Consider the following 140,853-nt stretch of genomic DNA (forward strand, 5'->3'; position numbering starts at 1 on the left):
CTGGATCCATAAATCGGATTGAGAAGATGCATCATGTCATCATCCTCCTTATTCCAAATCACTAGGCACCCATGCCACGATCCCACACAACTTGTTCCGTAGTGAAAGCCTTCGAACGGAGAGCCTCTAAACGCAGCATTCTTGAGCTTGTAAACCTTGTTCTCTGCAAGGCTAAAAAAGCGCAGAGTATCGTCCCGTTGTATTTTTCATCTATAGGGATCGCTAGCCATGGAGCATGAGGAAATGTTGTTGTGTTATTTTTGGTAGCAACAGAAATGTAAGATTTTGCGGCCTTGTTCCAAGATGAACAAACAGCTCTAAAGCTAATAATGTTAACGAAATTAATTGAAGCAAGCTTTTCGAACATCAGCTCTAACAACTCAGGTTGGAGATCAGACCACTGATTTGTGCAACGATGGAGCAAGTTCAAATAAAGCAAAGGTCACAAAGTAAGACATCACAAGAAACACCTACAAAGATTATTTTGCTTCAGATTGGCAACATGGATAATCCTTCATCTAGGAAGCCCCAAAATCACAACTAAACTAATTTGAAACGTAACATATCTTGAACCATACACAAGCGCTCTCCTTTATGCTCCACCACCTCAATTAAAGCTTTCTGCTGTGTGTCATGCTCTTCCTCTGGCTCCTCCTATCATCAGAATCAGATTCGGAAGCTGACTCTGTCTCAGAAGATTCAAATGATGAACTGTTCCTTCTCCGCCGCCTTCCCATCTTTTGCTTCTTTTTCTTCCTTCTGTGCCTCCTTTCCTCCTCTGAATCAGAAGATGAACTGTAATCTGAACTACTCTCCTCTGAAGAATAATCAGATCCTGTAATTGATGATGCCCCACTATCAGTGTCAAAAACTGGAGCGATCGAGTTGCTGTCTCAGCTATTATTGTTGTTTCGGACATGTATTTATTTGCGCTCTCTACATGTATTTATTTGCGTTGTTGAGATAAACTCCTAGTTTGAATTAGGATAGTGCCTCTTACGGGCTATTTACTTACCATGAATGGAGGAAGTAATGAATAAATATGGGAAGAATCATTCCCATTGCTGTTTACTAATCATATGAAATCGTCACAGGAATAGAAGTTATTGTTTACTAATTCTCATGAATCAGAGCCTAAACTAATTTGATTACTAAGATGCCGTGCACATATAAGATACTATATAAGGAGTGATAAAAAAAAAACTAGTATATAATAATATAAGGAATATAATAGAAAAACAAAAAACAAATATGACACAATGATAAGAAGCATAACAAGACAAGTAGAGGCTAACAACCAAGGTGATAAGGGAAAATTTTTGCTTTTTTCCAACTGTGATTAATAAACAGCCTTTTTTTTTTTAAATTAAAAAAAAAAAAAAAAGCTTCAAAGTTTGGTTTATTCATTTTATGGGATGGAAGAACATAACAAGTGTCAATAGTTTTTGTTTATGTCCATATTCCTCCAAATTGTGGTGCTAAACTAACCAATTTCAAATAATATTTGAACGAAATCAAATAATAATAACCTAAGCATAATCTTGATAATATTAAAGTGGTGTGAGTTTTATTTTTTTAGGGTTCAGGGTGTTTTGTAATGATTTTAAAGTGGAAAGGATATTTTTGGAAGGTAGTAAGGGAAAAAAGAAATGGGAATTAGATCAACTACCCCTCCCTAGTTGATCTGATTCCTAGTTTTGAGGGGATGTGATTATGGAGTTTGAGGTGGGACCCACGTATTTTTTCATTCCTAATTGCAAATAAATGCGGGAGAAGTTAGAGATGCAAATTATTACCTTTCTTTCCATACCCATTACTGATACGTAAACATGCGCTTAGTAGTGTCCCCATATAATTTTCGATTCCATATGAGAGTCATTTAGTAGATTCCCCCACTCAAAATTGGGTTCTTGCATTTGACCCATCAAAGGCTTAGGGCCAGTTTGGCATTGCTATATTGTAAAAATAATTACTTTGAAATTTGCTGTGAGAGAAATCAACTGTGAAGGAAAGCAATTTAGCGTTTGGTAAACTAAATAGTAAAACTGCTGTTAGTACAAAAATCAATTTATGTATGTTTGGTAAAATTTTGTGTAAAAGTGCAGTGATTTTGTGTAATAACTAAAAAGAACATAATGTTAACAAATTATTTTTTTTCCTTCTAAATTAGTGAAAATAACACTTTCACTTTGACTTGTACAATCTTTTGTTAACTATGTTTCAATTAGAAAGTAATGAAGTCATTTATTTAGATGGCAATATCTCTCCAACATGCATATATTACAATTTCCAAATGTCATGATCAACTGCAAAACTGAACATATGTCCATCAGTAATTTTGTTTACCACTATAGTTTATATCTCAATGCCCAACAGTCAATTGCAAATTAATTCGAATCTCCTTAAAGAGAAATTATAGAATAATACGGTATCATCACGTCAGCTAATAATAATTTCACTCAAATATTGTCATGTATATCCTTTTAAAAAATAAAATTTAAATGTTTTTCCAGCTAGACATTGGGTCTTAATTTTACCCTTTAGGAAAAAAAATATTAAGAAGAATAAAAAAAGAAAACGACGATGTAGCCAAGGTTTACACTGAGTCTACCCATTGTTGCCGCCCTCTCTCTCTCTCTCTCTCTCTCTCTCTCTCTCTCTCTCTCTCGCCCAACCTTATCTCTGCAATCAAGAATTTCTTGGGGCTTCTTAGTTAAGTTTTCTTTACAGATCTTTCTGAATATGTGTTTCTTGGATCTTCTCAAAATTGGATAAAGAGAAATTGGATATGGAGGTTTTGAGGGAAATGATGTACAGAATGAAACCTTCATTATAGCAGACAAAGACATCACCCTGATACAAACTAGAAAAACGTAATATCACCCAGAAACAACCCAAAAAATAAAGTGTGAATCCTAGAGAAAAATTATGCTGCTCGTCCTTAAATCTGGGTCTCGCTAAAATTATAGAAGAAAAGTAAATTTGTGTTCTTTGAAAATTATAGAAAAGTGTTAAAGAAGATAAGAAGAAGAAAAAGAAGATAAGCAGAAGAAAAAGAAGAAGAAAATGAGGGAGGAGAGATTCAAAAAACGCATGGAAAATGGAAGTAATATCTAAAAATTAAAGAGGATAATTTGGGGATTTCAGGAAAATTTATTAAAATGCCACCGATTCCTCACCCGCTTTACGCATAAGCAGAAATATAATCACTCCTTTACTTGCTTCTCCAAATAGCTGTCAGCGACAGCAATTATGCTTGAAAGCTAATTTATTTTTTATTTACCAAACAGTGAGATGGAAGAAAACTTTCAAAATAAGTGAATTCTGCTCCAAATAAGCAATACCAAATGAGCACTTAATGATTTTAGAAAATGAGTCTTATGTCAAGAAACAATTTCAATATTTGGGAATAATAATGTTGATTAAAGGTGTTAGGTTTTTGTCTTGGCCAAAAAAAAAAAAGGTGTTACTGTTAGGTTTTTGAACTTACTTTTTCATTACCAATTTTTGCTTGTGTTGAACCCAAATTTGGATTTATTTCGTTTCCCTTTTTGCTTGCGTTGAGCTTCAGTTTTTATATGTATGCATAAAAACTCCAACCACACACTGAGATTGTTGAGACTTGTATTCAATTTCCATTGCAATATATATATATATATATATATATATATGCTCTTGGAACATAAGCGCAACGGATAAAACTGAAGATTGTTGACGGAAGTTCTCATAAGATTCATTCAATGCTTTTTGGCTTACATGTTCAACAGAAACAAAAATATGATTGATACCAACATCACCAAGGACTAGGCACAATCCAAACGGCTGATGAATAACTAAAGTTATGCGCTCCAGTTATACAGTATTGCTTAACAACTTTAGTTTCAAAGTTGAATACTCCTCGAACATGAATATCAATAATATCACCACCATGTGAATACTCGTGATACTCATCTGCGAAGTAAATTGAGTTTTCTTTCAATCTTGGCAATTTCTGGGTGGATAATGACATTGCTGGTTGATTTTTGGCCAAAAATAAAGCACAATTACGCAAACATTCCACCTTCTCCCACGTTTTGGCAGCAATGTTTAACTTGTAGACATCAAATTTCTCTGTTCCTCTGATATTGTCCCCCAACCATTCCCGCTCCACAAGCAAAAGCTCACCCATTGACTCCACCAACCATTTTTTATCCCCCATCATGGTTCCGTGAATACCATTCCGAGCCATGGAAGGTCGAAAATGCATGATCTTCGTGGGATTATTATTATTATAGGTGTCTCCGAAGTCCCAAACCTGAATTGAGTAGTCTATGGACAGTGCAAATAAATGACCATTGTTTCGGAGTAGGATATCAAAATAATGATCATGTGAACCCTCTAATTCAGTCCATGCAGTAGCGTTTTCTCCTCCTCTGCCGTGCTGATAGAATGCTAGCCTTGTCGGTACGTTCAAGGTCTCATGAATTACCACAACGACAAAGTTGTTGTTGCGAGAGGGGTCCGAGGAAAGCACAACTTTACGGATTGGAGACCAGCGCGGCAAGGGAGGAAGCGTCCTGCTTTTTCTAGAAATTGGATTGAAAAGACGAATCTCGCCCAATGTCCAAGCACCCTTCCCCATCACCAGCCACCCTTGTGATGAACCCAAAAAGGAATCGACTCTAAGAAAGCCTTGAGACGCTTCAGTCTTGTAAACCTTGTTCTCTGCAAGGCTGAAGAAGCATATGCCATTCCGATTCCAACCCCATCGCGTGGAGGGGTACATGAGCCCTGGATATTGAGGCAACGGGGCGGAGGTATACGATCTTGCAGCGCCATTCCAAGAAGAACAGACGGCTTTGAAGCGACTGATGTCCATGAAATTAGAAGCGAGCTTTTTCACGATCAACCCTAACAGCTCAGTTGGGAGCTCATCAGCCCACTTATTTGGTGTTGTGCTTGAATATTTTAGCCTCCTTTTGGTGGAATAAGCATAAGCCATAGCGGTTGCTGCTGATGATGATGATATTGGGATATGATTCCCAAGTATTTACATGTATTTATAGGTGGCGCTTATGATATAAATCCTATTTGAATTAGGATATAGAGTATAAAAGAGATCTTTTCCCCTCCTAATGAGGAATGCTAAGTAACCACTGGTGACTGTAGCTAGCTAGAGTCTCTCACTTTGTATTACTCCACGTGTCCTTTGTGGGATCGAAAGAAAATTGAAATACACCAGTCTCATTTTACCGTTTTAACCCTCTCCTTGACTTGACGGACCATGAGCATTAAATGCAATATTTATAATAGATCCTGCTGGGATGGAATAATGCCCCGGTGGTTGCAAAACTAAGCTTGCCGTTTCCTACTTCTAATTATTCATTACGTTTTTTCTCGAGTAAAATATTGATTCAGTACATTTTATAATTATGATCGCGTTCTAAAAACACCACTTATTCTATCGTGCTCTTGGAACATGACCACAAAGTAGTTGTTGTGAGTATTGCGGTCTACATGTATTTAATTGCGTTGTTGTGATAAACTCCTATTGGATTAGAGTCTTTTAGAAGGTTCCTTATATAATTTAGGATTCTAGGTTCTTTTTCTCTCCAAATCGGATTCTTGCATTGACCAATCAACTAAAAGATTTAATAATTTTAGAAAATAAGTCTTAGATCAATAGAAATTTCAATATTCGGGAACAAGTCCATCCATAAAGTACTTTAAACTAGTAGAAGAAAACAATTATATAAACAAACAAGGTCACATTTAAACCATCAGTGAAATATATAACAACTCCAACCACAACAACACGGAGATTAAGGCTTGTAATCAATTTCATAGCCTTAAATCCTCAATAATTCAATCTCCATTTTAAGATATATATATATATATATATATATAGTTTTGCTCTTTAGCGGACGTCCGCATTTTGTTAAACTATGGTTGTGCACTTTGCAACTTGTTTTTTTGCAGAAGAGGTGGATTTGATTCGTGCAATTCCAATTAACACTAGAAATTTGTTGGATTCATTGATTAAAAATGGCAGTTTAGTAAAAAGTGCTTAACACGTTGCACGAGCCTTGAGAGCAACCAATACTGCTTCTTCTTTTGCATCTCCATATTCCCACATTTGGGATACTTTTTGGAGGGCCAACACCTCTGTCAAGGTGAAAGTAATCTGGCAGCTTGTAAGCTTTTACTTGTATATACACATATATTAGCAAAGCTGAGGACAACCGCAGTACTTAACAAAATGCAGACGTCCGCATAAGAGCAAAATATATATATATCAGTCCCATTCTATTGAGGGATCCCTTAAATAATTTTATTTGAGGGACGTCCTTTAAGGTACCCTACAATGTTTTTCCCAATGATCCAAACTATTTATTTTTTAGGTCTTCATTTATAGATCATCCTTACAAAAAATTAGACAAATCGGAAACCGTTTCGACATCTAATTGTGTCTTACAAAATCAATGAACACGGTGCTTCAAGAAAATGCTAAAATTTCAATAACTTAATTGAGTGGTCAAATTATATCGGATTCAAGTGATTTTTTGTAGAGATGATCTTTGAATGAGTATCTACAAAATAGACGGTTTGGATTAGTGAAATACAATCCGGAGTGGGGCCTACAAGGGGTGTCCCTCAAATAAGCTTATTTGAGGGATCCCTCAATGGAAGCTCTCTGTATATATATACTCCAACCAAAAAATACATTAAACACAAATTTGCTCATAAACTTAATTATTTGTACCTTATTTTGTTCATTACCAATTATTGCTTGCGTTGAACTCAAATTTGGATTTATTTTGTTCCACATTTTTACCTTCATCTTTATATAGAACAAGTCCAACCACAGAGTGTTCTAAACTAGTGTTGAGAGTTCAACAAAATATTGTGCTCTTTACATGTATTTATTTGCGTTGTTGAAATAAACTCCTAGTTTGGATTAGGATAGAACCTTTTAGTGGTTTTGCTATTTAATTTTGGATTCCATTCCCACTCAAAATGGGGTTCTTGCATTTGACCCATCAACAAAAAGGCTTAGTAATTTTAGAAAATGAGTCTTAGGTCAAGAAACAATTTCAACTTCGGAAATAATGTGCTTTTTTTTTTGGAACAAGCAACGGGATTAGAGCCAGCCACAACCAAGTCTGCAAAAAACAAAAACAAAAGAAACAAGAGGAAAGTAGGGGCAAGGAGGGAGGGAGGAGCATAAGAGAAGAGAAGAGAAGAGAAGGGAGGGGGGGATGGGAAGCCACTGACCCCAAAGGGGCGGCAGCTCCTAGGGTTTCTTTGCTTTTTGTTTACCAGTACAACCAAGCCTTTTAAAAGGTATCAGGTTTTTTTAACAATTATTGTAATGAATTTGTTACCTGGATTGAGGAAGCACCAAGTTGGTTGCTCCCTGTGCTTGAAGCTGATGTACTCTCTTTGGAGTGTTGAATGAAATTTTGTTTCTCAAAAAACAAAAAAACAAAAAAAACAAAAAAAAAAAAAAACAAAACAAAACAATTATTTGATCATTACCAATTTTTGCTTGCATTGAACTCAAATTTAGATTTATTTCGTTTCCCTTTTTACCTTCACCTTTATATAGAACAAGTAGAAGAAAACAATCGTATAAGCAAACAAGATCACATATAAAAGAACAATGAAATAAATGTATGTATGTATAAAAACTCCAACCACATATTGAGATTGAGGCCTGTATTCAATTTTATTTATAGCCTTTTTTTTTTGGTTCATGTCAAAGGTAGGAAGGTGAAGGGGATTTACTCACATACATTAGTGCTTAGCACTACTACATTTTACACTTTGCGCGAGAAGAGAATTTCGTCGCGCAAAATACATTGTAGTCGCACAAATTTTAACGCGACAGAAACTTCGTCGCGCAGAATCTGTCGCGCAAAGATCGTGAAGAAAGACTTTGCGCGACTAAGTTTTTTCATTGGTCGCGCAAAGTGACTTTGTGCGACGAAAAAATATTGGTCGTGTAAAGTAACTTTGCGCGACGAAAGAATATTGGTCGCACAAAACTTTGCGCGACAAAACACATTGGTCGCGCAAACGTTTGAGCGACGAAAAATATTTGTCGAGCAAAGTTTTGCGCGACGAAACACATTGGTCGTGCAAAGGTTTGCGCGACGAAACACATTGGTCGCGCAAATGTTTGCGCGACGAAACACATTGGTCGCGCAAAGGTTTGCGCGACGAAAAATATTTGTCGCGCAAAGTCTCAAAAAAATTTATAAAAAATAAAAAATTCTCGCGTCCCATTTTTGGTACCCGCCTACATTTTTAGAGTTTTGCGCGATGAATACTAACGTCGCGCAAATATTTGCGCAACTAAATATTTTTTGTGTTTTAAATTTTTTTAATTAAAATAAACTAATTTAATAGTTTGCTCTACAAAATATTTTGTCGCGCAAGGTTTTTGACTTTTTGTTTTATTATTTCTTTAATATTAATTTATTTATATTAGTTTATTCAAATTTTTACTTTTTAAATTTAATTTAATTGTATGATTTTTTTAAATCACTTTAATTTAAGTTGATATTAATTTTTTCGAATTTTTACTTTTTAAATTTAATTTAATTGTAAGATTTTTCTTAATTACTTTAATTTAAATTGACATATTCAAAATAAAATTACATATGAAAAATAGTGATCAAATTATCCAATAAATATATATAATATTTAAAATGTACACATAAATTAACAAAGTACAATAATAAAATCCTAATACAAGAGTATTGTGGTGGTAGTGGCGGATGATATGTTTTGATAGCTTCCTAATCCTCAACTTTAGCCATCAAAGTATTGATGATCACCTACAAAAAAAACAAATATGGTCAAATAACAACAACAACAAAAAAAAGAGCATAATCTCCCTTAAAATTGTTATACCACAAATCCAACCCAAACTCCAATCTCTCCCCTTTACTCAACCCCAAACCCCACACAAACTCAAAACTAACTCCAAAAACACATATTAATGAAAAAAATTTAAAATTTGGAGAGAATATACCTTTTGGCAAGATTGAGAGTGAGTGAGAATGAGAGGGAGAAGTGAGTGTGAGAGAATTAGATAAGATAGTGATAGAGAGATGAGAGAGTGAGAGATAGTGAAAAGATAGATGAGAGAGTGAGTGAGAGTGAGAGATAGTGAAGAGAGATATGAGAGATAGTGAAGAGAGATATGAGAGATTAAGTGAGAGGAGTGAGTGTGAGAGAAAAGGTGGAATTTGGGGAGAGGGAAAGAGAGAGGAGAGGTAAGAGTAGAAAAAGACATTGAGAAAATGGTGGAGGAGTTATTTTGGTTTTAAAAATCGTATCACTTTGCGCGACGAAAAATATTGTTGGTTGCAAAGCTTTGCGCGACGAAACATATTGGTCTCGCAAAGTTTTGCGCGACGAATATAGGAATATTGGTCGCGCAAAGTCTAAAAAAATTATTTTTTTAAAAAAAAATTTCCCGCATCCCATTTTTGGTTCCCGCCAAAATTTAACTTTGCGCGACGAAAAATACATATTGGTCGCGCAAAGTCTAAAAAAAATTCCCGCATCCCATTTTTTGTACCGCCAAAATTTAACTTTGCGCGACGAATATAGGAATATTGGTCGCGCAAAGTCTAAAAAAAAAAATTTTTTTTTTTTAAAAAATTCCCGCATCCCATTTTTGGTACCCGCCAAAATTTTTAAATTTTTGCGCGACGAAAAGTACATATTGGTCGCGCAAAGTCTAAAACAATTATATAAAAAAAGTCCCGCGTCCCATTTTTGGTACCCACCCAAATTTTTGCGCGATGAAAAATATATATTGGTCGCGCAAAGTTTTGAGCGACAAAAAATATTGGTCGCACAAAGTCTAAAGTTTTTTTTTTATTTTAAAAACCCGCGTCCCATTTTTGTTACTCGCACAAATTTTTTGAGTTTTGCACGACGAACTGTTGGTCGCGCAAACTTTTGAGAGACGAAAAATTGGTTCGTTGCACAATATTTATAAAAATAATTGTTTTGAATAAGAAAAAATTAAAAAAAATTATTTTATGATTTAAAATATAATTAAGGTGAAAGCTACTTAATAAATGTATATACTATTCAATTTCTTAAGTGTTATACGTACAAAATAAATAAATTTAAAACTACTTAATAAATATATATATACACACACACCATTCAATGATCCAACCGTAAGACTTGTTTGTATATACTTCAAGATCGTATACCCCAAAAATCGCAAAAAACAAATATTCAGAGATCTAGTAACGGGACAAAACTTTTCGATAGTTATAAATGAAAAATCACGATTTAACGGTTATTTTGACTCCGATTTTCATGATTTTTTTACAGGTACACTCCTTGACCCTATATGAATACAATGACTGAATTTGATCTTCAATTTAAAACATTTGCACTAGTGGATACCACAAAATCTTATGTTATATTTAACGAAAGTATAAATAAACTCTTAATTGTTAGTGAATATATTGTTTTGATGGCATATGCATTCTACGAAACTAGTTTCAACGATCCAACCGTCAAACTTTTTTTTTATACTTCGAGATCATATACGCCAAAAATCGGAAAAAATAAACATTCATAGATCAAGTAATGGACAAAACTTTTCGACGGTTATAAATAAAAAATCATGATTTAACGGTTATTTTAACTCCGACTTTGATGATTTTTTACAGCTACACTCCTTGACCCTATATGAATACAATGACTGAATTTGATCTTCAATTTAAAATATTTACACTAGTGGATACCACAAAATCTTATGTTATATTTAACGAAAGTATAAATAAACTCTTAATTGTTAGTGAATATATTGTTTTGATGGCATACACATTCTACGAAACTAGTTTCAACGATCCAACCGTCAAACTTGTTTGTTTATACTTCGAGATCATATACGCCAAAAATCGGAAAAAATAAACATTCAGAGATCAAGCAAAGGGATAAAACTTTTCAACGGTTATAAATGAAAAATCATGATTTAACAGTTATTTTAACTCCGATTTTGATGATTTTTTACAGCTACACTCCTTGACCCTATATGAATACAATGACTGAATTTGATCTTCAATTTAAAATATTTACACTAGTGGATACCACAAAATCTTATGTTATATTTAACGAAAATATAAATAAACTCTTAATTGTTAGTGAATATATTGTTTTGATGTCATACACATTCTACGAAAACTAGTTTTAACGATCCAACCGTCAAACTTGTTTGTTTATACTTCGAGATCATGTATGCCAAAAATCGGAAAAAATAAGCATTCATAGATCAAGTAACGGGACAAAATTTTTCGACGGTTATAAATGAAAAATCATGATTTAACGGTTATTTTAACTCCGATTTTGATGATTTTTTACAGCTACACTCCTTGACCCTATATGAATACAATGACTGAATTTGATCTTCAATTTAAAATATTTACACTAGTGGATACCACAAAATCTTATGTTATATTTAACGAAAGTATAAATAAACTCTTAATTGTTAGTGAATATATTGTTTTGATGGCATATGCATACAAAAAAAATTAGTTTTAACGATCCAACCGTCAAACTTGTTTGTTTATACTTCGAGATCATATACGCTAAAAATCGGAAAAAATAAACATTCAGAGATCAAGTAATGAATAAAACTCTTTGACGGTTATAATGAAAAATCACGATTTAACGGTTATTTTAACTCCGATTTTGATAATTTTTTAAAGCTACACTCCTTGACCCTATATGAATACAATAAACTAATTCGATCGTCAATTTAAAATATATATTTTCTAACAAAAACCCAATCCGAACAATAATAATATATTTTTCTAACAAAAATCTGATCCGATCTAAAATAATAAATTTAAAGCTACTTAATAAATATATATACCGTTTAATTTCTTAAGTGTTATGCATACAAAATAAAAAAAATAAAAAAAATTGGTTTAGGTGACAAAATGTTTGGATTACGTAATGCAAAGATTTTAAAAAATAATTTTTTATTTTTATTTATTTTTATAAGGACTTTGCGCGACGAAGTTTACTTTTCGTCGCGCAAAGTCACTTTGAGCTACGAATTATTTTTCGTCGAGCAAAATTGGTCGCGCAAGACTTTGAGTGACGATGTATTGTCGTCGCGCAAAGTGATTTTGCGCGACAAATTATTTTTCGTCGCGCAAAATTTGGTCGCGCAAGACTTTGAGTGACGAAGTTTCAAGTTTCGTCGCGCAAAGTGACTTTGAGCGACGAATAGTTTTTCGTCGCGCAAAATTTGGTCGCGCAAGGGTTTTTTTTTACTAGTGTAGGATCGAACCTGGGACCACTGGTTTTAGGCCAAACATATTTTTCCACTATGACATTAGCTCAATTTTTTAGCCTTTAACCCAAAATAATTCAACATGTTACATATGTGTGTGTGTGTGTATATATATATATATGATGTTGGAACAGAAGTGTTGATTGAAAGAAATGGATCAAACTAAAGATTATTGACGGTAGTTCTCATAACATTGATTCGATGCTTTTGGCTTCACACTATAACTGATGGACCTACGACAATTTATTGACATTAAGATGCAAATTAACTCATAGGAATACCACAAGACACGCAACTCATACAATGTATAACTCTAGAACTTGTAGAGACTTATTAGTAATTGCAAATTATATCCTATCATAAGCCTACCTATTACATGTTAAACAGAAACAAAAATAGTTGATGCCAACATCACTAGGGACTAGGCACAATCCAAACGGGTTTTGAATAACTAGTGTCCACATGCTCACGAGTTATATAATATGGCTTAACAACTTTAGTTTCTAAGTTGAATTTGAATACTCCTCCAACACGAATCTCACTCCAACCCCTATGCAGCTTCCGCTTATATAGATCACCCTCCTGATACGTTTCTGCATAGTAAATCGAGTTTTCTTCCAAATTTGGCAATTCCCGGGTGGATAATGACATTGCTGATTGATTTCTGACCAAAAATAAAGCACAACCACGCAAGCACTCCACCTTCTCCCACTTTTTGGCAGCAATGTTTAACTTGCAGACATAAAAGTCCACTGCTCCTTTGGTATCAGACCCCAACCACAACCATTGCCGCTCCACAAACAGAATCTCACCCATTGACTCCACCAACCATTTTTTATGGTGCGTCATTGGGCCGTCAAGAACATTTGGATTCATGGAAGGTTGAAAATCCATGATCTTCGTGGGATAATTATTATATGTGTCCCCGAAGTCCCAAACTTGAATTGAGTGGTTGGTGGACAGTGCAAATAATTGGCCATTGTTGTGGAATACAATATCAGAATAGTGATCATGTGAACCCTCTAAGTCAGTCCATGCAGCAGCGTTGCCTCCTCTGCCGTGCTGATAGAATGCTATCCCTGGCGGTCCCAAGGAGATATCATAAATTACCACAACGACAAAGTTGTTGTTGCAAGAAGGGTCCGAGGAAAGCACAACTTTAGCAGTTGAAGCCTTTCCCGGCCTCAATGGAAGCGTCAAGCGTTGTCTAGAAATTGGATTGAAAAGATGAACGATTTCTTGGGATAATTTCATTGTTTTAAACTCCCGAATTGCCAGCCACCCATGTGATGAACCCAAACACTCGCCATAGCCATGAAAGTCTTGAGACGCTTTCCAGTCCATCTTGTAAACCTTATTCTCTGCAAGGCTAAAGAAGCACCTGCTCTCATGATCAATACGAGGGGGTTTGGGGCACCAACTCCATTTGTCGAGGATGGGGAGGATGAGGAGCATGAGCCACGGATATTGAGGCAACTTGGTGTAATACGGGGCAGAGGTATACAATCTCGCAGCACGGTTCCAAGAAGAACAGACGGCTTCAAAGCGAATGATGTCGACAACATTCGAAGAGAGCTTTTTCACGATCAACCCTAACAGCTCAGGTGGGAGTTCATCAGCCCATTTTGTTGTTGTTGGTGTTGTGCTTGAATAAGTTAGCCTCCTTCTTCCGGTGGAACAAGCCATAGCCATTGACGATGAGGATATTATTGGGATATGATTAGCTAGATTCCCAATTATTTGCATGTATTTATAGGCTGGGCTGAGATTGGGGATATGTTTTCTTTATGCTTGTTGTGCTTTCAGAAATTTCCAAGACCCTAATATATATAGAGTAGATCCTGCGCTGGGATGAAAAAGGGCAATTTTGTACCATTGTTATGTCATCGGCACCAAAATATAAAAGGAGAAAGAAAATAATAGAAATAAGAGCCTTCCTAAACAAATTGAGAGAACCTAATTCACAGAATTTCCCCAATTAAGGTGGTGGAATTCATAAAAACTCTATTACTTGACAACTTTTTTGTTTCTCTTTTTTTTTTTCTTCCCCAGTTTCCTGTATTTTAGATTTCTTTCCTTTTGCCGACTTCGCTCCCACTCCAAAAATTTGTAGCCCGTCTAAAATCGGACGTATTAAGAGCATCTCCATCTCAAAGGGCTAAGGCAAGGGCACTATTCATGTGAATAGTGGCAGCCTTGCCATTTGTGGTTCCACCCCAAAAGGCTAAGGCTACAGCAATTAGTGTTCATTGTACTTTATTTCCTTTTTTTTTTATACTTTAAACCATTAATTTTGATAATCTTTTGTAATTAAATTTTCGAATAAGATTTTTGGTTGCCACGTGTCCATTATTTTTCAGAAAAAAATTTCGGATGAGAATCTAGGTTGCCACGTGTCTTATTCCAGATAAAATTTTCGGATATTCATTATAAAAAATTATAATCTCATATTTCAGATAAGATTTTCACCTTCTAAAATTGTGCCATGTGTCCCATGTCAGATAAGATTTTCATATATTTAAAAAAAAATTATAATCTCAGATTTCATATCAGATTTTCACCCTCTAAAATTGTGCCACGTGGAGCATGTCAGATAAGATTTTCAGATATTTTTTAAAAATTATAATCTCATATTTCAGATAAGATTTTCACCATCTAAAATTATGCCACGTGTCATCTCTATCTTCTGAATCCCTCTATAAAACTACACCATCATCTCATACATCTCACACCATCTCTTATCTATTCCTTCATTTATCAGATTTTACAAAACACATTCTACCCTCAATGTCAAACTTGAGGACGGTGTTGGAGAGGCAACAAAAAGAAGATGAAGAAATCTGGAGTAGACGTGATGGTGAAGATCGAGAGGCCGATAAAGAAGAGGAAGAAATGGGTGTAGCAGCGGTGTGTATGCTTAATCAATCAAGGCAACTCCGCCGTCGTCTTACTCCGAATGTGGACAGACGTAGAGAGTCTCGGGGTAAGAATCTCTTGGAAGATTACTTTATCCCAAATTCGTTATATCTTGTTTCTAAGTTTCGAGAGAAATATAGAATGCAGCCACATTTGTTCCAAAAAATCATGCATAATATTTGTAATTACGACACATACTTCATTCAAAAGTATGATGCTGTTGGAGTTTTGGGTATTCTCTCGGAGCAAAAACTTACAGCTGCTTTGCGGATGCTTGCTTATGAGGCATCTGCAGAGCAGGTGGATGAAATTGCAAGGATAGGAAAATCAACTATCCTAGAGTGCTTGGTGAGATTCGGTGATGCAGTGGAAAATTTGTACACAAGGGAGTACCTTCGCAAACCCACGCCGAGGGACCTGCAAAACTTCTACAAAAAGCTGAGGCTTGAGGTTTCCCAGGAATGATTGGAAGTATCGATTGCATGCACTGGCAGTGGAAGAATTGTCCTACTGCTTGGCAAGGAGAGTACAGGAATCGGAAGGGCCAAAAAAGTATAATTTTGGAGGTCGTAGCTTCATTCGACTGTTGGGTTTAGCATGCCTTCTTCGAGGTTGCCGGATCTCAGAATGACCTCAACGTCCTTGGTCAATTCCCAGTGTTCGACGAGGTATTGCGAGGTCATTCCCCCCAGATCATGTACCAAATCAACAATACTGTATACTCTGGTGCGTACTACCTTGCCGACAGAATTTATCCTAGGTAGACGACATTTGTGAAAACAATTCCAAATCCCAATCTAAGAAGGAAACAAGCTTTGCTTTCTTTCAAGAAGGTTACAGGAAAGACGTGGAAATGTGTTTCGGTATCTTGCAAGCTCGTTGGGCAATTATTATGGGTGCTGCTCGGATGCTAGATGAGGAGGTGCTGCGGAGCATTATGATGACTTGCATCATCCTCCACAACATGATTGTGGAGGATGAGTATGATTATGATGCTCCAGAGGTGTTTAAACCTGATCCCATGAACACGGCGTTGATAAGAATATATGAAAGGCCAATGAGACCAAATGGACAACCAATGAAGGCCAAATCGTTACTTCGGGATGGTCGATACAACAACCCCATTATTGATTGTTATCAAGAAATGCAATCTTCATATGTTCACGAGAGACGTCAACTTGACTTGATCGAGCACTTGTGGGAGATGAAAGGCAATCACAATGGATGAAGTCAAGATTAGTGCTTTGTTTGGAATTATGCTTTATTTTATGTGTGGTGTTTTTTGGAATTATGCTTTTTATTATTATTATGCTTTTAAATATGGTTTGTTTTGTGTGTTGTTTGCAATAAATTAACGTTTGTTTTTAATTAAACTTTGTTTTGATGCTCAAATGTTTTTAATAAATAGTCATATTAATTAAGGCTTTCTTTATTGAATAAAAAGGAAACAATATAACAAATTAATACATATGGCAAAGGTGTTTCAATACAAGTTAATGGTTTTCATCATTTAACCAATCTATATTGCTAGGTCCGTTATCATGGAAAAGTTTTCTTCTCATCACATCCCTTCGTCTTAGCTTCCAATAGGCCTTTGTTTCAGGAGACATATGGCTCGTATCCATGGCCATGATTTTCATCTCTTTATCATCCATGTCTTTTTCTTGTGTCTGCTGCTGTTGAATTGCAAATGCTTCCTGTCGTGCCATGTCCGCTTCATCTCTTTTCAAGTCTCTCTCAATTCATAGTGCGATGTTCTTAGCTATTTGCTCCAATAATTGTACACATTCATTGTTCGAATTGCTCCCTCTCTTGGCCTTTGCCATCTTTCTCCCAATAGGTCTCGGCGGACTTGGGAGTGGTGACTCCATTTCCACTGGGGAGTCCAATGGCGAATCGGTTGTTGGCGAATCGTGGAGCGGCGTCTCATTCAACACAACCGGCGGACCTATGGGAATAATTTTGAATCTCAAACAATTCTTCACAACTTCCCAACATTGGAAATGCAAGAAATATTTTTTGCCTTGCCCCATGGCACCGAACCAAACTTGTGCTTATATGATCTATTAAAAATAAATAATTGGAAGTAAAAGAAAAAAAAAAGATTATGCAAGAAAACATAAACTATTTTGAAATGCAAGAATAAAATTGATTATGCAAGAAAATATAGACAAATTGGAAATGCAAAAAAAAAAATAATAAGAAATAGAATATGCAATAAAAAAACAAAGTTACATTAAATTGATTAAAATGGCAATTATAAATATTTTACCTCATCGGATAGATTTTGCCCGCTTCGAATGTTCTTCATTGTCTTTGTCAAGGCATTTCTCCATTTTCCTAACTCTTTATTTAGAATTTTTCATCTATTAGACAACGCAATTTCAGTCCGAATGGAACCCGATCTTTCACAAAATTCTTCAAGCATTTTGCTCCACATATGAGAGAACTTCATCTCATTGCCCGTGACAAGGCAATGACTAACGGTCACCCAAGACTGACACAACGCAATATTTTTCTGAGTTGTCCACGCGCCTCTAGCTTCGACATGCCATTTGTTTTTTTGATACAAATGGAAAGTAGTAGAAAACTGTGAGTGGAAAGTAAAAAATACTGGAAGGAGAAGAGTTTGTATGAAGATTTGGTGTGGAAAGTAAAAAATATTGGAAGGAGAAGAAATTGTATGAAGATTTGGTATGGAAAGTAAATAAAATTGTTAGGTATTTATAGGGAAAAAATCCAGAATTTTTTGAAATTTTAAAAAAAAAATTCAGAATTTTTTTTACCGTCTGATTTTTGGAAAAAAACCGATCTGAGCATCCAGGTTGCGACACGTGGCATATGTCCGTTGGATTATGTCAGGGATGACGTCAAATTTTTTTTACTGTTGGCACGTGAAACTCACGCTCCAATGATCAAAAAAATGTGAATTTTGCTCGCTGACGTCACCGCCCTCGAGCTAAAGCTTAAGACCCAAATCTTTTCATATAATAGCTTATGAGATTTGAAAAAAAAGAGGAAGAAAAAGGAGAGTTCCAAAAAGTATTGCGCTCCACATGTATCTATTTGTATGATAAAACTACTAGAGTGCTGCTATAAACACCAAATTTATGCACAAAATTTATATCCTAAATAATGGGGTATTAATAAATTAGTAACATGTATTTTGCGTATTTTGTTTAATAAAAAAAATTATAAAAAGCAATGTTAAATTAACAAAAAGAAAGTCACCACCGCACAGCGTATCCCATCACCGCCACCAGCCTTACTATTGTTCCTCAGCCTGCCGAACCATCATGGCTAGTGCGTCTGGCCTTCCACATTAATTAGAAGCCCAAGGCTATGAGAGGTATCTCTCAGAGATGTAATTTAAATAACATAACTCAAACTATTTCTTGCTGCAAATTATTTGGTTGAATTTTGAGATTAATTTTTGCAAAAAGAAACACAAAAAACTTTTGAGTTTTGCCAAATACTATTTCTACCAAAAATGCCATATATGGGGGCATCAGTGCAACTCTAAGCAAAAAGTGCTCAACCTATTTATAACAAACAAAAACAGTTGAGACTGAGACTAACGTAACCAAGTACTAAGCACAATCTTTTCTCTTATTGGGCCGAAAGCACTAGGCACAATCCAAACGGGTGGTGAACAACTAGCGCTCTTAGGCACTCGAGTTGTATAATATGGTTTAACAAGTTTAGTTTCTAGGTTGTATACTTCTACATGAATATCAAAATTATAATCACAATCCTTCTGCAGCTTCCACTCATAAATCGAGTTTTCTTTTAATCTTGGCAGTTCTTGGGTGGATAATGACATTGCCGGTTGATTTCTGCCCAAAAATAAAGCACAATCAGGCAAACATTCCACCTTCTCCCACGTTTTGGCAGCAATGTTTAACTTGTAGATATAAAATTCCACTGCTCCTGATCTGGAATCATTCTCGGAACTTTCCCGCCCCACAAGCAAAAGATGACCCATCGAGTCCACAAACCATCGTTCATCCTTCGTCATGCTGCCACCACCAATAACATTCAGATCCATGGAAGGTTGAAAATTCATGATCTTCGTGGGAATATTATCATTACAGGTGTCCCCGAAGTCCCAAACTTTAATTGAGTGGTCTATCCACAGTGCAAATAAATGGCCATTGTTGTGGAATACGATATCAGAATTGCCATACCAAGGATAACCCCCCAAATCAGTCCATGCTGCAGCGTTGTCTCCTCCTCTGCCGTGCTGATATAATGCTACCCTTGTCCCTTGGAGGGATGATAAATCACCACAACGACAAAGTTGTTGTTGCGAGAGGGATCCGAGGAAAGCACAACTTTATGTATTGAAGACCCGCGCGGTGGCTAGGGAGGAAGCGTCCTGCATTGTGTAGAAATTGGATTGAAAAGATGAACGATTTCGTATTCCCTGAGCACCTTATTCTCCCGAACCACCAGCCACCCATGTGATGAACCCAAAAAGGAAACAGCCCGGTCATGAAAGCCAAAGCCTTGGGACGTATCCCAGTCCATCTTGTAAACGTTATTGTCTGCAAGGCTGAAGAAGCACCAGCTGTGATGGTCATGAGAGGGCCATGGATATTGTTGCTTATCCCGTTGGGTGAAGAGCTTGAGCCATGGATATTGAGGAGGCAACTGGGTGTGATACGGGGCAGAGGTATACGATCTTGCAGCGCGGTTCCAAGAAGAACAGACGGCTTTAAAGCGAATGATGTCGACGAAATTCCAAGCGAGCTTTTTCACGATCAACTCTAAAAGATCAGCTGGGAGTTCATCAGTCCACTTATTTGGTGTTGGTGTTGTGCTTGAACTCCTTCTTTCGGTGGTGCAAGCCATAGCCATTTATGATGATGATGATATTGGGATATGGTTAAGCCTCCTTCTTTTGGTGGTGCAAGCCAATTGACTATTAGTTTACAATGCATTTATATGCGGGGCTTTGCTGCTGATGATAAAACCCTAATGAACTATTATTGTTATTTTTTTTGCCTGAACTCTAATGAATTATTTTCTTCCTTCCCGTGAGTCCCATCCAAATTCGGACCTACTTATTAGTTTGGCTTTCCACGATAAATATTTTTTCATATTTGCATTGTAGATACATACACTCCGACTTGGATTCGGATAGAGCCTTCAGTAGTTTCCTATACAATTTATTATTTAGAGAAGAAAAAACCACGTTGACTCTTGAACGGGGCCTAAATCAAGTAAACTTGGTGTGTAAATGTGTCAAAATTACGAATGTTATTCTTACAAAACATCTCAAAATTGAACATATAACTAAATGGCATTGCCCAAAAGAACTCTAGTGTAATATATATGTTAAATTTTGTGCATGTGCTTTAGTATTTAATGTTGTGAATTTGTATAATAACATTTATATGTGAACAACAAACCTAATATATTGTGATCATGATTTCACGCATCTTATAATTCAAATAAAGATCATGTTTGGGAGATCATGTTTAGAGACCAATTTATATACTGTGTCTCTAATAAAGATGGGACCTATTATATTGATGGGCTCCACTTATATTAGATAGATGGTATACAAATTAGTTTCTAAAGATAATATCCATACCATTTTCCTTTGAATAAAATCGTGATATTATTGACATGCCACTTATGATCTTCACACGATAGTATGTGGGTCCATAATTTTCTTGGAGCGTTAGTGTTGATTCATTGAGAACTTTCCACACGACGATGAAGAGTTTGGTTTTGACTTTTGGTAGAAACTCAATTAGGCAGTTAGACTGTTTTACTATTATCTTTTCATAATGAGGGCCTCATCTAAGGCCTCAGATAAGACCGTCAACATAAAATGACTCATAGGATCAGTTTGGGGTTTGGAATATTGAGCTAGTTTATGTTATTTTTTTCATTTCATATTTCATGTGGTTCGATTTAGTTTTCAATTTAGCCCTTTACCATTTTGAATTGAGGACAGGCCGTACCCGAATCCAGAGAATTGTTAATAAGAGCCCACTTAAACGAAAACGACGTCGTTTATGATATGAGCCCAGTGCAAACTAAACTTTTACAGCCCAGCCCAAGTGAGAGGGTCCATGAGCATTAGGTCTGGGATTTACCTAGGGTTTCATTTTGCTTTTGTTTATAAAAGCACAAGTCCCACACGACTCGCCTCTTCTGCTAAATAGCAAACGCAAACCCCTTCTGTGAGGCAGAAGCAGCATCAGCCGCCATGGTACCTTTTCTCCTCCACCACTTGAATCTTCTTTCTCTCTCTTCCTCGCATGCGAAAGCTTGTTTAGCTTCTGAATCTCTACCGCTTCAAATGCATTTAACCTTCATCTTTTGTTTCAGGTGAAGTACTCCAGGGAGCCCGACAATATCACCAAGTGTATGTGCTCTTATGGCTTTTCATGGTTCTAGATCTCGTCGTTTATCTTCTATGCGAATCTGAGCTGAATGGCATTGATTTTGTTTTTCATTTGGGTTTCTCTGGGAAAGCCGTTTTGATCTTATAGTGGCTTGTATTTTTGTTTCTTTTGTTACAGCCTGCAAAGCAAGGGGTTCTGACCTCAGAGTTCATTTCAAGGTATTGTTATTATTTTTGGCTTGCCAGAGTGTCTGATGTTTCGGATTTTAGCGTGTTTCGGTTAAAGCCGGCTTGTTTGTGCTTTGCTGCTTTTACGTTAACTATGTGATGATTTACTGTGAAATGATGGATTAAAATTTGGTTTCATTGTCAAATCTGATAAATAAAAAAAGGCATGGTTTCATTGTGAAATCTGATAAATAAATAAAAAGCATGGTTTCATTGTGAATGGGTTGACGTCACTATAATGTAACATTTTGAATTACTAGTTTTGTGTTGTTTGTTCTAGAAATGAGCTTTTAATGTATTGCAATTTTTTTTTTGGTCCGGTTCAATTTTTGTGGTCTGTTGGTTGGTTTCCTAGTTTCACAATTAGGATTCTGGTTGAGAACATTATGTAAACAAGGGAATTATTTTGCTCTTCTGCTGTGAGTTAAGTTTTAAGTTGAGTTATGGTGGTAATCTGTTGCATAATATGTTAGCATCAGATAGTGATTATAAAATGTTCTGAATCCATTTATTTTTCTTCTCACAAATTTTGTCTCAACTCTCATAGTTGAATGCACACAGTTGCATGTATTTAGTTTTTTGAGTCCTGATGAAAAAAGGCAGGCCTTTATTCCCATATGTGAACTGGGCTCTCATAAACTTCAGGTAGATCACTTACATTGTTTTTGGGTGAACCTCTGTACGTGCATCAGTTGCATGTGACTTAAGGTTCAGTAAATGATGGAACATTTGCGCGTATGAAATATTATTAGTTTTTTGAAACCTGATTATAAAAGCAGGGCTTAGTTGCCTTATGTGAACTGAGCTCCCGTAAACTTCAGGGACATTAACTGCATTGTTTTTGGGTGAACCTTTGTACTTGCATCAGTTGCATGTGACTTAAGGTTCAGTAAATGATGGCACATTTGCACATACATGTAAATATTATTAATTTTTTGAAACCTGATTATAAAAGCAGGGCTTAGTTGCCTTATGTGAACTAGGCTCCCGTATATTTCAGGAATATAAACTGCATTGTTTTTGGGTGAGCCTCTGTACTTGCATATGTTGCACGTGACTGAAGGTTCAGTAAATAATGGAACATTGGCAAGTGTCTATATATATAAAAAAAATTCAAAACCTGATGGATTGTGATCATTTATGTTGTTATTGACTTTGCATCTTGCTTGGTAATACCTTGATTTGGTTTCCTTGTCAAAAGGTCTTGCGGTGTAGAATTATCTGTCAGTCACCTCCTGCCAATCTATTAAAATATGCATCGTCATAGTTGCACATTCTCTGTCAAGTACTCATTTAAGTCTGAACTTATGTTTTTATTTTTCACAGAACACGAGGGAAACTGCATTTGCTATCAGAAAGTTGCCCCTAGTCAAGGCAAAGAGGTATTTGGAGGATGTTCTGGTCCACAAGCAGGCCATTCCCTTCCGCCGTTTCTGTCGTGGTGTTGGGCGTACTGCTCAGGCAAAGAACAGGCATTCCAATGGACAGGGACGCTGGCCTGTCAAATCTGCCAAGTTCATATTAGATTTGCTTAAGAATGCTGAGAGCAATGCTGAAGTATGTTTCCATCTGGCTTTTGACTTTGTTGCTGTTGTCTTTATTTGTTCTGAAGACTAATAATTGCTGGACAATCTTTCAGGTGAAGGGTTTGGATGTTGATTCGCTAATTGTATCTCACATCCAAGTCAACCAAGCACAGAAGCAAAGGCGCAGAACCTACAGGGCTCACGGAAGAATCAACCGTATGTTCCAGAGTTTGGCCTTCTTTTATTATTGAAAGTTCTTTTTGTATTGATTTATATTGCTAAACCTTTTGCAGCCTATATGTCATCCCCCTGCCATATTGAGCTGATTTTGGCCGAGAAGGAAGAGCCTGTCAAGAAAGAGGTAATTTGATGACGACACATCTAGAGTATCATGTTGAAAACTTGGGAAGCTAGTGACTGATTAATTTGATTTGCCTTGCCTCTTCTCTGATACTGTGTCTTCATTGCAGCCTGAGAGCCAGTTGGCAACTAGCAAATCTAAGAAGTCTCAAGCTCTACGAAGCGGTGCTTCCTCGTAAAGTGTCACAAGAAATCGAAGAGGCATTATCGATTCATCGTTTGCATTGATATGGTTTTTGGCTGCTTTTTATATAGTTTGAGATGTTGTGTAGACAATTTTTGGTACTCGTGTTTTAGTTTCAGATTATGTTATGTTTTGTTGGAGAATATGCTTGAAAGTCGATGTTTATCATAATTAGACCCCATCAATATCATGAGCCTTTTATATATTCTTTTGTGCCGATTGTCGTGGTATGCCACTCCATTTCATTATGTCAAGCAAATTCCCAATCTGAAATCGGAAACCGCCCCTTTTTATTCCTTGATTTGATTTGTCGTAATATTCCATTGTGAAGCTGTGCCCTAAGCTAAAACCTTCTTTGTTAATATGGAATAGCGGCGCAACAGTGTTGGATTGTTTTTGAATGTCTAACGAATTTCCCATCTAGAATGTTAATCTTTTTCATAACAAAGCTTTAAGTTTAATTTGGTAGATAACTTTGCCTATCCTCGTGTTGTGATTAACAAATCATAAAAGAAAAGAAAATGTTAAATCAATTCACAACACCATAAAAGAAAAGAAAATATTAGATTAATTTAATTGATATAGTTGTCCACCTCATTTGTCATATAAGATGGTATGTGAATGTAATATACAAATGTGATATGAATAGAGTTATTCTATGTCATAATCCAACATTTTCAGTCTATCAATCGCCATTTAGAGATCATCTTTAGAAGAAGAAAAAAAAAATCAATGAAATTAAAGATCGGTTGTCGTATCAACTAAATGAACACTTGTGTTAATTGTTACTAAAATTGTTGAATTGGATGACTAAACAATCTCCAATTTAATATTTTTTTAATAATGGAAAATGAATATTTTCAATTATGACATAAGCATTGTGAAAATTATTAGAAAATAACTTAAAATGCCACCCTTTTCATAATTTGAACTAAATTATTTCATCAAAAAGGGGGGTCCGCCCAGCCAAACTTGTTAAGTGGGTTAGTATTCGATGGTAGTCCAGGGGGTTTATTCTTGGGTTGAAACCGCAGGGTTAGGGGGAGAATTTAATTGGGCTGGCAACCCAGAACTGAATAAGACCCAAAATTTATCAAAGCACCACACGAATCCACGTATGCGCTGAGCTTATCGACCGTTAGATGAAAAATGAACGATTATGATTTCATTCACGGACCGAAGGTGCGTTTAAATTTTTTTTATTCGTCTAATTTTTCCCCTATAGATGCACAAATTCTCACTCTCGCTCAGTTTATCACTCCCGTGCTTTCGTTAGTTGGCCTGTTCGCAGGTACGCTACTCTCTCCTTCTCTTTCTCTCGTGGAATTTCAATCGTTTAGTTGCAGGGAAACTTGAGTGTAACCCAGGTCTAGGGTTTTGGATCCAAACTTGTTCGAATTTCGGCTGCTCCATAATTTTTCCTTTTGCAATGCTGCCATCGCTTTACTTGAATTTGGTTCTGTTTTGTTCATCGGCACCCGAAGGATTTCGTATTGCTTAGCAGTCAAATTATTTCCATGATTTATTAGATCTCATTGGTTTTCTTATACGAGTCTCGACTCGACTGAATGGCATTGAATTTTTTGTATTTTTCTCTTTGTTTTTGCTTTCTTATAATGGTTTTCCTCTTTTCTTCTCGTTTTACAGCTTGCAAAGCAAGGGGTTCTCCTCAGAGTTCATTTCAAGGTATTGTTTCTATGGTTTGTTTCAAACGTTGCGAATTTGCTTTATTTTGTTTTAATTAATTTGTTTGGTCTTTAGCTGCTTTTGCGTCATCTGCATGCCATATAGTTGTGGAAAGAGGGATGTAGATTAAATTACATTATGAATGAATCCTGATGAAAAAGCAGGCCCTTGTTTGTTTGCCTGAGGAAGATTACTTTGTTTCATCAAGTTTTGTTTGTAAATTTTCAGATGGATTGGCAAGGCCAAAAGCTAGCTGAGCAGTTGATGCAGATACTGCTGTTGGTGTTCGCGGTGGTGGGTTTCCTCGCTGGTTACATAACTGGGTCGTTCCAGATGATGGTTCTCACATATGCTGGTGGTGTGGTTCTCACCACATTGGTCACTGTCCCCAACTGGCCTTTCTTCAATCGCAACCCGCTCAAGTGGTTGGACCCGAGCGAAGCCGAGAAGCATCCCAAGCCGCAGCCACAGCAGCCTGTGAGTTCAAAGAAGAAAGCCTCCAAGAAGTAAGAAGTAGGTCACTTTTGACCGATCACAGCAATGGAGTAGCATTTGTAAGTTTCACTGTGTCATTTGTGACACCCAAATACCGTGCTAAAATTTGAATGAGACATTTACATTGTAAGACTTATGTTTTCAGCACTTTATACAATGAATGACTAGAACTAGAAGAGATGTTCTTGGTATCTGCAGCTTTGTGTTTTATGCGTTTCTGATTCAGAAATAGGAAGCCGTTTGCTTTGCTTTTGACAGTTAATAGATGCAAAATAATTTACAAAAGTAATCTGATAACTGTTATATAACTCTTCAAAACATGTGGGGTAGAGTAAAAAGGTTGAAAGCCAAGGAACTAGAATTAAGAAATTACTGAATCAAAGATTTAAAGCATGATTAAGTGTGAAGATGTCTGGCATTGGTTTGGCTACAACTAGCAAACTCTGCTTGCATGTTTCACTACAATAGACTCCAGCCATCCGATTACTTTCATGCTGTTATCTGTATAGCCGTGGTCAGTCAGTCTACCTTCTGTAATGAGATCGAGGTTCAAACTCAACTATTTACAGTGTATATGAAGCAACTTCCTACTGGTTTTCATCCCTCATTGCCTTTAAAAAGGGATCGTTTTCCTCATCTAGTAAGTTGTCGTCATCATCCAGCTCATCTAATTCATCGAGTAGTGATTGGTTCATACTCTTGCGAGATACTCTCCTATGCTTCTTGAGCTCCAACCGTGGTTCTGCTTGCTGAACACCCTTATCTCCCATCTTGTACCTGCAAAGATTATGACACATTTAGGTTCAATAACATAACAAACAAAATATGTAAGGTACTAAAACCATGTGCTAGAGATACAACTGAACTACATTTGTGTTAGTAATGAGACTAAAACGGAATGTGTAAGGTATGCAAACTATATGATAGAGATACAACTGAACAACATTTTGGGTCCTCATCGAAAGTGAAAACTAAAAGGAATCCAGGGCGAAGTAGCACAATGATGAATGCCATTTGCTGAAATAACACCATTCAGCTGTTGAAACCTGTCCAACAAGCTGTCCATTCAACAAGTATTCATCATTTTGGTAGTTCAATGATTATGTCTGAAAGAGCACAAGCTGTCCATTCAACAAGTGATTATGGCAGAGATTATGTCTGAAATAGCACAATGATGAATACCAGAGCGACGTTAAGCAGCCAGAAAATGATGTTAACAATTATTCTTTCTTTGCATATCAGTATGAATAATAAATAAAATTTTACAATTTTTTAACATGTAAAGAAAGGATTTCCAAGTGATTTAAGCCATAAAGATGCCGCCATCACCCAACCACTATGTTTCTGTGCAGCATATCATTTCTCACTTTACACCATAACAACCATGGTATCCGCATTCAAGTAGCAGTTTTCTTAAACCGCAGAAATGAACAATTTAGTTCAATAAGCATGCATACAGGGCTAATGACGTGCTATATAGAACTCAAGCATACCTTACGTCACCCTCCTTTTTTGTTCCAAAAGTCCTCAACTGAAATTCCTCTCTGATTCTGATCTCATCAAGAAGTTGGAAATAGTATGGATATCTTTCCCAATCAGCTTTAACGATGCACCCTGGTTCACCAAGATGCAGGCAATCATTGAACGAGCATTTTGCAGGCTCACTGTCACTGAGCATCTGGCGGATCTGATCAGGATAAACGAGACGAGACAGTACCGATAGAAACCGATAAAAGTTAACATGTGCTATGAATGTGATGCAAAAGGAACTTAAGTACATGAATCAAGTGCAGTTTATAACACAAAGTACACAAACCTCTGGGAATGCTTGTGCCAGAGATTGCTTTGTTACTTTCATTAAACTAGGCTGGTTGAACCCAGGAGTATCAGCAAGATAACCCCCTGCAGACAGTGGAAGCAACGAGACATTCCGAGTAGTATGTTTCCCCCTGCCACTTCTTGTTGAAACCTGTCCAACAAGCTGATCCTCAAACCACTTGCTGCCTAAAATCTGTAATAAGGACATGGAAGAAGAATGGGAAAATGAGTACCATAGTGGTTGCACAAACACAGCATTGGAAAGAAAACGAGAAAAGAAAGAAGAGAGAGATAAAACCCACTGGATCAAACAAATTTTCCCCTTCTGCAGCATCCGAAGCATTGTGGTTGTTCCTCAAAGCATTAATCAGACTAGACTTTCCAACTCCACTTGGACCTACAATCACACTTGTTTGATCTCTCAATATAAAGGCAAGGGAATCAAGTCCATATTTAGATTCAACGCTGCAAAAATTTGGCTTGTAGCCCCACTTGTGTAGCCTAGAATTCCATGCAACCATTGCCTGCGTATTTCATCAAAGACTAGCACGCTTAAGAATCAATACTACCAGAAAGATGGATAAAGATTATATAGCAACTTATAAAAGCAAACCACATTTATCATGCCAAAATCATCCCAATTCGCATTCCAATTCGGTCAAGTGCTAAATTTGGAGATTACACAGAGAAATATGATAGAACCAGAGCATGCACAAAATGTCATCTATAGCACCAGCACTACATTAGGCACTTTTGTTTTCCTTTTCTTAGAGGCCGCTTACTAAACAGCTTTAACCAAACATTGTGTACAGCATACATATGAAACTATGAATCTTGCCTCAGAGGCTCAGAGGCTCAGAGGCTCAGCCAATTAAACACTAGAGATGATTAAATTATAGCAAATTAAGAAGCCAAACTAATCACCACCATTAACAGAACTTAGAGAAGAATCGGATTCGAACCTCTTCGTCAACCAGCTCGCACTTGTTCAAAGCGAGTGTGAGTGGAATTCCAGTGGACTCGGCCTCGATCAAGAACCTAGTGAGCGCGAACGGCTCGAGCTTGGGCTGGTCCATGGAGAAGAGCACGAGCAGATGGTCCACATTGGCGACGGGCGGGTCAAGAATCTCGGAGCTCCGCTGGTACACATTCTCGATCATGCCCCGGCGGTCCACCCAATCAATGGACCCCACCAGCACCTTGTCCCCAACTAACACTCTCCTCTTGATCTTCTTCAGCACCGCCTTCACAACACACAGCAACTCCACTTTGCTCTCGTCGAAGCTTCTAGGAGGTTCCACTATGACGCGCATGAAGTTGGCTTGGGCGGCGGCGACGGTGCCGACGCTTTTGGATTCAGAGAGAGGCGGCTTGTCCTGAGGAGAGAGAACCGGGGCGAGGGACGAGTAGTCCTTGACGGTCTGTTTGGCTCTGAGAAGCTTCTTGCTCGGGGGCTGGGATTTCCTGGAGACATTAGGGTTGTGCTGCTGTTTGGCTGCGGCGACGGAGAAGCATCGGAGGGTTGAGATTTGGCGGATGAGCTTGGCGACGGTTGGGAGAGTTGTGGCGGTGGTGGTAGGGATGATGGTGCTGTGGCGGAGGATGGAAATGGAGGCAATCGGCATGGAAGAGGTGGTGTTTGGTTACGGAGATTAATTTGGTTCGGTGAAGGATGGGTTTGGCCTTTGGGGTTGGTAATCTAATTGAAATTTGGTTCAGTTAGAAGAGGGGGAGAGGGGTTATGAAGTTTGGGACTCATTTCTGTTAACAGATGGGAGTGGAAGGAACTGCACAGTCATTTGCCAATCCACAATATTTCCCTCCTTACCCATAAAAAGGAACTCCACCTTCCTTGTCCTTCGCGAATTATCCAGCTCGCAGTATGCTGCTAGCTAACTGACTGCGAAATACAGCTGAAAACGACGTCGTCTTGTGATGCTAATGCGATGGATGGATCAACGTGAACTTCATGGCTTCGCCCGACTCCGGTGCAAACTTGACAACCAGTGATGAAGAAGACCGAAGTCCAATATCAAAAAGGAAAGAAGAGAAATGAGCCCAATAACTGAAGCTTAGGCCCCTTTTCTTGGGCCTTGTAACCTTTAGCCTATTAGATTATAGTTTCAATTTGGTGGTCGAGGATGTGAATTTGTATATGTGGCTTCTTTTTTTATTTCTTTGGGTTATGGGAAATAAGAGACAAATACTACCATCTAACACCACCGCTACAATCACCACCCTTTTCTGCATCCTAAAATTTCGATTAAATTTTATTTTAATATTTTAAAGTTAAAGTGGCTTATTTACCATTGATTGTGATTTCGTATTCCATTTTACCTCCCACCGTTATCTAAATTAATAAGTCTATTAGTTTTGATGACGTGGAATGGCTATTTTAGTTTTTTTTTTACTGCAAGTGATGATGTGTTATGTGAAATGCCTACTTTTTTTTTTTTTTGGTTAAATTGAATTAAATTTAAAATAATGTAATTACTTGTTTAATTAAAAATTTATATATAATTAATAAAATAAAAATCTTTCTTCTTTATGCTTTAAAAATAAAATAAATTATAAATAAACACTACCTAAATCCAACTCTCCCCAGCAACACCATCTCAAGCAGCTTCCCCAGCCCCTCTCCACTCCTCTATACTTCTTCCTTCCAATTTCCAAAACATAAAAAAGAAAATAAAAGATCAATCCATATTCCCAAAGAATGGCATCATCCTTCCTCCTTTCTCCTCTCTCTGCAACCAACCACCACACCATCATCCTTAACCACCCAAACCCACCACCAATCATACCCACCCACACCCCCCACTAGCCATGCCGTCACCACCCTTTTTCTTCAGCAATGTCTGCTCTCTTCCACACTTTGACCATTCCGTCTAGTGTCCACCGTTCCGATGTACACCAACCCCTCGACGCTAGCGACGACAGAGTTGTCGTAGTGGACGTGGATGGACAAAACGACGTCGGAGTGCTTGATCCATATGGTTTTCTGTCTTTTGTTTTGAATTATTGTTTGAAAAGCTAGTGATTTAGGGTCTGTCCATTTGATTTGGAGTAAAAATGTTTCAATTTAGGTTTAGAATTAGGGAATTTTGGGTTTGAATGTAAGGATTGTAGCATGGGCGGCGCTATGCACAGGGCAGATTGGGTGTCTGTCCAGCCCTATTTTTTTCAAAGAAACAAATACCTACATGTGTTAAAAGCCCAGACCAAAATTAAAAAAATTAAAATTAAAAGCAAACCTTACACACATGCTGCCCATCTAAGTGGTCCCGTATCTTTTCTCTCCTTCACTTTTGGCTATGAGACTTCTTTTTTTGGTAAATACCACGAGGTGTCCCCACACCCGAAGGGTGAGATTAATCCCCGTTCGGAGTTCGGCTTGTCCCTGGCCACAAAGTGCTTCCAATGGGTTTTGAACCCCTGCCATTGAGGCACTACATAGTTTGCCAGCTGAAGGTGGTAGCTTGTCAACCGCACCACACCTTGTGGTTGCTATAAGCCTTCTTGTTTCTCTCTCTTTGCTACCCTACAACATCAACTTGTTTCTCCCTTCTTCTTTTTTGGGTCAAATTCTTCCTCTATTGGCTACATCTTCTATTATCTTGGGTGGGCAACTTGGCAACAACATCTTTTCTTCTCCTTTTATTAACCAACATTATTCTCATTCTCTCATTTTCTATATATCTTTAATTATAATTCTAATTTAAAATTGAGTATTCTAGGGTTTAATTAGGGATGAATTATAATTTTGGGATTTTGTTAAAATTAATTAGGACTTTTGATTAGGGATGAATTAGTCTAGCGCTTTGATTTGGAATTTTGTTAAAACTGAGTATTCTATGGTTTAATTGGGGATGAATTGTAATTTTTAGTTTGGTATTGTTGAGATGCTATTATGAAATTTGTTTGATTAAAAAAATTTCTACATCTCATAAGCTATCTTTTATTATGTCGGATCACAATCGGAATCCCAAGAGAACAAAGAATTTGTTGTCCTTTTTTAAGAAAAAGAATGATGGGTCATAATCTAGTACATTGCCTTCTAGCATTTCTTTATCTACTCCAATATGTGATAAGCAAAATCTTCCCGAGTATCCCATTGTTGAGCCTCCAGTTGAAAGAGTTGAATCTCAAAGAGTCAATAATGATCATGATTTTAATATCAATTATCTTGAGCATGATCCAGGATTACGTAATCTAATGTGCAATTATCTGGTGAATGAACAAGATAATGTGCGAAGTGCATATATTCTTTTAGGACCATATCAACCCGAGTTAGAAGATTATCCAAGCCACTTAGAAAGACCAGACTTTCATCGATTTAATAAAAAGTGGTTTGGCCAATTCACTTGGCTTGAGTATTCAGTTGCTAAGAATAATGTATTTTATTTTTCTTGCTTTCTTTTTAACATGAATCAGTCACACCCAACCTTTATTGTTGATGGGTATAAAAAATGGAAGAGAATTGGTGGGAATCAATGTGCATTTCAACATCATGTAGGCAAGTTAAATTCACTACATCATCTTGCTATGCAAAAATGGATTAATTTAAAAAAAAAAAGCCCATCTCTTCATATTGAAAAAGATAAGCAATCAAAGCAACAAGTGATGAACAATTGGTTGCGACTTACGACCACACTAGAGGGTATTAGGTATCTAGCAAATCAAGCAATGGCTTTTCGAGGCCACGATGAATCCGTGGACTCATCTAATCAGGGCAATTTCATTGAAATAGTAGAGTCCTCTACAAGAATAAATCTAGAAGTTGAGAAAGTTGTCATAGATAAGCCTTATTTCAATCCATGCTTTCACCCATGTTTACTAATGTTGAGGCCCAAAAAAGTCTTGTAAGCCCAAAGATATTTAAAGCCCAATATAACATATAATGTTGGTCATGCATTAATCCAAGCTGTATTTTAGAAATTAATTTATTAAATAAATATAGAAATAGTGTGCATGTCATGCCAAGCCAATAGTACATTTTTTCTATGCCAATCACCTAGCAAGCTCACATGAACCTAAGTCATGTGGTTTACGGGCTTGCAAGAGGAATTGTGGTGTGTAAGGTTACGGAGGTCCACAAGGCCCACGGAAGCTCTTGGATAATAGAGACTTTGGGCTAGCTACTTGGGATCACCAAAGTCCAAGCCCATTGCTTGGAGTTCTCCAATGTGGGTGAGCAAATGAGATATTCTTCAAGTACTTCCTTTTACCCATAGGAAATAGTCATTTTTCAATCCCTAGCTTTACCTACTGAAAAATTTTTTTTTGTCCCAATGCTCCTTATTACCCGCTGGAAACAAGCCAATTCCAACACATCCTTTTACCTAGTGGAAATAGTCATTTTTCAATGCTTAGCTTTACCTGCTGGAAATAAGAATGTCCTAATGCTCCCTTTTATCCGTTGGAAATAGACTAGCTCTAACACTTCCTTTTACCTATTGGAAACCAAAAAGAGCCTTCACCTTCTATAAATTAGGAGGCATTGCCTATACAAAACCAACCCCTTTTGGTGGCTATAAGGCTCTTAGCAACTATGAGAACTCACCTTTCTTCAGCTGCTGCAAGCATTCCAGCAGCCATCACAGATATTCCTGAGCATCAACCTCCATCCTTTGGCTGCTGCAAGCATTCTAGCAGCCATTCCAGCCATCCTCAGCTATCACAACTATTTTTTCTACTTTCTTAGCCTTGAAATCCTCCATCTTCCCTATAAATCCTCATCAAGCATAACTTCAAGCTTTTCTTTCCTCCTCATACCCTTCCAAACTATAAACACCATAGCCTTCAAGACTCAAGCTTTTCCTTGCATCCTCCCACATCTAGAACTCATAAATCTCTCTCGAATCATAGTCACAAACACCATAGCCTTCAAAGTCTTAAGCTTTTCTTAAACACCATAACCTCATTCATTTGACTGCTATAAGCATCCCAACAACCATCACAGCCAAACTATCAAACCACCATAGCCATAGCTTCAAATAATAAATTCTCAACACCCAAACTCAAGTATATCAAACACCACGCCAAGCACAAGCATTCTCATTTGCTAAACTTGTGGGTCGCTCCAAGCTCTTATGCCAATCTCATATCAACACCAGCAAGTCATCTTCAACCATCTAGAGCACGACCAAGCAATCGTCAAGCTGTTGAAAATCTACTCAAGCCACCCATCCTTTATCTCTCTCTCTCTCTCTCTCTCACACACACACACACACACACACACACATACACAAAAAGCTCCATCCAAAATATGAAACACCCATCCTCTCAAGCTAAGTTGAAACCATAGTCGTTACTCTTTTGGGAAGTAAACGCCGACATCGCAAACTCTTCTTCTAGCTGCTGAAAATACCCAAAATCTCAAGCCTTAATCTTTTCTTTATACTCATTTTCTCTTAGCTTCCATGCCATAAGCCTCTCATGCCAAGCCTAATAGTATCTTAATTCATCAAAGCAAATTCTCATGCCAAGCGGACAAAATAAGCAACCGTTGGAAGAAGAACAAAGTACTCCTCTGGGACTTGCTTCTCCATCGGGATCCTTTGGGCATAGTTCTCGCCAACGTATTAAATATCGATATTTTCGCCGAAATATTGACGAAAATATTATTTTTTTGGACCGATTCGCACATAACCTTCCATTTATCGTCAATATATCGATAATTTCGTCGATATTTTCGAGGATATTTCGGCTGCGATATTTTCATTCAATACCCTGCTTCAAATGGTCAATATATCGCGATATTATCGATAATATCGCGATATGAACTTTCAAAAATTAAACATGTAAACTCACTCACACATCTGCGCACGCTGGGGCTCGAACCCAGCCCCCTTCCGAAAAACTGCAGCCTCTTAACCACTACACTGGTCATCAGTTTGTGATTACAATCTATGTAATCTAACATATATAATACACTACTTGCGAGCTGGTTTTCAAGTTTCAACTTTTCAACTACTCACGACGTTTCAACTTACTCATTCACTCCACCATTCAACCACACACCTAACTAATTAGTTGTAGTCATATTTCTATACATATAGTTAGGTTACCATGCCGTCTCTTGTTTCTCAACATCTCTCCAAAACAAAACATAATGCTTATATTTTTCTCAACATCTATCAACCTCAATTTCCCCACAAGTTCATAGTAAGTTATTCTCATTCATTATTGTTATTTAATTTGCATGTTTATTATTATCTATTCCAAATTTAAGGGTGGTATTATATTTTAAATTGTGTCAATTACTTACTTAGTCAATGACATGTGGTTTTTAATTTTTCTATTCTTTATTTGGTCACTTACATGTGTATTTATTGTCTCTAAATTCATTATTAAAGACTTGATATGCTTCCATCACATTTTGTTACACTTGTTTCATTATTGTTTTCTTGTTGGTTCATGCATATTCTATTTGGCCTTTACACAAAGAGTTTCATATTTAAGGTAAGTTTACAAACTTATATATATGTTATTGTAATTTATACAAGAACAAAAAATTTGTATGAACTGGTGCATGTGATATGAGAACCAAATAATACTTGCATGTTAATTCGTTGAAGTAATTAAGTAATGTTGTATCATTATTCTCTAGGATAATTTTAATATGTTTAATGTTATTTATTATTTTATTACTGAATTGGATTATTATTCATTATTAGGTTTTATTATTCAATATTATTTTCGTAATTACTTAAATTCCTACAATCATTTTCCTTGCTTCCTATTTAATTCTTTCGTAGAATAACTTTATTATTTAGGTTCTCTTATATAACCGTCACTATTATATTTTTTGGCCAAAAATAATTACATAATTTCTATGACAAATAAATATAGGTACGTTTAAGATGTCTAGTGGAGTTGTTAAACGTGATCCAGCTTGGGAACATGGAGACCCAATAGACGGAAACAAAAATGGCTCAATTTGCAAATATTGTGGTCGGGTAATGAAGAGTGGTGGAGTGACACGACTTAAGTATCATCTTAGTGGATTAGATCCAGGAAATAATGTCCAACGATGTGCGATAGTGTTCCCCCAGAAGTGAAGGCATTCATCACCACATTGTTAAAAAATAAACAACACCAGAAGGAAAAGAAAACACATGGAATGGAAAATATTCGAGCTGGACTACGAGGAGAAGTCATTGGCCAAGCAGTTGACAGTGATGATGATGACGATGAGGATGAATATGATGATGACATGGGACCTGAAGAGCGACGCAATTTTAAACAAGCATTACGTGCCTCCAAACAGTCAGCATGGGAAAGAGAACACCTCCACAAACTTCCTAATAGAGCACAAGTTTCCGGGACAAGTGGTGGTGCACAGATGAGACGGGGAGCAAGTGTTAGGGAATCACAACCAACACCACCAATGGCCCCAAGTTTATATAAATCATCCAAAGCACGCCAAAAGAGTGTTTGGAGTTATTTCGCTGGAGGTAATGTGAAGGAGGGAATGGGGTGTCTAATTAGCAAGTTCTTTATCTATGACAATGTCCCTGCTGAGAAGGCATCATCACATCATTTCAAAAATATGGTATTGGGATGTCAACAGGCCAGTGTTGGAGTACAACCTCCTACTCCCTATGAGGTAAGAAACAAATATTTGGAAATGGAGTATAAAGACATTAGCGAGTATGTCAACAAGTTGAGGTCAAAGTGGGAAACTAATGGTTGCACAATCATGTGTGACGGATGGACTGGCCCGACCAGATTGTCTATCATAAACTTCATGGTATACTCTAAGGGAAAGACAATTTTTTTGAAGTCTGTTGATGCTTCAGACCATATAAAGAACTACAAGTATATTTACAAACTATTGAGGGATGTGATCATGGAGGTGGGAGAGCATAATGTTGTCCAAGTCATGACCGACAACGGTTCTGCATTTGTCAAAGCCGGAAAAAAGTTAATGAAGCATCATAATGTATTTTGGACATCATGTGCAGCACATTGTATTGATCTCATGTTTGAGGCAATGGGGAAGAGAGAGAATATTTCCAATGTCATAAAAAGAGCTAGAACGATCACAAATTATATTTACAATCACGGTTGGTTGTTGGCAAAGATGCGTGAATTTTGCAAAGGAGAAATTATTCGTCCAGCTACCACTCGATTCGCCACAAACTATATTGCATTAGACAGCCTACTTAAAAAGAAATCAGGGTTAAAGCAACTATTCACTAGCGAAGATTGGGCCAACCACAATTTCAGCCGCTCAAATGCAGGTCGTATGGTGGAAAGTATAGTGCTTGATCATTCTTTTTGGACTCAATCAGAACATGTGTGCCAAGTGTTTGAACCTCTTTACAAAGTTTTACGGATCGTTGACACAGAGGTGTATCCTACTATAGGGGCAATATATGAGTTAATGCGTGTAGTGAAGGAGGAATTGGAAAAAAAACATGGTGCAAGGTGGGTCATAAAGATAATTGATGACCGATGGTATAAAACATTATATCACGATTTGCATGCAGCAGGTATAAATTATGTCATAATTTGCAATTCATTTCTTTAGTTGAATAAGTATTATTTTTCTTATTATAGTATATGTTTCTTTGACCAGCATATTATTTGAATCCTCGATACCAATACAGACCCGGTGTTGGAGACGATGGTACCCTTATACGTGCTGTACACAAAGTATATTCTAAATTAGACCCTGCATCACCAGTAGTTGGCCAATTTGAAAATGAGGTACACAATTACTTAAATTATAATAATTACATTGTTGGATTACACTAACACGATTTATTGAATTCAGCTAACATGGTTTAAAGATGCAAGAAGAACTTTTGGAGAACCAACATCAGTTGCTGCTCGAACAAAAATGTCTCCTAGTGAGTGTAAACATATTTCACTATCAGTTTATAATAGAATTTGTTGGAGTTATTAGACTTATCAACATTATTTTTCATTACAGCTGAATGGTGGATCATGTATGGGACTGATGCACCAACTGTGAGAAAGTTAGCAATCAAAGTATTATCACAAACAACTTCCTCGTCTGCTTGTGAAAGAAATTGGAATACATTTGCACTCATTCACACAAAGCAAAGAAATAAGTTGGCTCATAGTAGGTTGGAAAAATTAGTTTATTGCTACTACAACATGAAGCTTCAAATTCGAGATAAGGAAGCAGAAATAGATCATGTCGACCGTGGTGACCCACTAGATGTGTTTGATATTGCTGCTGAAGATGATGATACAGAAGGTAACCAACTTTATCAATGGATAAGACCTCTTCATTTAGATGATGATGAAGGCAACCCAGCTCCAAGAGTTGCTGAAGAAGCACGTAATGAAGGGATAAATGTAGAAAGAGTATTAGAGGAGGAGGTGGGATCTAGCAGCGCTGACTCTTTGGAAGAACTTTTGCGCCCAATACCAAGAAATAAAGGAATTCCTCCTTCTTCCAATCCTACTCAACCACAAGATCCTGCCGATACTAATGATAGCTCTAGTACAATATCAGGAGACTCGCCTACCACTGGAGGTGGGAATGATGAAGGATATAATGGAGCTGGAGGTAGTGGTGGATATGGAAACTATGTTGGACCGTCTCCCGAATTTATGAGCCCCTTCACTGGTGAGGCAAACTTCACGCATGCAACACAAGATGAGGACCATGGGAGTAGGCGGGCAGGACCAGGAATTGGTGCCATAGGGAAGGACTATACTCGTAGGGAAAGAGGCAAGGCGATTTTGTCAAGTCAAGAAGATGATTCGTTATCTATAACTTCAGACTCTGTTGGAGTGGGAAGTAGTAACTATGATTATACTCATAACCAACCATTTCCCTACCCTTCATATCCCATTCCTCTTGGGAAGGAATCGAGCAGCTCATGGAAAGAATCTGAGACTCAATCTTCAAATGATTTTGCTCATGGACAACGTCAACCAATCTCGGATCCATATGGGTGGCATGTTAACAATTACATGCAAAATTATTTTGGGGATTTATCATTCGATGACTACTCTTCACAATACACTTACTCTACACATAGAGATGATGAAGATAGTGAAAGTTTTGAACCTCATAGGAACTCTATGTGGTACTAAGTCATTTATGTATCATACCATGCAATGTATAAAATGTAAAATATTGTAGTAAATTTTTATATATAAATGATTGTGGTGTGTTTAATCTTCTTTCATTAATTACTACATATTTTCTACACTCACAGTGTTTGTCAGCTTGCTATATAATCAACTTAAATTAGTTAAATCCATCATGCAATGCATTTCCTTCCAATTTTTTGTGATAAACTAATAGATAATTGACTAAATAAGCATCCTCCAAAGTTTCAATAAAAATTTCCAAGTTTTTCTTACAATTTCCGTAGTTTTTATTCAATTTTTATCGATATCGATAATATCCCGATATTTCCATCGAAATTTCCGTGTTTTTGGACTATCGATATTTCTGATATCACCGATATTTTAGACCTTGGTTCTCGCTAACTCAGAAAAAGAGGCAAGAAGGCTTGATTCACCACTCTATGGCGGTCCAAGAATCAACAAGCCCAGACGAGCCTTTCGACAGAAAAAGACCCCAACAACTAACATAGAGAAATAATAAAATACACGAGTCTCGCCTTAAAATCCGTGATTTGATACCTTTAAAAATTAGAATTTTTATCAACTAACTAAAGGTAGTCTATCCAAATCCAGTTCTTTATTTCTTCTAAGGTCCCTGATTTCATACTTCTTTCTTTTGGGGCTTTAATGAAGCAGTACTTTTGATTTCATACTTCAAATAAGTAAATATGTCATTAAGGTAAAAATATCAACAATTTGTTATAAAAAATATAATTTTCCTTTTCCGTAAAGCTAAATACAAAAACATTTATATTATAAATAACTTATAAACAAATTGGAAAGTTTTAAGGTACAATGAAATTTAAGAAAACAAAATAATAGGTAAGTAAAAGCAAAATAAATAATAAATAAGAATGTGAGTTCGGTACGGTGAAGCACATCAAAGACGTTGTCCTAAAGCTTTTGTAGCCTTCCTACGTGCAGGTACTGATGTTCTACAAGACTCTAAGATACGACTCCTTATACACAAACTCAAGATCTACTATGAGCACGTTCATAGACAGATATAGGTATCCAAGTCATAGAACCATTGCCAAAATAATAATATAAAGTAGAGAATATATATAAAAGTAGAAAAGGAGAGAATTAGTTTGTGGTGGTGATTGTGGTATGTGATATTCTGATGGTGTATTGTGGTTGTTTCAAATGTGAAGGAGGAATGACCTTTTATAGGCATCCAATAACATGTAACCTTCACCAACCAGAAAAGTTCACCAACTAGAAAATTAAGGCATTCAATATAGAAATAAAACTTGAATATTAAATATTTATAACCCCTACAATAAATAAAATAAAACAACCAAAATATTTTTTTTTTTTAAGGGTTAAATTTTTAAAACCTTTTTAAAATTCCAACACAATTATCCCAAAGCTTTGAACATGATAACTCGTGACTCAAGTTTATATAAGTCAACTACAAATTTGATTTTACTAAACAATCGAGGACGAAAAGTGATATTGACCAAAGTTTTAAATGGATCACATCTATAAGATATGTGATTTGTGACTAGCAAAATGAATATTAAGATTGTCATATCTTTCAGCGTGTGTGGTGTGGTATTCTTTTCTACTCTGGAGTTTTTCCCATGTAATTTTCTCCAAGAAGATTTTAATAAGGCCACACATAACATGCCCATTATTCCTACTATCTAATAGAATGAAATCTATCTATGCCAAAAAAAAAAGAAAAAAAAAAAAGATTATCATATTCTTCACCAATGGTGATTATCGTGTACTATATAATATGCTCTTGAGGCATCCGATACTATTGCGACACTCTCATTATGGCGATCTATTTTATGCAACCTATGAGGTGGAGAGTCAATGGTATTATTTTATCCTGTATAGGAATGACAACACAATCTGATTTCAGACAGTATGTGAGAGAGAGAGAGAGAGAGAGAGAGAGAGAGAGAGTATGATTTCAAGATAAACATGAAATTCCATGGTTATCATTGAACCATTAAGCAAGACTAATTCAAATCGTCCGCTTAAATAACACCACATTTATGTATATAAGATGCATGCATGCAGGTTTCGTATCTCTTAAGCAGTCTGAAAGGTCAGATTAGCAAAAGTTCGGCTTTAAATTGTGGAAACCCGAGTGATGCCTCCCCTCTTTGTCAACAGGCTAGGACTAGCTAAGAGCAATTAGGTGGGCTCTTAGAAATTCTTAGACTTTTTTTCTTTTTCAAAAGTGGAAATATAATCATTTATCATGCCACAAATCTTTGACAAATGATGTGAAATGTATCTAAAATGTTATCGGTTGATTTGATGACACTAGGCGTCGGTTGCTACTTTGAATAACATAACAAAACCTTTCTTTGATTTATTCCCAAACTGGATTTTCAACCCAAGGAGAGAGTAGATGTTTGGTACAGAGACATTTTCGATTACTTGTCTCAATTTAAACATAAGTTGCCACTTTTAAATATAAAGCAAATAATGTGGTTGTCCTCTTAAAAAAAAAGCTAATTAAGTAAACCCATTGGACTGATTGTTTAGACCTCCCAAAAAACTACAAACTCTTAAAGCCGTTGCAAGCAAGGATAATGCCCGTTAAGTCAAAATCATCGAAATAATATTATTTTACTATTTCTAACCAATCACGCACCATTATGTAAAAAATTATCATTCACACATAACAGAACGTGATTAATTAAACATATCAAAACATTGCTATGGCCATTACACAAGTTTTTCTCCAAATATCCATAGCATAGCGTAGCAGCATTTATAGCCACCAAAAATAACGTATTGACATGTTGAGATTCTCCACTAAGCAAAAGCACAAACCGACAAAAGCGTGCCACTCTTTCTTAACGAGCAGCTGTGGCAAGCGAACACCAGCCTTTGAGACGCAATAGCTAGCCTGCATATTGATATTATATTTGTACTAGATTAGATTTGTAGTTTTGGGCGGCAGGATTGTTATTATGGTAGATAAATGCTATGATATATTGAAGACTTGTGGTATTAGGTGACCCACGCTTCTTTTCTATCTCAATTGATTCTTTGAACTTGGAAGGTTCCCATGACTGGGTTTCTTTGTATCAATTTGTCAATTTGTCATGACTTTAAGTTATAAACTCTATTTGGTATAGGTAGTTCCATTTACCGACATAAAGATCACAATTTAATTTCGATGGCACCTATCGAATATATCATATTTTGATAATGATGGATCATAAACAAACAAAAGACGTAGGACGTTAAACATATTTGATGTATTATTCAAACAAGTCAAGAATTGAAATTAGAATTTTTCACTGGTAACCATAAGAAAGCAAAAATACTTCTTCTTTTAAGGTTTGATGCGGAATAAACTTATGAAGGTTAGCTTGACCAATATTTTATAAACAAACAATTAGGAAAATATTTAATTGCCCATAAAATGCAAACACTTTGTAGATGGGTGGTTGAGGAGAGGATTTTGATTTATTTCCACAAAGTTCGACCTGTGATGTTCAACAAGTTTTGCCGAGTCTCAAGCCACGTGGACTCGCAAGTCCGGTAGTTAAATAGCTCAAGTGGAATGGCAATGTGAATGCATGATTATATAATAAATTACAGTTTATGCGTGATTTTGTAGACACAAAACAAAACATTATATTATAAAAATAAAATTTGATAATGCGAGACAGTCAGAGAATGTGACGCTAATGCCAGGCAATGGCTCATGATCCATCAATCGATTCCATACGTCCGCTTCAACGTGGGCCTCCTAATCCAACCAATGGCCTATTCGCCGTCAACTTCGACCCAGACTTCACAGTCCAAAGACTTGACCCTCTCAAATATCCCACGACAGCAATAGACAGCGACCTTACGTCAATGCCCAGCAAAATGCCGCAAATCCAAACAGAAATTACGTCAATACCCAACAACAGATGGTTTCATACGCACAACAAATATGCTGTTGTAGAGGTTGGAACGTTGAGATTATTATTAATCGTCTGTATCATAAAATGACGCGGTTTCATAGGCGCTACAAATATGCTATAGAGGTTTGAAAACTTTGAATGCTGAAATTATTAATTTGTAAGTTAATGTTATTTTTTACTAAATTAACTTATTGACACATATGTAATTAAGTAAATGCGAAATTATGAGATAAAATTGAATGAGTTAATAGTAGATGTCAATTTTCATTTCATCCCCTATTTCTGAAATTGAATGACCCAGGATGATGGGATTTTAGTTAAAGTATTATTAACCTACCAGGTGGCAGATTTTGAGAGAGTGTGATAGATTTATGTTGAAATTGACTGTTTTAATAGAGAATACCACACATATGTTTCTGTGGCTCTTGAGAGCTGAGAGTTGATGCCCTCAAACACTGGGAATCTGTTCTTATCCATTTCAAGCTAGATGCTCAAAACCAAGTATCTCTAGTTCTAGTTCTTATCAGATTCATGTGTTTGGAATATGACTAGCGTTGCAACAGCTGCCATGTATTTCAGATTCCCTAGAGTTTTCAACCCATCAATTTTGGAGAAACTCATGTCGTTTTTGAAAGAAAAATATTTATATTTTTTGGGGTTCGGATATATATGATTTTCAAACGGGCTCTAATAATATTATTTCACATACGCATGTGCTTGTAATTGAAGGTGAAGGAATGATATCCAAAATTTGATTTCTAAAAGAACAGGACCAGTTTCACCAAACAGACAACGGTATATTAAGACGGTAACCTTTTAAATTACCAGTAGTGCTGTTCTTGACTCACCGGCCAATGAAAATATCCGTCAACTTGCTTAAATTCAACACGTTGAAGTACATGAACTTGATGAATTATCAACATTTTTCCCACTTTTAATATGACACAGGGTTCACATGTGATGAGATATGACAGTTTTTGAATGATATGATGATATAATGTGGTCATATTATGTGTCGTGCATGCATGTTAGAAAGATATTATATTTGAATTTGATAAAATTAGCTCAATAATGGATTTGAGTTGATTTAATTTGGAACACCTTTTAATTTTAGGAAAATTCTGTTATATTATTTATTTATTGGCCAGTGAATCCAAAACCAGTTGATCCTCTTAAACTTTGCACACATCCAAAATGTCATCAATTGGTGGGCGCCCTATAGCCTAGAAGATAACCATTTTAATATATAAAAATGGCTAATTCCCATTATGTCCCAACTGTACTATCCTCTGCAAAAAAAATTCACCTAAAAGAAAACAAAACAAGAAATATACAGAAAAATTAATTTATGTCCAATTTTACTGGCTTCTTTATTTGTAAGAAAATATTCATTCTTTCTGCAAATTATAATTTGACACATATGCAACATTAATTCATCAAAAATATAAATGTAAAAATTTCTACACACATGTTATATTGCTATTAGCATAAATATAGGAACTCTTACTTACCTATTAAGAGGGGAAGTATTACTATTATCCGTTTATAAACTCGTTCATCACTTATCTGACATTCGGAGCAATGGAAGAAGCCCGAGTGCTCCGCAGCCTGAGATCGTCCACACAGAAATCACAGTCCGAGTATATACATATTAGAAATATCCCATTATCTATTCCCGACAATCAAATAAAAAATAAATAAAAAAGATAACACGAGAAATAAAAAACATATTATTTTACCCTTTATTTCGGGAACACAACCAAGGTCGTCTCTTTACCTTACCAGTTGTGAGGGAAATCTCATTCTGAGTGGTCGGGGCTTGTTGTCAGTTTTATCCTTCCCTTCCTACTTTTTCCTCCTCCCTTGCATTTCGGGTCCTATAAATCCTCATCTTCCTTTCCCACAACTACCTCACCCTCCCTAATTCCCATTACCCTATTTTTATCCACCTATAAAATTCTCACTCCAAATTCTAACACACCTTTGTGAATAATCTCCTCTTTTTCAGGTAATCTCCATTGTCATCTCTGTTAATCTCAGATTTGGTATGCTTTGCTTTTCTAATTTATAGGCTTTTCTTTCACATGAGATCCTCAACATGTCCTGATCAGGTTCAGCTTCCATTTTCTTTTTTCCTTCTGTTTGTCATGTAATGAACAAGCTCATGAATTTATGCTTTTATTTATGCATGGATTATGCTTGTTTCACTATTAGCAGCTTAGCTTAGCTAACCCAAATGAACATAGATTTGATTCTGATTGGTTCAACATGTTGGTGATTTGTTTATTCAGATTTCATTCAGAATTTGTTGTTATAAGAGCTGTTTTAGCTGCCATGAGCTGAAATTCTTGCGTATGTGCTCACATTTCAAGTTCTCAATTGATGGTTTCTACTTTGACTGGATTAAAATTTTCCATTATGTCACCCCATGATAATTTAATTGTTATTAGATCTAGTTATCTGAGCTCCATTTTTGTTGTTTCTGGGGAAGGATATTAGATCTGGTCTAGCTACTACCCTTTTTTTCCTATTAAAAATAGAAAATTTAAGTTAAAGAAAAGAAATCAAAGTAGCTAAACAAAGTGGGTGGGTTTCTCCCTTGGCCCTTTCCCAAATAGTTGTGCTGCCGGACCGGTGGTTGATCTTTTCATCACTTGTATGATCGTATCAGCCTGTCATGTTTTTCTCTTTGTTTCTGTGGTGAATGGGTCATTTATAATATATCCTCTCAGAAGTTTAACCCTTTAAAGGTATAATCTTCTTATTTTTATTCTATAATGGTGTGCACAAATATGTAGGACACTTCCGCCTGAAAGTGGTGTTCAAATGGAATTTGAGTATGGTGTGTTTTATTGAATTTCGGTTGCTGCTATCTGGATCAACGCCTTATTTTTTTTGAAGTGCTAAAATTATGTTATGGTAATCTTTGAATTGAATTTTCGTCTGCATTTATGATTTGTTCAGGTGATTATCAACCTGTCCTGGATACATGGAAGTAACTGGGGGTTAAAACCTGCCAAGTTTATGGCCTTGACTGGTATGATTTCTTCAACCTATCTTACTCCACGACTACAGATGAAACGTTTATTACTTCTTGTTCCTATTCTTGAAAGGAGGCGGCACTAATTTTGCACTGCAATATGCAGATACTTGGGCAATGCGTGGGGGAAGATATAAATTAGGGAGCAACTACTCTGGGAGCAGAACTTTTGTTATGGAATTTGAATCCGACTGGACAAAACACAGGAAATTGCCAGCATATACTGCTCATGTGATGCGTTCTGCAACATCCTTTATGCCTTGGTCTTGTAAAATCCCTATAGGTGACGGATATCACGAATTCCTTTAAACAAATGTCTGCTATCATAAAGTATACACATTTTTGGGTGATACCTAACTTGTCATACCAAGATAACCTGCATCTCTTTTGACGTGCATAGTTTCTCAATCTAAAGAATGCCGGGTTTTGTGAGTGAAAATAAGAGATTCAAAGAACCAAACATGTGTTTATCCAATTTGGTCATGCAAGATACACCAATTCGTTCAAAAAGCTATCGTAGTTTGACTCCTCTAGCCGTAGATGATTTTGACATCCCCATTCTACCGGGACTGCCAGATGACATAGCAAAACATTGCCTTGCTCTTGTTCCTCGTTCCAACTTCCCTGTTATGAGTGGTGTGTGTAAGAAATGGAGGCATTTTATTCAAAGCAAAGAACTTATCACTGTGCGACAACTAGCTGGGGTTCTTGAGGAGTGGCTCTATGTGTTAACAACAGATACTCAAGGAAATCCAAGCCACTGGGAGGTTTTAGATTGCCTCGGATGCAAGCACCATATTCTTCCTTCAATGCCTGGTCCAATGAGATCTGGGTTTGGGGTGGTAGTTCTCAGTGGAAAGCTTCTTGTCATTGGTGGATATTCTGTGACCAGCGGGACCAGTGTTGCATCAGAAGATGTTTACCAATATGATTCTTGCCTCAACAGGTATTTTTCTCTGTGATTTGCTCATTCAGCTTAAGCTCATAATAATCCAATCTTTTCTTAATCACCTTTCTGCCATTTTTGTTTTTGTTGACATATATGATTTTAATTGTAGGTGGGGAAAGTTAGCAAGCCTGAATGTGGCTCGACATGACTTTGCTTGTGCAGAAGTGGGTGGAATGATCTACGCAGTTGGAGGATTTGGTATAGATGGGAGCAGTCTCTCTAGTGCCGAGGTGTACAATCCTGACACTGATACTTGGACCCTGATTGAGAGTCTTCGCCGCCCACGATATGGTTGCTTTGCCTGTGGATTTGAAGGAAGGCTGTATGTTATGGGCGGAAGGTCAAGCTTCACTATTGGAAATTCAAAGTTTGTTGATGTCTATGACCCCGAGAAGCACACTTGGTGTGAGATGAAGAATGGTTGTGTCATGGTCACTGCTCATGCTGTGCTGGAAAAGAAGCTATTCTGTTTGGAGTGGAAGAACCAGCGGAAGCTTTCAATTTACAATCCAGAGGACAATTCATGGGAGATGGTACAGATCCCATTGACTGGAAGCACAAGTATAAAGTTCCGGTTTGGGATACTAGGTGAGAAACTTCTGCTATTTTCACTTGAGGAGGAACCTGGTTACCGTACTTTGTTGTATGATCCAAATGCAACCCCAGGATCAGAGTGGCAGACTTCTGAGGTAAAGCCGTCTGGTCCATGCTTCTGCTGTGTTACGATCAAGGTGTGAAACGTGTGCCCGAAAGTTAGAGAACCTTTGTAAGAGACTAGAAAAAAAAGTTGGTGAACTTCTTGCATTGATTGGATTAGGATTTTAAATAATTACTGATAATTGTGCTTGTTCTGTTTGCCTGGATTAGGACTAGCAATAACAATTAGTGTTCGTTCAGAACTTCTTGCATTGCCTAAAAGTCAGTCAAGTCTGGTTTGGGACTGCTCTCTTTTATCAATTAACTTCCTTGCATTTGTTTATGTTCGTCTGGGATTTATCTTCTTTGCACGTATACGGTGCCTGCCTGCTTCCAGTTTGCTACAATATGTGGTTGCATAAAAATTCTTATTCATCATAAATCAATAAGTTATTATTATTATTTTTCGATTAAAGGCCAAAGGCAATGACTTTATTCATCAATAGAATGTAAAGAATGAAAATCATCCTGAAGGTAAGAGTGAAGCCAGCTAGGCCCCTCTTCCATCCAGTAACATATCTCATTACAAGATAAAGCAAATTTGGCTAATTGGTGAGTCACAAAATTGCATGTACGAGGTTGGTGTTGTAAGGATACAAATACGTAACGACGGAGTAACTCTTTCAGTTCCTCTATCAACTCTTCTTCCATGCTCGTGTCAAATTCAGTTCAGTTTATGAACGCATTACAAATTATTAGCAGGCGTGATTCCATTTGAATTTGTCCTAAAATTGTTTGGAATCTTTGCGACATCAAAACTCGATGCTTCAAACCATTGATATAACTTGTAAGTTGGCTCTTTGGCCTACGTTAAAAATTGTCCCCTGTTTACCAACTAACTTTTAATTTACTAATCTTCTTCCCAACAGTGAAAGCTTACAAGTTACATGTTCAAAGTCTCTCCCCATTTAATTTTCTTTATTTTAAAAAAAACTCCGAGAAGCCATTTGAAATATTTGTAATAAGAGAAATTTTTAGTAATACCCAGGGGCGGTCCTACCCTAAGGGCAGGGTAGGCAGCCGCCACCAGGGGTGATCCTACCCTAAGGATAGAGTAGGCAGCTGCCTACTCCATTTTTTGCCAAACCAAAAATTACCCAATACAATCAATTTTCTTTTGCCTACTTGTGGGAGCGATTTTCGTCCCACTAGAATATTCGCCTAAGATTCATTCGTTTTCTCTGCTTCTCTTTCTCCTTGCAAAACAGATCGGAGTAAAAGCACCACACTGGGGGGTGTTGGCCAAAGGCCCTCCGATGCCTAAGTTAGGTAGGGTGTTTCAAGAAAAACCGGGTGGCCGAAGCCTTGTGTGGTGGCCGGAGCCTTATGTGAGAGAGAGAGAGAGAATGGTGGCTAAGGTTTGTAAGGGATAACTTATGTAGAATTTGAGTAGGAATTTAGACGTAACTCATCCTTGGGTGTAGCAAAGTATTTATAGGGGGCCTCAATGAGGTTGACGGGGTTGGTGTAGTTGGTGAGTTGGTGTATTTAAGGATTAGGGATTTAACCAAATCCCTAATTAAGGCGAGGATCAAATACATCCAATTTAAATTAGGTAACCTCCCAACTAATTCAAGTAACTCCCAATTAGGTTAGGTAATTCCCAATTAGGTTAGGTAACTCTCAATTAGGTCAAATAATTCCCAAATTGATTTTATTTGACCTAGGGTGAGATATTTTGCTTCCACAACAAACCCAACCTACTCAAATTCTTCCCTTTAACAAAAACAGTAGCCCCACCACTCAAACTTTCTCCTTTAACAAAAACAATCAAAAGCAATATAAGCATGTGAAAGTTGTATGATGATTTTTTTCAATGTTGACTAATATTGTGAATTTTGTTAGTGCTTCTGCTAAGCGCCGTAATGAGTTAAATTTAATTCGAAAAGCTGAACTCAAAGAGTAGATGGATTCTAGGGAACTTGTGACAGGTAGAGGACTTAATCAATGTCATAGTTTGAAACGAGCTGGAGCCACTCGTTGGGGATCTCACTTTGCATATATTACAAGTTTGATGAGTTTATTTAAAGAGACTAAAATACTTCTCCAAGAAATCAATGATTATGGACCTAACCAACAATTTCGTGGCGATGCAGAGAATAACTATATTGCTATGATGTCTTTTGAGTTTGTGTTTTCATTTCTTTTGATGGATAAAATTATGGGATTAACCAACTTTCTTTGTCAAGTGTTTTAGACAAAAACTCAAGATATTGTAAGTGCTTTAACCTTTGTTGAAAACATAAAATCATAGTTCTAAGATATGAGGGCACATGGCTGGGATGATTTATTCATGAGCGTGGTATCATTTTGTGAAAATATGGTATGGATGTTCATGATATGAGTTTTCGTTATATGATTGGTATACGTCGTTCTTGTCAACAAAAAGATTTTATTACAGTTGAACATTATTATCGCGTTGATGTATTTAATGATGTGATAGATTGCATGTTGAGGGAGTTAAATGATAGATTTCTAGAGCAAACAGTTGAACTTCTTATTCTTAGCTCAGCATTAGATCCCCATAATTCCTTCAAATCATTCAATATTGGGCATCTACGTAAACTTGTTAAGAAATTCTATCCTATTGATTTCAGTCCAAGTGACTTGAAAGCTTTAGAAATTGAGTTGAGGTATTTTCAAAATGATATGCATCGCCTTCCCTGCTTTAAGGACCTCACCACTCTTCCTCAGTTATGTCAACAATTGGCGAAAACAACTTTGGCAGAAAACTACCATTTGCTTTACAGGTTGATTCAATTGGTGTTGACTCTTCCTGTTTCTACAGCAACAACGGAACAAGCTTTTTCATGTATGAGAATTATTAAGAATAGACTTCGAAGCACCATAACTGATGAATTCCTTGCTGATTGCATGATTCTCCACATTGAAAGAAAGTTTGCTAATAATATCGACAATGAAGATATAATTGAGGAATTTAAGATTTTTAAGCCTCGTAGGATAAAGTTTTAGATTTAAATAGTTTAGTTTTGTGTTGCATTGCATTTACTTCTTGTTTTTTTGTTAAGCTTTTATTTATGTATAGATATGCATATTTGAGGGTAATGCTCATTACGCTCCCCCTGACTAGGTAATACCCATGAACTTTCAATTTGGTTTTGGTTCTCTCTTAATCTTTTAATACGTATCAATTTGACCTGTATTTTTCAAATTATGAGTTATTTTCCGACAATAGGGTCTAGTCCAATAAAAAAGGGCTACAGATTAGAGATCTCATATTCAAATCCCGATGGCATCATAGTTATGTGTGTGAGAAATTTCTATCCCTTGTAGTTTAGACTATGGCTTGTACTTAAAAAAAAAAAAAAAGTAAGAAAATTAACCTAAAATTTGAGGATCAAGAATAAATTGACACTTTGACAATAAAAAAAAACGAATAAATTAAAAGATTAGGGCCAAATTGAAAATTAAAAAGACAAACCAGAAGATGGTGATAAGCTCATGTAGCATTGCTAAATTTCTGCTAGTAATAATTGTCCTAACTCACTTAAACTGGTGCCTCAAAATTATTTTAACAGAAACAAAAACCATCAAAATTATGATTTTATTATTTTCACATTCACGCGAAAAAATAAATGTTCTTTCGAGTAATGGGAAGGAGGGGAAAAAAAAAAGGCGCACACTGCTTATTGCCTGCTCGCGCTCTCAAAATACCCAAACAAAAACGCAAGCAAAACGTCGAACAGCTGAGCTGCATCTAACAATTCACAAATCCGCAGTCCACACTCTCTAGTCTCTCTCTGCGTTCAACCACGAGAGTAGAATTTCAGCAGCGACAATGTTCGGAGCTCAAGCTTCCTCTTCTCCTTTCGGCCTGTCATCGTCAACCTCAGTCTTCGGAACGCCATCGTCAACCCCGGCCTTCGGGACGCCGTCGTCAACCCCGGCCTTCGGCACGCCGTCTTCAACCCCAAGCTTCTTCACTCCTTCGACCCCAGCCTTTGGAACTCCGTCGTCGTCTTCATTTTCCACTGGTGGCTTCGGCGGCTCCTTCTTCGCCACTCCATTCTCTTCTCAAACTCAACAGCAACAACAGCAGACGCCGTCGTTTCAACAACCTCAGTCTGCTGGTGGCTTTGGGTTTCAGAGTCCGTTCACTACGCCACAACAGCCGACTCCCTTCCCTAATTCTCAATTGACTACTCAGATGGCTCCTGTTGCTCCTCTCCCCTTCTCTCTTGCCGATCGCGATATTCAAGTAAGGTTTTCGTTTTACCTTTTGTTTTTTCACTTCAAATCCCTAACCCTAGCTCTTTCGATATGTTTTGATTTGACATTTTTGATTTTCTGCGCCAGGCAATTGTTGACGCTTACAAGGATGAGCCTGGAAACCCTAAATATGCTTTTAAGGTTTGTTTTTCTTGTCTTTCTTTATTCGGTTTGTTAGATTTTCGAATGCAGTGGTTTCCCGCCCCTGATCTACATGCTTGTCTGTTTCATTTGTGGGAAAACTGATAAAATAATGAAAGTAAGGTTGTGAAATTATGCTTGTTTTAGAAGGAACTGAATGGTGAAGTTCATGTTTGAGTAAAACCCCAGCTTCTTATCTTCCCATTGGTTTTAAGCAACCTAGTTTCGGAGATTCATGTGAGGAATGATTGACTGTCTTGATTTTTGCAGCATTTGCTGTTTAGCGTAACTGATCCGCAGTTCAGGGTGAAGCCTGCTGGTGTATCAGATGTGAGTTTATTGTTTCCATTTTTATTTCCTAATTGTTAGTGCTATTATCTGTTTTTTTGTTGATCTTTTTATTTCGGCTAAGTTTGGAGAATAGTTTGCATTGTCAGATAATGTGGGCAGAGGCTATGGGGAAGCTTGAAGGTCTGGAAAGTACTGACAGGGAACGCCTGTGGCCTCAGCTTGTTCAGGGTTTTAAAGATCTTTCGCAACGCTTGAAGGTAATTGTTGTTAGTTTGAAGCATAGAGATATTCTTAGAAGTATTTTTGCGTGTTGTTTTTGTTGTTGATACTTGGAAAGAGAGCTTTTTAGTAATGTTTTGAGTTTTTTAGTAACAAATTCACTGGTTGGTGTTCGTGAATGCCAATTTTTATAAAGATGTTACAGTGCTAGGGTTCTGTTATGGCATTTACTGACTGAAATTTCGGATAAAAGTTTAAAAATTTGTTGGTTACCAACCAGAGTTGCCGTCACAAAAAGTTTTCTGTCAAATTACGTGCCTATAGTTGGATCACTTCCATGATGCAAGTATCGAGTTAATATGGTTTGAGTAGAATTTCCTTTCTGAAAAATATATGGTTTGAGTAGAACAAAAACGTTTAGGAATCAATGCGGTTGCAATAACTATGTGTTGATAGCTCATAAGATGGGGAAAAGGCAAATGAAATCTTTAGGTCTTGCATGGCGACACAAACATATATATTTGGAGAACTTAATAATTAAAAGCTATTTGTTTTACTTTGATTGATCAATATTTATTTGCATGAAGAAATTATGATAATAAAATAAAAGTGACCAGTTTTGAGGATTTTGCACCTGTACTCCTTGTCATCATTTACTGAAGTCTGATGTTGTCAAAATGAGCTGATGCAGCTCCAAGATGAAGTCCTTCTTTCAGATGCTGAGAGATTGCAAATGACCCAAAGCAATGTCAAGATGGTATCTTTTTAGCTCATACGTTCATCTACTTTTATCATATGAATTTGAAAATAGTTTTCACGTCCTCTGTCATTTGCAGCTTCAAAGGCATTTTCAAGCTGACACTCTTCCTTGGATCGAAAGAATGAGACAAAAAGAACAAGGTCTTCAAAGGCGCCTTTTGAGGGTGGGTACAGTTTCTGCTAAATATTTAAGAATGAGTCTGTAAATTAAGGGTGACACTCATTGTACTTCTTTGTTGTCCCTCTGTTTTTTTAAAGTTGGCTTAGACTAAAATAGCTTCATTGCAATTTGGCCTTGTAACAAACATCTAGTTGTTGTCAGTTGTATGGGTTGGACCCGAAATAGGTGTCTGTTTCGCCGGTTTAAATCATTATTGTGTGGGTAGTTTATGCATTTTGTATCTCAGCAAGTGTTTTGACTTTTTTGAATGTCCTTGTGCTATTCCAAAAGGTGATGAGACTACTGGAGGCACTTGAGGGCAAGGGTTTTCGGCTGCCTTTAATGAAAGGTGAAGCAGAATTGGCTGAGAAGTTAGCTGCAATTACTAGACAGGTTCTTGTTCTCTTGCCCTTTATCCCTTCTATGCATCCTACTCCCCATTTGTCATTAGGTGAAGATACTAACAAGCAGTTGGATTTCCAGTTGAAAGGATCGGGAGCTGAGTTATCTAGGAGGGTACAAAACCTGGTAACGATATCCCGTGTCCAAGAAAATGCTATTGGTGCTGGTGGTTTAGTCTGTCTTCCTGGATCAACCAAAATACATGAACAGAGTCTTGCTGATATGCAAGAGGTGAGAGTGGACTAGTTTCGAAAACTTCTATTTTATATCACCTTCTGCGAGTAACCGTCTGTGTAGTTTCCTATTGTTGTTCTGCAATGCTGTCCTTTAGGAATTATTGAAGTACATGTCTTTATTTGACAACTTATGATATGTGAGATTGGTTAACTGAATGTTCAATTTTGTGGGACAGGTCTTACAACAGCAGACAGAAGCCATTGCAAGACTTGGCAATGTTTTGAAGCGCGATATTAGGGACATGGAGATTATTATGGCTGAGGAGACAGAAACAACAGAGAATATGATTATGAGCTAAGGCGGCAAAATGACAGTTGTTTTGTCAACTGTAATTTTTGCGTTTAATTTAGTAACCAGCGGCAGGGTAGTTTTGAGCGGAATTCTGGAAATCAGTTTGGATGAACAGAGAGATGGAACTCATTCATCTACTTGCATCTTTTGCAATGAATATTGACTCTTGTGGATCTACTTGCATTGCAACCAAAGAACTTAATGACTGAAAAAAAAAAAAAAAAATCCAGAAAAGTGTGCACTATTTACGGGATTGCCCCTGCTTTGGGCCTATATGGTCTTTCGTTGGTCCTATATAAGTCTGCATTAGATCTATAAATGGGCCTGAATTGGGCCTTGAACGACCATGAGTCTGGTTATGGGCCTGGCATGACTAATGGTCCAGTAATGAGCCAACAATTGGGCTCCTTATTGGCCTATATGGGACTGGCATGACCATTGGTCTGAACATGGGCCCAGGGACAATGGCTTCATTTGAAGTCCATTGGTCTTTATATGCCGAATCATTCAAGAGTCCTCTTCGCTTTATTGCACCACCGGGATAATTGACAAAAGAAAAACGGGGATTGTTTTACATTTGCATTCTTTTATAAGAGCATTTTCCTACAATAGAATCTAGAAAATTTCAAATAATACAACGCTTGCAGGTCTGTCTCATTGATAAACTATGACTAGGGCATTTTCCTAAATTTCATTTTCTTTCCCCTACGGATTTTTTCTACGATGTCCTTTAGCTAGCTAGAGTAAGCTTCTGCCATGATTAATAACACAAGAGATGTCCAGCCATTGAATACGCGGGCACCTTTTCCCTTGCCATTCCTCTGATCATATTGTTCCCGGAAGAACCCATTTTTGTGATAATTCTGAACCACATTTCTGGCACAGGGGAAATGCGTTTAAATCCATCAAATATAATAGACTAAGCATGAGCAAATGCAAATCAATAGGCATCAAATGGGTAGACAATGTCCACAATACCTAATCAAATTGCCTCTCAAGTCTTCGTAGATGGTTCTCGCTTTTTCCCTATATGGCCCATCCACTGGAACAATTCAAACAAGAAGAAAATTCAAGCAATAAGATGGTAATAAAAGAAGGGATAAAGCTTGCAGGACGATTCTTTTTCTATTATCAGTCGGGGGAGGGGGGTTAGGGTACGCACCTCTAGAGTAATGATGGAGTGATGAAAGAATCATGTAATTCATGTTCATCCATATTGGACCCCTCCAATATGGAGCATCATGTTCTGTATTGTATTTCATGTACAAGGAACTGTCATATAAAAGATGAAATATTTAGTGCTTTAGACTTCACACGGTCTTTAAAAGTCAGAGAAAATGAATTCTACCAAGAACACCAGTAAATTTAACATTATCTTTTTGCATGATCACCTTGTTTTGGCAAGAGAGCGGAGTCCAAACTTTGTCCATAAGATACTACGGTTCGATATAAGGTCTAGCTGTTTTTCCAAAATCCTTGATTCCTGTGCGATTTATAAACATGAGAAACCTATACTCAAAGGATATAATTGGCAAAATGTTATTTTTGCAACCAGATGACACTACTTACTGCTGGAATAATCCTTGCAATGAAGGGGAAAAGACTAACAGGGCCGATATGAGGAACCAGTCTCAATTTGGGGCTTTCTAACACCTCCCTCACGAGCTCTCGAGTTGCATAATTGTGTCCTACCATCGTTTCTTTCCAAACTAAACGAACCTAGTATGATCAAATCAACGCCCAATATTAACATGCAATTTGTAAATATTGAAAAGCAAAAAGGCTAACCACCTGGAAACATTTATGCAATGGACATTAGACCCAGCAGGCTACCAAACCATCTACTGGACGACATAATTTATCTAAACCTATTATGACATGATAGCACATGCTAGGATGCTATAAGAAATTAGTAGTCCCAAAACAAATCATCTTTAATCACTTACAGGGAGTTTTGACTCTTGTTCTTATATCAAGATATTAACTAGAATCATGAGGAACCCATGTACTATGTGCAATTAATGCTTGTGAAAACATCACAGAAGAGAAGAAAAAAGGGATTATATTGATTACCAGCAAGCAGCTTACCTTTTCCGTATGATTTCCAAAATCAAGATAAGTTCCATATGCATCATCATAGTGCATCTGTTGAAACATTAAAAACAAATATAAGACATAAAAAAAAAGAACTAAAGTAGTAATTAACCGAGCACATTTACTTATTGAACATGATAATAAATGCCTTCAATCCCCCCCTCCCCCAAAACACCACCACCCCCCACCAAAAAACAAAATGATGGCAGGGAAATGCATATTGCAGTCAAATGTGTCAGGGTGAATATACAACAACAAACTTTAAATATGATAATGAAAAACTAACCTGATTCAGAATTTCAAAATCCGAGAGTAACTTAACCGTATTACCGTATTCCTGCATCATTTTTTAAATATTAAATAACTGGAATATCCCAGTAGTGTTTCCAAATGTACTTTTTCACTCACATACCTTTCCAGATTTATTTTCCTTCTCAAACAGCTCTGCAATGGAATGCATGCAATCTGCTGCAAGTAGCATCCAGCATCTAAGATCTACATGGCGTTCATCCTCACTCGGGTGAGAAGCACGTGGATAATCATCCAATCCAGAAGTCAGCGTCTGGAGATGCCATAATAAAATCTACGTTTACTACCAGTGTCTTTAAACAGGAAGGTTTTCCTAATTTGATCCGAAATTGAGCAACTATGGCATATCATTCCCAAAATAATACCACATTCTTGCTAAGATTTAAAACAAAAGGAGAAACAAATCTTGTTGAATATCAAGTCCTTAACAGAGTAAGAATTTCTATAAAACAGAACCTTCGGGTTTAGTTCCCTAGTTGTTGTGTGGTCTCTCCCATGCCAGTAGTAGCTGCCAACTTCCTTCCCTGTGTTCATAGAATCATACTCCAAATAAATAAAAAGATCCAATTGTCAAAAGGGAAAATTGACTCTAGTAATGAGTTATAACAGACATACAAGCACATACTCAGTAATGAGTTACCACACATGTGCCCTTGAGTAGAATAACAGACCATAAACTCATATCTCACAACCCTGCCTATAAAGAAAAATCCATGGCAGAGACTAAAGAGTGACAAAACCCTTATATACCTGACTGGGTAGTGTTGAACCATTGAAACCATGCTTCTAGGCGAACAAAAGCTCGTTCTAGGAATGAAGAGATCGCATCGCTTTCAGCAGCAGTAAACTTGTTTTTCTTTAAGCCATGAACTAGGTCTGTCAGAAGCAAACATTCAGCCAGCCAACATAATTTTCAAGTAGACAACATACATTCTAAGGGTATGGGAAGAAATTAGGTCGTCAAAATTCTAATTCTAACAATGATGTCTCACATCATATCATTTTCTTGAAAAGTCTCTAAAGTCAAATATACGGGGACAAAGATAACAAAATAATATTTTCTTGGCATAAAAGAGTCACCAAAAACTATATTTCCATGGACAGAAAGTTTAACAGAAGGAAAAAAAAAAACTCACTTACCATTTAACGCTAAAAGTAGAGCTGGTGGATTTCCATTTGTTGGAATCTGAACAACATAATCACTGGGGACTTTACTGCAGGTATACCAGAAAAAGCTTACATACTACTTTCATTTACAAAATCTAAGACCTGAACTTATACACATATTTGAACAAGAATATCACCTTAGAGCTTCAGCACCTAAAATTTGCTCACGTGGAATCCATCCATCAATATTCATCAGATCTAACCAGTGTCCTATGATGTCCAAGGAAATATGGATATCCCAACGCCTGCTCAACATTGAAGATACATATATGAAAGAGTTGCCATTTTCCAATAGTAGATAGATGGGACACTAACATAAGGTATTTAAGTTCATATATTAATATATTTTTTCCAGAAATTGCAGAGGCAGCAGCTCGAATTAGGTCAAAATGGGAGTAACATGCAGACTGAAAAACATGAGGCAACTCACCAGACCAAAAGCTGATGAAAGCCTTCATCCCACAAAAATCCCCTTGGAAAGAAGGGCCGACTTGGAACAGCTGTATAAAGCTCGGCAGGCCAATATAAAATAGAATCATCATGATTTCCCGGCTGCAAGAGGAAATGGCCAACTGTATGATTTTGTCAGATGTCGACATTGATGTGATTAATAAGTATAAAAAATAACTATTCTTTCAAATAAGCACAAAATTTAACTGATGCAGCCAAAGATTCTCACAAATTTGGTCACTGTAAATTAACTGCTCTGTTAAAGCCCAGTCCGATAATACTTATTGTGATCGAACCCCATTGATATCACATCCTATCTTACGAACATCCTGGTTTGTGATTCTTGCACTTTCTCTTATTTGGAAGCAAAAGAGATGGATTTCACTAAGTTAAGCAGGAATCATTAGCATCTGCTTTTGGGTGATCATGCAACTAGCCATATGACATGCTCTAAGAGATCTTATTTTCCCTAAATTATGAAAACAAAGGAGGAAAATGGAAATTGAAGTCAATTCGATTGTAAAAAAAAAATAATTGAAAACAGAGGGAAAAAAAAAAAAGTATTGAAAGGACAGGTAGCCCATCGAAGTAACCAACAACTTACATTCATATTCCCAGATATGGCTATTTTTGACTGTCCGAAGAAGTAGCCAATGCCACCCAACAAGTTTCCTATAGCAGCTTTACCAGCAACAATAGATTCAGAATCAAGCTGAAAGCATAATAATAACATGAGTTCAGAAGTCATTTGTTGCCAATAATATTTAATCAGCTTAAGTGAAACTCTGATGCACATAACTATCTCAGTTTGGCAAAAAAATTTAAATTCAGTGTTTGTAACCGCATATATAGAACATCAGCTTCAACTGTCATGCTGACATGCAAGACATGGGATTGTCAAAACTAAAATTCAAATCCAGAAATCATTAGAAGTATCATGAAGCTAGAGGATGTGGGAAGGCATCAATGCAATAAAGGCTTTTTTCCTGTGGCCAAAATACAGTGAAGACTTCGATATGTCCCAAACATCACACAGAGAGATTCAACAGAGTATTCAAAATGATGGACTAGCTCATCAGATTAAAGTACCTAGCTGAATTGGCATATTTTTTTCACCATGTCATCCAAAATCAGAAGAATATCATAGAACAGTACTCATGTAATTTCATGTAACTGTGTGACTTCATATAAATATTTCTCTTTGAACAAGACATTCAAATAGCAAGCCCAATGCATTAGTTTGTAACAAAATGCATTATCCTCGGAAGCTGATTTCCAAAATACCTTGTCAACCAGATTAAAGCTCTTCCCAAATTTTGCGTCAAATTCCCTTTGCTTCTCCTTCAGTTGACTGGTCAGTGAGGTACCTTGATTATAGAGTAACTAACTAAAAGTTAAAGGCACAGACACGGAGATTAAAGAATAGAAGAAAATAAGATTCTAATTTCTGGTCCTTGACAAAACCCAAATTGAAGGAAAGAATAGCTTTAAGCCTTAGCAGAATAACCTTTGGTTCAATAATGATTCAGTCCTAATGATCCCTTAATGGAAGCCTGACTATAGAACTTCATTTCTGGAGCTAGCTTTAATTTCTTTTGAAAGAACGTTCTCTCACATTTTCTGAGTATCTCTTATATACTATTTTTGTACTCAGTGGAACCCCTCTGTGCTTCTATCATTGTTACTTATTAAAATTAAATGGAAGAGGAACCTGTATGGCTGCCAACACGTTCTTCTAGTCTTGGACTTTCCAACCCAGTTCCAGATATGAATGCAACATCTGTCCTGAAAGGAGTCCTAGCAGAAATCTGCATAAGAATGGGAAACCACAGAAGAAGGCAGATGAGAAAGATAAAATGAAGAGTGAAACATAATGACACAATAATTAGTTAAACTACTATGATATTTCCCAAATAATTATCCAGTACTCTTTACCACCATGAGCATATACCTGAAAAACTAGAATATTTGGAGAATCATCAGACGTGTCAGGTAGCTGCAGTCGACCAAACTTCCTAACCTAGAAACATGGAAGAGAAATCCCAGGCAGTCAAGGCAAGATTTGTGATAGATATTAAAAATCTGAATATTTTGTCTAGATATATAATAAAATGATGTCAAGGAAATCTGACATACTTGTAGTCCAAGATTTTCCTGGACAAGATCAGATAAGTTGTGAATATGAGGCGTCTTAAAACCAGCATAATGAACTTCCAAATCATCCTGGAAAGAAACACAGAGAAGTATGTCAGCGATCAGTACTGGAGGCCTTCAACAATATACATAAACTGAAAATTGATTAAGAATGTGGATTGAACGGAACTGACACTGAATTTTCATACAGACATGAGGTAAAATTTTAGCATAAATACTTGGATGTAAGCGAGCATATGATTTCATCCACACATGTGATGAACTGTTCAGTAATTCATTAGTTTTAGCTAATATTTAAAATGAATACCACAAAGACCATGATAATCTACGGCACCAACGGTTCTTAAGTTAAAGAGGTAGACCAAAAATACTTGAGGTTCATGTTGAGGTCTCCTCATCATATGACATTTTCATTCAAAACAAAGAAATATTTTTTATCTTCACCATAACATTACCTGTGATTTTAGATGTAGCTGCCAACTTCCAATGTCCATACGTGAACCAGAGGCGAGGAGAGAGTTCTCATGAATCTCCAAGGTATCTCTGCCTATATTTAGAGCATTTCCATCTTCATCGGCCAAATAGAAAAAGAGATGCGCACTTGTCAAAAGTTCCTCTTTCCCCTTAGATCTGTGAAAGAAGCATGATGAAAAGAGTCAATAACAGATTCATGAATACTGTTTGGCTAAATAAGATAGCCTAATTCTGTCAGTTCCATGATCAATGTACAAGAATAAAGTATGCCTGGGAAATTTGATGCTATAGTTAGAAACAAAATTTCCATTGGCCTTTCCCCCATCTGGGAAGGGTCCCAACGCTCAACAAAGAAATTAAGAGAAAATCTAAAGGTTGCTCTTCATTATATCAGTATACTTGTATGTGTAGTCCTCACACCTTCCATTCAATGCTCAACCCCCTCACACTTTGCATATACCCTATGCATTTGATAAAGCAAAAGTTACAGAATTAAGTGAGGCTATTTACTTGTGGTTCTGCACATCAATTCGAACTGCCCAATCTCCTCCATAGCCACTGTCTTCCCCCTTGGATTTCAAGAAACTTGTGGCCAAGTTCATGTCCTGGTCAACAATGACTTGATGTCCAAAATTGCGCCCATCATGTTGTTCCCAACCATATTTGCTCAATTCATCAGAATCTTGGCAAACATGCCGCATGACATATCTCCCATCCTTTATACTAATCCACATTAACCCGGCTATCAAAGATCGAGGAGTCCTGCCAGGTGCAACAGCTATAATTACCACCACAACATCACTTGCAATCCTTTTAGTATAAATGCATAAGGGAACAAAATGAAGCACATGTGAATATAATGAAATGATATAAAGTGAAAGATCAAGCATATCGGGAAACGGATGTTGATTAACAACGTGAGCAAGTGCCCAGTTTTAGTGACTTGAATAACAAAATTTACTGTTCAACATAAATTATGCTCAAAATACCTGAAAATACACAACGGATTGCAAAAATCACAATTAACGGACATAAATTTACACAAGAACATCAACAAAAAAACAATATGTTAGGCAATGGCAAGTACACACCTGGCGCGGATTCCGAGATAAACGTTAGGCCGATATGTTCCCCAATACAAGCTCTCCTTGTGCTCACCTTGAAACTGCCACAACCCGGAAAAAAGCATGATCACCTCAGAAAATTCACGCAACAATCAACAAATAAAAATCGAATCACACTATACCTGAGGAAGGTCCATGAGCTTTGGAGCAGGGAAGGGCGTAACAACCCTAGGCGTCTGAGCTTGTTCGATGGGGTTGATGAGGTTATAGATCAAAAACAAGATGGCGAAGAAGGCGATCACGCTAAGCCCTAGCAGGACTCTGAGATCGACGTTGAAAATTCCAATTGAAGTATGATTTCTACCTCTACCTCTGGGTGGCCTCAAATTGGGCTTTGCATCGTCATCGTCTCTAGAGGAGCTGGCTCTGCTTCGAGCACTTCTTCTTCCAGCTCCAGCCATTGTAGACCTCAGTGTTATCGGCTCGAGTCTTCTTGACTGAGAGAGTCTCAGTCTGCTTATTCCCTCCTCTCCTCTCTATACCAAACAAAGACCAGAAGATGGAAATGAATGGGCCCGAGTGCTCGGCCCACTAAATTGGAGCCAATACTCGATACTTGTGGGACTTTAAAAACTTCGCTCCAATTTCTCTGCATCTGCCTATACGCCACGTGTCCGGTTCTATCATTTTCCATTTTGTTTTTGTTTTTTCTTCGTACCATTTCCCAATATTAGTTAAGCAACTATTTGCACAAGTCCTCCCAAAAAGATTAATAATTCATAGGTGAAAAATCCACAATATTAATAAATAATAATAATTGCATGTGTGTAAGACTATGAAATAGGGGTGTGCAATATCCAATCTAATTCGTCCAAATCCACCAATCAAATCCAATCCAATTTTAAAATAGCTTAGATGATTGACGGATTGAATTAGTTATGTGGGAATGTGAATGTGAAGGTGAGAATTGCGAAGATGACACATTAAAAAGTTGAAAAATCCAGCAAGAGTTTTAAAAGGAGTTGAACTACTCCCCTTATGGCCAAACTGGTTATGGGGGTGGAACCCAACTTCTAATTTTCAAAACAATTTGATTAGATCAAATAATGGATTTGCTTGTGAAAATTCAATCCAATTAGTTAGTTTCATGCTTATTTTGCTCGTGCATGTAATTATAATTGAGAAAATTATGAACATTTTAAGTCATTTGATGGAGTTATGTTTAATAGGGTTAATCGTTTCATTAGTCCTTGAACTTAGACCCGATTTGCATTTGAGTACTTCAATTTTCAAAATGGTTCTCGTGGTCCTTTAACTTCACTTTCGTTAGGACAAATGGTCCGACCATCAATTTTGTTAACTTTTTCTGTTAAATGCACGGCAAAATAGTATTTTTATGTTAAAACAAAAAAAAGGTATTAAAAAAAAGGGCTCTTTAGTTTTAACCCATAAAAAACTTAACCAATTTGGAAGAAAGATAATTAATTTTGCTTAATTAATATAAAACCAAAGCCACCTAATTTTACCAAAAGGACATCCAACAACCCTAAAATTACTACATGTGCCATTGTGCTTAACTGTCAAATACAGTTTATTTAATTATAAACCAAAACTTAAAACTGTCAAAACGACATAACATTCCCACAAAACACAACACAAAACGACACTACTCAAATTTAATCACTTCAAAAACTGGTTTCGCTCGACCTTTCATATCCCACTGCAAACCTACAAACTATTCTCCAAAAACGAAGCCGATGAGCAGCAACGAGGACGACCAGAAACGAAGACGACGAGTAACGGCGACGACGACCAACGACCACCTACTACGAGCAACGACCACCGACGACGACCGAAACTAAACCGTAAGAAAATGAATCAGTACTATCTTCGATTTTAGGTTTTACACCAACGACGGTTTCAGTACTGTTTCTTCCTTTTGGTTTCTGGTTGTTTGTAGTAGATTTTGACCAGAAACTGCAATGCAGTTTCTGGTTCCATAATTCAATTTCAAAGTGCTTTTTGCTAGGGTTTATGGGAATGTTATAACTGCTCATGAAGTTAAATGTGTTTTGATATTCGTTTTTGCTACTGTTTTTGCCTTTTGGTTTCTGGTTGTTTGTAGCAGATTTTGACCAGAAACTGCAGTTTCTGGTTCCATAATTCAATTTCAGAGTGCTTTTTGCTGGTTTATGGGAATGTTATAACTGCTCATGAAGATAAATGTGTTTTGATATTTGTTTTAGTACTTTGCCTTTTGGTTTCTGGTTGTTTGTAGCAGATTTTGACCAGAAACTGCATTCAATTTCAGAGTGCTTTTTACTAGGGTTTATGGGAATGTTATAACTGCTCATGAAGTTAAATGTGTTTTGATATTAGTTTCAGTACTGTTTTTGCCTTTTGGTTTCTGGTTGTTTGTAGCAGATTTTGACCAGAAACTGCAAAGCAGTTTCTGGTTCCATAATTCAATTTCAGAGTGCTTTTTGCTAGGGTTTATGGGAATGTTATAACTGCTCATGAAGTTAAATGTGTTTTGATATTAGTTTCAGTACTGTTTTTGCCTTTTGGTTTCTTTTCACATCAAATTTTGAGCAGCAGTGTCTGGTTGTTTGTTGCAGATTTTGACACAAACTGCAGTGCATATCACAAAATGGAACAAGAGATGTCACCACAAAAGAATGAAGCTGAAAACCAACCAAAGCGCAGAATCAAAACGATGGCTCAAAAGAGTAAACCAAAGCCAAAGCCAAACTATGATCGGAAAGCAAAGCACCCGGACTATGTCCAATTTCGGTGCAATGCCTATGCTTTCAACAGCATCATTAGAGACATAAAGGACAAGCTCAATGAAAGGCAGAAAAAGCTTCTCAAGAAAACCCCTTTCAAAAAGCGTGGACAAGAAATTCATGAATGAATATCGAGCACAATATGTCACAAAACTCCTACACCACAAAAACTGTGTAATTAATCGTCTCTAGTGATTTGCCTTTCGTTAACTCAAGACAATATGTATCTTAATTCTTGTGGATGTTTGTAAATATTTCTAGTTATGGTATATGAGAACATATTTCCTGTACATATAAACTGTAATATAATCTTGGAATAGGATGCAACAAAACGAAAAGGAAACAAACAAACTGCACTGAATTTTCTGGTCAAAAATACTGCAACAAATTAAAACTGCAGTGCAGTTTATATAAATAAATAAAAATAAAAAATCAGCTCAAAAAATGTGAAAAAAACCTAAAAGCCAAAGCCATAATCAAAGTACTAAAACTTTGTTCAAAACACATTTAAGTAGGTCAGCATTGAAATGTAGTTTCTGCTCATAATCTGCAACAAATAAACAGAAACTGCACTGCAGTTTCTGCAACAAAATCTGAAATAAACAGAACAACAAAATCTGCTCAAAATCTGAAAACAAGCATTGAATGGCAGCCGAAAACGAATATCCATCTGAAAACAAGCATTGAATGGCAGCCGAAAACGAATATCCACTCATTAAACAATTGTATAATTTTCATTAACTTCAAAAAAGAATCACAATATCCAATTAGAAGCTAAGTAGCCAATTACAAGCAACTAAAACTGCAATACAGTTTTTGCAAAAAGTGCAACGCAGAAACTGACTATACATTCGCTAAACCATATCTAAAATAAAAAATTGTCAAATGAGAAGGAGTGTTCATATAATAGCCTTGCAAGTCTTCCTATTGTGCCCAGCAACACTGCACCGACTGCATTTCAATGGCCTTTTAAATTCACCAAAAACTTTGATCCTCTTTATTGGTGATCTTCCGGCTGGCCTCTTTGTAATTGGCGGAAGCACAACTCCAGCTGCAGAACCATTGCTGCCCAATCCTTTCCCAATATCTGGCCAAATAATTTATAAATGTGAATTAAAGCCAAATCATTTCACCCCACACCAATGACAAGGCTGGCCAAACGAATTGTTAGATCCATATAGTCTTAATAAATCAATAGATACAGAAACTTCGCTTGAGAAGAATCTGATATAGAAAATTGAAATAACGGATCTATTGTTAGATCCATATAGGTTGGCCTAATAGATCTACAAAATTGAAATAAGAATCTGATCTAGAAAACACATACCTCACCAGATGAAAAACAGAGCTTTGCGTGAAAAGAAGGAAGATGAGAGAGACGGTGTTGTTGTTGATGGAGACTAATAAGGAAGAGGAGAGAGAGCGAGTGTCGTCGTTGTTGATTGAGCGAAGAAGGAAGAGGAGAAAGAGAGGGCGTCGTATCGTCAATGGAGAGAAGAGGGAGTCGTCATCGCTAGAGTGAATAAGGAAGAGGAGAGAGAGAAAGGTGCTGAAATCTGATTTTAAAACAAAAGGGTAAAATTGTATTTTACCTTTATAATTTAGACAGGCCCAACGAATCTGGCCCTCCTCTTTGGCCTAATCCAAAATAACAATTCTTTTTTAGGTATTAAAACCCAAACAAAAATGCCCAATGTCTCAAATACTAATTAGTAAAGTTAATTATGTCTATTACCTAATTTTTCTTAAAAAAAATCATATATTTAAAATAACAATAAAAGAAAATCAAATAAAAAACCAAAAAAAAAAAAAAGATAAACCAAGTTTGGGGAGTAGAAATCATGATAGAAGGGGAGAGTGAGAGTTTAATTTTAAGTTTTTAGTTTTTTTAATTTTTTATTCATATTTTAATCAAGTTTGATACAATAAGTTCGGGACTAATAAAATAATTAACCCATGTTTAATATATTATATAATCAAAACAAATTTTTCTAGCATTTCATTTATATTTTACATTTACGTCTAATAAAATGTTTAATTAAATTAAATCTCATGATAAATGTTTCATTTTGTCATTATTATATTTTTTTCATTATGAAAACTGGTCATCCAATCTAATATCAATCCGATTGGATTGGATTGGAAAAATCATAATCCAATCTATATTGAATTGGATATGGATTGACTAAATTATGTTAGTTTTGAACCAATACAAAACCTTACTACGAAACATAAAAAAATATCAAAAATAGTGGAAGATGTGTTGGAAGTTTGAAAGCAAATGTCCCACATTGGAGAAAACAAAAGGTTCCATAAGCTTTATAAGCATGAAACCTTAACATCAATTAAATAAAGATTGATGGGCTGATGGGCTTGGTAGTGAAGACTATCATGGTTGGCTTGCTTGATTAATACTAATATTTAATAATCAAGACTTGGGCCTTGGGCCTTGGGGTCTCTGAAAAATAAAAGAAATATACCTAGCCCGAAAATAAAATATATTTTTTATTTTTTTATTTTTCGGATTTCTTTGGCAGAAGTTAAATTCAAACCAGAAAGACTTATCTTTTTGTTTGAATTTGAACAGGTATAACTGATACTAACTGCTATTTTGAAGGGGTGTAATTCTATTATAAAACCACAAGTCCTAGGCCATAAGACGAATCTCTTTTTCTTTAAAACTATCTCATATTATTTTAAAGTTAACAACTGTATTGGAGAGAAGCACACCAACGTTCGACAGAATTCAAGGATCCGGTGCTGGACCCTTGAATTATAGATAGTTGAATCCTGGGAGATAGACGCCTGTTGAACTTCAAGCACTGAGAAGAGGCGAAATTCTGTCTTTAGGACATTGCAAATACGCAAGCCTCTATCTTCAATAAAAGTCAGTATTCTGTACTTAATTTATATATTTGCACATTTATACAGACTTCGTAATTTTGCTACTGTTTGTATTTTAAGAATTGTGCAATAATATAGTGGTCCTATAGCATACAACATTTACTGATTATTTTTTTAACAAGATGAATGCAGATGCCCATGCGTGCATGTATAAAAGAAAACTTGTGTGTACATATGATCACTTTTAAATATAGTCGTGACGAAAGGATCAACAATTGAGAATCATTCATGGATTGGAATTTGTACAAATTCCATAGACATACGAAAGTTTCTTAATACTAGACAATTAGAAGCAGCAAAAGAAATTCAAACAAGCAAAGGCTTCTTCAATCCGAATCAGATTCTGACTGATGCTCGATCGACAACCACAGCTGCATTTCCTTACTTGCGTGCCTCGCCATGCTTAGGTGCTTTGGTCATCTTCTTATCTATTGGAACCAAAGGTAGGTAGCCTAAGCCCGATATGTTATAACCTTTTAGTGTCAAGTCCTTTACCACATGCTTGTATTTCTGGGACCAGTAAGAAGCTGCTGAAGAAGCCTTCTCAGCCACACTCTGGACTTTAGGGTACTGGTCGACCCACAACTTGGCAGATTGGTTGAAGAGAAACTGCTTATATTCTGTAACTGCATGATGAATAGCCGTGTGGGTGTCCCCATTTTGAGCATCCTTTACAAATCTTTGGGCATTTCCCCATGCTTTCTGGATAAAACCGAGAGCTTGGCTCACAACCTGCTTATCAAAACCAGGAGGAGCATGCTTATCAAACTCGTCTGCGGCTTGATCTATCTGGGAAAATAAATAAATAAAAGCATCCATTAGTTCTGCAAAAACTTGTGAATGCCCTAAGAAAATCTTACCTATATAGATCTATCAAGAGATTTCGAGCCTTGTTGAGATTTATCTTAATTATGTTTTTTGCCGAATAATTATTAGGAGTCAGTCGTTTCCTTCTTGGTCTTTAGGAATCCCTCTAGTGGATTTGTTAGACGGGATTTACTAATTAGTTGTTTGTACGCTCCTTTAGAGCATCCACAGTAGGGGGTGTATATGGGGGTGTATTTTAAATATACACCCCTAGTCACCGGAATCGTCTCCAATGGGGAGATGTAAAGGGATGTAAATATACATCGCCACCATGGGGATGTAAAATAAAATGTATATTTACATCTATTTTTACATCCCTTGCAGGCGGACCCACCCGAGAAAATAGAAGAAAAATGAAGAAAAGTCATCATAAAAGGCTGGGACCCACGGCTACAGTAATTGCTGAAAAAAAAATTCACATGTTGTTTGCTCATTTGAGGTTTTTATGCTCCCCCAATGTTTTTGGATGAAATCATATCTTCTCCGAATTTAAATATTTTTAGGTCTATTTGTTTGAAAAATTAAAATTAACCTAATACAAAAAAAATTAATTTTATAAAGTAAACATAAAATACAAATTTAACACAAAAACGAATTAAGACAAACAAAACAATTATACATCTTAGATTTACATCTTTTCTCATTGGAGTAAAAAACGTATTTACACCCCCCGGAGGTGTAAAGGGGATGTAAAAATAGCTTTACACCCCCGAATTTACACCCCCCATTGTGGATGCTCTTATAAGACGAGCAAGTTTCAGTCAATGAATAACAAGTACAGTTCAGCAATTCTATTGTCTTCTTGTATTTTCAAAGCTATCTATTAGTTCCCACAGCATGCGCAAGGGTGCAGAACCAGTTAGCATCATAGAAGTGCAGGACAAATAAACTTGACTTTTCACCATGTTATCCTAAATCACCACAATATGTCCACAATATCTATGTGACTAAATATAGATATTCAATTTCAACAACACATTCAAAGACCAGGCTAAATGCAATGGGGTTTGTAATATATGGTGCATTATACTAAGAAGATGAAATACCTTGTCAGGCTGATCAAAGCTCTTCTCAAATTTTGTGTCAAATTCTCTTTGCTTCTCCATCAGTTGACTGGTCAGTGAGGTACCTTCATATTACAGAGAAACTAACAAAAAGTAAAGAGGACAGCAACGACGTCTCAATTGGGAGCCACTTCCGTGAAATCGGGAAATGGACACACACAGAGATAAAAGAAGAGCAGAAAGCAGAATTGTAATTTCTGGTTACCCAAAATTGAAGGCAAAGTTATCAGTAAGGTTTAGCAGAATAACCTTGGGAAGAGCTTTGATCCCTTTGGAAGAACTTCCAAGTTCATGATTGTTAAACATTGGTTACTGATTCAGTCCTAAGGATCCCTTTGGAAGTCTGACTATAAAGCTTGAACTTTTGGAGCTACCTTTATTTTGTTTTTAAATAATTTTCTCTTTCACATTTATGAGTTTCTTGTATACTTTTGTGTACTCGGTGGAATCTTGTGTGCTTCTATCATTTTTACTTATTAAGATTTAATGGAAGAGGAACCTGTGAGGCTGCTGACACGTTCTTCTACTCTTGAACTTTCCAAATCAGTTCCGGATATGAATGCAATATCTGTCTTGAAAGGAATCTTAGCAGAAATCTGCATAAGAACGGGAAACCACAGGAGAAGGTAGATGAGACTAACGATCCTATGATACACAACACAACTAAGATGTTTTCCCAGATAACTACTACTCTTTTCCACCATGACAACGAACCTGAAAAACTAGAATATTTGGAGATTTATCAGAAATGTCAGGTAGCTGCAGTGGACCAAACTTCCTTACCTAGAAACATGGCAACGAAACCCCAAGTGGTCAAGGCAAGAATATGACTGATATTAAAAGCTGAAAATTCTTCCTAGCTATATAACAAAATAATGGCATGAAAATCCCACATACTTGTGGTTCAAGATATTCCTGGACAATATCAGATAAATTGTGAGTATGAGGCATCTTAAAACCAAAATAATGAACTTCCACATCACCCTGTAAAGGAAACACAGAGAAGTATGCAACATATCAGTATGAAGGCCTTCAAAACTATACATCAACTGAAAAATGACTAAGAACATGTATCACGTGGAACTGACCGTCAATTGGACACAAAGATAAATATAAGGTAAATAACAATGCCTTCATAACATTACCCGTGATTTTAGATGTAGCTGCCAACTTCCAATATCCGTACGTAAACCAGATGCAAGGGGAGAGCTCTCACGAATTCCCAAATTATCACCACCTAAAGTTAGAGCATTTCCATCTTCATCAGCCAAATAGAAAAACAGATGCGCACTTCTCCAAAATTCCTCATTCCGCTTAGATCTGTGAATGAAGCATGATGAGAAGAGTAGTGAGTGCCTAAAGAAGGCAGCCTAATTCTGCCAACTATGCACAAGTAATTGCCATCTATTGTTATTGGAAACAAAAATGCCAGTACCCTACGCATTTATAAACCAAATGTTATAGAAATAAGTAACTTGTGGCTATACTTATGGCTTCGCACATCGATTCGAACCACCCAATCTCCTCCATAGCCACTGTCTTCCCCCTTAGATTTGAAGAAACTTGTGGCCAAGTTCATGTCATGGTCAACAATGACTTGATGTCCAAAATTGTAGTCATCATGATGTGCCCAACTATATATGCTCAGCTCATCAGAGTCTTTGCGAACATGGCGCAAGAAACTTTTCCCGTCATTTCCACCAATCCACATTAACCCGGCAATCAAAGACCGAGGGGTCCTGCAAGGTGCAACGGCTGTAATTAGTAATTACCACCACATCATCATTTGCAATCCAAAAAGCCTAAATAAACAAAAGATCAAGCATAAATTACAACAATCCAAACGAAGGAACACAAATTATACCCCCCCAAAAAAAAAAAACAAGATTTTGGGGTGGCAATGGCAAAGAATCAATCAAACACCTGGAACGGATTCCGAGATAAACACGAGGGCGATATGTTCCCCAATACAAGCTCTCCTTGTTCTCACCTTCAGACTGCCACGGCCCCGAAAATACACTCAGATTCAGACCTAAAAATACACACAGAAATCAGAAAAGAGAAATCGAATGGCGCCATACCTGAAGGGTATCCATGAGCTCTGAAGTAGGGGAGGACCTAACGAGTCCCCTAGCTCTGTTAGCTTCTCGAACAGGATTTACAAGGTTGAAGATAAAAAGCAAGGCGACGAAGAACCCAAACGCGCCAAGCCCTAGCAGGCGCTTGAGGTCGACGTTGAAACTTCCAATTGAAGTGTGGCTTCTACTTCTATCTCTAAGCGGCCTCGAATTGGTCTCTGTTCGCCGGAGAGTAACGGCGTCGCGGTCATTGTCGTCCTCTGCATCGCTGTGGGATTTGGCTCTGCTTCGAACACTTGTTTCAGTTGCAGACATTACTTTTGGACTTCACGCTCGACTGAGACTGAGACTGAGACGGAGACTGAGAGGCCGAGCCAAGTGTATATACGTAGAATTTGGAACGAATACTGGGACTTTTTGTTTCCCGATACGCTGCGACTTTGAAAAGGTTTTCGCTCCAATTTCTCCATACTGCCTTTACGCCACGTGTGCTGCTATATCATTTTTTAGTCGAAATTTGCCAATTGTATTTTTGGCCTAAAAACAAAAAAATATTGCATAGTGTTGTAAATTGATGAAAGTGGAGCCCATATGTCGGAAGGATATTTCCCTACACCTTCAGATACTTTCCTTTTCTAGCCAAAGCCTTTGCCTATAAAATAGGGCATACTCATTTGTGATCAACTGAAAATGACTGAATGAAAACATCAGTTCCTATAATTTCTCTATCTAAATTCTCTCTTCAATTCCTTTAGTTTTATAACACGTTATTAGCACGAATTCGCTTTCAAAAATACCAGCTGAATTCTCTAATGAAACCAGATCTTTTATTCCTTTTTTTCTTCTTCCTCACCACCTCAAGCCCCATTCAGATCATTGTCTAAGCTATAGAGAGAGAGACCAAACAAAAGATAGAAGGAAAAAAAAAAGAAAAAGGAAAAGGAGAGGAGCTTTTAATCTCTCTGTAGAAATTGATTAACAAATACGATTCAAGAAATACAATTCTCTCTGAAATTTCCTTTCTTCTTCTTCTTCTCTTCAGTATAATGAATGTTATCATGGTATCAAGAGCTTAGTTCAATCTGATTTTTTTACTTCCGCTCACAATCCTCTTTTATCTCTTATCGATTTTGCAACTTTTCTTGTTCCTGATAAATCCTAAATTTTTCAATTTCATCTTCCAACTCTTCGATTTCTTGTTCCTGATAAACCCTAAATTTTCAATTTCATCTTCTAATTCTTCGATTTTTGTCGTCTTATCTTCAAAATTCTTGTCGTTTCTGCATCGATTCCTTCACAAATTCCTTTTTTTACACTTTTCTTCGTGGTGTTGTTCTTCAATTTCTAGATCTTGCACAGTTTTCTTTGTGTGATACCGTAAGCATTCATGGCGACTTTTTCTCCGTTCAAGATTGAAGGTCTTCTCGGCATGCTCACTATCAAATTGGATGATGAAAACTATCTCAAATGGCGTTATCAAATTGAATCCATTCTGGAAGGTTATGACCTGTTTGGTCACTTCGATGGAACGCTATTTCCTCCTCCTAAGTTTGCCCTTGTGGATGAGGAAGGTGTCACTTCTACTATTACAGCTGCGTATCGTGAATGGTTGAGGGCTGATAAGGCGTTGCTTAGCTTACTCATTGCGACCTTGTCTGATGAAGCGATTAAGTATGTGATTGGGAGTAAGACTGCTCGAGAGGCTTGGTTGAGCCTTACTGATCGCTACGCCACCGTCTCCCGTGCTCGCCTTAATCATCTCAAAACAGAGCTTCAGATTGCTCAGAAAGGTGCTGATACAATTGAGAAATTTTTGCTTCGGCTTAAACATGTTTGCGACCAGCTTGCCATTGTTGGAGTCTCTGTGTCTGATGATGATCTCATGATTGCGGCCTTGAATGGACTCCCTGCTGAATACGATGTGATAAAGACCGTGCTTGTGGCTCGTGACACTTCCATTTCGTTGAAAGATCTTCGTAGTCAACTACTTGCTACTAAGCAGAGTGTAGAGGCACGAGTTGTGTCTTCTCCGACTCCAATTCATGCTATGGTTCATCGTCATACCTCAACTACTTCTACTCCTGGAGTTACTCATGACACTGCTCTATCTGGGGGTGCTGGTTTACTTCCTACTCCTCTTGCCTTTTTCGGCACACAACATGGTTCTCGACCTTCTTTAGGCTTTTCTTTTGGTCGTGGTCGTGCATCCACGGGGCGCTATGAGAATCAAGGTTTTCAAGGTGGTAGGTTTCCTTCTAATTTTACCCTAAGGCCTGGTGTGGTACCTGAGTGTCAAATTTGTAGTAAGCATGGACACACTGCTCCAAACTGTTACTATAGGAATTCTTCTTCTAATTTCTCCACTACTGTGATCTCTTGTCAGATTTGTGGCAAGAAGGGTCACAGTGCCTTAGACTGCCATCAACGTTCCAATTATGTGTTTCAAGGCTCTGCACCACCTCCGACCTTGGCGGCTATGACAGCTCAGACCTCGTTTTCTCCAGACACAGTATGGATTGCTGACAGTGGTGCTAGTCATCATATGGTCTCTGATATGCACATGCTGGAAACTGCTACACCTTGTGTTAATGAGGGGAAAGTTACAATAGGCAATGGTGCAGGTCTGGAAATTGATCATGTTGGGACTACTAGTATTCCATGTGCTACTACTGCTCTTCAATTGCCTACTGTTTTTCATGTTCCTCATATAACTGCCAATCTTCTTTCAGTGCATCAATTGTGTAAGGACAATAATTGTCTCATTGCTTTTGATCAATTTGGTTTCTCAATACAGGACAAAATCAGCAAGCAAGTTCTTCTCACATGAAAAAGTGATCGAGGCTTGTATTTTCTTCCTAGCTCTTTAGCACTTCAGCATAAAAAGACAGAGGCAAAAGCTTATCTTGGACAACTTGTCAAATCTTCATTATGGCATGCTCGGTTAGGTCATCCTACTAATACTGTAGTTAAGCAAATGTTGAATAAATCTCACATTTCAGTTTGCGATGATAGTCAGTCTTTCATATGTCCTCATTGTTTGAGTAGGAAGATGCATCAATTACCTTTTTCTCATTTTCATGGCAAGTCTACTGTTGCTTTTCATAGAATTCATAGTGATGTTTGGGGGTCATCACCATGTCAATCTTTGGATGGCTATCGGTATTATGTGTCATTCATAGATGAATGCACTGGTTTTGTATGGTTGTATCCTTTACATAATAAATCTGAAGTTTTTGCCAAGTTTGTTCATTTCTATGCCTTGGTTTCCAACCATTTTTTTGCTTCCATTAAGTTCTTTCAGAGTGACGGTGGGGGTGAGTATGTTAGCAAAGCATTCACTGATTTTTTGGCTTCTAAAGGGATTGTTCATCAGCTATCTTGTCCTTATACCTCTCAGCATAATGGCCTTGCTGAGCGGAAACATAGGCATTTGGTGGAAACTTCTCTTACTTTGATGACTGCTGCTGCTTTACCACCTCAGTTTTGGTTTCATGCAACTACTCATGCCCTTTTTTTGATTAATCGTATGCCCAGTGTGGTGTTGGAGCATTTATCTCCTTATTATCGGTTATTCCGTCATGAGCCTAATATTAAGCACCTTAAAGTCTTTGATACTATTGTATATCCTTATCTCAAACCCTATAACAGTCATAAACTGCAGCCTAGGACTACACAATGTGTTTTTGTTGGAAATGCTGCTGGTTATAAGGAGGTTTTATGTTATGATAGATTGCAAGACAGGTGTATAGTCTCCAGACATGTCATTCATGATGAGAATACTTATCCCTTCAAACTTCCAGAGTGTGCAAAGCCTCAATCACAACCTGTTCCAACATCCACACCTACTAGTTCTATTCCTCTTCTAGTATCTCATTTGCCTCTCCCCGTAGAACCACCACTATCTTCTCCCTCCTCTACTTCTCACCATCCTAATGTGCCTCTTAAGGATGCCGGTTCAGAATTACGCACTTGAGATTTTTCATTACAATCTTCTGATCATTTTGGGGATTCTTTAGCCTCTCAACTTCAAGTAGTGTCACTTCCTCTTGTCTCATCTTCTGGGGTTGATACTGGTTCACAGCTCGTAGCTACGGATGCATCTCCTTCTTCTCCTACTATATCTCTTCCTCTTAATACACATAGTATGCAAACTCGAGCAAAGTCTAGTATTTTTCAGAAAAATGACTTCCCTGATTATCAATGTTTTAGTACGTGTTTTCACATAGAGATGGATGAGCCAAATAGTTATAGGGTTGCTTCCTCTAGTCCTGATTGGATTAAAGCTATGACAGAAGAAATTGAGGCTTTACAGATGTAAGGAACATGGAGTTTGGTTCCTCCACCTCCTCACACCAACATAGTTGGCAGTAAATGGATTTATAAGATCAAGCGGAATGCCGATGGCACAATATCAAGGTATAAGGCTAGGCTTGTTGCACAGGGGTTTAGCCATGAAACAGGTTTTGACTATACTGAAACATTTAGTTCAGTTGTTAGGCATACTATTGTCAGGATTATTTTGAGCATGGCTTCTATGAAAGGTTGGGGTCTTTGACAATTAGATGTTAAAAATGCATTTTTGCATGGAGAGTTGGAAGAGGAAGTGTTTATGAGGCAACCACAGGGGTTTGAAGATCCTATACACCCTCATTTTGTGTGTAAATTGCGTAAGTCACTGTATGGCTTAAAACAAGCACCAAGGGCTTGGAACTCAAAGTTTACAGGGTATCTCCCAGCTATAGGATTCAGGGGCTCTCATTCTGATCCTAGCTTGTTCGTGAAGTCTACAGAATCTGATCTAGATGTGTTACTTTTATATGTGGACGATATAATAATTACTGGTTCTAATGAGCAGCTCGTTTAATAAGTTATTGATGATCTTGGATCTGTGTTTGATATGAAAGACATGGGTAAATTGACTTACTTTCTTGGTCTGCAAGCGTCCTATCCTACACCTGGTGCAATCTTTGTCAATCAGACCAAGTACGCAAGGGATCTATTGCACAAGGCTGGTATGACTATATGTAAACCTTGTCCAACACCTTGTAAGCCACATACACAGGTGTTGTCTACTGATGGTGAACCTTTGAAGGATCCTACTCTATATAGAAACATTGTTGGAGCTTTACAATATTTAACCTTTACCAGACCAGATATAGCGTATTCAGTAAACACAGTCTGCCAGTACATGACCAATCCAACTGAAGTTCATTTTCATACGGTTAAAAGGATATTGAGGTATATACAGGGTACTCTTACATATGGTATTCACTTTGGTCTTGGTCCTTGGCACTTGTCTGCATATAGTGATTCTGACTAGGCTGCGGACCCTTCTACCAGAAGATTTACAACATGCTATATTGTTTTCCTTGGTGCAAATCCAGTTTCATGGCAGTCTAAAAGGCAAGGATCTGTGTCTCGCAGCTCCACTGAGGCAGAATATCGAGCATTGGCTCATACTGCAGCAGATTTAGCATGGATTCGTCAAGTGCTTGCAGATTTACATATGTGTCTTCCTACACCTCCTATCTTGTACTGTGACAATCTATCTGCATTGGCTTTTAGCTCCAATCCAGTGTTTCATTCACGTATCAAACATATGGATACTGATTTTCACTTCATGCGAGAAAGAGTTCAACGCAAAGATCTTGAAGTTCAGTATGTGCCAACAGAAGAACAGCTTGCAGATGTTTTTACAAAAGGATTGCACAGCCCCATATTTCTTAAGCATTGTACCAATCTCAGACTGAGGAACTCAGTTGAGCTTGAGGGAGGGTAATTGTATAAACCATTTGTATAACAGCTAAGCTGAGTCAGCACTAGATTAGTTATGGTGTCACGTGCTGTTAGTTAAGTTGTTACTGTGTTGTTTAGAAGCTAAGCAGAGCTAAGGCTAAGTATATAATGTAATCTCTCTGTAGAAACTGATTAACAAATACGATTCAAGAAATACAATTCCCTCTGAAATTTCCTTTCTTCTTCTTCCTCTTCTCTTCAGTATCATGTATGTTATCATGATAAACCGTGTAGATTATTTCACCATAAAGTGGTTTCACATTCATGAAATAGTACATCTAATCTACACTGGTTAACCAATCAGATTCGGTTCTCATATCCATCACCATAGTGACAAAAATGGCTTCAGAGTCGAGCAGCAGCAACAGCAGCAGCCCCATCAAAACGGTGGTCGTTTTGGTGCAAGAGAACCTTCGACCACATGCTGGGGTGGATGAAGTCCCTAAATCCAGAGATTAACGGCGTCACCGGATCCGAATCCAACCTCATTTCCACTTCCGACCCGAACTCCACCCAAGTCTTCTTCGACGACAGCGCCGCCTACGTCGACCCAGACCCGGGCCACTCCATCCAAGCCATCTAAGAGCAAGTGTTCGGCGATCCGTGGACGGAGGCCTCCGCTTCCAAAACGCTGACAACATCCGACTCACCGCCACGCTACCCCAAGCTCGTCCGAGCAAAAGAATTTTCTAGGTTCGTGGAAGTCGTGAGCACTAAAACACAAACCCCATAATCTACCAAAATGACGACTGTCCCATCGGACTGGAAGTACCGGCGCAGCCCCAAAACTCCGCTCCTGCCCCAGAAGCACGACGACCATGACTCCGCCGAGGTCGGTTTCAATGACGCGTCGTTTTCCGGAGCCGTCTTCAACATGTCGACGACAATCGTTGGAGCCGGGATCATGGCTCTGCCAGCTGCGGTTAAGCAGTTGGCCTGATTCCGAGCCTAATTCTGATCGTTATAGGGGCTATGTTGACTAGTCGTCCATCGACATGATCATGCGGTTCACGCAAGCTTCCAAGACAGCCTCGTATTCAGGTACGGACCCATGAATTTTATGTCGTAGGGTCATAGTGTACAATGGAGGATTTGGGGATTAAAGGCTTGGTGGAGAAGAGGGTTGTGTTGGGTGGAGGTTGGGGATTTAGGTTTGAGGGTTTAGAAAATAGGTGTTTTGGAGATGAAAACTTGGGAGGAAGGTCTGTGCAGCATATATACAATCAGTTCTTTTTTTTTTTTTTAAAAGACCTGGACCAAAACGACGTCGTTTTGGCCAGGTCTTTTAAAAAAAAATTCATTACTGCTGGTCCAAAACGACGGAGTTTTGGCCAGCGAGTTTTTAAAAAAAAAATTTGCTGCTGGTCCAAAACGACGTCGTTTTGGCCAGCGCGTTTTTTAAAAAAAATACGTTGGGCTGGTCCAAAACGACACCATTTTGGCCAACCCCTTTTTTTAAAAAAATTAGAAGCTGGGCCAAAACAACGCCGTTTTGGCCAGCTTCTTTAAAACAAAAAAACAGATTTCCTGTTCAGCTTCTTCTTCCTCAGTATCTGCAACTCCTCCCTTCAGCCATTCATGGGGTCACACCCAATTCAAAGGGACCTTCTACTTTGCTTTCATGGAGTCCATATGGTTGTTTAACCCCATTGACCCCATTGTGGGTCCGTCCCTGCTCATATTCGGGTCTGGTCGGCGACGCTTTCGGTGGCCCCGGACTAACCCTCTTCCAGCTGTCGTCATCAACAACTTGGGCATGATCATCATCCCAAGTACTGATGAAAAGGGAATATGAATCAGAGCCTGCGATTTGAAAAAAATTTAATTAAAAAATTAAAAAATTAATAATAATCATAAAACAACACCAAAAGGGAGATAAGTAAACATATTATCAGTGTAAGGCCGTTAATAATATTAACATTTTTTTTATTTTCTTCGGTGGTAGTTTTATTCCCATAGTTATTTTATTTACTGCATGCTGTAGGTTTATTACCTATACAATTTATTTGTTGTATGGTGCAAGTTTATTATCCATACAACAATATTTATTTAAAAGTGGCGCGGGTTTATCATCCACACAACTCCCTTTACTTTTATTTAAAAGTATAGAGTAGAATTAGTGTTCATAAAAGCACATTTACTTTACCGCACATTTACTTTTATTTAAGGTATGGTGCGAGATTAATTTCCATATAGCAAGCAATTTACTTTATTGTACATTTACTTTTATTTAAGATATAGTGTGGGATTAACGTCCATACAGCAAGCAATTTATTTTATCGCACATTTAATTTTATTTAAGGTATAGTGCGGGATTATCGTCCATACCAGCAATTTATTTTCAAGCAATTTATTTTATGAATTAATTGCGCTATTTGATGAGTTTGTACAGTTTGCAGATCAGGACCAGAAGTTCCTTGATCCTCATCATACAACTACATCAGGACTTGAAGATCCTTGATGATGATAATGATATAAGAGCTGGCAGTCTCTCCGATACTATATTTGTAAACAAGATATCGGACTTGAAGATCCTTGATCCTTGACATGTAAATAAGGACCTAGAGTTCCTTGATAATGTAAAAGTACCGTATTTGTTAATACGTTGTACACATGAATAATAACTGTACTGGCAAATGTACTGTACGCATGAATAGATACGTATTCATGACATGATGAATAGTACTATATACATGAATAGTGATGTATACATAAATATTAACCATTTTGGATAAACCGTCACTATATATAAAAGGGAACCTATAGTTCCTTAAACTCATCGATGAGCAATTAAATGAGATGCCAGAAGTTCCTCAAAATATGGACAATTATGTAAGGGCTTGAAGTCCCGAAATATGTATAGAAAATTGTAAAAATGTCCATGCCATGAGAATATGTGATTTTGGCCCGAAGTTCAAAATCTGACAATATTGAGAACCTGAAAGTTCCAACTGTTAAATGAACAACCCTTGAGGTATTATTGCAAATTGTGGTACACCAAATATTTCTTTGGCATAAGAAAATGGTGAATTTAATAAAGTTTGATTATGTTATAATCGACACCTCAAGGAAGAAATATTGTGAATTCCGGTTGTTAAGAATACATCGTAAAATGGATAATATCATGATAAACCTCAAAGGATCAATTGAGGCTCCCCATATATTTTGTTATATTATATGATCTGGGCTGGAAGCTCATGGATCCAAATATATGAGAGATCCCGAACCTGAAATTTTGGGTATATAGTAGTTAATTCTCTTTACTACTATATTGCATTATTATCATGTCTTTTGCTCAATTTACCTCATGCCTATTTGAAAAAGGCAAATAAATTATGAGGTTGTGTTTGGCTCGGGCCAGAAGTTCCGGAATCACATGCATTGAAATATGTAATTTGAGAGATTTGTTGTGGTTATTTGAACCTATAAGGCATAAGGTTCCAAATCGTCATTTTGGAAAGACGTGAAAACCATAGGTGCAAGTTTAAGAATTTTCCCAATTATTATAACAGAAAAGTCTTAGAAAAGCTGAATTTTTAGAAAATAGAGAAGTTGAGTTGAAACGCAGTTACTCCAATCAGGTCTTGAGGCAACATCTATAGATGAAAATGTGGCAACGTTTCCAGGATCCCAATATTATCTCGGATCCCCATATTCTCTTTTTCTTTCCCAGATTCCAAAACTTCACGCGGCCTCAAATAATGTCTGTCGGCACTTTCGGCGTTTCCAAAGATTACTTTCGTCAAAGCCGATCTTGCTTTGCGAATCTCATGGAGCTACTTTTTCAAAAGCACCTTGAGAAAATCGCAAATTTCTGTGGTTAATTTGAGATCCACCGAACCTAACTATTCCTCTCATTTATGTATAAATGTGTTACTAACGAAATTTTCTTTGCAAAATACATCTAGTTTTCTCCATATCTAGTGATGCAATATCCACCTGTTTTTCTTATTAGTGAGCACTCAATGTGCTTGAGAAGCGAGACTATCTCTGATCATCCATTTAGGAAGCGAGACTATCCCTGATCACGTTTCTGCTACATCAGGGAATTGTAAAGACAACCACATGCTCTAATCTCCTGAAGTTTTTCTAGAATAGAAGAAATGAGAGTTTGTTGTTTGCTCCCACCAGCTTCCTTCCTTGATTGCTTGCCTTATCCTACAATTAATATCACAATTTTTTGCATTTTTTCTCTTTTTATAACTCTTTGTTCATAAGAGATTTTATTTCTTTAGAACGAACATCTGAAGAAAGAATCCATGAAGTGATCCTAACTCTGAGGGTTATTTGTTTTGACAGAGACAAAAGAGTTGTAATTTTTGCTCTTGCAAGATATAACTAGATCATCAAGCATTACACTATATTTGCTGAGCCGATACGAGCTTGAATGATATTTGAGCAAGGTTTCTCCTACCTAAGGATGTAAGCAATACTTGTGTTATTTCATGTTTGTACTCTTATTTCGATATTTTGTACAACATCCTTGAGGGTAACCAAATGGGGAGATAAGGCTGTTCCAGAAGAACGCCATGCAAATGACCATTCCAGAAGAATGACTTGCATTATAGATCGTTCCAGGAGAACGACTTGTATTATGACTATTCTGGAAGAATGGCTTGTATCATTCTGATATGTTTCATGAATTATTAATGCAAATTTCACAGATTGCAAGATGAATACATTAATGATACACTGCATAGATTAAAATCCAATAAGAACATAACATGGGTATAGCAGTGATTAATATGATGCACACATGTTGCGTAGCAAATGATATGGATTGAAGTCCCGAAAGGACAATCCTTTAACATGTCAATATTGATACAGTGCATGCCTAATGCGTAGTAGACATGTATGTATTAATCTGTGGCATGCCTACAACATGGCAGATATATGGGTTCTAAATGTTCCAACTCCCAAAATGGAGATTATCCACGCCCTATTGTAAAACAACGCTCCATTGGAGGTTATGATTTACATTTTCACATAATTCATCTTATAAGAGATGTCTGTCTGGAAAGAGACAATAAAAATCCCCTGAAGTGGCTTGGGTACCCAAAAAGTAAAGAAATGCTTATAATAGATGCATGCGCATGCGCATGAGAATTGTGGGATCATGAATTGATGAATGACAATTTTTGGTTTTGGAGTAGCTATTCAAATCATCAATGAGCTGTGTTGATTGGAACCACGTTCAATTATTAGATGTCGACAATATCATTGGCCAAAATGGAAAGAGGCAATTCCATTACATATGAGAATGAACGTGAAAGAACAAACCCATAGTACGAACCCCGAAAGATGTTAATATTGAAAGTTATACTTGGGTGTTCAGAATAAAAGGGAATATGACCACTTTGTATAACACAATGTTTCTGGCAGAAACAAGGAATGTTGGTTTCTCCATATTTACAAATTCAATTGTGCCCCCTTACTGCACATTTACGAAGACCAACATGTTATCTTTAAAGGTTCTTAATTGCACGGAGCATATTGCCAGAAGCGATTCCCTAAAAGATGTATAAATAGATGGGTTAAAGCTATATAATGTGTCATAAAGTATAATCCCTTAAATAAAATCCTTAAAAGGATTGAAATTACATTAAGTAAGTCCCTGAAGGACATGTGCCTGAAGCACAAAACTTGTACTCAATTCTAAATACGCATAAATTGCCTCAGTGAGTACATTGATTATAATGTGTTTGCAACACATTAAAACTCCTAAAGAGTTCAAGAAATATTTGTCTAGACCTGAAGATCGAGCATTATGCCAATGAGATTTTTGCTTATACTAAGAAAGTATTGAAGCATTTTTATGTGGGTTAACTGTTTGGCACTTAAATATTTTTCCATAAGTATACTAGACTAGACATTGTATTTTTCAGATACAGCTCAGTTCCATCACCACCATTTTGGGATGATGTGAGGCATATTTGATGCTATCTTCGCATAACCCCATATACGAGCATATTCTTTTCAAGTAAACTTACAAATAGCCCTTATTTTGTGGGATAAGCGGACTCTGGAAATTTCTATGGTCGCTGACTGGAAAAAGCTAGTCATGAAGGTTTCAAGGGGAGATATTCTTCAGGGAGAGCATCCAACAATATTACAAGATTGACTCACAGAAGCAGTGTCAACTATGATATTCAGAAAGATGATCAACATTATGGCTTACAGATATTTTTCCAAGCATCAGGGGGAGCGTGCTATCAATAAAGACATTCACACACTGTACTCTTTGTCCTTCATCCAGGTTTTTATCCCACTGGATTTTTCCTGGCAAGGTTTTAACGAGGCAGTGTCACACGCAATATACACAGAATTTTATGTTACACATGGTTATGTACTCTTTTTCCCTTCAACCAGTTTTTTGTCCTACTGGGTTTTTACTGGCAAGGTTTTTAACGAGGCATATTCCATACATGATGGTCTCCAAGGAGGAGTGTTATAAAATGATGAAAGTGGAGCCCGTATGTCGGAAGGATATTTCCCTACACCTTCATATACTTTCATTTCCTCGCCAAAGCCTTTGCCTATAAAATAAGGCATACTTCTCATTTGTGATCGACTGAAAATGACTGAATGAAAACATCAGTTCCTATAATTTCTCTATCTAAATTCTCTCTTCAATTCCTTTAGTTTTATAACACATAGGTTGCTTGAGACAAAAATAATAATAATTGCACGTATACACATTTTTATTGCATGCTATCTCTCATTTGGAGAAAATTCTCTCTATTACTACTTGGGTACAATTACGTATCTCTTTCTCATCATGACTCATGAGACTAGTTATGTGACAAGAAAAGTAAAATTATATTTAACATAACCAAATTACACTTTGAGACTTTATCTTGTAATTAGCGTGCACATGTCTTAATATGCACGGGTCGGCCAAATCCATGGAAGGATAAGGAGGGAGGGGCAACAAATTGAATCTCCATTAATTTATTTAATTATGGGAAATACCGCTCAATGCCACTCACATCCAAACTTAATCTACAAATACCACCTTTACTCACACATTTTGCAAATACAACCTATAAATACTTACTTATTGCCCACATAACATTTTTTCTTAGTTTTTGTTTTCTCTCTCAACTCTCTCTCGCGCAGTTCTCTTCCTCTGTTAGCTCTCTCTGTGGTTCGCTTCGCGAAACCCATCTCATCCTCTTATCTCTCTCTTATGAATCGTGAAACCCCCCTCGACCCCATCCTCTAGATCTCTCTTTCGAATTGCCTAAGGTCCCATCTGCTTGCAACCTCGAAGCTCATCTCCTTTGCCGACCTCCAATTGGCTGTCTTCTAGGTCTCTCATTATTGATTGCTCTGGTTTCTTGCATTTAGTCTTGATGGTCATTTTCATAATCTTTGTGGGTTTCTCTAAAATTGATTTTATTTTGATTGCTCTGAGTTATGTGTTTTGAATCTTCATGCTCATCAATTTGGGTTTTTTACTAAATGGATTTAGATTGCACTGAATCTTGAAACTTTGGATTTTTCATTTGATGTAGTAGATTTGTATTGTCTGATTATGATGATTAGGTAGTGTAGGGCTTCTTCTTTTAAAAAAGTGTTTGGGAGCTTTTTAAAGTTTTATCAAAAATAGCCAAAATTTACCCCCTATTTTCATAAATATTAGTTTTTATAAAAACTTTCACATATAGCAGAAAACCCACTTCAATAGACCAAATTACCCTTAGAATTAAAAAAAAAAAAACATTTGCAATTCTTTTTCTTTGTACCTTAAGTTGCTGAAGTTTGAAATTTGGATTACTCCCCGTAGCCAGTCCAAACCAAATTAGCTTACTATGACGATAATGAAAACTTCGCCTGAGGATCGCCAATCCATCAACACATCCATGGTCCCCCACACCAAGCTTTGTACAACAACATGACTTCCTCAGTTCACACAAAGATTTTAACAAACCAACCCTCAACAAGTTTTTGCCTCAAAGTTCATTAGATTCACTTTTGCAATCCACCCAGTTTCCAAAGATTATGAAATACCCATTATTTATCTATATTTCATCAGAAAATATGAGTATTTATTTCCCCATGTCTCTAAAAGTTAGTTCCTTAACAACATAGACCACTTCTGTTGAAAATTAGTTGCATAATGAGTCAAAATCTCCATCATATATTTTGAAAAGAAAAAAGTTGTTGAAAATCAACAATTACACCAAAGAAAGAAATCGTCAGTGGAGCGACTGGACTCATCAAATTTGTTTTTTTTTTTTTTTTTTTTTGGATGCGTCAAATTTTTTAGTTTTCAATATGAATATATATTATTATATTGCAGTCCGTATGATTTACTGTAATAGTTTGTTTTTTTTTTGGTATTTTTTGTTCATCTTAGTTTTTTTTTTTCTATGGTTGAGGGCGGCTGAACCCATCATAGTTTTCTCTCCTTCTGCCGCAAGTCTCAAACAGAGTTTTGCTTTTTAGGTTTAAGTAGGTTTTAGTTCTAAGGGCATTTGAGTCTTTTTAAGTGACTTTTTGGCTACTTTTGAAAGTTTTTATAGAAACTGACATTTATGAAAATGAAGAGTAAAGTTTGACTTTTTTTGATAATAAAACTCAGCTTTTTAATCTTGTTCTTCTCATCTATATCATTTTTTAGTCGAAATTTGCCAATTGTATTTTTGGTCTAAAAAAAAAATATATATATATATATTGCATAGGTTGCTTGAGACAAAAATAATAATAATTGCATATATACGCATTTCGATTGCATGCTATCTCCTTGGGTACAATTACATATCCCTTTCTCGTCATGACTCATGAGACTAGTTATGTGACAAGAAAAATAAGATTATATTTAAGTAACCAAGTTACACTTGAGACATTATCTTATAATTAGTGTGCACATGTCTGAATATACACGGGCCGCCCAAATCCATGGAAGGATGATGAGGGGCAACAAATTGAATCTCCACTGATCTATTTAATAATGGGAAACACTGCTCAATGCTACTCACATCCAAATTTAATCTGCAAATACCACATTTACCTACACATTTTGCAAATACAACCTATAAATACTTACTTATTGCCTACATAACACTTTTTCTCCGTTTTTGTTTTCTCTCTCTCTCTCTCTCTCTCTCTCTCTCTCTCTCTCTTGCGCATTCTCTTCCTTTCTCAGCTCTCTTTGTCAGTCGCTCCACGAAACCCACCTCATCCTCTCATCTGAATCACGAAACCCCCCTTAACCCCATCTTTTATGTCTCTCTTCAGAATTGCCTAAGATCGTAGCTACTTGCAACCTCGAAGCTTAACTCCATCGCCAACCTCCAATAGGTTGTCTTCTAAGTCTCTGTTGATTGCTTTGGTTTCTTGCATTTAGTCTTGATGGTCATTTTCTTAATCTCTATGGGTTTATCTGAAATTGGTTTTATTTTGATTGCTCTGGATTATGTGTTTTGAATCTTCATGCTCATCCATTTGGGTTTTTACCAAATAGATTTAGATTGCTCTAGATATGTGAATCTTGAAACTTGGAATTTTTCATTTGATGTAGTAGATTTGTATTGTTTGATTATGATGATTATGTAGTGTAGGGTTTCTTCTTTTAAAAAAGTGTTTGGGAGCTTTTTAATCTTGTTCTCAAAAAGAAACATTTCTAGATCCATCACTATTAACATGATACATATTTCAATTTTACTTTTTTTTCTCAACTCTCAAATATTTTGAGAAACTGTGTACACACCACATTATTATATTAAAAAGTTAGGAAAGAATATATGGAATAAATAGCATTGTCCATGTCAACATAAGAATGCCACGCAAGTTGGGAACAAAAAGTTCGAAAAAAATAGAGATGGACTAATCGCATTGACCAAGTACAATGTTCAGGTGAGTTCGTTTATTGTAATCATTATGAAAGATCAAACGTTAATCCTAATTAAGTTTCATTGTGATTGGATGAACATATTACCATGTCGAAATTTGTTGTGCAAGAAGTGTTTGAATCTATTGCTTTCTTTTCCTATGAGTCAAAAATCCGAGAGCTTCATAGACCAAAAGTGTCACCAGAAGCAATGATATAGTATAAAGCATCAGAATTTGTACTATTTTACAGATGTTCTTAATAAATACAATACAACTCACACATAAACACATTTATATAGATTGTTTCAGAATTACAATTCAGCCACCAAGACGAAAATAACTAAGCAATAAAAGGAAAATTTTGACATCCTGGATTTCTTTGTCACTCAGCGTTTCTTCCTCTCACTGAAGCTTAGGTTCCGCACCAACTTTGGCAGGCAGCATTGTGCAAACTCTGTATTTTTTCTAGTCCTGGGTTCGGAATTTGCGTTTGAAATCGCCACGCTTCTGAAAACTATATCTGCTACAGATTCATATGGGGTTTTGTTTGCTGAATTTTGTGTCCGGTGAAAAATAGAAGATTCTGCTTCCGACTCATAATGTAAATCCTGATGGCCAGCCTCATCATTGAAGCTTTCATGAAACAATTCAATCAGTTGCTTTTTCACATCAGTTGCCGGGGATTTTATGGGGCTGCTTTGGTGGATTGGAGTATTGGTGCTGGATGGGGTAAGATCTGCAACAAAATGAAAAATCTAAAGTTCCAGCATCATATTTGTTTAGGACATTAGAAGAAATTTGGTGTGACAAATTTAAGTTGATATATCTTACCACCATTGACACTGAAGAAATCTTCACAATCAGATTCTAACCTGGGGTCAGAAGAAAATTGCATATCCTCTTTGCCATCTACAGAGTAGCAAGCATGCACAGATTGCTTACAAAACGAGAAACTCAAACAAAATCGAAATTTTCCAGCTACCAAAGTAGTGACAAACAGGACCATGAACAATTTAATCATTGAAAGGCTAAAGTTAGTTAGTACTAATATATGTGTAAATCAATTAATAAACCATGAATTTAGTAAGCCAAGTGGGTAGAATTATACTTATTAGTTCTCGTAAACTGCTTGCACCGGGCATCACGGTACGAATTGTGTTTTCTTGAATAGGCCGTTCAGTGAGGATGCATCCTGTCCTAGAAAAGCTTGAGCATTTGAGTTGTGACTTAGGGGAAGAGTCTTGGGTTTTACGAACCGAACCACAATTTCCCATCTCTTGAAAAAGAAAAACTCACACTTTTTCTTCACAGAAATTCATCTTCTGTTCGCTGCATTGATATGGACAAGAAGATCCTAAGGGGTTTTAGTTGGTTGGCTTTTTGTACATTACGGAAGTAAAGGTTTTGGCTCAACTAGAATCTGGTGAACAAGTTGAATGGCCTTGGAAGCCAAGCATTGGCTATGGCAGTGGTTGGTTCCCTTCCCACTGTGTAAAATCGTTGGGATTTGGAGCACCGGTCGCTTTCAATCAAAGAAAGCATTATTTACTTGTACGCCATATCAAGTTGTATCTGTAATCGGAAAATATGCTCTTTATTTACAAATCTGGGATGAAAAAAGACAATTTTTTTAAATCAATTTTTTTTTTTGTTAACAAATAACAAAACTGCTTTCCACCAGAAAACTAGTACTGAATCATATATACTATACAATTTACATTTACAAGCCAAGTTTCTTTGGCCTCAAATATGTGGAAGAGCCCTTGTGCAAACCCGGCGTTGAGACTTGCTGCTGCTGCTTGGATCTCTTTTCCTTCTCCTTCCGTTTGTTTTCTTTCTCCTCCTCTGCTTGAGTCTTCCTCAGGTTCTCCATTTCCTCCTCCATGGCTGTTTTCTCCTCCTTTTGTCTCTTCTTGTGCTCCAACATTGAAGTATCCGAATCCTTTACAGAGAAGAACATAGGCCCCAACTCAGCCAACCACTGTGGTTCCACTGCTGTGGCACACTGCATATACTCCTTTGCCGTCAAAATCAATTCATGATAAACGAGATAATCCGGAGTGCACCCCATACCATAAAGAGCACTGCTCGGATGTAAATGGCAAGGCATCCCGGTCCGGCAATTCACATACTCCCCGACTCCCTTCAATCTTGCAGAATTGTGAAAGTACGCAGAGCAAATAGCTTTTCTCACATTATCTGTATCAGGCCAGCAGGATGTTAAAGGGACTTTCAGTGTCTTCAGGATCTCTAGCAGCTGGGACCTCACCTCTCTAGCCTTTCGTAACCCTTTAACATGCAAAAAATGATCACCGCACCAATCCCCACGATACTGATGTTGTTTCCACTGCTGGTAGACATTATACAGTGTCAAGTGATCGGATTCTGGAATGGAGAATTTCTCACGTGCAGCATCACTCTCTTCTGCCCTATCCTTAGGCCTAAAGAATACGGACGGCACCGAAAGCATGGACACAATTGTCAAAACCTCATCCAAGCATCCTAGCTCTTCCCCCATCAATAGCATCTTAGCAAGTGGGGGGTCCAATGGGAACTCCACCATTTTCCAGCCCAGATCAGTTAAGCCCCCAACATTGTTAAGAGCGCCTAAGACCCACAGCTGGTACATAGAATTGAGAATGTTGTCCTGTGGAGGTGGGTCCATGAAATCGAAATCTAGCAGGTTCTCGACCTTAAGACTCTTGAGCAACAACACCACATTACCAAGGTTAGTCCTCTGAATCTCTGGCACAGGACTGGGCAGCATTTCATTTAGATATGCATTCTCTGTGTACAACCGATAGCATGTTCCAGGCCCAGTTCTACCAGCACGCCCAGCACGCTGATCCGCAGCAGCACGACTAACAGGAAACACTTGAAGAGCATCCATACCCATTCGAGGGTTGTATACTTTCATTTTACCATACCCAGTGTCAATAACGTAAAATATTCCATCCACAGTCAACGAAGTCTCAGCGATGTTGGTTGCTACAATGCACTTGCGAGCACCATCCTCAGCTTTTTGGAATATCTTTGCTTGCAAGTCAGCAGGCAACTGGGAATATATGGGGAGGATCAAGAGTTTTGGCACCCCTTTCTTGGAGGATGAAATAAGTTGTTCCATACGCTCAGCAAGTGCATAACAGGCTGCCTCAATCTCATCTTGGCCTGTCATGAAGATGAGAATGTCACCTGGAGGGCTGGTGATGTGAATAGTCATGGCCTGCTTCACTGCACCTTCAACATAATCTTCGCACGGGGTTTTGCTGTACAAGATATTAACAGGAAATGTTCTCCCAGGAATGTGAAAAATTGGTACACTGCAACAAAATAGTCAAATTGAGCAAGCTGAGCAAGCAGATGCAAAAATGATGACGTATGAGTAAAAAGAATTAAAGATTACCTTCCAAAGAAATTTGAAAATTTCTGAGCATTTAGAGTTGCAGATGTCACAATGAGCTTAAAATCACGACGTTGGGCCACCACTTTTTTCAAAATCCCAAACAGCACATCCGTGTTGAGTGACCTTTCATGGGCTTCGTCCATCACAACTACACTGCAAAAGCAAAAAAGACTTGACAGTAAATGATTTTGTATTAAATGTAAATAACCGGTTCAATTCATAGATAAAGGACTTTTCAAACTCTGCAACTTCTCATACCGGTACTTGTCAAGGTCAGAATCTCTGAGCGTTTCACGCAGAAGTACTCCATCAGTCATGTACTGCAAGATTGGAAAACAAAGATTTAACGTATAATAATATAAAGGTGAAGACCATCTGTAATCTTTAATTCTCTATAAACTAAATCTGTGCCTTGAAAGATAAAAATAAATTAGGAAAAATGAGATCCAGAACAGTAGCCAAGTTGGAGAAAAAAAGATCATAAAAATAATAAATACCCATGGGGAAGAGTCAGGACAGCCAGTACAGTTTAAGGAGAAAACAAAAGAGTTACCTTTATTACGGTATTTGGCCCAGTCACATCCTCAAAACGAATAGCATAGCCAACTTTATCACCAAGCTCCGTCTCCATCTCTTCACTAACTCTTTTTGCAACACTCATGGCTGCCACACGCCTTGGTTGGGTGCAACCCACTATACCGTTTACTGTGTACCCATCTTCGTGAAGATACTGACAACATAATCCACATAATGAACGCCAGATAATGAGGTACACCATACATATACATCCAGTCTTATAAATATCACAAATTTGGGAGAAAGTATTTGATGATAGGATATGAATAAAGGTACCTGTGTCAGTTGAGTTGTCTTTCCAGAACCAGTTTCTCCAACAACAACAATAACCTGGTTTTCTCGAATCACCTATCAAATGGATATTTAATAAGGGTTAGTATAGCGCAACATTCAGATATATAAATGGGCATAACCAAGTGGAAAGAAAAAAAACACTCAAGTCTATTTCTAAAAAACATTTTGAGTAAAAGGCGCTGATTAATTTTTCCTTCAATTAAATCAATTATCATAGATTTGAGTGCAATCAAATTGTTGCCGAAATGTACCCACCAAAGAAGACAATAAAAGTCAGACGATTAAAGCCCTTCATCTTATTCTTTAAACCACTCAACAAAAGATCAGCATCACAAATTCAAGCTAATTAATAATGATGGTTCGGTTTTTCAATTTTGAAGGGGTCTGTTCCTGGAATGGACAGATCTGCTAGGTATTACTTCTTTCAAAAGCAAACAAAGCATTACACACAAATGGATAAATATCACACCTGCAATAACTCATCCCGCACAGAAAATATGGGCAAATATTGTCGTTGCTGTGAGAGTGTTTTTGACAATGCAAAATCACTCACAGCCTCCCCACTCTTCATATGTTGTGCAAACTTGGCATCTTCTTTGAAATCAATTTCACCATCTTCACCTACTGCAGCAGTATCTGCGTCAATCTAGCATAAAAAATGAAAGGGTTAGTCCCAAACCTGCAAAGTGCAAAGCAAAAATCGGAACTTCCTCTCTTAAGTTCAATACCTGCTCTGCCGATTTCTCAACACCAAGAATATCACCAAGTTTGGAACCTGCAAGCTCCCAGAAACGCTGACGTGACTTGTTCATACTTTGCTTCTCATGGATTTCCCTAACCAGAGTAGACCCTTTGCGTGAAATTATGGCCATATCTGATGTGGGATCCTTTATAGGCATTATGGGCTCTGCTTGCTTAGTATAAACAACCCGGCCGTCCAGGAAAGGAGGCTTTGTGTCTGTGATAATAGTAGTAGATAATATAGTACACTCAGATTTCAATCTTCCATGCACAAACACCAAAAAGCATATATTTCATCAATTTAGTGATATGGCTAGTTTACCATTTCTTACCATGTACAAGAAGAATAACTTTCCGCTCTTCTTCATCGTCGAACTCAGTCTGCACCTCAGTACCTCTAACAGCACCAGATCTCAAAAGTTGACGATCCTCCCACTGAGCATTATCAGCAGTGCGTTGAGACAACTTTTTGCTCTGAGCAAGAGACATCTTAGTTCCATCTTTTCGAACCTAAAAAGGAAATCAAAATATTTAGTGAAGGTGACAGAAATACAAACATAGCCAGTACAGTTGACCAATATATTATCTGAATTAACATAATAAATAGTATATAAAAAATTGTTAGGCACTATACAAGGTCGCTTGAACTCAGACAGATAAAAAGCAGAAAGATGCCTGAAAACATTTTAAAGTACAATTGATGTTGGATTATTAATCATATCTACTAATGTTACCAAATAAATGTTGCGACTTCAATGATTGCTTTTTGTCTTTGACTTTATATGTCAACCTCTCGAGTTTACATTCTCAACCAACATGATAATCACTTACTACTAGCCCCCTCCACCATAAGAAGCCATCAAAATTAGAAGAATAAAGAAGAAACTTTCAGTCCTTTGGTCAACTCTCTTCTTACTAATAAGCGCAATCTGTAATACTTATTCATCAACCAAAATATAGTTCAGATAGAACTCTGTAAATTAAAGAACAATAACAAGAAAACAATGGACATACCAGCCTTTTTGCCAACTCTGCTTCCTTCTTTTGATATGAAGCATCATTTCCATAAAATAAGGATGAGTCATCAGTCGTATCAAACATTGTGTTTCCTTCTTCTCTATCGTACCTATATAACAAGATTATATGGGTTAAATGAAGACCACAACTCAACTTTACTACTAAATTATAACATGAGGTCCACAAGGGCAACCCATACAGGAATATATAAGTCATTGACCAGTGACAAAACTTTTCTAGAAATAGCTACTACTTAAGAGATGGCATCAGATAGTAGAATAGTCCTGAAAATAACAATATTAAGATGTTTAACTGCACAAAAGAATCCTGAAATTTTGTACAAATGACGTTCACAGATTAGCTCAATCAAGGCAACAAAACAATGTTCACAGATTGGTGTCTTCAGGGCGTTACTTTTTTTCCCAGGAAACAACCATCAAATTTGGTAATCCCCTACACTTGTTTTTTAGAACATAAAGAACTTATCTATATTTTTAATTACCATGCACGGTCAGAATTGTATTCCATCTCTATACGCATGCTTTCACTAATCTCATATTTGTGTTCTTCAGCCGAATCAGTGTTATCTGCTTCTGCATCCTGCAGACAAGACATTCATCATTGACACAGCCAAAACAGGCAAAAGATCTTATACCTAAATCTCCAAAATTAACCACAAAAAGATATTTATAAAAACAATATACCTCAAATGATTGTGAACTTTCTGAAGAAAAAGTAAGTTCATGGGACCTCGCACCATGTTTCGAACTTGAAGATTTGACTGAGTATCCAGAAGCACGTATTGGGGCAGGAGAGGGGGAGATGTGATCCCAGGGAGAAGCAGCAGAACCTGTTGTAATTGTAATCAAGTTACATCCAAATATCAAGATAAAATGAAATCCAAGCCACCACCATCATAAATAATAAATAAAAAGCTAATTTGGTCCCTGCAAGTAAGCTCCATGTCTATATAACATACCAGAAGAATGAGGTGTGTAGCCACCCAACCATGGGGAAACTAGTCGTGCATCAGGTGAGGCCCCAAGTAGCATAGGTGATGGTGACGGTTGATGGCGCCTACTGGTATTAGAGTAGCTGTCACGTCGTGGTGACTCCTCCCATTCCCATCTCCCGTCATCCCAGTCAGATCTGCCTGCAACATTTGCAAAATATGGCATTAGAGACAACAATATCCATGTAGTTTTTGAACATTACTTAGACTATACCTAATAGAAGTTATTCACACATGTATTTATGAAAAAGAATTAGATATATGCATATGGTATCTTGTTATGCTACAGTTCCAAAAATGAGAATCGGGAACCCATTTACAAGCTCAAAGTGTAGGTTCCTTGAAAGGAACACCAGCATAACAGTTTTCAGAACATAACTGAGAAGAATAAATATTTATAAATTAATAAAAAAAGCAATTAACAAAAGGAAAGAAAAACACACTACATACCAGGTGTCCTCTTTGAATCTTCATATCTACGCTGCTTTCTTCCATATTCTCCACCATATTCTTGCTCATATCGGCCACCTTCCCTTCGACGATAATAATCCTTACCATTACCATATCTTTGTCTCTCACTCCTGTTACCATCTTGGTACTCTCTTCTCTCGCTACCACGGTCCTCCCTTTCATACCTACCATTGTCATCTCTTCTCTCACTACCACGATCATCCCTGTCATACTTAGGAGTCCGAGACCTAACACTGTGTGAACTTCCACTAGGTGTGGCCAAAACCTTCAATTCAGAGGCATGGTAAGAAGCACGTCAGAATTTATTTAAACAAAATAAGCAACAGAGGAAAAATACATGTCCTAACTGTAAAATTCTAACATAAACATCCCAAGCAAACAACAGAGTGAAGCATAAAATAGATAAAGTATATAATCAAATGGACCAATCAAAAGCCTTGTAAGTTCTCATTCAAAAATCCATGACTTTTCCATCTATAAATCTGGTATGGACCCTTCAGAGATAGGCACATGTCGACAATGTCAAAACTAATAACCAAATCACCAAGGGGTTATTGGAACCAAGAGGTGAGGTTATATGTACCATGTATCGCTAAAGGTCTTTGACCCAAAGTGAAACATAGTATCAGTTGTACAATAAGTTAAATACTAAATGCTCTTGCCTGATACATATTTCTCCTTCATTTTCCTAAGTGTTTAGCACTATAGTGCAAGTACCAACCATATAATCGTGGTTCTTAACATATAGAGCATGAAAAGGCTGCTTCAAAGTCAGTCCGCACACAACTCGACAATGCTTTCAAACCATGCAATTACTTTAATAAATATACATCACAATCACTTGTGAACTATTTCCCAATCTAAACAACAAACATAAAACATAAATGAATGCAACAGAGAGACGAAGATGGCAATAGAAGTATGCTTACATCTGCCCGCAGATGTTCCCTAGAGTGACGAGTCCCGCACATATAATCAACTTGTCCTTCCTCTGTTACAGTACTTTCTGCAACCACAAAGATTACAAGGTGTCTTTAAGTAAAGAAACATTTACTTAAAGAAAAGCGTTACTAACAGTCTAATATGGATCAAGAAGATAACTTGAGAACACGTTAAACCCATTTGTAACAGTCACATACAGTTTGCATAATAAGAGAATACCTGAGCCTCTGATACTATTGTCTGACAAACATAAGAATGTGAATACTTTTACATATAATCATATTCATACGAGATGCAGGAAAAACATGAGCATCAGACATGAGATTATTGCAAATTGTAAAATGGTTCATATAGCTATTGAATTAGAATAATTAGATGGAATCAATTAGTATCACAGCATACCCAAATTGTAGATATTACTGTGAAATCCACTGTTCAATTTCCATACAGACATGATATCATTGCAAATTGTAAAGTGGTTCAAACCCAAAGGTACCTGTACGCGGTGTCTCACTCCCAGATATTTCACGATATCGCCTCCTAGAGTGACTTTGTATAGCAGGGGATGCATCACTCCCTTTTTCATCTGTATTTACAGACTCTGATTGTTCCTCTTCCTCTATTGATGAGACAACAGATACAACTCTTTCTCTTGGGGTCTTGAATCCACCATCAACCTTAGACCCTTCCCGTTTTGCAATAGCAAGGACATCTAACCCTGTTACATCTTAAATCAGAATTTGAAGAAAGGCCACTAGCTTTCTGTTTATGCGTGTAAGAATACTAGCACTTGCATTGGAGGGAGAGGGCACTGATTCCACAACTTTCACAAATATAATGAAATACAGAACAAGGATAGAAACCCAAGAGCTCTTTGGGTTCAACGTAAAACCTAGTTAAGTAAAAATTAGGACAATACTCCTACCAAAAGTACTGAACATCTTTCATTAATTCATGACATCTTTAAAAAAAACAAATCAAGAAACAGGAACCTTGAAAGATAAATGCAGCATATACCAAAATAAGGCAATTCGTAGCACTACAAGTCTTCAAGAACTTTAACAGCATGCATGCACGAAGCAATGACAGTAGCAAAACTGAGAGCAATTTGACAATAATGTTGCATCAAAATGTAATGGCTAGGGCGGGGAGGCCTATAACTCTCCTCCTATTAAGTATTAACACGCTAAGTCTTTGTAATCGGTTCGTCTAATTTTCAGGTGGGTTTGGTCAATTCCTCTGACATGATAAGTATCCAATATTAAAATTGAAAATTGTTAAACATAAATCTTACCTAAGAGAGATTTCCTCTCTGGAGGTCTAAAAACGACCCTATCCTTCCCAGGAACAAATAATCCCCCAGCGTTGTCCACCTCAGGTTCCAACGTCACTGTTGTTTTGTCCAGGTCAATAGGTTCAGCATTTGCTCGTCCCTATACATCACAAAGAATAACATCAAAAAATTTAAGAACCCATCAGTGAAAGAAATGCCAGTTACTTATTAAACTCTACTTTCTAGCCAAGTCGAATAGGATACAAACCTCCATGATAATCACCAAAACCGCCTAAAAATGAAGGCACCTGCAGATACATATAGCGAGAGTGAAATCAGAAACAAATTTCAAGAGCATGTAGTTGTAAGGTACCTAAACAAAATTGTGCTTACTCAAATCTCTGGTCCAATGGTCTGTTGCACGGACACGAGAAGTTAACGTGAGTTAAGATTTAAAAACAAAAAAGAACCTGTTGGGTGGAGCAGATGCAGAACTTTCAGTGGAGAAGAAGAGGCTGGGCCCGTACCCTTTCGAAAATTCTTTCTTCTTTCTTTCTTCTTCTAGTTCGGGAACTTGGTTCTTCGAGTTGGTGCCGCCGTGTGTTTAATAGGGAAAACCTACCGAATTCAAAGAGAATCTAATTTGGAAACCCTAGAAAAAAATTCAGCTTCAAATTTGGACGCCTTGAATCGAATTATTTCCTAATTGAAGATTAGAAGTGAGAGGGGAGGCGTACGTACGTACCTGTGGAAGAAGGTCGGCGAAAGAGAGTGGTGTGTTAGTATTGGAGAGTCTCTTGGCTTCAATCGGTAGTTTCACAGAAAATTAAAATTGAAAATGGCGGTGATTTTCAACCGTGGGGACTATAATTACTCAACCGGCGAGATGTGGGTTTCCGGTTCTAGTACAGAAATTCGGGTTCGCATTTCAGCCCGGAGGTTTCCCGAAGATCTACGTCTCCAAAGAGATCTGGGCCTTTTTTTTTTCTTCCGTTTTTGGCCAAGGTAATTCATTCCATTAAGGCCCCGTTTGGTTTATGAGAAAGGATATTTAGGGATGGGAAATCAATTACTTTTTTATGTTTGGAAAGTCTAGGCACAGGAAATCGTTGCCTGGCCCATGGAAAAATAGAGGGGAAAGTGAAGCTATCATCCCAACTTAAATTTTGTTTTCCCTCCTTAAGAAAAAGTTTGGGGAAATGAACCAATATTAACAATTCTAATTTCTTGGACTAAAGGGGTCCAAAAAATTTGTGGTCACTCACTATTAGATGTAAATTCAACTGTTTACTCACTCTTCCACTCCTTTTTAAAAAAAAATTTGAACCATTGAATTTACATCCAACGGTGGGTGACAACAAATCTCTTAGACTCCTATAGTCCAAGAGATCGGGACTGCCAACATTAAATACATATTTTCATAACTATTTTGTCCCCGTTAACAATTTAGAATTACAATATATCATTAAATGCATTCTTTTTTTATTTTATTTAATATGGGTATAATTGAAAATTTATACAAACTTTGTTTTCCATTCCTACTTAAAATAAACATAGGAAAGAAAATAAAGTGCTATCTCCCGGTCATTTTCCCAGCATTACCAAACGTGAAAAAGAAATCTTTTATATCTCATCCCTTGGGAAATGACATGAGAAATGATTTCCCCTCAAATTCATTTCGTGAACCAAACAGGGCCTAAGGGCATGTTTACGTATCGGTAATGGGTATGGGAGGGAAGTGAATGATTTCCATTCATAACTTACCCTGTGTTTACTTGCAATCAGGAATGAAAAAATAAGTGGGCCCCACCTTAAAATCCGTAATCACATCCCCTCATAACTAGGTATCAGATCAACTAGGGAGAGTAGTCGATACGATTCTCATTCCTGTTTTCTCTTAGTAACTTCCAAAAATACCATTACCACTTTACCATAATTCCAAAATACCCCAAACCCTAAAAAAAATAAAAATTCTCGCCAAGAAGTTTCAAGACGCTTCAACCCTAAAAAAAATAATAACCCATTTCTAAGAAGTTCTATGTATTTAATGTATGAAAATTATACAGGTTATTATTATTTGATTGTTTACTAATTACGTATGTGAAAGATATATATTTATTGGAGTTTATTTTTTCGTTTGAAATTGGCTTTGGACAAAGGTGTTATTAACATTATCATTGAACTTGGCTCTTGTTGTTCATCTTGTTCAGCATATTGATTCCTCATGTTTGCACCGCCTTACTGTTTTGCTGCAGGATTAGTTTGGTCTCCTTAGTCAATTTGAGAATTATATGTGTGCTGTGGTGAAAATATGCAGGGGTAATTTAGTAATCAAATTAATTTGAATTCTGATTCATGAAAATTAGTAAACAATAACAATAGGAATCAACCCCATTCATTTGCTAATTCCATATGTTTAATAAACAACTTAATGGGAATGATTCTTCCCATACCGATTCCTAAATTTTCTGATTCCTTACTTTCTCCATTACTGATACATAAACATGCCCTAAGATGAAAGGGATTACACTCATAGGTACAAGGCCTCAGCCCAACAGAAATAAAAAGAAGCCATATAAAGGAAAAACCCTAAACAAACATTTAGCCTAATACAAGGCATCAAACACGCACAGAGTTTCGATATGGATTCTAAAGTGAAATTTGGGTTGGTTTCTGTCAATTTCGTATTAGAGCATAACTAATTCAGTTAAGTTTACAATTAGAAATTTAATTACAACAAAGTAAACGCCTACAAAAGAGGGAAGAAGGAAATGTAGTAGATGGTGAAAGGCCCTCAAGTGGTTGTCCGGTACTCGTCTACTGCCTGGGAGGTGCAAAACAATGAAAGTGTGAGAACATAGTGAGAACATAATAACCCCATCATTTAAAATTATTAGCAAACAAGATATAATTCTATGCTATGTTTATAAAAGTAACTAATATTCGTACATAAGTATAATATATTAAACAAAAAATAAATCACTGATTTAAAATAAAAGAATTTCTCAACTATAAAACTTTCCACCCAGATGTATACATAGAACAAAATATCGATAATTTTGCCGATATTTCGGCGAAATTATCGTTTTTTTAGGGCAGCGATATTTTAGCACATTTTCATATATATATATATAGTCAATTTATCAATAATTTTGCTGATATTTCAGTAACGATATTTTCGTTCAAGTTGCAGCTTTAACTGGACAATATATCGCAATATTATCGATAATATCACGATATGAACTTACAAAATTAAACTCAGCCTTCAAATGAATCCCTCGGCCTCCGAAACTCAGTCTTTCTCTGTCTCTCAACTCAATCTTAACTCAACTCAGGAAAAAAAAAAGCATAAGGAGGAGAGCGAGAGAGAAGGGAAGAATAGGGAAAAAAAATTATGGAGTGGGTTTTTATGTTTTGCTGTTTTGGATTGTGATGAAGCAAGAGAGAAGAGGGAAGAGGAAGCAACGAAAGAGACGGAGAGATAGAAGAAGAAAAAAAAAAGCAGATAGAGGAGAGCGAGAGAGAGAAGGGAAGAAGAGGGAAAAAAGGTATGGAGTGGGTCTTTATGTTTTACTGTTTTGGATTGTAGTGGAGGAGAGAGAAGAAGGAAGAGGAAGAAGAGAAAGAGAGGGAGAGAGACTGAGAGATAGAAGAAGAAAGGGAGAGAGAGAGTGTGTGTGTGTGTGTGTGTGTGAAACGGAAGAGGAAGAAGAGGAATAAATAAATAAAATAAAAAGGGAGAGATGGGTGAATGCCCAAAAGAGAGAGAGAAGGCAGGTTGTGTGTATCTGCAGCCTTGGGAAGTTCAGACAAAAAAATAGGAAAAAAAAATCTTGGGAAGTGGGAAATGTGACTTAATTACTTAATATAATTTATTTCTTTTCTATTTAATCCATTTAATATTATTGATTATTTTATTATTCATTATAAGTACTTACATTACTAAATTCTCCTTCAAATTGTTTCTTAATTACTTAAATCTCTATAATCATTTTCATTATTTGCTATTTAATTCTTCCTTGGATAAATTTATTTATGTTCTTAGTTAATTTTCAATCTTCACTATTATTTTTTAAGCATGGTAAAGTGCCTAATTTTCATGAAAAATCAAATTGGTTTACATCTTTAATTATTTTTCAATTTTTGATAAATAATAAATATAAGAACGTGTACCACGTCCAATGAATAACGTGAAATAAATTGTTTCTTAATTACTTAAATTTTTATAATCATTTTCTTTATTTCCTATTTAATTCTTCATTGGATATATTTATTTATGTTCTTAGTTAATTTTCAATCTTCACTATTATTTTTTAAGCATGGTAAAGTGCCTAATTTTCATGACAAATCAAGTTGGTTTACATCTTTAATTATTTTTTAATTTTTGATAAATTAATAGATATAACAACGTGTACCATGTCCAGTGAATAACGTGAAATAAGGTTACTCATGTATTTATCATGCAATTTATAAAGTGTAAAATATTGTACTAAAAAATGATAAATAAAATACTAAGGGGTGTTTAATTCTCTTTCATTAATTACTTCATATTTTCTAAGTCACAGAGTTTGTCAGGTCGCAATATAATCAACTTAAATCACACAAACCCACTATGCATTGCATTTCCTTCCAATTTTTTGTGTCAAAATAATAGATGATTGACTAAATAAACTTCTTCTAAAGTTTCATTAAAAATTTCCATATATTTATCATAATTTCCGTGGTTTTTATCCAATTTTTATCGATATTGATATTTTCCCGATATTTTCATCGATATTTCTGTGTTTTTAAACCATCGATATTTCTGAAACTATCGATATTTAAGACCTTGGATGTATCCAATAGAAAATCCGTCAATTCAGTGAATCATCAATTCCAGGTATCACACTCGTGGCCACAATGTTTGATACATCTTCACAGAACTCAGGGGACACAAAGTCTGCCTGAGACGCAATCCTCGCAGCACATGGTTCAAGTGTCTCCGAGACTCATGAGGCATGGTCATACGCGCGTAGACTTATCCAAAAGTAACCAAATTGTCCGAAGACAAACCACTTCCTGACAACAATTGAGATGTCCGAGAACATCATAAAATCCGAAGGCAACCAAAGGATATCTAGGTGGTTTTGAAAACATTTCCGAAAATTTTCTCAAATTCAATTTTTAAACCATTCTCAATTTACCGAACTAGTCTTACTTATCAATAATAACAATAATGATAATAATAATCATCATCATCATCATCATAATAATAATATAAATTTTTTTTAACCAAAACCAAATACTCCGAAAGAAAATATTATAAATAATCTGTCCATAAAGCATTTCATAAACCATCATAGTATGAAACATCAATATAAATAAATGTTCACTCTCTGTGAGTCCAAGCTTGCTTGACCATTCGAAGGTTCTTCCGATTAAGCATGTGAAGTCTGAGTGCCTAAGAAAGAATATAAACTTTGGTTAATGAAAATTCCACCTCAAGCCCTTAATCAAAACCAAATTCCCATAATTTACAAAGTGTGTGCACAGTCCTCGAAAAGTTTGTTACCGGTTCCACAAAACCCCTTCAACAAGTCCCAAGAATTTCATTAAGTTTTGATAGTCCGACTTATCGAACCTGAGAATAAGCAATAGGAAAAATTTAGTAAAATACTCAATCAATTGAATTTAGCTCATCCGAGCATACCGTAGTGCTCGAGACGACGAGGGGTAAATTTTAGGGTGAAAATAGTTTGTCAACATCTGGCTGACACACCACCACTGACGGTGGGTGGCATGAGAAATTTGTCACATCCCGGGATCGGCTCCGCCGTAACACGATATTGTCCGCTTTGGGCCCCCCTCTCTGGCCCTCGCGGTTTTGTTTCTGGGAACTCACGAGCAACTTCCCAGTAAGTCACCCATCCTAGGATTGCTCTGGCCCCCAACTCGCTTAACTTCGGAGTTCCTACGACTCCGAAGCCAGTGAGCTCCCAAAAGGCCTCGTGCTAGATGGATGCGGGTGTGCACATATAAGGCACATCACCCCCTCTCCGTTGGTTGATGTGGGATCTTACAAAATTTCTGACAACCGAAAAATCTCCAAACGACCGACCAATTTTTATACCAACAGGTCAAACACACTTAGAGGAATGTTTTTAATTCTTAGACCCTGGCCAAAAGTGACCGGAGTGGCCTGAAACACAGCTAAAACCACCGGCCAAAATGGATGTCCTAATCACTTCTTTAAACCACGAAATCTGCCCAAACCAACTCCAAAAACAGATAGATCATGGGAAAATGATGAAAATCCATACCTTGTCTAACAAAATTGGTGGCCGGAGTCGCCTGAAAATTCTAAAAATCGGTCGGCATCAGGTGGAGCTTTTCTAATTTTCAGTCCAAAATCCAGGTATTTTTGGGGTTTTTGAGTTCTATTGAGGAATGAGTTAGGTAAAGGAGACATAGACAAAGCTTTTGTGGGTGGTGGTGTAGCTTGGAACGACCGGACGACGACGAAATTAGCTGGAGAAGCCGAACAGTCAATGTGAACAGTGACTGTCACAAGGAGAGAAGCGAGAGAGCGGGGAAGAATCAAAAGGGAGTGTGAGAAAATCTGACTTTTTAACACCCTTCTTGCAAAAATTACGATCATGTCCTTACACTTCTTTTGATTGTAACTTTCTCAATTCAACTCCGATTTGGACTACGTAATGGAGCCAAGAAATTTTCCCAAACCATCTCTGAGCAAAAATCAACCTTAAACCACAAAAAAAACTCTAAGAATAGGATCATCCTTTGTTTTTAAAAAAATAGGAAATTAAATAAATTATTTGGGGGCAGGATATTACATGCAACACCCTAGCAGGTCGCGGCGTAGCTCAAAAAAAAAAAAAACAATAGTCATAGCTGCTACTAGCAGAAGCCGACAACTACCGCAACAGCAGCCTTCTCCTGCGACCTCGGCGCAACCAACATAGGCTAGTCCCAGCCAGCATGCCTCGATTCAACAAAAGCCGACCAGCTGACCCACACGAAGAGGAAGAGGATCATGCGGCCATCTCGACAGCCACTGCAATAACCGCCACTCCAGCCTATCCTCGCGATCACGGCCACATCCAACCAGTTGCGCCAATTAGACCTCGTTGGGAAGAGCTTTAAAATAAAAATAAAAATAAAAAATCAAATTGTGGCAGCAGCCGCCAGTGACCACTGCCATCGTCGTCGCTAGTCACTCTAGCCTTTGTCGCTGCGTCACGGCAACAACTGGTTGAGCCCACCCAGCCAGTTCTCACCAATTGGGAAAAAAAAAAAAAAAAAAAAAAAAACCAAGTGTGACCTTGGTATGTATGGCAAATCCTGTCCTCGACAAGCAGTACGATCCTCTAAGATCTCTCTCACAAGCTAGAAAATATAGGAAAACAAGTTTGCAATTTGAAGATGAGTGAAGAGAAGCCTTGCATTTATAATGATTGCGCATCATAGGTCAAGAAGGAATCAAAGGCCTAATCCAATTAGGAGCCCAACTCCAAGAAGAAATTAAAAGCCTCCTCCAGTTAGGAGCCCAATACACAGAAGTAAGCCTAGATGCAGTTGAAAACCCCGATAAATATTTCTCATCTCCTCCATGCCACGCATGTATCATGCAGAAGCTAGAGGCCATTTGTAGGAGCACATATTTCGGCAACCAATCATGAGGCGCCACGTGGACAATGAGAATATTCCTTAGGTCAACAATTGTGCTCCATTTAATTGACCAATTATTTAGACTTAAAATAGAGATATCACCATGAATTATGGATTTGGTTTTCATTAAATCTCCTTAATTGATCCAATCTATTCATTTTATGGAGAGAATAATTTCCTTTCATATGGGAATTATTCTCCGAAAAACCCTAGAAGGCAAGAGCTTTATAAATACATGGCTACACAACACACATAAGGTAATTTTAAACACACTCACAAACTCACTTTCTCTCTCGCCACCCCTTCTCTCTCTCTCTCTCTCTCTCTCTCTCTCTCACGGCTCCACCACCCAATTCTCTCGTACCGTAGAGAAAACTCCGACCTTCTCTGTTATTCTTGTATCTTCCTCAAGATCATATAACTGAATTAGGCATCGGAGAACCTTTGGCCAACACCCCCATGTATGATTTATTTACTCCAACTTTTTTCACAGAAATCGAGGAAGAAGAGAGAAAAGGAAGCTTGAAAGATGAAGAATCTCTTACGAATATTCTCCCATGAGAATTTTGCTCAAACAAAAATTGTAGGTCCAATTAACAAGAAGAAAAGAATAAAGAATATAAAAGGAAGAAATATTGCAAACCTCCTTAATTATGTGTCAAATAAGTTATCTAGTCAATATCTTTTTATTCCATCCAAATATGGGGTTGAATAAAGTCCTGCTTGGGCAAACTAACAATGGTTTTATCAGATTGAATTTTGTTGAAAATATCTATTTGAGGACTTGTGAATATACAACCCATAATGGAGCACAAAATGGAGGGAAAGTACATTATTACAAGCATTTTGTAGGGACTGACAGAAATTTAAAAAGAATTAAATTACAAAACCTACCCAATTCTTAATTATCAATTTAACACAAAATAGAAAAGAAAAGTATAACAAAATTATGCTATGGGAAATTGCTTGACTTCCAAAAACGATTTGGGTTTTCGAAATAAATCTAGATGGTAGAGAAGACTCTGAATGCTACCACCACCTATCAAAATTCACCATGTGACAAATTTCAATCTGCAAATTCATCAGGTGAATGTGGGAATTTCTTGGCTATATATAAATGTGGATCCAAACCAGAACCATCAAATTCTCTCACGTCCCAACCCTTTCAAGATTTTCAGAGACAGTTTTCATCCTTGGCCTAACCTCGGGATCTGTCTCAGTACATGCAAGCGCTATATGAAAGGCTGCTAGCACCTCTTTCTTGGCATGCACTTCTTGAAGCAACATAGGGTCTACCATATCTGACAAAGGGTTTTCGTCCTCAAACCCTTTCCTCACCCACCTCACCAAGTCCGGGACTTCAACGGAAGTTGATGTGGTCGGAGAGAGCTCGGGGGACTTTCCAGTGAGCAATTCAAGCAACACAACTCCAAACGAATACACGTCCCACTTTTGGGTGGGTTTGTTGCCCGGGACTCGGGCCTCCGGGGCACGGTAGTTGTTTGATCGCTCTGTTGGGACTGATTTTAGGTAAGGCAGAGCTCCACCCATGAAGCCACCTGAGGAGGGGTTGTTGCCTGTGATGGTTATCAGTTTGTTGAGTCCAAAATCGGAAACGTAGGCTTGAGATTCATTGTCAAGAAGAATATTGGAGGGTTTGATGTCTCCGTGTACAAACTTTCTTGGGCTGCATTCATGGAGGTAGGCCAAGCCCCGGGCTGTTCCCTTGGCGATTTTTAGCCTCGTGGTCCATGAGAGGCTTGATGATGACTGGCCATTTCTCCCTGCAAAATGAAGTAGAGTTTCCAGTTTCATTAGCTTTCTTTTTTAAAAAATTAAAGGAAGAAATTAATTAAAGAAACAGTTATGTAGCCAAAAGTAACATACAAACAAAGTCTATAATACTGTAGCCAAAAGTAAAATGTTAAAATATACAAGAATTGCAATATTAACCCCATGCCCATGGGCCATGGTAGTTGTAGTGGTTGTGGCTCCATGCCATCAAGGAAACGTAAAAAGAAATGCAAAAAGTATGATGATCATTTCAGGGCAGAGAAGGACAAAAGAGAACAAAATCCGGCCTTCGGTTGTGAAAAAGGCCACAGAAAATAAAACTCATCGGCAGCATGAGGGAGGGATGATCATCCTGACCTACCATTTTGTGATTGAACCCTACAAATGTGCAAGCCCCACAACACAGTTTACTCACTCGTGTCCCATCGCAGCACTGATGCACTGTCCACATGCAAAGTGCTCTACCCGTGGGCCACTCTTCACATACTCTCAAGCAAAGGTGAAAATTGTAACATCAAATTTAACCAAGGCAAAGACCCCTTGTTCCTAACTCAAACAATACAAGCTACAACTGTTACCCAGAATTGAAGAACCAATAGGAGATCCTGTCTTTCTCTTTTATGAGAAAAAATTTACAGGGTGGGGAGGCTACTCATCCCATAGCTAGGGCATACAAAAGCTTCTTTGAGAGCTTACAGAGGTGGTCTTAGCTCTTTTTTTGATTTTTACATACTACCGAACAAGAAGAAGTATCGGCAGCAAGACTCGAATTTAGGTCTCGATAGCGAAAAGAACGATCCTTATCAACTCAACCAACCCTTGTTGGCAGATCATGTCATTTTTCTATTACTTGCAAAGTTGGCAAAGATTTATTAGTTTCAATTTGGTCTAATTTTATGAGCTATCTGGCACATTAGGAAAAAGAAAATGATGGTTAGAAGAGACCAACTAACAATAATAAGCGTGGAGCAACATAATAAAATATCATCATTCGTGCACTACGCGGAATAATAATTAGTTCCCGCTGCCCATTAAACCTGTAAGCTCTGAACGATCGATCCAGTCCCAACCAATAACAATTAATTCAAGCTTCTACAATAGCCCAAATCTAGGCATAAATAAACTACCTAATCGTGGCCCAGCTGCATTATATGCCTTCAACAAAGACTACCAGTCAACTAAAAGACGCCAACCAAAACACGACACATCAGATTCTGACTCACAAATGACAAAACCACGTAATTCAATTCACACAACTGCATACGAACAAAACAAAACAAACAGAGGAAGAAAAGAAAAAACTCACCGCGAAGAGCAGAGGCCAAGCTGCCATGAGAAATGAAATCACTGATCAGAAGCTTCTCATCCGGAGCCCAATAATAAGCTCTCAATTTCACAACATTCGGATGTTTCACTCTCCCAATCGCCTGAACCTCGGCCGCAAACTCCTTGTACCTCTGATCACCGCCCTCACCCAATCTCCTCACAGCGACAGGGATGCCACTGCCGAGCACCACTTTGTACACGATCCCCAACCCGCTCTTGCCCAGCACATATGCCGAAGCTCTCAGAAGCTCGTCGAGCTCAAACGTGAACCCTTTGTCAATGGCCACGAGATCTCCCTCCCCTTTTCCCCTCTCTGCTTTTTCTGGGTCGCCCTGTTCCGAATCCTCGTTCCCAAAGCCGCCATTGATGCAAGCGCAAGAACAGAGTTGACAGAGATGAAGCTTCTCGTTCCCTCCAAATTTGCTCTTCCCTGTACAGCTACAGCCGTTCGAATTATCTTTTCTTTTCCAATAGATGTAAACGACGACTAGCCCAATAAACGCCACTCCCGCCGCGTCAGCCACCGATATTAAGATAATCAAACCCGGACTCAAACCCTTTCTCGGACCGTTTTCGGATCCGGGTCCCGAATTCGGATTACCCGGCGAGCTCTGCCCCGGGTTCTTACAAGTTTTCTGAAGCGGAAACCCGCATAGCAGAGGATTGTTCAGAAACGCAGTAGGCCCCTGATTCGAAAACGACCCCGTTTGGGGAATTTCCCCGCTCAAGTTATTGTTTCGGAGATCGAAACTCACCGTCACCGGTAAATGGCCGAGAGATTTCGGAATCTTGCCCGATAAGTGATTATACGAGAGGTTGAGGGTACCGGACAGGGACTTCAACTCGCCGAAATCCTCCGGTACCGATCCGGTGAACTCGTTCGAGGAGAGGTCTAATTGGATTAGATTCTCCATATCGGACCAAATTCCCGCCGGAATTTCGCCGCTGAATCTGTTCCTCGCGAGAATCAACCGCTGCAATTGCTTGCAGTTCTTCAAGTACTCTGCTTGGAGCGAACCGGAGAGAGAGTTGTTGGAGAGGTCGAGGTTCTGGAGGCGGGGGAGGTTGCAGATCGAGGGAGGGAGCGAACCAGAGAGGTTGTTACCGTAGAGGAAGATGCTGTGGAGTGAGGTGGCGTTGAAGAGCTGGGAAGGGATAGAGCCGTGGAAGTTATTGCTGTGGAGGTTGAGCCGCCGGAGATAGACTAGGGTTCCGAGCTCGGACGGAATATACCCGCGGAGATTCTTGCCGGAGAGCGCGATTCCGACGACGCGGGGTTCCGGGAAGCCGGTGACGTTCATGCAGGAAATGCCGGTCCAGCGGCAGGGGGTGTCGTCGGTGTCGAGCCAGTCGGAGAAAGCGGAACCGTCGGATGGCTGTTCGACGGCTGATTTTAGAGAGAGGAGGGAGAGGCCGTCTGGGGTGAGGGAGAGAGTGAAGTCAATGAAGATGGAGATGAGGAGGAAGAAGAAAATAGAAGGTTCCATAATTTGGCAGAGAGAAATAAAAATGGGAGCGAAATTGTAAATTGAAATGTGGGTTCTAATTGAAATGCATGTTGTTGTTGTTGTTGTTATGGGGAGAGAGAGAGAGAGAGAGAGAGTGTGGGAGAGAGTAGTTGGAGGTCTGGGTGGGCTGGTGCCCGCCGGTATTTATGAGAAAGAGACTTGAGATGGAGGAGATTTGATTGTTGGGGTCCACCTCCCGCCAAAAAGAGAGAGAGATAGAGCTGAAGAGAGAGAGAGGACTGGCTAACAGAATAAGGGGGAGGGAGGCAAGGAGGGAGTAGAAGAAAAGCAAAGGCATAGAGAGTGGTGGCTTTTGCAATGTGTTTTTAAAGCATGAATTGAATATGATGCTGATTTTACATATACTATATGGCCAGGTCTAGTTATAAATAACATTCCCTCATTTTCTGGACTACTTGTTTGGTTCCATCTAATTTCTTATCCTGGGTTAACTAATAAACTAGGCCCTGCTTGCAATATTTTTATGTTTAAGAGAAAAATGCTAGGGACAGTGATTCATCGCGTCCATGTCGATGAGTTTGGCCACATTGTGAGAGCCGTATTCATTAATGACAGTCACTTATACCGTATACCAGATAAGTGTAAATCGCATTATAAAATACATATTCATCATCAATGACTCACAGTTACACAAGTGCGGGTGTGCGACTATCCTAACAAAACTCATATGTTTAATTAGCACTGGAATCAGTTGCTTATAATAAGAGAATCATTTGTTTGATAAGATTGTATGAGTATGCACGGAAATTTTTGGAACTTAAACTATCATAATAAAGAAATATATGCCCAGACACAGTCACAGAGTCTATGTATCTGTTGTGGCTTCATTGGTCCACAGAAACAGCAGCAACGAGCAAGAGCAACTACAAATGAATGAAGCAAGTAATGGTTACTGGTAGGAAAAAAAGAATCTCCAACTAAAAGTCTGACTTATGTTGACCAAAGAAAAAGGAGTCTCCCTGATGAATCCCTCAAGGTTTCGCAATTAATTGACAGCAACCAAACAGAGACATGTAGTTTTACAGTAAACTGATTTGGTAGTTTTTTATTTTCTATAAATGAAAATTCTAATTACTCTAATGTACGGGATGTGATAAAAAACGCAGCCGCATAATTAATCGGATATCTAACGAAATAGCAGGTTTTTTTTCCCAAAATATTTTTTATTAATCATGTAAACTAATTACATAATTGTTAAGTGGAAACTTGCATAATAATGATATCTTATTCTTAATGATGAAAACATGCTTAGAAGCTAATAAAGCAGTGCTAAATTGCTCTAGCTTTGTACCATCTTTTTATTATCCTCCTGTCTTCATTCGAGTAGTTGCCAGATTGGGATCTATCTACACATCATTTTCATTTCGGTGGAACAATGTATTCTACGAATTATTGTACTTTATTTTTTTAATGGACAATTAATATAATTGTACCTTAATTTATTGGCTATAAAAAGTAGACTCCCTTCCCTTTCTGTACTTGATATTTTAATGAAAAAAAAATTCTGGCTAGAATATATTTGGTAGCTAGCATGTAGTGATGACATCGTGTGACAAAAGACAAACCCATAAATAGGCAAAAATAATAATATTATTATTATCCAATGCTTTGTACTTAAGGGATGTAATTGATTGGGGTTGAATCAAAGTTAACTCAACCCCAACCCAATCAGCCTGCCTTTGGTTTGGTTTAGTTTGGTTTAGTTGTTCCACATGCTCATGAGAAAGGTGGGGCCCATTTACGGCAAAATTTGGTTCTCCTCGTTGACGCATTTGATTTGAGTGACCTCACTGAAGCATGTTGGGGTGGTAGGTCTGACTCTGATTAAACCTAAAAAGAGTAAAACCAAAAAGTGGTAGAGAAAAGTCCAGTGTTTGCCTTGTATTGTAATCTACAACTTCTAATTTGCATCTGTTTCATCTTTCTTAATGATTGGCAGGCATGCCCCAGATCGACTTCAAGGGCAAAAAAATTATGTTCAATTGTTGAACAAGCCGAGGAAGTTTAAATCCATAAATTTAAAGGAAATTTACTTATTTGAATCATGGTCGCTAGATTCAAGATAAATAAATAAATATAATGGATTAAAGGTATGAAGATAGAAAAAAGAGTTTCAAGGTAAAAACACAAAATTTCTTAAATATATGAGACTTTTTATTTTGTTAAGTTTCTAAAGTGGGACTCGTGTATTCTTAAAAAAAACCTTAACTAGAATCTATTAAAGCTAAGGCACATAGAGAAAATTGAAAGTAATGATTAAAATTAAACAGGAATATAGAAGCACTTTGTAGTGTTGAATTGAAACTATCACAAGATGTTCCATTAAAACCCGGCATCAGTGGAACGGTTAGGTTGCACGCGATATGGGAAAACCATCCCATCAATCTTTTCGTTCAAAGCAATTGCCAGGTATACTCTAAAAGTGAGTAGCATTGGAAAGCACAGGTTCATCAAACACCATAGTCTTCCAGCCTCGAACAACTGCATTCTGAAAAATGGTGGTGTTTGGGGTGTTGGTGAAACGCCGTCCGCCTATCAATCAAAGTCACAAGACCAAATCTCTGGTCTTGATAGTATGCAAAGACTAGGGTGTCAATCAACTTAAACTGGTATTTCTGGTAAGGGTTTGTGAGGGAGATGTTGAGGGTAAGGTTGTAGGAGAGAGATTATGGTTGGTTTCGATGTAATTGAACTGGTTAAGATAAGCACCGCTGACACTGAATTCGGATTTTTTGTATGACCCTGAAATGCTTGTTGTGAGGCAGACAACCAAGGTGCAAATACCAGCAACAAAAAGGACCAATAGATTGCCTTGACCGCCGATACTCGTGTTGTCTGAGCTTTCAGTTGCAGACACGGCTAACAATAAGCAATCAAGAAATTGAAAGAGAGACTGCCCCACTCCAAGCCTTGTTAAAAGAGAAATTGAAAAATCAATTACTTTGGGGAGAGGAGAAATAAATAAATGTATTGCTAAACAAAACAAATAATTCAGGGATTGGGTTTGGTCAAAAGTTTAGGGCTCATTTGATAATTATTTCAATTTTTATTTTTATTTTTTATTTTTTTGTGCTAGAGTATAAAGGAAAATGAGAGTGAGGATAAGATTGAGAGAGAGGATGAGAGGAAAAAGTAACAAAAATGAAAACAATTTGAAATAGATTTCAGTTTCTAGTTTTTGCTTTCACTTTTGTTACTGATCCCTCACATCATCTCCTCTTATCTTCCCTCTCAATCTCATCTTCACTCTCATTCTCACTTCCATTATCCCTCTTTTTCCTCTATACTCTAGCACAAAAAATGAAAACTAAAAACTAAAATTGAAGTGATGATCAAATGAGTCATTAGGAAATTTGTTCACGAACACGTGAATACATGATTTGTAAACCCTAAATCGGAAATGTAGGCTTGAGATTCAATGTCAAGGAGACAGGATGTTGGAGTGTTTGATCTTGTTCTTGGGACTGTTAATTATAGTAATGAGCCGCTTAATTAACTGGAGGCCTTGCAAAATACAGCACTAAACAGTGGTTGCAAAATACAGCAATAAGGAAAGATACATGTTTGTGGCCCCCAAATCCTCCACGAAACTGTTTTAATGTTCAATTGTTAAACAAGTCAAGGAAGTTTAAATCAAAGAAAGAAGCATGCTGCTATGGCCAAACTATTTTAATCCAACTATATGGCACAAGATCCATCATCAAAATAGTAACTTATTTCATTTTACCACCCAATGCCCGTGTCCATTATTATAAATAAATAAATAAAAAACCCCCCTTTCCATTTTCTCTAATTGGATTTAGATTAGTATTATAAAATACGAACATGGCAGGAGTATGAGCACCGAGAAAAAATATAACCCAGTTTGACCAGGGTTTAACTAAAATGGAAGGGCATCACCAACAATAGATAAAATGAAATCCACAATGGAAAGATGATGATGATTTTCAGAAAGTTCTATGACATCAAACTTAAAATCCCGATTCTAACAACATATCAACCGAAATAGGTCATGAAATCCTCTAGTCTTGCATTTCCATCTGCCATCAGATACATGAAGGGGGGGAACAACACTTCAAACCCGGTCCAGGTTGCGCAAGATTCTTAGGCCGCAGCTACTTCAACCATTTCCTGTTCAACTGCACCTTCGACTACAGGATAATAGTGATAGTGAAGCTCCCCAACATCGTCGCCAGAAAGCTTCTTCCATCCATTTGGTCCCACGTGATAAACTGATTAAAAACACCAGTTAGAAACAAATATAAGTAAAATGTGTATTGTGTACTGTCTGTGTGTGTGTGAGAGAGAGAGAGAGAGAGAGAGAGAGAGAGAGAGAGAGAGAGAGAGAGAGAGAGAGAGCGTTACCGCTTGCAACTCCACCACTGGCTCCATCACGGAATGTTGCATGATATATAGCCCTTCTAGCCAACTCAGCAGCTTCTTCAACAGACATATCGTACCGGTACCTAGCATAAGCAACTACAGTCAGTTGAATGATGATGCACCAAAATATAAAGGTTTGCAGAAAACAAGCAATGCATCCACACGAAAAAAACTCAAATATACTCAGAATATTGTAGGGAACCAAAAGTCAGAGAAAAACTTTATATATTTGACGCAATAAAGAAAAAGAAGGCCAATTTCAAAAGTTTCTATTAAGGCAAAACAGAATGCCATAATTAAAGTCATAATAAGATAACTTTGATGGATAAAAAGCAGAATAGTTATAAAAACAAAATGCGATTGTGCTGCAACCATCAGAGCAAGGGGGTTCAATCATAATCCAGTTACCCCAAAGATCAATCGAACCTCTGACAGAACCAAAGGAAAAGAATGGCAGGAACATAAGTGAAAGAAATCTTATTCCCATTTTATTAAACTCCCTCACTTATCTTTATCTTAATCCTTTTAATTGTTTTTTCATTTCCCCTTTTTCTTTTCCAGAGACAAGTTCCCATGACATTCAAAGTTTTGAAACGGGCGTTTTTTACACTTCCACTTGCTTGTAATACCTTATCTATAACTAAATCTTATGCACTTGTAATTCATGTGTTCAAGTGTTCAACGCTTAATAAAGGGAAGACACTGCAGAAACAATGGCTCAAAAAATATTGCACCAATAGACAAACAAAAAATTAAAGGAGTGAAAGTACACACCCATCATCGAGAACACCATAAGCATATGGTGAACCAGATCCAACTGAAAACCGCATGCCTTTCAATCTTCCTCCCTCACTGTCCACATAATAAAGTCCAGGACCCTGCACCCAGAAGCAGTCGCAGATTACATGAGTATAAGTGACTGCAAAACAAAAAAACAATCATGTGATTAGATTTGTATTTCATTACCGTTTCATCCCATCCAGCTATCATGGTCCCAACAGAGAGACCCATGCCACGGTAAGAGTACAGAATGTTTGCCAACAGCTTTGATGCCCCTGTAACTGAAATTCTGCGCTTGTTTGCCAATTCATGCAACCGGCACTGAGTTATTTCAAACAATTGATTGTTAGTAATCCATATAAGGAAAGATACAACAAATAGTAATCTACTTTAACGGTATACTAAGCCAAAATAAAGAGCATAATAATCATGCCCTTAATAGGTTAACACAAATACGATGCCACTACTATGACTCATGATAAAGTTTCTCAAACATATTGGCCTTCCTTGTCCTTGTAAAAACAACATGATAAAAGTACAGAACACCGAAAAAATATATTCACCCCTTCAAAGTTGATCATAGCTGACAATTCTCAAATTGTACACTACAAAATAAGAAAAAAAGGTACAAGAACTACCTTAATCCCCAGATTTCTATGCCAAAACTGGCAGTCAGCGGCTCCTCCAGCCATTGTACCAAGCATGTAAGGATTGATTTCAATAATTTTCTTCACAGATTGTGAGGCTGCAAAGATTAGGAAGAAGATTGTAAATGTGAACCCATGTTCCATAGCCAAAGACAAGGTACATGATTAACAGTAGCAGATGCATTCTAAGACACCTAAACTAACATGATAAGAATATGCCAATGCGATGAACAAAGCACTTAATCAAAATCACTCTAAAATGTGAAGAAGCCACATCTTCACGGGTATTACTAAGTTTAAGCATCACTCTCAATTAACACAATAAAAAGTTCATGGGACAAAGCATAGGACTATCACATATTTGCAAACAATTTGAAGTAATAAAATATTACATATATATCCTCCCATGCTAGCTCGAGAATCAGCGGCAACCATGACGCCATCCTTGAAGATAAACGCAAGTGTGGTTGTCCCCTTCGCAGGCTTCACCATTTGAATAGCTTCTTTCTGAAAGCCATCAAACTGAAGCAGGAGAAAAACTCATAATCAGAAAAATGTTACCACACAGCCTAAGAGACACAGGAAGAAAGCATAACATGCACATCACAACTCACATCATTGGTAGTAGGAACCTCGAACGATGGAGCATCTGCAAACCCATCAAGAAACCCACTGCTCGCGCCAACCAGTGGCGCAGCTGATTCAAGACCGCTAGTATCAAGCTTCATATCTCTTAAATTTCTGAGAAGAAAGCATTGACCAAAAAAGAAAATTAAATCATCGACAGCTTTATGATCATGGTTCCAGATTGAACCCTAGAAATCGAAAGCTGGTTCAAAATGTTAAATTTCATGAACTCTGTAATGAAAATCGACAAAATTGGTACAAACTAGAGCTTGTGGAAATACCTGGACGACTGATAATCACGCAGAGGAAGAGGAAGACGAAGAACGGAGACGAAGATCGAGCAGAGAAAATTAATGGAAGGAATGCTTATTTAGACAGAGTGGGTTTCTTGTGCTCGAGGAAAGTGTTAATAGTGATGGCTAGGAGACTGCCTTGTCGACTTTGATTTTATTTTTGGGCCGAGATGGTAGGCCCAAGTTGGTCAGAAAACTGAAACTAAATTGGGCTTTTGTATTTGGTAAAGAAAATAAATTGCACATAATTGGTATATTTTAAAAAGAAAAAGCAAAATAAATACGATAATTTGCTGGCTATGGGGTTCGAACCCATGCGCACTTATGTGCAGAAGATCTTAAGTCTTCCCCCTTAACCTCTCGGGCAAACCAGCTGATGGTGAAATCATGTAAACTTTAAACATTTATACATACAAATAAATAACATATTTTGTTTTATTTTAATTTTTTGTGGGGCATCCAATCATGGGACTCTTTTAATTGTTAGAAGTAAATTTCATGGAGAGAACGTGGACGGTATCGCCACTTTGAATATCACATGCAATCTATGACCCACTAATATATATGTATATATTTACAGCCCCTGTTATTGAGGGATTTGTCAAATAATTTTATTTGAGGGACACCTTTTAGAGTTCCTTACGATTTTTTTTTCAACGATTGAAACAATCTATTTTTTAAGTCTATATTCATAGATCATCCTTGCAAAAAATTAGACAAATCGGAAATTAGTTCGATATCCAATTGTGTCCTACAAAATCGATAAACACGATACTTCAAGAAAGTACTAAAATTTCAATAATTCAATTGAATGGTCAAATGATATCGGATTCAAGTGATTTTTTGTAGAGATAATCTTTGAATGAGTATCTACAAAAGAGACGGTTTGGATTAGTGAAATATAATACGGAGTGGGTCCTACAAGGATCTTTCAAATAAGCTAATTTGAAAGATTCATCAATTGAAGCTCTATGTATATATATAAGTTGGTTTCCTATAATGTAATCTAATTGATACAACCCAAATTATTATAACAGAGTATATCTAACAATATAGGCGGCTCTGAGATTTTAGGGGCCGTATGGCAGAATAGTAATGGGACCTCTGAAAACTAAGTCTTCAACAAAAATCTCAAATTGTCTGGGCGATATCAAAATGGACAGACCAAATTAATACCTTTTAAGACAGGCAGCAATAATTAGGGCAAAATGAAAGTTCGCCTAGCATGAATCACTCACAGACTAGTTTCAAGAGAAAAACGTCGGGAGGACCACCTCCAATGATGATGTACGTACTACGTACACTACACACATTCTTGCATTGTTGTGATGATTACTAATTTTCGCATGTTGTTCTTGGAATTGCCAAGAATAACCTGCAAGACATGGAAGAGCTTCCAATGCTTAGTTCATAGAAAATTTCTACAGATTTTTTGGTTTTGGATTCAAAAAAAAGCAAATGAATTTTACACTTTCTGTGCCATATTGTTTCACTTCAAGTTGAAGCCTGTGTATGAACTTTGTGTGCCATATACTTACCTACTACCCACCTGATGGCTACATGGGTGTAAACAAATAAAATAAATAAATAAATAAACTCAAATTGTCAACTTGTTGACCACATCTGGTTGAAGCCACCAGAGTAAACAATCATCACCATATACGGCCACCCAAGGGTGATGAAAAAACTCAAACTGAGGTAAGGGCAAAGGCGGGCAACAAATACAGACATATTAACAGAGGATGATTTGGTCGAAAATGCCCTACTTAAAAGTAGTGATCAAGACGTGAACATAGATGGCTACAGCATCAAGGACCCAAGAATAATAGAATTTTACGGGGTAATTTCTCATTGTATTACTTCCTTGAAATATATACACATATAATCCTTACTCTACAAGGAAACACTAATCAATAAAGGACACAACAATAAATCCTTCCTAATAAAGGACTCCTAATATTCACAATATATTTACATACTTATTTAAATAACTCACGTTTACACTCCCCCTCAAGTTGGTGCATATATATCACACATGCCCAACTTGTCAAGTGAGTTACCAAACTTTCGACTACATACTGCATGAGTAAGAACATCTGCAAGTTGTCCCTCTGACTCCACAAACGGCATTGATACAATCTTCTTCTCAAGCTTCTCTTTGATAAAATGACGATCAACCTCTACATGCTTCGTTCTATCATGCTGTACCGGGTTATCAGCTATGTCTCTTGCTGACTTGTTATCACAAAACAACTGCATGGTATCCTTTGGTTTAAACCCAAGTCCCCAAAGAAGTTTTCGGAGCCAAAAGATTTCACAGATTCCTTGAGCCATACCTCTATATTCGGCCTCAGCTGAAGACCATGACACCACTTCTGTTTTTTACTTCGCCATGTCACCAAATTCCCTCCAACGAAGGTAAAATATCCAGAAGTAGACCGTCTATCAGTTACATCACCTGCCCAATCCGCATCAGTAAACCCTTCAATCCTCAAATGCCCATTTTTTTCTATACAAGACTCCTTTTCCAGGTGCCGACTTCAAGTATGCCAAGATACGCAGAACAGCAGCCATATGATCCACACTCGGTGAATGCATGAACTGACTCACAACACTCACAGCATATGCAATATCAGGACGAGTATGAGCCAAATAAATCAGTCTCCCTACAAGTCTCTGATATCTACCCTTATCAACTAGTTTCTGCTCCGGATCCAAACACAAATGATGCTTCTCAACAATAGGCGTCTCTACCGGCTTACATCCCAACATACCAGTTTCTTTTAATAAATCCAGTACATACTTACGTTGAGACAAGAAGATACCTTTTGACGAGCGAGCAACTTCAACTCCCAAGAAATACTTCAAATCCCCTAAGTCCTTCATCTCGAATTCAACCGCGAGATTTCCTTGCAACTTGGACATCTCATCAACATCGTTTCCTGTTATAATCATGTCATCTACATAGATAATCAAGGCTGTTACTTTATTCTGTCTACGCTTCACAAACAAAGTGTGATCAGAATGACTCTGACAATATCCATTCTTTCTCATGACTTGAGTAAATCTACCAAACCATGCACGGGGCGATTGCTTAAGTCCATAGAGTGACTTACGCAACCAACATACTCTGGTGTTCCCACCATTGCTATATCCAGGAGAAAAATCCATATACACTTCTTCCTCCAAATTCCCATGGAGAAATGCATTCTTCACATCAAACTGTTTTAATGGCCAATCCATGTTTGCAGCTAAAGAGATAAGAACACGTACCGTATTCATCTTGGCAACCGGGGAGAAAGTCTCCTGGTAATCTACCCCATATGTTTGGGTATATCCTTTAGCCACCAACCTTGCTTTGTATCTGTCTACTGTTCCATCAACTTTATATTTAACTGTAAACACCCACCGACATCCCACTGTCTTCTTCCCTATGGGTAGCTTCATCACCTCCCAAGTATTATTTTTCTGCAATGCCAACATGTCCTCATCCATTGCTTTTGCCCACTTTGGATCTTTTAGAGCTTCCTCCACTCGAGTTGGTACATGGATAGACTCCATATTACTTACCATAGTCTGACGCTCTGGTGCAAGCTTATTGCATGATACATAGTTGGCTATCGGATACTTCACCTTTCCTTTAGGAGAAAACCTATCAGGAGGCACACCTCGATTTTGTCTTGGCGGCAATTTATAAGTAGCTACACTTGGATTAGTTACACAATCATTTACGATACTTACCTCAGGCATATTCAGAGAAGATGTATTGGGCGGCACTTCGGAACTAGAGAGAGAAGGTGTACTAGGCTCCTCAATAAGGGGTATACTGGGCTCCGCACAAGGTTGTTCAACAGCAAGGTTCTTCTCGATAGTAGCTTGCCGTGACTCTCCTAGTAGGGGCTTAGCACCAGGTTCTACACGATGTTCAATAGTCACATCTCCCCCTAGATCCAACCAACTCAGATTACCATCAGTGTTCTCCCCCTGGTGATCTGAAGTGGAAGGTACAAAAGTGTAGAAATATTCTGTTTCAGAGAAAGTCACATCCATGGTTACATACATATGTCGGGTCTCAGGATGGTAACTGTAACACCCCGACTCCAATTTAAATGTTTATTTTAATCGATTTATATAAAATTACGAATTTACCATTGGGATAGGGGTAAATTGGTCACTTTCTTCTTCGGAAGGATTTTGGGACCACGAGTGACATTTCTGGGTAGATGGTACTGAGACGAATTCGTAGACACGCGGTAGGCTTGAATTGGGATTGTAACGAAAAAGTTACGGGCAAAATAGTGTCAGTGGCAAACTTGTAAATATTTCAAAAAAGTTTGGTAAAAATCAGATTTTTCTCAGTTCTCTCTCTCTCTTCGCGCGCGACACTCTCTCTCTCTTCTCAGTCTCTCTCTCTCCCCGACGTTCACTCTCTCTCTCCTCGGTTCGCTCAGTTCCGGCCACGGCAGGACCCGAGATCGGTCCCGTTCGACTCGTCTCGTCGCCCCGGTCAAGCTCTGCCCGTTTTCCCCGTCTGAAACCATGGATTTCGGCCGCGAGCTCGACGGTTTTAAACCGAAGCTGTTCCGCCGTCGCGCCTCCACCTCCGCCGCCCAAACCCGGTGATTGAGGTATGGGTTCTCATCCATTTTTCGAGTTCTAGCTGTTGGGTGTATAGGTTTGGACCGATTCGTTGCCTAAGAGATCGATTAGAAAACCTAGGTTTTGTGCCGAATTTCAAAATGAAATTCCGGCCAGTTGCCGGCCGAATTGGAGCTTCTCGTAGTTGAATGAAGTGATCCTGACCTCGAGTAGAAGCTAGGGTAGGAAGGGTGAGCTCGGGTGTGGAGTTTTTCCGTCACCGGAATTACTCTGCACACCCACGTGCTGCCGGCGCGTGTGGCGGCGCGTGGGCGAGTCTGGTGATAATGTAAATTAACCCGATGAATCCTTAGGTTGTCACGAGCGCATAGGAATTCGCGGATCTCGATTCGGATGTCGTTTGGCTATTGAACGGATTTTCGCATATTGTGCGTTATCCGGGTTCGATAGGTTCCGACCGTTAGATCTTTCCCGAATTAAAATATGTTGTTCTAGGAATTTCTAGGACCGTATGGGACTTCACGAACTCTGAATCGGAGCCCCGGATGTTCCGATTCAATAATGCAAAGTTTACGGGTTAGCGATAACCGTAAAATCGTGAACGCTTCCTAAACCTGTAATCGAACCTTAGGATGCCTTCTTCAACGAGCACGTATGGGGAATTTGGGGAGTTAAGCTTTTAATTTGTAATTTCTGCTTAGACGTGACTTTTATATTAATTAACGGTTCGTATCTCGAAATAGGTATTTCGACTGCACGCACACAGCAAGCAGGACCTTCACGTGGTCAGGCAGCGAGGGAATACTTGTGAGTGGACTTTGTTTTAATCATATGCCTGGTTTTAATTAATGAAAGATTTTGCATAATGTTTTAATGGCTCATGGATTTTATATATTATATGCATGAATTAATTTTGATGGGTGTATAGCAATTGGCAATATATTATGAGTTTGGCCTTTTGGGTTTTGAGAGTGTATTTCATGTATAGATTGTGGGGAAGTATATTTGGATATATATTCTTTTAGAAGAGATATTTGGGTTGTTGGAGGGTGATATGGAAGAATGTGATTAGAGAGGAGTTGTGTGATTACACTACGTAAGTACCTTCCCCAGTTACTAGTCTCACTCGCGGCGTTGGATGTTCCGGCGGGTGAGACACTTTCCGTATGCGGCGTTGGATGTTCCGGCGTACGGAAAGACTGTGTATAGAGTTTGGGGTCATCACCATGGCGTTGGATGTTCCGGTGTGTGATGATCCAGTCTGCGCGCGTAGGACATAGTTTGAGAGCTACACATGGCGTTGGATGTTCCGGTGTGTGAGCTTTGGAGTTTCGTCCCCCGGTTGGACCGCTCATCCCTAGACGCAGGATAGCACCTGGAAATCCTGCGGACTAGTCAAACGATCCCCCAGTTGGATTGTTTTCCCCGGTACCTAGGTGGTGTGATGAGTATATCGTATAGCTATTTATAGTCATATATATATATATATATATTTATATATGTATATTTATTTGAATATGTATAGTTGAGTGTGTAAGGAATTAGTGTTTGTTTAATAGTTTGACAGGAGTGGTAAGTTTGAGAGGATGGGGTTCTTTTTGGAAAGAGATAACTGATGTTTTAGAAGAGTTTTAATGAAACATGTTTTGAGTAAATTAATTATTGGATTGTGAAACTGCATGACTTGTGCATTATTTTTACACGGTGGGGTTATTATGTTATTTTAACTGCAAATCTGGTTTTTGTCCACTCACATGTTTTCTGTTTTGCGCCCCCAGCCAGTAGTTGCTCTTGGAAGTGCAAGTGGTGTACGAAGCGGAAATCGGTGCATCTTTTAAATTAGGAACTGTGTAAATCCTTCTGCTCATCTGTTCTTGTAATCTAAATTCAGTAGATGCTCTGTATTGCCATGATAGATTTTACTTGTGAGGCCGGAGGCCACTCTAGTATGACTTGTAGTTGTATGAAAGCATGCTGCTGGTTGGGATTATTATTTTGTGTGTATGTTGCAGGTTGAATAAATTTTGTTGGGAATGCTTAAATTACAGGGGAGACTCTGCCAAAATTTTGGTAGAAAGTCTCGATTATTTAGTGGGTGGGCCCAGCATCGGGATGATGTCGGGATCAAGACGGGGTCCGCTTCGGTCTTGGGGAAATTCCAGGGCGGGTCCTGTCAGTAACTTATACCCTTTTTGGTGAGACGAGAAACCCACAAAGACACACCGTAGTGCACACGGATCCAATGTACTACGATGTATTTTCTGAATATGAACATAAGCCACACAACCAAACACTCGAGGAGTGAGAGTATTACTAGACACCACTGGAGTATGTTGAGTGAGGACCTGAATAGGTGTTTGAAATCCAACCACCCGAGAGGGCATACGATTAATGAGATACACGGCATAAGTAACAGCTTCAGGCCAAAAACGTGGAGGAACCGAGGCCCCAAGGAGTAAGGCACGAGCTGTCTCCAAAATGTGACGATTTTTACGCTCTGCAACCCCATTTTGCTGTGGGGTATGCGGACATGTGGTTTCATGGAGAATCCCTTGACCACGGAGAAACTCCGACAACTCAAAATTAATGTATTCTCCTCCATTATCAGAACGTAGAACTTTAATAACGGAAGAATATTGGGTTTGAACCATATGAGCAAATGACCGAAATATGGCACCAACATCACTTTTATTTTTCAACACATAAAGCCATGTCATACGAGTGCAATCATCAACAAATGTAACAAACCACCGAAGTCCAGAAGAAGTAACAACTGGAGAAGGCCCCCAAACATCAGAATGCACAAGATCAAATGGAAAATGTCTTTTATTCATACTAGGAGGAAACGAAGCACGATGACTTTTAGCAAGAATACATACTTCACACTGTAAGTCTAATTCATTTATTCCACTAAATAAATGAGGCAACATACGCCTTAAATAGCTAAAGGATGCATGGCCTAATCGACGATGCAATAACCATACTTCTTGTAAATTACTACCACGGAGCACTTGGACTGCATGAGCTCTGCCAGGAACGACATCATCCACGTAGTACAACCCCTCTCTCTTAGTGCCACGCCCAATTATCTCCTTGGTCTAAATATCCTGAAGTAGACAAAAGGACGGATACATTAGAACAACACAATCCAATTGTTCAGTAATCTGTGGTATGGAAAGTAAATGATGTGATAAAGATGGAACAAGCAAACATCGGTGTAAAGGGAGAGAGGCTGTGAGATACACAGTACCAGCACCAACAACAGGTGCACGGGTACCATTAGCAGTTGCAATATATTCCCTGTGAGATGTTGTCATATATTGGAACACATTCTTATCGTATGTCATATGATCTGTTGCACCAGAGTCCAGAATCCAACCTGCATGATGCTCAGTGTCGGAGGCCAAAAAAACATGCCCTACAGTACCTATAGTGGAGGATGAATCACCATGGGTAAAACGAGTCAACAAAGTTTGACTCGGGTTATTGGAGATAGTCTCATCCTCCTTAGCTTTTGGTGGGGCAGTAGCCAGGGATGCACGGCCTCCATTATTCCCCCACTCCCACGCTCCTTTGCACGTAGCTTCTTCTTCAATTCTGGGAACCACTCAGGTGCCCCATGCTTGGCAAAACACGTATCCTCAGTATGACGGGATTGTCCACAGAAAGTACACTTCAAATCATCTTTATTTTCTCGGGTAAATGGACGAGAATTTAAAGACTGACTAGAAGGATTACTAGGACGAAAGGCAGCGGCGGGCCGAAAGACCATGGCCATGGATGGCAGCCCTCCTTGGTTGTTACTCCCACTCATCATGGTGGCATGTCTTTGTGCTTCACGCCGAACAACAGAAAACACTTCCTCAACAGATGGTAAGGGTTGAGTACGTAGAATATCACTACGTACTTTATCAAAGATATCATCCAAACCCGCCAAAAAAGCATACACACGATCAATTTGAATCTCATCTCGAAGGGTCTTGAGATCCACTGCACACGCCATCTTGATTGGTCTCCTTTGATCTAACTCCTGCCAAACGGACTTGAGATCAGCGTAATACACACCAACCGGTCGGCCCTCTTGACGGAGTCTGAAGGATTTAACCTTTCATTCATAAATTTGAGAAATATCTGAACCATCATAATAGGTCCGAGCCACCTCTTCCCAAACTTCTTTAGCAGTACGTAGGTGAATAAAAAATCCCATGATAGCAGGTTCCATGGAATTGATCAACCACCCTTTTACGATTGCATTCCCTGTCTCCCATGTCTCATACCCAGCACTATTCTCAGCAGGTTCCTTGGTACTCCCTGTCACAAAGCCTTTCCTACCGCGTCCAGCGATGTGCATCTCCAAAACTTTGGACCAAAGAGGATAATTTGATCCATTCAACTTCACTGTGTTTGGTACAGCAGACGCATCATTCTGAATAACAACAGGATTCAATACTGGAGTATTGGTTGGTGTACGAGAGCTACCCTCCAATTTCAAAACAGCACTATCTTCCAAAGAGGCCATCCTATCTTACGGTGCATAGCTCTTGATGTAGCAATCCACACGGTTCTGGAGGTAGTAATCCACACAGCAGAGCCAAATCACACACGGCAATATCACACACACCTACACAGCCTGACGTTCTGCAAGGGAATATTGCAGAAAAGAAAGAGCCGGCCGTCAACAGCAGCGGAAAAATATTCTAGGGTTACGGCAACCTAAGCTCTGATGCCAAATAGAATTTTACGGGGTAATTTCTCATTGTATTACTTCCTTGAAATATATACACATATAATCCTTACTCTACAAGGAAACACTAATCAATAAAGGACACAACAATAAATCTTTCCTAATAAAGGACTCCTAATATTCACAATATATTTACATACTTATTTAAATAACTCACGTTTACAAGAATGTCGACCCAAGACGTGAACATAGACAGCTACAGCATCAAGGACAACGCACAAGTCATAGTGAACGCATGGCAGATCGGAAGAGACCCCGAAACCTACGACAAGCCGGAGGAGTTCGAGCCCGAACGTTTCTTGAATAGCACCGTAGATTTTAGAAGGAAACCACTCCCAATACATTCCATTTGGAGCTAGCAGAGGGGTCTGCCCAGGGATTCAGTTTCCATGGCGCTTAAAGAGATTGCTTTGGCAAATTTGGTGCATAAGTTTGATTGGGAGTTGCCCTGGGGTGCCGGTGGGGAGGACTTAGACATGAACCAATGGCGCGTTCCTACACAGGAAATGTCCTCTTAAAGCCATTGCAATTACATATCATCATGTAGTTGTATAATAAAATCCTAATTCTTCAACCCAAAAAAAAAAAAAATTCTAATTCCGTCGCTTTAAATTAAGGGAGCTGATTTTCAAACTCTTATTTTCTCCACTCACACTCCCTTTTACTTTTTAATACTTTTTAATCAATTTTGTTCTTTCTCTTTCCTATTTTATCATTATCCTACATTAATTTCTCTTTTACTTCACTTTTATATTATTTCTTTTTCTATATACTTAATTTTCTAACTTACACTCCATTTTCAGTATTAAAGGGAAGAAAAAAAACTCAATTTCTTACTCAATTAAAGGGAAAAAATTAACTGAAAATGGAGTACAATTTGGAAAATTAAGAATAAAGAAAAAGAACTAATATAAAAGTGAAGTAAAAAGAAATTAATGTATGGTAAGGGTAGAATAGGAAAGAGAATGAACAAAATTGATTAAAAAGCAAAAGAGAGTGTAAGTGGAGAAAAGGGAAGTAGGGAAATCATATCCCTAAATTAAATAGAAAAGTTGATATAGATCCAAATTCGTATTGAGGAGTTGGGTTTAATCCTCGGATTTGGTAACTTTGATCCAAGTCCTTTAACTTTTATGCCACATAGAATTACATTCCTTTTTTAAAATTTTTTTAATGTAATATTTTTATTATTTTATTTTTAAAATTATTTTGTATTCCAATGTTGCCCCCGTTATGACTTCAATCGGGTAATAACCATTTATGTCATATTGCCTATTGCATAGGTATATATATATATATATATATATATTCATATTTTCAACAATGTGTAGTAGTATTTTATATATGTACCTTCTTTTTTTTTTTTTGGCTGGGAGTGAGTTTGTCTCCTCCAAATCGATTTCTTGGCTTTTTCATTTTTTGCTCAAAATCCTCCAAAATGATTTTTTTGTAAAAGGATTCTTTTAATGATAAAATAAAAGAAGTTAACAAAGTTAACTTTCTGTTAAGTTATATGACACATATCAAATAATTAAAGAAAGGACACGAAAGAAACATCAAATTGAAGACCGCAGATCCGCTCCCAATTTGCTTGAGTCTTGTACCTAGTATAAAATAAGGTGCGGTAACTTTAAACTCTTGTGAAGCATGTTAAGCATTTTAACAGGATGTGGATACTTGAAACATTTTAACCACTATAATTTGATCACCCAAGCCTTGAACTTACTCATTGTCACTGATGATGATGTGAGCGATCCAATAAATGTAGTTTTGGGTATGAGCGATCCAATTAGCACGCCCCCTTACGGGCCTTTTTAATTGTTGAAGTAGTTTTCATGGGGAGAACGTGCCACACACTTTGAACATCACATGCAATCCATGACCCACTAATTTATTTGATACAACCAAATTATCACAAATATTTTCCTCAAACTTATAGCATGGACCTGCAATATTATCCAACTCCACGGACCAAATTAATGAGAGCTTTCATTTCTTATACATGTTCAGATGCCCGAACATAGTCACATTTTGAACTAATTTGTACCAAAACCAAAGACAGCCCCATTAAATGCCTTTTAAGACCGGCAACAACCAAATAATAATTAGGGCAAAAATTAAAAGATTCGGATCTTCTATTCTGATTTTCTCTATTATGATCTGCTTTATTTTCACTGTAATGCTGCCACATTATTAAAAAATAATCCAAAGGTAAAGAATATAGCACGTGTATTTTAAAAATAAATAACATATATTTTATATATTTTTGACACAAAGGAAAGGCAATAAACAGCGTTCTCTCCAATCAAATTGAAGCAAAGTTATGGTCGTGGTGAGATAGAGAAAGAGAGTGGCTGAGTGGGTACGCCTACATCCGGGTAAATCTGAGAGAAATGAGATTTTTTTTTTCTTTTCATGTTTTTGTTTTAAACTTTTAATTGATTAATTAATATTTTGATATTATTCGTATGTTTCAATTAATTTTATATATATATGTTTACTTTCACTAGCGTTAAAACTGATGAGAGATGGAGAAGACCAAGAATTATGTCAAATTCAATCAAAGGTGGAACTGGTTGTTGTCCAAAAGTTTGAGAAATCAGATAATTATTAAGTGTATGTTCTTTGTTTGGTTGATGAGGAACAAAGAGAAGAAGAAAAAATATTTGTATTTCGACAGGACAGAACACGAAGAAGAAGAAGAAGAAAGAGGATAGAACATGAAGAAGGAGAAAAAAAAAAGAAAGAGAAAAGGACAGAGCACGACGAAGAAGAAGAAAAAAAAAGCTTTAGACGTTAAATATCTTGTTAGTTGGGTGTAAGGTTCCCCCCCCCCCCCCCTCTTTTTGAATTAAGAGTAAACTGAATTTTTGTTTTAGGATAATGTGTCAACTTTTAAATTCCTTAGATTAAATTTAATGAGGTGGTGTACGAAGAACAAAAATAAAGCAGATCATGACAGAGAAAATTAGAGCAGAGGATCCGAATCCAAAATTAAAAGTTAACATATATAGTCGTCAAGAGTATTTTTGTTCATTATTTTAACCCAATATATACTATCATCATCATTCTCAACACTTACACGTGTTAATAGACATAACACTTCCACAAATTCAAAACAAAAAATTAATTATAATTATGTTCATAAACACGTATCAAGTACTGAGTAAAAATATTCCCAATAATCGCCTTTCATCAATCATAGCATGCATAGACTGGGTTCAAAAGAAAGTGAACGTGGTCAACCCAATATCCGTTTAGTTTGGTTGGACCACCCCCAATGATGATGTGCTACAGACATGCATGGTTGTGATGATTCATAATAATTATTCTCTTAAGTCTCCTTACGAGGATGTAATAAATTCCACTTCCTCTAACCTACTTATCATGTTTTTTCCAAGTAGCATTTGCCGACATGTTTTTATTTTATTTTATTTTATTTTATTGGTAAATATCACGAGTTATCTCTATATTTGAAGGATGGAATTAATCCTTATTTGGGATTTGAATTTTTCTTGACCACAAAATACTTCCAACGAGTTTTAAGTCTCTGTTATTGAGGCATCAGGTAACTCACCAACTCAAAATATCAACTTACCAACCGCACACACTTTGTGGTTTATTTTTAAATTTTTTCACTTTCGGTAATTGTTCATTTTACCTCTTAAGGTAAACACACAGCTTTAAAATCATGATTATCCATAGCCTTTCAAAAATGAAAACAATATTTGGTCAAAGTGAGTGAAGAGAAGAAAAGCTAATCACTTTCCGCGCCACTTTAGAATTTGTTTAATTTTAATAAATTCTAAAATTGACTTTGAGATGCGACATTTTTGTTGCTATTCATTCACATCCCCGGAGGCAAGGAGATTGGTTTTAGGCTTTCAGCTTGGGTCGTCGTCATTGCCCAACAATTTTGGCCCCACCTTTTTGATCGCTTGGTCCATTTTGCACCAACCGTCTTCTGCCTTATTTGACTCATAATTCTTCAGTATTTTACTCCATCTTCTTTATAAAAATTTATTTTCTGCTATTAAAATATTCAGCTCACTTGTTTTTATTGGAAATTTGGACAATTGCTTGGCACTTCTAATTTAAGTTGCATTTGACTGAGATTATGTGACTAAGAAGAGGTTCAAGTCTTAATAGGTGTCATAATATCTGATAAACAACTCTCATTAGAGATATCATTAATTAGCAGGTAAAAACATAAATTCCCAACTCGATTCTTCAACTGACCTCTTTTCTTTTTTAATTTTGAGTGTTGCCCAACTCAAGCGATACTATGTTTAATCCTAAAAATGACATATACACTATGAATTCGTAGTTTAATTGATTAAAAATATTTTTTTTTTAATGAAAAAAAGTTTAGAGGGAGAGAAGGCTATCTCATCTCAAATTCAAGACATATCAAAGTTTCTTTGAGGACTTACAAAGAGAATCTTATCTCCTTTTTTTATTTTTACAGATTACTCACAAAAAGAAATTGTCAATAACAAAACTTAAATTTAAGCCGAATAATTAAAAAAATAATCTTTATCAACTCAAACAACTCTCGTTTGCACGGGGTAAAAATATTCACTCATACATCGAAACTCTGAGTCTACAACTTCATTGGTTGGATCTGCACAGAAATGGACGATATATTAAACATGCACATGCACTAGTTTCAAACTGGCCATAATTATATAAACCCTTTTGGCATTACATGATGCCCAGTTGACTGTGGCGAATCTGGACAAGTTGCTTCCAAACGTCCAAAAATTCAAAACTTTGGATTTTCCCTGAAAAATCAAGCCATGCGACTACCAGCGTTCTGCCATGAGCAGAAATTGCGCAAACTATAATTATTGTCATGCAAATTGTCGCCACGTGTAATTTGCGCAAATCATTGACATGATGTACCTATAAGTACTTCCCACATAAGTTTTTTTCATCGCCATGAAACAAGATATTTTGTTTTATTTATTTATATATATACTTATAATTATAAATACACATAGAGAAAATAAATAGATCATTGCACTAATTTTTCAACATGTATATGTACATGCTAATCTCTTTACATACGCTTCCGCACTTACAAGAGACCTTTTTTTTAAAAAAAATTAGATTTATTTTAAAATTAAAAAATTAATTGGTATATTTTTTTTTGGGGGGTCGGAATTGAGTTTCATTAAATAAAAGGTCAAAGTCAGATTACATCAAAATGAAATGGATAATGGGTTATTGTGTTCCATAAAAATAAGATTCATTATTTGATTTTTATTTTTATTTTAATTTTTCTAATATGAAAAAGTGTGAATTTACCCTATTATCCTCATTTAGGGCCAATTTGGCATTGCTGTGCTGTGAAAACAATCGCTGTCAAATTTGCTATGAGAAAAATCAGTTGTGAGAGAAAACAGTTTGGCGTTTGTAAACTTTTTATTAAAAGTATTGTTGGTACTGATTCCCACATAATCAGAAATTGATTGCCGCATAATCATTAAACTCAGCGCTTTTTCAAAACTGATTTCTACATAATCAGAAAATGAAAGTACCTCATTAGCTGCTTTCCCTTATAGCTTTCTCACACAACAATTTTTAACAATAAGTGATTTTATCATAGTTTACCAAATGGGCTGAGCTTTCCAAAAATTTTAAAACATCACTTATCATCCCAAATAAGCAATGCCAAACTTGCACTTAGGGCCAGTTTGGCATTGCTGTGCTGTTAAAATAATCACTTTCAAATTTGCTGTGAGATAAAACAGTTTGGCGTTTGGTAAACTTTCTTTAAAAAGTGTTATTGATACTGATTCCCGCATAATCAGAAAATGATTGCCGCATAATCATTAAACTCAGCGCCTCTTCAAAACTGATTCCTGCATAATCAGAAAATGAAAGCACCTCATTAACTGTTTTTCCTTATAGCTTTCTATCACAGCAATTTTAAACAATAAGTGATTTTCTCATAATTTACAAAACGGGCTGAGCTTTCCAAAATTTTTAAAAAATCACTTATCACCCCAAATAAGCTATGTCAAACTAGTATTTAATTAATAATTTTAATTCTTAATGTTTGGATTAACTAATAATATTTTCTGATATTTTAAATGATTCACTATTATCTGCTTTTTACTTTATATGTAGATATACTAATACCGTATTACAAGGAATTCGTTTCTCCTTTTGAAGATCTTTGTATACTAATTTATGTTTTTAATTGGTTAATATATACGTATAATATATAATTATGAACATACCTCAATAAGTTTGGTGTGATTTTCTAATTGGTCTAGATTGGTGTGATTTTCTAATTGGTTTTCGTATCACAAAATCAATAAGTTTGACTTCTAAGATAGTGATATTTTGACAGAAAAGGTTCTAAAAGTGTCATATTGATGTTGACATGAAAACGTGACATCCTCTAATTTTTCTTCCCTTATCTTTTTATTTATAAATAACCAATATTTGAAGAGTGAAAATCGATCTTGGAATTTCATATTTAAGGATAATTGCTTTTAATCACGTAAGCTATAAAATTATATAATAAAAATAAAAATTTGATTTTAAAAAATGATTACATATTTCGATTACAAAACTATCTGGGAAGAAATAAATTAGTATTTTTTAAAACTAGGTAAATATCAAAATATTGATAATTCTGTAGACATATACATGGTAAGTTCATATGATGAAAGCGCGGTAAATTTTAACATTTTAACCAATCGCATCCTCTAGTTAATGCATTTTAACCACCGGTTGGGGGAACAACAACAGCTGAATCCGTGATCTACGGATCTACGCGAGGTGTAAAACAGAGTGGAGGAAGAGACTGTTAAATGGGTGGTGAAAAACAGCACCACGTGGAGCGATGCTGAGCCAACGTTTTTATAATCACACAGAATTAAGGATTTCTGTTCCCCTACTCCCGCTTGGAGACATCCGCTGCAAATGGAATCAGTTTGAATATAGATTAACGTAACTACCCTTCTCGTTTACTCATTTTCCCCATCCCTAATTTAGTAGGTTATTGTTATATTTATATTATACATGTCAATCTTGAAGAACTAAAAAAAAATGTCATTTGGCCAACGGGGTATATAGCCAATTAAAAAAAATGTCTTCACTTGCAAATGAATGGTCGAAGATTCGAACTTTCATGACACTTTAGTATTATATGTGAGAATTTTTTTTTCTTATAGTTTAAACTATCACTTGTATTAAAAAAATATATATCATTTTGAATTTCAAAATATATAGATTATAGTGATCCTAGTAATTATTTATCATTTTATATTTTTATATTTTTGGAATTTGAGGGACCATATAAATAATTCACAACTTTTGGAAGTGACACAGTCAATCTAATACTAATGTGGTTATTCCTTCCTACACTTTTCCAAAAGAAAAAGAAATAACAAAGAAAATGTCATTCTTGGTAGTTGTCACTAGCCATGATATGATGCAATAGTATACCTTTTTTTTTTTTTTTGGTTTTTCCTTCTTCTTCTTCCTTAAAAAAAGTCTGATGAATGAAAGCCATGTGAATTTTCATTAGTTGGTTAGATACAATATTTTGTGAGTAAGAGAAATAATTAGGTAATCTCAAAATTTGCACAATCAATAAGTTATCCTCTCAAGATCGAGAGAGGTCATAAGTTTGAATATCTTGTTTCTCATTAATTAAAAAAGGTCATGTACAAATAAGTTTGTATTATCATATGAAAAAGATGTTACTATCGTATATTATTGATTGTGAAAAGTACATGATCATAAATTTGCCGGTGCATATAATTGCCCCACTTTCTATTATTACTGCACATGAAATTGCCCAATACTCCTTTAATGATCTCCTTGAATATGGTTGCTAGCTACAAGGTAAGGTGTTTGACAACATGCCTCAAGAGGTTGAGATATATTAGATAGTCAAATTTAACTGAGTAAAGTAACGTGCCGGCTTATCTTTTTCTTTAAAAAGAAAAATTCAAAGACATATACATTAGAAAAAGAATAAATATGAGGCTAATAATATTTATTGATCTAAAAAAATATGTTATTGCATGTATACGTATATTGCTTTAATTAAAGTATTGATATGATATATGGCAACGGATTAGATTATAAAAGGATGTAACTAACTTTGGTCACAAAATATATGCATAATATTAATATAAATGTTATTGGAATGTCATAGAAATGCAATAGGAAATTAGGAACCAATAGTACCCGAGAGAAGTGAGTGCTTGTGCTGTACAAGTCACTCTACACCAGAATTTTCAATTGACATGGCAATTTCGTCATTCGCGCACATTTATGACAGATCTGCAAACCGACAAACGAGGAGGTCGGCAACTGTCGGCCGGTGAACCAGGGAGACAAAAGCGGCGAAAATAAAAAAAATAATGCAGACATTAACAAATTAAAAAATCTAAAAAATCCGAAAAAAAAAGAAAAAAAAAGAAAGAAACATATCTCCCAAAACTCTCCAAAGTCTCGAATTATTTTATTATTTCAATTATTTCCAATATTCCCTACTATTTACGCCCACCCGCTCAGAATAACCAAAAATCCAATATATCTCCCTCCCGAAGAACTCCGAGAAATTCGGTTTCTCTATTTGAATCCACAGGCCTAAGTGTAATGAAATGGCAATGTACAGATCATCGAAGAAACCCTAATTTTCTGTTTGGTTGCTGGGAATATCCTAAATGCTCTTTTATGAAGCCTCCTTAGTTCGTTTGGTTTTGGTTTTTTGGTACGCACCCAGCTCCAAACCCTAGCTGCTTATCTCCCGTCAAAGACTTGGTTTTTTTTTTAGGCACATTGAGCTGTAAATTTCCAATTTGTCATCCGAAATTCCGTGTTTTGTGTGCTTCTGTTCCGCATCTGAATAGTAAGCAATTGGCGCGTTGTGGCTGTAACTTCATTTTTAGAGCTTACTCGCTTCTATAATTGCGGGGTTCTCACATTTCTTATCTCTGTGCGCGGAGGTTTGGAAATTTTGATTGGCCATGTTGATTTCCGGGAAGGTCATTTTCGATTTTGCTATGCCTTTTTTATTTGGGGTCTTGTCTGAAAGTTGGAGTTTTTGCGAAATGGGTGAAATGTCCCAATCAATCTGTGTGTTTTGCTAATCGACATTCTTCTCTCAGATTTTGTATCTTTGGCCATTGAATGAAATGTCTAAATCAATTTTTTTTTCTTTTTGATTTTGTTTTTGGAAAATATTTTTCATTCTTCTGAAGATACTATATTGTCTGAATCAATCTTTTTGGGTTTTTCCATTTTGTTTTTTTAAGGCCTTATCCTCGTTTTTTCTTGTCAAATTTCCAATCCTCTGTCTGGTTTCTGAGAAAGTGAGTGTTCCAAATATGGGATTTACTTAATAAATATTCCAATCCCAAGGAATGAATGAGTGGGGATATTACAATTAATTGCCTCAGTGGAGGCTTCTTCTCTATTGCCACTTTTTGATTTTTCACTCAATCATTGAAAACCTGGAAAAATGAAGTACAAGTTAGATGCTTATGCTTATTTGTGTTTTCGTTTAATCCTCAGTTTCCAAAGAAATCCAACAGTGCACTGTGTTATTTTCACTGCCATGCCTTTTTTGTCGATGCAGCCAAAATTTAAACTTAGTTGTAGAATTTTGGCTTATTTATGTTTAATGCTCTAGACATTTAATGAGAAGCTTCCTTTATGCCTTTGCTAATTCTGTTTTACTGTCTCTTTCGGCAATGCAGATGTATGAACTTTTATCATAGTTATCAAAGTGTGCTTGAATCATGGATATTACTGAGGTTGAAGAAAGCTTATTTGCTGCCAGCGATGCCAAGGTATGAATGAGATATGGGTGGCAATACATTTAATGACTGGTATTGTGTTTATTTTTTTTTTCAAAATATTTCAAACTCAACATAACTTTGATTTTTTCAACATTTATATTTGCTAACTTCCTATGTGTTTCCTGAAATTACGTGTGTGAACTGTTAATCCCCCCAGTTCCTGGACTATATAGGTAATGCTAATTAGGAATTGTTAGTTAACTTAAGACAGTTATTTTAGTTAATGGGTTTTTCTTACATATACTTCGGGTCTATGCCATTCCTCGGGAGGGTGTAGTTGCATCTATCAAACTTATTAATTCGGTTATAAGATTGGTAAAAATTTGGAATCAGAGAAGTTTGAAGTCATCGTGGGAGGTGAGAATTTGGTCGTGTGTTTATATACATATAGGTAGTTGTGTATATTCTTTTCGAAGCTGGCTTGCATATTCTTTTTGGAAAATTTACCAGCATGGATCCCCCATTATAACCTTTTGTAAGTCTGCATTCTGTCATAGGGTTGTATCAGTGTATATAATTGATCACCTTTGTTTCCTTCTGCAGTTGCATGGAGAACTGTGCAAGGAACTCTCTGCGATTTATTGCAGAGTAATGTCAATTTTTCCTTCTTTGGAAGCAGCTCGACCTAGGAGCAAATCGGGCATCCAAGCTTTATGTTCATTGCATGTGGCACTTGAAAAGGCTAAGAATGTTCTTCAGCATTGCTCCGAATGTAGTAAACTTTACTTGGTAGGTTTTTCCTCAATATTGCGTTGGTAATTTATTCAGTAGATGTTACTCCCATCCCCAGAAATGTCAAATAGACTTTCCCCTTCTACCATAGAGGAATAGATTTCTCGTTTGTTGTCTTAATTTGTTTCCATTCTTGATGAGGTTGTGAATTAGTATATTGTGTGTATAATGGAGAACTTACTTTTTATCATTCAGGCTATAACTGGGGATTCTGTGCTCTCGAAATTTGAGAAGGCAAGATGTGCTCTCATGGATAGTCTTAGGCGTGTTGAAGATATTGTTCCACAATCTATTGGTTGTCAGGTAATTATTTTTTGGGGTGGTCAGTGGTAATTTCAGTTGAATGCTTTTTATATCATAATTCATTATTGTGCATGCCCTGGTGAAGATAGTTTCCACAACTTTGCTCTTAGCGAGTAGACGCAAGCACAGAGTTACCGTTATACTTATACATCTAGTTGTGATTGTTGAGTCAACTTGATAGGGTCTTGGAATATCATGACTTGGCATTTGAGGTCCATGAATCGTTTTTCTGGGTTCTGACCTTTTAACAAAGTCTTAAACTCCAAACTGCCTCATTTTTGAAATGCATAATAGGAAATTTACTTTGATTGCTGAAAGTCTGACCAGTAATTTTCAGTAGAAGGTTACCATGAATCCCAATGGTCCACCAAAGGGTTGAGGTATTATTAATATGGTTTGTTTCTTCCCCATATTCTAACCTAGGAATTTACTGGAAGTTTTCTCTATTATTCAGTGTGGTTCTTATGTGGTCATTCACTATTTTCCTGTGTTGGTTTTCATGGACCTCATGGTTCATCCATTCATGACCTACTAGAGGTTGAAGTCTAATCTGATTGCATGTGGTTCCCTACAATGAAACTTGGTCATGTCCAGACTTTTGTTATCTTGGGCGAACTGGTTTAGTGCTGCACAATTGTATAACCCATTTACTGGTCCTGGTGCATGCCTATATTTGTTAATTTGGTGCTTTGCAATACAAGGCATCTTTCTTTCCATATAACTTTATGTTTTCTTAATAGAAATTGTTTGAAATTAACTGGTGATGCTTTAATTCCTTGGTGATCATGTCTTGTGGTTTTCTCTTGCTATTACTCTTCTGTATGTCACTTATATGTGTTCTTAACATCATTTAGTGTTGAACTTGTTTCAGATTGAAGAGATTGTTAGTGAACTTGAGGGTACTGTCTTCTCACTTGATCCATCAGAGAAGCAAGTTGGTGATGACATAATTGCACTCCTCCAACAAGGGAGAAAGTTTGACAACTGTAATGACAATAATGAGCTGGAATCTTTTCATCAGGCTGCTATCAAACTTGGTATTACCTCTTCAAGGGCAGCTCTTACTGAGAGAAGAGCTCTAAAGAAACTCATCCAAAGAGCCCGTGCTGAGGAAGACAAGCGGAAAGAATCAATTGTGGCTTATCTATTACATCTCATGAGAAAATACTCCAAGTTGTTTAGAAGTGAAATCTCAGATGACAATGATTCACAGGGTTCTGCACCTTGTTCTCCCACTATTCAGGGTTCAATTGAGGATGCTGCGCCTGGGGGCAATGGTCAAGCATTTGACCGACAGCTGTCAAAACTTAGTTCTTTTAATTTCAAGAGTTCTTTTAATTCCAAGCCAAACAATCGGAGGTCAGGTCAGATGCCTCTTCCACCTGAAGAGTTGAGGTGTCCTATATCACTGCAGCTTATGTATGATCCAGTCATCATTGCTTCTGGTCAGACCTATGAAAGGATTTGCATTGAGAAATGGTTCAGCGATGGGCATAATACCTGCCCAAAGACTAAACAGAAGCTGTCTCATCTTTCTTTAACTCCCAATTACTGTGTCAAGGGTCTCATTGCTAGTTGGTGCGAACAGAATGGAATTTCTGTTCCTGATGGTCCCCCGGAGTCTCTTGACCTCAACTATTGGAGGCTTGCGTTGTCTGAGTCTGAGTCCACTAATTCAAAATCTATGGGTAGTGTTGGCTCTTGCAAGTTGAAAGGTGTCAAGGTGGTTCCTTTAGAGGAGAGTGCCACAATAGATGAAGCTGTTGGGAATGAAACAGAAGACGTGTCTCCGGTGGAGGAAGAGTCTGAGCTTGATGCTTTTGAAAGTTACCAGGGTCTTTTAACTGTCTTAAATGAAGGTGCAGACTTCAGGAAGAAGTGCAAGGTCGTGGAGCAATTAAGGTTCTTGCTGAAGGATGATGAGGAGGCCAGGATGTATATGGGTGCTAATGGGTTTGTTGAAGCACTTCTATGCTTTCTGAAATCAGCAGTGCGTGAAGCAAATGTTTTAGCTCAGGAAAGTGGAGCCATGGCTCTCTTCAATCTTGCTGTCAATAATAACAGGTATAGTTCAATAAAATTTCCAGGATTTATAAGAATCAGATGTGACCACAGGCTTTGTTTGATAATATTTTAATTTTGACTTAAATTGCGATTATGTGGTCTGCTAAATGTCTGATTAAGGTCAGAGGTCTATTAAGCATCAAAATATGGCTCACTAATGTTAAGAAATTTTCTGGGAAATGGGTGCAACATAGCGATTAATTTTTATGTGTTGATATTTCCATCGCATCATGGGTTGAGAGGATAATGTGTTGTCTCTCAGCTCTTATTCTTGGACTAAAAACTTGGAAATTTATCGATTCTTTATTTTTTTCCTTCAGAAACAAAGAAACGATGTTAGCATCAGGAGTAATTTCATTGCTAGAGGAAATGATCTCCAATCCCAGTTGTCATGGACCTGCGACAGCCCTCTATCTGAATCTCTCCTGCCTTGAAGAAGCCAAGCACATAGTTGGCACAAGCCCTGCTGTCCCTTTCTTAACCCAGCTCCTTCAAGCCAATGTTGAAATCCAATGCAAGCTGGATGGCCTCCATGCCCTATACAATCTTTCTGGCATTCCATCAAATATTCCAAATCTACTTTCAGCTGGTATTATCAGTGGTCTCCAAACCCTTCTTGCGAACTCTGGTGGCCTTACATGGACAGAAAAATGTACAGCTGTTTTGATAAATTTGGCTTCGAGTAGCTCTGCAAGAGATGAAATGATATCAAATTCGGGTCTTATCAGTGCGCTAGCAACAATTTTGGAGGCTGATGAACCCATTGAGCAGGAGCAAGCTGTCTCATGTCTCTTTTTGTTGTGTAATGGGAATGATAAATGCAGTCAGATGGTCCTAAAAGAAGGGGTGATACCTGCATTGGTTTCGATTTCTGTGAATGGTACATCAAGAGGAAAAGAGAAGGCTCAAAAGCTTTTAATGCTATTTCGTGAGCAGAGACAAAGAGACCAACCACCTGCAGAGGCGGAGGTGCATTTGTCTGTTGAAAATAGCGACAAGCCAATGTCTGTTCCAGAATCAAAGCCACTATGCAAATCCGTCTCAAGAAGAAAGATGAGCAAACCTTTTAGGTTTTTGTGGAAGAGCAAGAGCTATTCTGTTTACCAGTGTTAAGTCCCACGGTGCTGTAAATTTCTGTTGTATCATCTTTTCACTTCCTTTGTTCTCTTCTTATGGGCATTCCTAGTTCTTTTTTATTCTCTTTTCTCAAAAAGCAGAATGTACAGGCCCCTGTAATCTATGGATTTTGGTTTACTTTTCTCTCAGGTAGGAATACATGTATTATGTTTATCATAATTCAAGTGGTTAGTTTTAGTATAAAGCTCTTCTACTATTTTTATCATACTTGCTTGGTTGTTCGTATTAAGTGCTCATAGGGACTGAGACCATACGAAAGATATGGAAAAGTTGTAGTCTGCAATATATTTTCACGAAATCAGAACAATTATTTGATGGAAAGGGAATTTCTCAAGTTATTCAACTGAAGGTGGAGATTATTTTCCATTTCTCTATATTTAGCTCCTTGTTTTCCAGGCATTATTTCGCTTGTTCATTGACTTCTTTTGTTTCTTCAACATTGACTCCTGCATTACAGTCCACCTTTTTCTTGTTCTTGAGGAATGCAACAAGTCCTCCAAGCACCGTATCGGTGTCTTCACTTTTCATGAGTTCTTCCGCAATCTCTGCGGGAGTCACCTCCACCTCCCTAATGGATGCTTCAATTTCGTCAAAGAAACCGTGAGTTTTTATTCCGAGGTAGTATGAAGCAAGGATCTTGAATCCCCCTGGTGTGCAGGACATGTGAATGTGCATATCCATGCGGCCTGGTCTCAACAATGCAGGATCTAGTTTGTCCTTGTAGTTGGTTGTAAACACGATTATCCTCTCATCTCCACAGCCTGACCATAACCCATCAATGAAATTCAGCAACCCAGATAGAGCTAACTGTAAAAAGGAGAGCTTAATTAATATAAAATCAGTCAGAAAATTACTTGCATGAAAAACTTGTTGCTCTTGGTCCTTACCTAGCTGTCATGGGGGTCGCCTCCTCCAAATTCTCTGTCCTTCAATTCAATGCTACAATCAAGATCCTCAATTACCAGTATTGATCGGTTTGCGGTGGAGACTAACAGCCTCCTGAGCTCGGAGTTGCTACGCAGATGCGTAAGCTCCAAGTCATAGATGTCAAACTTGAGGAAATTGGCCATGGCTGCAATCATGCTAGACTTCCCTGTACCAGGAGGGCCATACAACAAGTACCCACGTTTCCATAAAACTCTTTTCGCCTCACGAACCTGTCCAAGTCATCAATCAACTCCTCCTTAAGCTTTGGATCCATTGCCAATGTGTCAAAAGTAGATGGATGATCAAAGATGACTGATCCCCAGGGACCTGCATTTTACTCTTCATTAAAGTTCCCCAGAGCATGAAGCTTAACCACTT

General features: G+C 37.4%; 15 protein-coding genes, 1 long non-coding RNA gene, 1 other non-coding gene and 1 pseudogene across 27 annotated transcripts; 7 read left to right on the plus strand and 11 right to left on the minus strand.

The window, feature by feature from the left end:
• On the minus strand, positions 3,758-5,097 carry LOC18788420 (F-box protein SKIP23). Its single transcript, XM_007226152.2, has one exon. The coding sequence runs from the start codon at positions 4,979-4,981 to the stop codon at positions 3,794-3,796; it is 1,188 nt and encodes a 395-aa protein (XP_007226214.1). The 5' UTR covers positions 4,982-5,097; the 3' UTR covers positions 3,758-3,793.
• Positions 12,734-14,011, minus strand: LOC18792562 (putative F-box protein At5g55150). The gene has a single exon (XM_007221645.2). It carries the CDS (start codon positions 14,009-14,011, stop codon positions 12,734-12,736), a length of 1,278 nt encoding a protein of 425 aa, XP_007221707.2.
• On the plus strand, positions 21,356-24,099 carry LOC18791413 (60S ribosomal protein L17-2). Its single transcript, XM_007227463.2, has 7 exons — positions 21,356-21,461; positions 21,581-21,617; positions 21,775-21,815; positions 23,151-23,381; positions 23,464-23,566; positions 23,644-23,711; positions 23,821-24,099. Exons 1-7 carry the CDS (start codon positions 21,459-21,461, stop codon positions 23,887-23,889), a joined length of 552 nt encoding a protein of 183 aa, XP_007227525.1. The 5' UTR covers positions 21,356-21,458; the 3' UTR covers positions 23,890-24,099.
• Positions 25,086-26,268, plus strand: LOC109949144 (probable signal peptidase complex subunit 1). The gene is made up of 3 exons (XM_020563654.1): positions 25,086-25,185; positions 25,542-25,580; positions 25,809-26,268. Exon 3 carries the CDS (start codon positions 25,809-25,811, stop codon positions 26,088-26,090), a length of 282 nt encoding a protein of 93 aa, XP_020419243.1. The 5' UTR covers positions 25,086-25,185; positions 25,542-25,580; the 3' UTR covers positions 26,091-26,268.
• Positions 26,416-29,999, minus strand: LOC18793863 (small ribosomal subunit biogenesis GTPase RsgA). Its single transcript, XM_007222361.2, has 5 exons — positions 28,856-29,999; positions 28,196-28,417; positions 27,892-28,086; positions 27,569-27,762; positions 26,416-26,852 (listed from the first exon to the last, which is right to left on the minus strand). The coding sequence occupies exons 1-5, from the start codon at positions 29,516-29,518 to the stop codon at positions 26,663-26,665; spliced, it is 1,464 nt and encodes a 487-aa protein (XP_007222423.1). The 5' UTR covers positions 29,519-29,999; the 3' UTR covers positions 26,416-26,662.
• Positions 44,630-47,873, plus strand: LOC18788919 (F-box/kelch-repeat protein At1g67480). The gene is made up of 4 exons (XM_007223030.2): positions 44,630-44,909; positions 45,866-45,938; positions 46,048-46,887; positions 47,000-47,873. Exons 3-4 carry the CDS (start codon positions 46,358-46,360, stop codon positions 47,625-47,627), a joined length of 1,158 nt encoding a protein of 385 aa, XP_007223092.1. The 5' UTR covers positions 44,630-44,909; positions 45,866-45,938; positions 46,048-46,357; the 3' UTR covers positions 47,628-47,873.
• On the plus strand, positions 51,186-54,493 carry LOC18789543 (nuclear pore complex protein NUP54). Its single transcript, XM_007222979.2, has 9 exons — positions 51,186-51,805; positions 51,904-51,957; positions 52,228-52,287; positions 52,395-52,505; positions 53,159-53,224; positions 53,304-53,390; positions 53,678-53,779; positions 53,870-54,019; positions 54,201-54,493. The coding sequence occupies exons 1-9, from the start codon at positions 51,386-51,388 to the stop codon at positions 54,321-54,323; spliced, it is 1,173 nt and encodes a 390-aa protein (XP_007223041.1). The 5' UTR covers positions 51,186-51,385; the 3' UTR covers positions 54,324-54,493.
• On the minus strand, positions 54,814-62,614 carry LOC18789500 (mannosyl-oligosaccharide glucosidase GCS1). Its single transcript, XM_007225226.2, has 22 exons — positions 62,211-62,614; positions 62,056-62,129; positions 61,475-61,726; positions 60,946-61,120; positions 60,473-60,559; positions 60,288-60,356; positions 60,048-60,144; positions 59,621-59,703; positions 58,941-59,048; positions 58,317-58,438; positions 58,024-58,131; positions 57,860-57,933; positions 57,470-57,595; positions 57,176-57,243; positions 56,823-56,972; positions 56,697-56,747; positions 56,405-56,461; positions 55,886-56,035; positions 55,708-55,799; positions 55,479-55,588; positions 55,295-55,358; positions 54,814-55,192 (listed from the first exon to the last, which is right to left on the minus strand). Exons 1-22 carry the CDS (start codon positions 62,487-62,489, stop codon positions 55,051-55,053), a joined length of 2,538 nt encoding a protein of 845 aa, XP_007225288.1. The 5' UTR covers positions 62,490-62,614; the 3' UTR covers positions 54,814-55,050.
• On the minus strand, positions 67,868-72,142 carry LOC18791687 (mannosyl-oligosaccharide glucosidase GCS1). Of its 3 annotated transcripts, none has more exons than XM_020563461.1 (9): positions 71,731-72,142; positions 71,573-71,646; positions 71,125-71,388; positions 70,795-70,969; positions 70,547-70,633; positions 70,364-70,432; positions 70,149-70,245; positions 69,632-69,714; positions 67,868-68,450 (listed from the first exon to the last, which is right to left on the minus strand). In XM_020563461.1, the coding sequence occupies exons 1-9, from the start codon at positions 72,040-72,042 to the stop codon at positions 68,100-68,102; spliced, it is 1,512 nt and encodes a 503-aa protein (XP_020419050.1). In that variant the 5' UTR covers positions 72,043-72,142; the 3' UTR covers positions 67,868-68,099. The 3 variants fall into 3 exon arrangements, with proteins under 3 accessions (XP_020419050.1, XP_020419043.1, XP_007222867.1); XM_020563454.1 differs by having other exon boundaries at positions 67,868-68,507; positions 71,731-72,141; XM_007222805.2 differs by having other exon boundaries at positions 67,868-68,507; positions 71,137-71,388; positions 71,731-72,139.
• On the plus strand, positions 76,634-77,506 carry LOC109946845 (uncharacterized mitochondrial protein AtMg00810-like). The gene is made up of 2 exons (XM_020555877.1): positions 76,634-76,991; positions 77,112-77,506. Exons 1-2 carry the CDS (start codon positions 76,634-76,636, stop codon positions 77,504-77,506), a joined length of 753 nt encoding a protein of 250 aa, XP_020411466.1.
• Positions 86,505-88,268, plus strand: LOC109949845. The gene is made up of 2 exons (XR_002272154.1): positions 86,505-86,829; positions 87,751-88,268. It is a non-coding gene; the product is annotated as an uncharacterized LOC109949845 (long non-coding RNA).
• LOC18789337 (uncharacterized protein At3g27210) lies at positions 87,535-88,816 on the minus strand. 2 transcript variants are annotated; one of them, XM_020566567.1, is made up of 3 exons: positions 88,469-88,816; positions 88,192-88,338; positions 87,535-88,096 (listed from the first exon to the last, which is right to left on the minus strand). In XM_020566567.1, the coding sequence occupies exons 1-3, from the start codon at positions 88,632-88,634 to the stop codon at positions 87,747-87,749; spliced, it is 663 nt and encodes a 220-aa protein (XP_020422156.1). In that variant the 5' UTR covers positions 88,635-88,816; the 3' UTR covers positions 87,535-87,746. The 2 variants fall into 2 exon arrangements, with proteins under 2 accessions (XP_020422156.1, XP_020422159.1); XM_020566570.1 differs by having other exon boundaries at positions 88,192-88,269; positions 88,469-88,810.
• LOC18792838 (pre-mRNA-splicing factor ATP-dependent RNA helicase DEAH7) lies at positions 88,935-98,083 on the minus strand. 5 transcript variants are annotated; one of them, XM_020566563.1, is made up of 19 exons: positions 97,835-98,083; positions 97,483-97,707; positions 97,358-97,397; positions 97,111-97,249; positions 96,313-96,534; positions 95,804-95,880; positions 94,854-95,139; positions 94,371-94,544; positions 94,096-94,241; positions 93,894-93,991; positions 93,389-93,500; positions 92,707-92,884; positions 92,362-92,591; positions 92,103-92,279; positions 91,616-91,687; positions 91,317-91,493; positions 91,022-91,083; positions 90,764-90,916; positions 88,935-90,680 (listed from the first exon to the last, which is right to left on the minus strand). In XM_020566563.1, exons 3-19 carry the CDS (start codon positions 97,361-97,363, stop codon positions 89,081-89,083), a joined length of 3,909 nt encoding a protein of 1,302 aa, XP_020422152.1. In that variant the 5' UTR covers positions 97,364-97,397; positions 97,483-97,707; positions 97,835-98,083; the 3' UTR covers positions 88,935-89,080. The 5 variants fall into 5 exon arrangements, with proteins under 5 accessions (XP_020422152.1, XP_020422148.1, XP_020422144.1 ...); XM_020566559.1 differs by having other exon boundaries at positions 97,483-97,741; XM_020566555.1 differs by having other exon boundaries at positions 97,560-97,707; positions 97,835-98,082.
• Positions 105,500-109,811, minus strand: LOC18793413 (receptor protein kinase-like protein ZAR1). Its single transcript, XM_007225128.2, has 2 exons — positions 107,858-109,811; positions 105,500-106,541 (listed from the first exon to the last, which is right to left on the minus strand). Exons 1-2 carry the CDS (start codon positions 109,362-109,364, stop codon positions 105,907-105,909), a joined length of 2,142 nt encoding a protein of 713 aa, XP_007225190.1. The 5' UTR covers positions 109,365-109,811; the 3' UTR covers positions 105,500-105,906.
• LOC18791592 (proteasome subunit beta type-5) lies at positions 113,244-116,260 on the minus strand. The gene is made up of 8 exons (XM_007222536.2): positions 116,125-116,260; positions 115,831-115,957; positions 115,609-115,738; positions 115,208-115,314; positions 114,756-114,890; positions 114,564-114,667; positions 113,772-113,872; positions 113,244-113,638 (listed from the first exon to the last, which is right to left on the minus strand). Exons 2-8 carry the CDS (start codon positions 115,942-115,944, stop codon positions 113,511-113,513), a joined length of 819 nt encoding a protein of 272 aa, XP_007222598.1. The 5' UTR covers positions 115,945-115,957; positions 116,125-116,260; the 3' UTR covers positions 113,244-113,510.
• Positions 116,428-116,510, minus strand: TRNAL-UAA. The gene has a single exon. It is a non-coding gene; the product is annotated as a tRNA-Leu (tRNA).
• On the plus strand, positions 133,640-139,732 carry LOC18790919 (U-box domain-containing protein 6). 4 transcript variants are annotated; one of them, XM_007221888.2, is made up of 6 exons: positions 133,640-134,496; positions 135,211-135,303; positions 135,856-136,041; positions 136,240-136,347; positions 137,219-138,411; positions 138,732-139,732. In XM_007221888.2, exons 2-6 carry the CDS (start codon positions 135,253-135,255, stop codon positions 139,522-139,524), a joined length of 2,331 nt encoding a protein of 776 aa, XP_007221950.1. In that variant the 5' UTR covers positions 133,640-134,496; positions 135,211-135,252; the 3' UTR covers positions 139,525-139,732. The 4 variants fall into 4 exon arrangements, with proteins under 4 accessions (XP_007221950.1, XP_020410226.1, XP_020410225.1 ...); XM_020554637.1 differs by having other exon boundaries at positions 133,640-134,360; XM_020554636.1 differs by having other exon boundaries at positions 133,640-134,222.
• Positions 139,574-140,853, minus strand: part of LOC18788476 — a 1,857-nt pseudogene continuing 577 nt past the window's right edge.

Source organism: Prunus persica, chromosome G1 (genome assembly GCF_000346465.2).
Source record: "Prunus persica cultivar Lovell chromosome G1, Prunus_persica_NCBIv2, whole genome shotgun sequence".
Lineage (NCBI taxonomy): Eukaryota > Viridiplantae > Streptophyta > Magnoliopsida > Rosales > Rosaceae > Prunus > Prunus persica.

What these genes read in the sequence shown, in the direction of transcription:
- LOC18788420 (XM_007226152.2), bottom strand. Translation starts at nt 4,981, where the DNA reads ATGGCTTATGCTTATTCCACCAAAAGGAGGCTAAAATATTCAAGCACA.
- LOC18792562 (XM_007221645.2), bottom strand. Translation starts at nt 14,011, where the DNA reads ATGGCTATGGCTTGTTCCACCGGAAGAAGGAGGCTAACTTATTCAAGC.
- LOC18791413 (XM_007227463.2), top strand. An exon ending in ACCTCAGAGTTCATTTCAAG is followed by an intron (nt 21,816 to 23,150) that starts GTATTGTTATTA and finishes TATTTTTCACAG; the next exon opens with AACACGAGGGAAACTGCATT. An exon ending in ATGCTGAGAGCAATGCTGAA is followed by an intron (nt 23,382 to 23,463) that starts GTATGTTTCCAT and finishes ACAATCTTTCAG; the next exon opens with GTGAAGGGTTTGGATGTTGA.
- LOC109949144 (XM_020563654.1), top strand. Translation starts at nt 25,809, where the DNA reads ATGGATTGGCAAGGCCAAAAGCTAGCTGAGCAGTTGATGCAGATACTG.
- LOC18793863 (XM_007222361.2), bottom strand. Translation starts at nt 29,518, where the DNA reads ATGCCGATTGCCTCCATTTCCATCCTCCGCCACAGCACCATCATCCCT. An exon ending in GCGAGCTGGTTGACGAAGAG is followed by an intron (nt 28,418 to 28,855) that starts GTTCGAATCCGA and finishes TGAAATACGCAG; the next exon opens with GCAATGGTTGCATGGAATTC. An exon ending in GGGAAAATTTGTTTGATCCA is followed by an intron (nt 28,087 to 28,195) that starts GTGGGTTTTATC and finishes TCCTTATTACAG; the next exon opens with ATTTTAGGCAGCAAGTGGTT.
- LOC18788919 (XM_007223030.2), top strand. Translation starts at nt 46,358, where the DNA reads ATGCCGGGTTTTGTGAGTGAAAATAAGAGATTCAAAGAACCAAACATG. An exon ending in TATGATTCTTGCCTCAACAG is followed by an intron (nt 46,888 to 46,999) that starts GTATTTTTCTCT and finishes TTTTAATTGTAG; the next exon opens with GTGGGGAAAGTTAGCAAGCC.
- LOC18789543 (XM_007222979.2), top strand. Translation starts at nt 51,386, where the DNA reads ATGTTCGGAGCTCAAGCTTCCTCTTCTCCTTTCGGCCTGTCATCGTCA. An exon ending in TTGCCGATCGCGATATTCAA is followed by an intron (nt 51,806 to 51,903) that starts GTAAGGTTTTCG and finishes TTTCTGCGCCAG; the next exon opens with GCAATTGTTGACGCTTACAA. An exon ending in TAGCTGCAATTACTAGACAG is followed by an intron (nt 53,780 to 53,869) that starts GTTCTTGTTCTC and finishes TTGGATTTCCAG; the next exon opens with TTGAAAGGATCGGGAGCTGA.
- LOC18789500 (XM_007225226.2), bottom strand. Translation starts at nt 62,489, where the DNA reads ATGGCTGGAGCTGGAAGAAGAAGTGCTCGAAGCAGAGCCAGCTCCTCT. An exon ending in GCTTTAATCTGGTTGACAAG is followed by an intron (nt 59,049 to 59,620) that starts GTATTTTGGAAA and finishes TTATGCTTTCAG; the next exon opens with CTTGATTCTGAATCTATTGT. An exon ending in ACTCCATCATTACTCTAGAG is followed by an intron (nt 55,359 to 55,478) that starts GTGCGTACCCTA and finishes GAATTGTTCCAG; the next exon opens with TGGATGGGCCATATAGGGAA.
- LOC18791687 (XM_020563454.1), bottom strand. Translation starts at nt 72,042, where the DNA reads ATGTCTGCAACTGAAACAAGTGTTCGAAGCAGAGCCAAATCCCACAGC. An exon ending in AGCCATAAGTATAGCCACAA is followed by an intron (nt 70,970 to 71,124) that starts GTTACTTATTTC and finishes CTTCATTCACAG; the next exon opens with ATCTAAGCGGAATGAGGAAT. An exon ending in AGGAATATCTTGAACCACAA is followed by an intron (nt 70,433 to 70,546) that starts GTATGTGGGATT and finishes CCATGTTTCTAG; the next exon opens with GTAAGGAAGTTTGGTCCACT.
- LOC109946845 (XM_020555877.1), top strand. Translation starts at nt 76,634, where the DNA reads ATGGGTAAATTGACTTACTTTCTTGGTCTGCAAGCGTCCTATCCTACA. An exon ending in ACAGGGTACTCTTACATATG is followed by an intron (nt 76,992 to 77,111) that starts GTATTCACTTTG and finishes GTGCAAATCCAG; the next exon opens with TTTCATGGCAGTCTAAAAGG.
- LOC18789337 (XM_020566567.1), bottom strand. Translation starts at nt 88,634, where the DNA reads ATGGGAAATTGTGGTTCGGTTCGTAAAACCCAAGACTCTTCCCCTAAG. An exon ending in CAGTTTACGAGAACTAATAA is followed by an intron (nt 88,339 to 88,468) that starts GTATAATTCTAC and finishes CTACTTTGGTAG; the next exon opens with CTGGAAAATTTCGATTTTGT. An exon ending in TTTCTTCAGTGTCAATGGTG is followed by an intron (nt 88,097 to 88,191) that starts GTAAGATATATC and finishes ATTTTGTTGCAG; the next exon opens with ATCTTACCCCATCCAGCACC.
- LOC18792838 (XM_020566563.1), bottom strand. An exon ending in GAGTGAGACACCGCGTACAG is followed by an intron (nt 95,881 to 96,312) that starts GTACCTTTGGGT and finishes TTGTGGTTGCAG; the next exon opens with AAAGTACTGTAACAGAGGAA. An exon ending in TCTGACCTTGACAAGTACCG is followed by an intron (nt 90,917 to 91,021) that starts GTATGAGAAGTT and finishes TTGCTTTTGCAG; the next exon opens with TGTAGTTGTGATGGACGAAG.
- LOC18793413 (XM_007225128.2), bottom strand. Translation starts at nt 109,364, where the DNA reads ATGGAACCTTCTATTTTCTTCTTCCTCCTCATCTCCATCTTCATTGAC. An exon ending in CTTGGCCTCTGCTCTTCGCG is followed by an intron (nt 106,542 to 107,857) that starts GTGAGTTTTTTC and finishes TTCATTTTGCAG; the next exon opens with GGAGAAATGGCCAGTCATCA.
- LOC18791592 (XM_007222536.2), bottom strand. Translation starts at nt 115,944, where the DNA reads ATGAAGCTTGATACTAGCGGTCTTGAATCAGCTGCGCCACTGGTTGGC. An exon ending in AGGTTCCTACTACCAATGAT is followed by an intron (nt 115,739 to 115,830) that starts GTGAGTTGTGAT and finishes CTCCTGCTTCAG; the next exon opens with TTTGATGGCTTTCAGAAAGA. An exon ending in TAGCATGGGAGGATATATAT is followed by an intron (nt 115,315 to 115,608) that starts GTAATATTTTAT and finishes TAATCTTTGCAG; the next exon opens with CCTCACAATCTGTGAAGAAA.
- LOC18790919 (XM_007221888.2), top strand. Translation starts at nt 135,253, where the DNA reads ATGGATATTACTGAGGTTGAAGAAAGCTTATTTGCTGCCAGCGATGCC. An exon ending in TTGCTGCCAGCGATGCCAAG is followed by an intron (nt 135,304 to 135,855) that starts GTATGAATGAGA and finishes TTCCTTCTGCAG; the next exon opens with TTGCATGGAGAACTGTGCAA. An exon ending in CTTGCTGTCAATAATAACAG is followed by an intron (nt 138,412 to 138,731) that starts GTATAGTTCAAT and finishes TTTTTCCTTCAG; the next exon opens with AAACAAAGAAACGATGTTAG.